Below are 143,400 nucleotides of genomic sequence, written 5' to 3'. Positions count from 1 at the left end.
GGTAGCTGTTAACTTCAAGACACTCATAATTTGTGATGTTTACGTATTGCTATTAACCAACAAGCATAAGTCGGTGGAAAATTCATCATCGACTCCATAGATTTATTTGCATGGTTGAAGGTGGTCGGTACTTCAAGGTCATATGAAGGTAAAATGTATCTTAAAGTGATGTTATAGTTTTGTTAATTGCACACTTTAAAAGGTTTCCTCAATGTTCTCTCCAGTCATTGCGCTAGTTTCATGGAAGAGCATGTCTACAGAAATCAAAGAGTTTTTCATCATAGACGTATAACCTTTAATTTATCAGAGTTGCCTAGCAACAAGGAATAATCCTTAGTATACATGTCTTCATGAGAATCACCTAGTATCTAACGATACTATCAATACCTTAGAGGGAGTGAAAATGCTTATTGAAGCACCATAGAACACGTTCTGACAGGTAATGATGGTAATATGCAATGACAGGCAATAAAAAGGTGGAATTTTTTCCATCATTCATTGCAGTGATGAAAGTATGCGATATGACACAACAGTTCAAAGGTCAAAGGTGAATAAATATACAACAAAAGTTACCAGCACAAATTTATCATAAGTATTCACTTAAAGCGTTGAGCCTCAGAATTAAAAGTCTGCTTTTTACAACAATTATATTGCGTTGTTATTGCTCTGGGGGCACTATCTAGACTTGTGACCGACTGTAAACTTTGACTATATTACACTAAATCTACTGAAATTACCGTAAAACTCTATATGAATACCAGTTTTACATTAGCATCACCTATAAAGGATGGTTTGTAGTCCAACACCAGTAGAGGTCAGATCACCAGCTGACAGACAGCTCTCTAACCAACTTCCTTTCTTACCATTTTCTTGTGTAAATCTGCTCGCCTCCAGGAATGTTACTTCTCTCTCAGCATCCAGGTATTTTTTGTTTCCCACAAGGATGATGACTATGATTGGGCTAGCCAAGGTTCTTGCATCTGTCAGCCAGTTAGTAAGGACCTTGCTAGAAAGATAACTGAACACGACAGCTAATTGTTTAGGCTAATGAAAAGTTACCGTACTTTTCGGACTATTAGCCGCTACATTTTTCTGATGATTTTAGCCATGCGGCTTATAGAAGAGTGCGGCTATTCTGTGGCTTTTTCTTTCACCGCTTTTCTTTCATACGAAACTGTGCCATTAGGCACTGTTCTGTTTTAAACCAGAAAGTTGCTGTCATGTGAAAAAGCACCGTCCTGAGTTCTGCGGCCTATACAAAGGTGCGACTTATGTGTTGTCTTATTATCGTTTTTTGGAAAAATAAAGCAGATGCGGCTTATATAGTGGTGCGGTTTATAGTCCGAAAAGTACGGTAGAAGGATTTTATTTAAAGTTGGCTGACTGGCCCAATTTACAGGTCAAAATTAGGAAAAAATTTAAATTTACCTTCTTTACCTTTTTAAATTTACCTGATTTTAGTTAAAACAATATGCTTTTTCAGCAAATGACAGAGAAATGAAACATTTGAATTGATGGCTGCTGACACACAGTTTTCCAGCCTTTTAAATCAAAACGCAACTAGTTGATTTTTGCTGGTTAAACCAGCCTTGCCCGACTTAATTTTGGCGAGAAAGGACCGAGCACAATTTAAAAAGGTTTCTTCAATGTTCTCTCCAGTCATTGCACTATAGTTTCAAGGAAGAGCATGTCTACACAAATCAAACAGTTTTTCATCATATAACTCTTATTTTAACAGTAAAGGGGTCGTCACATGATGGCCGAAATGAAATGAAAGACACAAAACAATGTCGGTGTCTGTTGTACACTGTTCAGCCAAAGAAGTTTCTAGCAGAAACGAACTATTTCGGTCCTGCTCGCAATTTCATGGTCGAATTTCTGCTTTTATTGGTTAAAATTTCACCTAGTACGCTGCACATTTTTTCCTTACATGCGCGAGTTAAATTAAAAAGTGTCAACCCTCAATGTGATACTGACTCCATTCCTAGTCATGTTCATCTGATGCACCGAATATTCTCTCTCTGTCTGATGCCTATCTCTTTGTTTGAGAAAAATGTAGGTGTAAACTAGAAGACAAGTAAATGCAAGAATAATATCTATATCTTCTTCAATGACATCCGTTTTATGAATTTCAGACATAGACAGGAAGTGAAGTAATTTTGGCTGCCACGTGACATGTGAGCTCAGCGAACCAAACCTAAACAACTTCTGAACCAAACCAAACCTAAGTCGGTTCGGCCATCGTGTGACCAACCCTTAAACTTGTTTGAATGCATCAACTTGTTGATGCCACATAGCGAACACTCTGACAGGTAATGCTAGTGATATGCAATGACAGGTATTGACAGATGGTATTGTTTTTATCATTCATAGCAGTGATGAAAGTATGCAATATAAAACAACAGTTCAAAGATGTATTAATAAGGTTTAATGGTCTCTCGTTAAAAATAGGCTGTTAATCTCTTTTATAATAAAGATTATCGACACAAATCTGTCGTAAGTATTCACCTAAACCATTGAGCCTCAGAAATAAAAAGCTGCCAAATAATGCAATATTGATGTTGTTATTGGTCTGGGGGCACCATCTAGACTTGTTATTAGCTGTACACTTTAAATGACTATATTCCACTAAAACTACTTAAATTAACGTAAACCCACTACTTCAATGCCACCTTTACTTTAACACGACCTATAAATGAAGTATTGTAGTCCAACAACAGTAAAGGTCATATCACCAGCTGACAGACAGCCCCGCACCCAACTTTCTTTCTTACCATTTTCTTGTGCAAATCTGCTCGCCTCCAGGAATGTTACTTCTCTCCCAGCATCCAGGTCTTTCTTGTTTGCCACAAGGATGATGACTATGCTTGGGCTAGTCTAGGTTCTTGCGTCTCTCAGCCAGTTAGTAAGGGCCAGTAGACCTAGGTGTGATGGTCTGGTGTGTTGAAAAGCACCAACTTACTAGTGGTCTCAAAAAAGTTTTATTCTAGATAATCATGGATGTACAAGCTCTTAGTGCGATAGTCGGGTGCGGTGTAGTTAAACTACAGACCATTTTCAAATCGATAAAGAGATGAGCTTGTAGATTATGTCAAACTTTATTGTAACATACTCTCGACAGCTAGCTTACTACCTTATGCACATAAATGATTCTCAAGCACAGCCTTATATACAGATTACAAAACGATAAGAGTACCAGAACCTGAGTTGCTATGATAACAATTAATTAAATAGAACGCCATTATGTTTACACAGGAAGCAAGATACACAGACGCTGAACGAATAAAAAGGTTGTTCATGGAAAACCAGAATCAACACGTCAAGATAATAGATTCAATTGTAAGAACATGGAGAGGAAATGTTGCTTACTTCCTTCGATAATTCCATAAAACTGGACAACGTTTTGATTATAATTCCGCAGACAAAAATATCTTCATTATATAATTAGGTGGCAACAGTCTAACCAAATGTATCTAATGCATCTATTGTGTGGTTACTCCAAACCGGATCTCTGAACTAATAAGTCTTTAAAATAAACGGTATTAGTGTCGTAAGATAGATAAAATAAAAGGCTATGAGATTCTACTCGAGCTCTATTTAAACCTTCCTGATTAAGAGGTCCAGGTGAGATCATGTGATTGCTGATATCTCTTGAGATGCTTGAAGTGATATTAACTCTGGAGAGAAACGAGATGTTTGGCAGTGGCCAAGTTGATCTTTGGTCATTTTGGATGAAGCAATATTTTGTCATGATTTGCCAGTTGTGTATCGATAATTGGTGCCTTTGTGTCTTGCTTCGCACAACGTCTAAACTGGCGCGCAGTTTCATTTATTCTACCGAGTAGCAGCTGGTTTCCGGTATTTGTCGAATAGCATTTGGGTTAATAATCAAGCGGCTTCATAATCTGAAATCAAAATAATAATGACTGGTAAGCTAATATGCCTAGCAAAGAAATAATACATAAAATAAAAGTAAAACTAAATAAAATAAAAAAAACTACAAAAGTAAAAACCTAAACTAGTTCCTTTTTTGTTTAACAGCCATTTGTCTTTCACCATAAAAATTAGAAAAACCCTGCGTCTGATACAAGCCCAATTTACTGTTGTACAAGTATGGCAAAGGTTGTTGGGATCACTAAATGATGGTTGCACTCATGTAAAAAAGAGGCTAGCATTCTTTTTTTTCTTTTTTAGAATAATATAAATGAATGATAACTTAACTAATATGATGTTTGATTGCAAGGCATAATGATCAGTGGATTTTTCGTATGGTGCAAGCAGTGGACATTCTTGGTATTGTGTGGCAGGGCATTCGGCATATCGAGTGTTCGTCGCTATGGGGATGTTAAAACAGGTAGTTTAGTACATATATGACAACTTCTGATGAACTAAAGGATAAGTTAGCATGCAGAGACTTGGCTGTCTTTACATCTGAATGCACATTACTAACTTACAACCAAATAAATAAGTTAAATTAAATTTTGTACCATTTTTTTTTAGTTTTGTGTCCAAAATTAAAACTAAAAGATGAATTACTTACATTGTATATGTATTTTAAGATATTCCCAAAATTTTCTTTAAGCAGAAGTAATTCATAGCTGAACCTGTCTCACTATATCCGCAACATCCACAATGGTCCGAGTCTTAGCCTTCCATTTGTGTGAATACCTATGAAATTCAAGATTGACTGCTTCAATAGAAATTTAGTTACTATGATTAATTTTGATCATCGAACACTTTTTTTAGAAAATTATAAAATAGTTGATATCGGGAATAGCTTTCTCCCGTCATCTTTGCCAATTCGCGCTCTGACTAGATTCCAGTCATTTACCGACGCGGATGTCCAAATTGGTAAGTAGTTGCGCTTCCTTCTACTAAAAATATTATGTATAGGTAACGAAAAAGTACACAACATCAATTTAGACTATGTTCATAACAGGTAAACCCTAACTTGGCTCGCTAACAAAAAATAAAGTTAGAGAGACAAGTTGTGGCTAAGAACATAGTTATATTTAAATCTTCATTTCCAACTTTAAACGGTCATTTAGTGCTCCTCCAGCCATCATATGCTTTACGTAACTAGGCCATCAAGTTTTTAACTACTATTTGTTTCAAAAGACTTTGATTATTCAGACATGACCGTTGATGATCTCATCCCTCCATATTATGTAAATTTAACTAGAAATTCAATCTGATCAATAATACTACAGCTACAACAGATGACCTTTCACTCAACATATAAAAACTGATTCCTATTGGACATGGCTTCTTCACTGATTTTTTTATTTCTAATTCCACCATTATTTGTCTTTATATAAATTTTATTATTGTTGGCACACTGAACATCTAATAATTAATCGTAGGCCTTCACCATTTATTAACACAATAATACCTTTGGACTAAATCAATGAGTTATCGTCTGATTGACATTTAACTTTTTTTGTTTATTATTATTTTATTCTAGTATCAGTTACTTACGGACAATTACTCACATATCTACTTACATGTAATTAACAAACAATTGCTAACATAGTTTATGAGTAGGCTATTTTTATAATATTAGCCTATTCAACAGTTGAGCCGTTATAAGTTTTAATAGTATGTTTTTCAACACCACTATTTTAATTACCATTGCATTCTCATCGTATTACTTTGTGTTTTAATCACAATCAAACATAAAGGCAAGTTTTATTTTAATGTTCCAATCAAATACCTGATCAGACATGTAATAGCATAAGAGATCAGGCTCTAGAGTGAGCTGCTAGTAGACCCAGACTAGTCGAATATAGGGACACAGAGAGCAGGATAATTTGGTTTCGGAGTAAGCCTGACTGTTGGGTACTTATCATGGACTGGCCTGTCTAATTGGGCATGTCAGACAGGCCTCAGATAAGGTCTACTAGGAGTTTGGGTTATGCGTACGTGTTAATGGGTAAAGCTGACTCACCTGACGGAGTCAGGCATTTACCATATCGACTTTTGTGCTCAAATTGAGGTTCCAGGCATAGACATATAAATTTCAGGGACATTTGGAAAAGGACGTTTTTGAGTAGTTCCGGATCGAATAAATAGTGAGGCAGTTCGGAGCATGATAGTTGCCATGTCAACGGATAGACAAGCTGTCTTGTCAGAGGTTACAGCCGTAGCTCGTAACAGTGAGAAGTTCGATCCAATGACGGTTACGTCAGCTACTAAAGTTGTAGCAGTGAGAAAGCAACATTTTAAGAAGCGTACAAAGGTACTCCTGCAAGGGCAGAAACAAGTACTAGACATGAGGAGTGATATCATTGCCAGAGCGATAGTCACCTTAGCAACAGCAGTCAATGCACAGCTGTAGATTGCCAGTGCAAAGTATGCCACAAAAAGGACACAATACAGGAGCCAAGTTTTGTAATGCGGAGGCAGAAAAGTCTATTGCAGCAGCTGTAAACGATGCAGAGTCGGGTGATGATACACCGTTGCTTGTTCACTGTTCAGCGCGTGAGGAGCAAGATGCGAAGTCAGCATACTAGATGAGATTGTTCCATTCATATTTGATACTTGTGTATGTAGCATCATTATAGGTGTTGACCAGTATAACAAGCTGAAGTCGAAACTCACCATTACACTAAAAAATGTTTCAGATGCTGAGAAACTGCTCGGCTATGGCAGTAAAAGCGAATTAGATTGGCTTGGTTCATTTATTGCGAAAATACAATATGAAGATAACAATGTTCATGCTGTTTTCTATGTATACAATGGCGAGGCTACGTGCTTTTTGTCACATGAAACTGCTGTGAAGCTATCATTGGTTTCTTACAGTGATAATGTGGTGTGCAATGTTTTGCCTGAAAACTCTGATAAAATTGTCAAAAGTTTTCCCAATTTTTTAATTGTTTAGGCAAGCTGGTAGGATACAAGGTTAAATTTCACATATACCTTTCTGTGGAGCAAGTGGCTCAACCTCTGAGGAGAATTCCTTTTGGGTTTAGAAATAAGTTACTTAGCAAACTGGATTCAATGGTAGATGATGATGTCATAGAGTGGGTTGTGGGTGTCTCATCACGGTGGACCAGTCCCCTGGTGTGTATTCCCATTGCGGTGGTGATATTAGGGTAATGGTTGACATGCACCAGGTTAACAAGGCAATAACGTGTGAGTGCCACCTCATTCCCACAACCAGAAAAATGCTAGCAAACGAGAGAGGGAAAGTTTTTGTTTAATCTTGCCATGAATCAGGGTTTCAATCAGGTAGAGTTTGATGAAGAGTCACATGATATTACCACTTTCTCTACTCTCTTTGTCCTGGATCCCTACAAGTGGCTGACTATGGGTGCCAATGCTACCCCTGAGTGCTTTCAATATAATGTTCAGCAAGCTTTTTCTGGTATTAAAAACGTACAAAATATGACAGATTATAACTTCCTGCAAGCTAGTATGATAGAGAAACATGCTTACAGATTAAAGACTTTATTTGAGATACTCAAATATGTTGGTGTAATGCACGTAAAGTTTCCGTTTTTTTTGTCTCAGACAACGATATCTCAACAGATCCTCAGAAAGTAGAGGCAATTGTAAACTTTCAAGCGCCTTCACACCTTTGCAACTTCACACATGACTAAAAATATGTCTACAGCCAATATTGTCAGGCAAGTTCAAATGGGGAATTTTTGAAAACCACCACCTCTAGTTTTAAATGACTGTGGAAGTTGCAGTTCCCTGGAGTACGCTGCTGTAAACGCATGTCAGATCTGCGCAAACAGAACACTGAAGAAAATGTCAGAGTGAAGTAGCCATAACCAGCAACATATCTTGCCCTTTGATTTTAACTCGGTATGGATCATTACTAATACGCAACATTAGCAATGAAAATACTTTCATTTAACTATTTAGATTTAGTATTGCATTTCATTGCATTGCCTAAAATGATGAAAGGTGTTTTTATTTTACATGTTACCATAATCTTGTTAATGGTTTAGATTCAGCATTATATTCCGTCTTAGAACCAATGTACTTGTGACATTACAGCTAAATTTAATAGTGGTTGCTAAGGTGATTCTAACTGTAAACAAATAGTTACCTGACTTGAAACTTTAAACTGCTAATTTCACACTCCACATTATTCATCATAGTTTCGAGTTGTCACTTGTGAGACAATATTTTTAGTAATAATCTCACAATATGTACCATACCTATGAGAATAAGCTTCACAGCTCATAAAAAAAACTTCAGGAGCTGAACCTGAACAAAACTTCAGATGCTGATTGCTCAGCACCTGAACATTTGCATCAAACGGGCAGGTGTATATGTTATACTGCGGCAAATATCCATGCGCAGGCCTTTCACAACACTCTACTTAAACAGAACTAAAACGAACAACGTGTACGAAAAGACCAACCGGAAAGACAATAATGGAAAATGTGACCTGTAGAGTGGTAGAACCAACAGACAGACTGAAGTGAGTAATTTTATGGATCGTGTATGTGTTGTTTTTTCTAACACAAAAAATATTCAATGCAAAAAGACTGGTGTGAAGTTATAAAATAATCAACAGAAGTGACAAAATATGAACTGCTGTGAACAATTTGGAGAGCGAGGAAGACTCTACTATTTATCAGACATTTAACTTATTGTGTCAATTTACAGGAGCTTTTGTGAACCCCACGTGGTACCACGGATATTACGAAGCTCAAATATCATACTAAAAACCTTATCTAAAAGTATTGTAAATATTGGTATTTTTAAAGGGGATTTATTTTGCAAGGAGTGGAGTTTGCTTGTAAAGTTTTAACTATTTTGTTAAACTAAATCTCTGGTTAATAGATATATTTATCAAAGACTGAATATTACTTGTAAAACTTATTTAGCCATTTAGAGGATAAACATTTGACTGTCGCTATCATATAATTTATACATACATTATTAAATTGGTTCAAATTACGCGATATTACTTATAATATAGCAGCAGGATATGGATTAAGAGTACAGCCACTAAAGTTAAAACAACACAACAAAAGAGACAGTTGTAACAAATTTTTGATGAGATTTGAGCTAGAAGTCGTTGGTTCAGAAATAAATCTACTTTTGAGAAAGAAGATAGTGATGAAAGCACATCATAGTCCAGTAAGACACAACCAGGGGAATGGAAAAAAGGGAGCAGCACTGCTAAATGTTATAGAAGGAGTGAAATTCTTTGAAGAATGGGATATGCAGTCAACAGATGTATCTTTTACTGACATTGTTGCTATTTTTAAGGGACATTTTTCAAAGAAAGAAGGAGTTACTTTACTTCGTCTGGGCTTTCTTAACAGAAGGACATTGGAAAGTGAATCAACTACAGAGTTCATTAGTAGAGCTGGAGTAGCTGCTGCACGGTGCATATTGGGTTCGTTAAATAATGATATGATCGTACAGATTGTAATTAACGGGATAAGAAATGAGGAGTTAGTATGTAAGCTACTAACTGAAGAAAAAGTGGACCTACAAAGTATTCGTATTAAATAAGAACAAGTTGAATTAGAAGACAGGAAGTCAAAAGCCATTGGATGTCTAGAAACAGGAGCTGTAACTGTGGGAGATAACAGGAACTCAACAGTTGTTGCAATGCACAGCGACAGCTTCAAAAGATCGGCAAGGTGAAGAGGACAATAGCAAAGATGGCAAGCTAGGTCAGAAGATGTAAGAAATTACACAGGACGACCTGTGGGGTGTCCTTTGTTCTTTTATCTGTAAAAGTAGAAGAACCAAGGGAATGATGTTCAGGAATGGTAGTTGCAGCGAAACCTAAAGCACAGGTTAGGAGATGCGTGGACTTGACGGCCTTGAATAATGGTGTTCACAGAGAAATTTACCCAATACTTAGTGTGGAGAAACTGTTGGCAGGCCTGGAAGGAAGTAACGTATTTTCTAAGTTGGATGCTAATTCCGGCTTCTGGCAGATCAATATGCATCCAGAATCTAAGAAGCTAACAACTTTCATTACACCTCTTGGAAGATTCCAGATCAGGAAGATGCCTAAAGTTTAGAATTTTTGCAGCGCTGGAGTTTTTTCCAGAACAGATAGAAAAGATTATTGAACGTCTTGAAGGAGTACTGTGTATGATGGATGACTACCTAGTGTTTGGAAAGAACGAAATAGGACACGACAAGTGAATCAATGAGGTTTTTGAAAAGTTGAAGCATGCTGGATTGACATTAAACAGAAGGAAATGTGAATTTAGGATTAATCAATTAAAGTTCTTAAGGCATGTAGTGAGTTGAAAGGGGATTCAAATTGACCCAAGCAAGATAAAGACAATACAGGACATGCAACCGCCAAGAAATAAAAAAGAGCTCAAAAGCTTTCTAAGGATGTTCAGTTACCTAGGAAAACTTGGTGGGAAATTGCCGAGCTAGAGAAGCCACTAAGAAACCTACAAATGAAAACATCAAAATGGTGTTGGGGGCCACATTGAATAAAAAGCTTCTAGAAAGTGAAAAAAAGAAGTTGCTTTGGCCCTTGTATTGGCAAAGTACAGTTTAACAGCCTCGCATAGAATAACCTCAGATGCTAGTTATCACACCTTAGGAGCAGCAATGCTACAGAAAAAAAAACAAAGGCGAGTGGCAACCAGTAGCTTACGCTTCAAGACCATTAACAGACACGGATCAAAGATACGCCCAGATAGAGAAGGAAGCGTTTGGTATCACCTGGGCATGCGAAAAGTTTGATTAATCTTTAGCAGGGACTCATTTTGAAATAGAAACTGACCACAAACCATTAGTCAAGTTGTTAGGAGAATCTGATATAGCGAGTATGCCGTTAATGTGCCAGAAATTTAAGATGAGATATAGGCCTAATTACCGGATATTCAACACTCTGAGAAAAGATGTGATACTTGCCGATTAACTGTCACGAGTGGCAGGAGTTAGGCTCCAAATTGTTCAACAGAATGATTTGCAAGCAGAAGAGGTAAAGGAACATGTAATGCTAGTTACTGAAGCTACTCAGGAAAGATTTAAAGATATTCTGTTGAATACATTTGTTCAGGCTGCAAAGACTGACCCGGAGTACCAGCTAGTGAAGACATATGGGATAGAGGGATGGCCAAAGGTTAGAAAAGAATAAAGCCAAATTTACAGTTATAGCAATCAGGGCAAATGGATCTTAGTTTACATGACGATTTGCTGATGTTTCAAGGGAGAGTGGTGGTTTCGAAATCGCAAAAGAAAGACATTCTAGGAAAAATACACTTAGGCCATCAAGGAGTAAACCGATGTTTGAGGAGAGGAAGAGAGTCAGTGTGGTGGCCGAGGTTGAGTAATGACATAAAAGAAATGGTAATGGATTCTGATTTGCATGTATGTATCAAATATATCAAGCTATACCATCAACCGTTAAGGAATACTGAAGTTCCACAAGGACCATGTCAAGTCACTGTATCCGACTTGATGACTTTTGTTGGAAAGGATTATTTAGTCTTAGTTGACTATTACAGCAGATGGGTGGAGATAGCATTAATGGAAGGAGAAACGTCACGGGAAATAGTGAAACACATGCATGGGATTTTCTCTAGGACAGGATATACGTATGCACTTAAAACAGACAGTGAACCATTTTATGCGGCGGAATTATTTAAGAGATAGTGAGGGCAACATTAAATTAAACATACAACAAGCAGTCCACTATACACAGAAAGTCTAGACATGGTCTAGCGGAAAGGATAGTTCTGTCTGTAAAGCGTTGGTGGAGAAAGGAAGATTACAATACAGCTCTTTCAATGTACAGAATGACCTCATTAGAAAGCAGACCCAGTCCATCAGAGTTGTTCTACAACTGCAAGATTAGGCGAAACTTACCTGTCATTGATACAGGGAACATACAAAAATTTCGGCAAAATAACAAGCTGCTGAAAAAGGTACAAAAATAATGGTTTGATGTTAGGAAAAAACCAAAGTCACTAACGGAAGTAAAGACAGGTGACAGAGTATGGAATCGAACATTTAACACGGAAGAGCCACTAAGTGCAGTAGTTACTAAGAAAACAAATGAATCAGACTCTTGCTTAGTACAAAGCGGTGAAAAAATTATTAGAAGAAACAGGAAACATTTAAGGAAGAGAACAGAGAGCGTAGAGTCGAAAGAAACAGAAAAGAAAATCGACAGACAATCACTAGTGTTACATGCTACAAAGTGTTGTCGTATTTTGCATCTTCGTAGCATGTAAATGGTTCAAAAGGTCCAATCTTTAAATCTTTGAAGCGATTCAAACCTCCAATTCAAGGAGGGGTATTTTTGAAAACATCGAATCAACAACGAAGTACTACGTATTATGTAAACAGCAAACATTCGGATTTTTGCACAAATCTTTGCGATCGGAGGTTGGATTTTAATCGTCAACATTGGTAATTGTCCTTACAGCATCCCTTGCAACTGTTTTTAAAGCACGCGTTCGAAGATATCTTTAATATGGTGAATGCATTGTTTTCATAGGAGTTAGTGATGGTGATGCTCGATCTAATGGGCACGCTAAATATTTTTGTAAAGATAGATGGCCGAAGAAATAGAAATACGGCTGTTTATAACCAAATGGCAGATGCCGTTGATGGGCGTTGTAAATTGGAAAGGGATGCCCAACTGTCAGGAAAGCAGATCAACACTAAATGGAAGGCTCTGAAGTCATTTTATAAGGAGGAGAGGATTAAGTCTTCTAACTCAGGTGTGTTGGCTTAAAAACTTATTGTTTTCCTTTTACTCTTATTTACCATGAGCAGCTTATTAATGCTAAAGTAATTATTGTTTTGGCAGAATAATGTGATTCATAAAGTATGTTTAATCGTAATACACAGATAATGTAGATAATAATTATCACATTATTGTGTTCTGTTTTCATAGGTCGAACTCCGTCGACATGGAGATGTTACGGGAAGACGCATGAAGTGATGTAGTATAGACCGATAATGAACGATGTATCTGATGAGTTGGCAGCCATGGACAAGAAGGAAAGGAGGTGATGGTTCATACTAGTAAAGATACTATAAGTATTAAAATGATCATGGACAGCTTTGATACATACAAAAAGTTTAAATACTCGCCTATATCTGTATGGAAAATTGGAAAAATGCTTGTATACCATTTCATGTATGTGTTTCTTTTTAGCGTTACTGAAGACATTTAATTGATAGGCTAGTTATTACTATGAGCTGTTTTGTCAATCATTGTAGTCGTGAAGAGCTGAATGGTTCCCTTAGATTACAATTCTTGTGAAATTAAAAGATGTGATCTTAAAAAAGTAATCTTTTTTTATTATGGTATTGTGTTTTTAGCGAATAAGATGCTCAGGAACAGCCAAAGACATCAGCAAGTTGAGATGGGGATAGGAACAGGTCATCAAGCAACAACAGACTACCAAGTACATTATCTGCTAGCGCAAGTGATAGTGAGCCATCCACCTCACGTAAACGAAAGCACTATAGGGACATAGAAAACCTTTTGAAGAGCCTTCGTGATGAGCGATCGAAGCAGATGAAAGATTATATGGAGATGATGACCAAACAATAAGGAAAATTTTTAAGCAACATCACAAATGTTTAGTCAAACCATGAAAGCATGCTGCTCTCCAACAACTCCACCTACTGCTGCTGCTACTCCTGGGACGAGCCAACTCTATGCACAACAGCCATATCCACCTCTACCATCACAGCCATCAACTCTCCAGTTTCAATCTCCTCAACCATGGCAATCACCAACTATGCAATATGACAATGACTCTGGTACGAGGGGAGAATGTCTTTTTTATCGAGCACCTGAATGCAGTTATCAAGAGAGACCGGAATCTGAAGAAGATGACAACAACTCTTAAGCTGAGGACGGCAGCAATGTGGAAGCTGAAGAAGGTCTTCCACAACAGCAAGCCCAGAAAAAAAGTATTCGAAGCGGATACATACGCGGAGAGCCATGAAATTAATAGTCCGAGAGGATCTAAAAGAACACAAAGTGATTGGACTGTCCAAAAAGGACATTTGCACTAATATTGTATTTGTTATAACTAGGATTACTGGGTTACACCCAATTATTATAACTAAAATTAGTAGGTTATACCCAATTTTATTACAAAGTGTGGGATGCACCAATTAGGGTGACTTACAAATAATAGTTTGCTATTTTACTAACAAAGGTAGGATATGCTAACCAGTTTTGGGTTTTTAGATGGAAACTGTTATTATTTTAAACAGTATGGGAGCAAGATTGAACATAGAGGAGGCAAGTGCTAGTCCTAGGCCAGGAGTACAACTCAATGACCTCTTGGGTGTTGCCAAATGTCAATAGGGATCTGCTCTGAAAATCATTATAGCAGGAATTACTGATTCGGGAATAGATGATACCCACATATTACTGCTAGGAGAGAATTCGAGAGAGCATTATCTACAGCAAGGGATATACAAAACATAGTGATATATCCAATATATCTTTCCACTGCTCTGTCACTAACTGATTAAACCATTATACTTCCTTGTAATAACCTTGAGAGAGGGATGAATAGTGCCTATGAAGAAAGAACTGCTGGAATTCTTTCTGATATATGTATATTTGCTAGAAAGGAGGGCACCAATTTCTTTACCTTACATACCACTAGACTAAGGGATGAGTGCAACCTAAATGCCAAAGAAGTTAGAAAGGCGGGAGAAGTGTTATCTGTCTGTATAAAATAGAGGTCAAGAAATGCGAACGAGTCTCGACCAAAATTTCCGCATCGACCTGTGTTAGTTAGCAGAATGAAACAGACTAATAGACCATACGAAGAACAGGGAAGAGAAAATAGGCTGGACCATAGTAGGGATGAAAGGCCTCTGCCAACAGATCTTAAACTTATCATACAGGGTAACGTCCAAGAGAAGACTTGATATAGATGAAGAACTTGACAGACGTGAGGTCCGTGTAAGAGACGAATTTAGAAGGTTGGATTTAGAAAGGGAAGAAAACATGAAATTAGAAGCAATAAGAAGAGAAAGAAGGGAGAAGAAAATTATACAGGGATTCGATTACCTGCATGGATCCCAGAACATAACATGGATACAAACTTGTTGAATCTAGCACCACCCATAGAGAATAGGAGGCCTGTTGCTAGTAACCCCAATAATGCAGGCTCGACTGAAACAAGAAGGGAACGATCTACATTCATCAGATCATATGTAGAGATTGCCGCTACCAGAATAGCTAAGGAGAGTGGGCGAACAGGATATCAAAAAAATTCTTGTTATTTACTGTTATTTACCTTACAACCAAAGTGCTGATCATACAGAACTTTACCACTCGACTGAAGAAAAAACAAAAAATTGTGAAGTTATAACATAGAAAACAAAAGTGACAAAATATGAACTACTGTGAGCCACAGAAAGTACCAAACCTTTAGTTTGAATTCGAAAAATGAACAATGAAGGATAGGAGAAATGGAGACCACAGAAAGAGAGAGCGGGAAGATTGTAAGGAGATTATTCAATGTTGAGACTAGGAGAGTGAGAAACACTACTATTTATCAAAGGTATAATTTATTATTGTGTCAATTTACAAGAGCTTTGATCAGGGTTGGCTTGGTTTAAACCAATGGTTAAAACCGAGCGGTTAAAACCAAGCCGAAAAAACCGGGTTTTATGGTTTTTCAATCCATTTCTGAAAAACAATATTTTAAGCTCCTAGTGGTTCCTATTTTAAGCTCCTATGTGGTAGAAATGCAATTCTATGTAATTATCAACAGCTGCTGTGGAAGTTAATTTAGGACACAGTAGTAAAGTGATGGCAGAGCTCAAGTTGAAACTACATGAAATCCTGGCGCAACAATGAGTTAGAGAATTCATTTTCTATTGCTTTTATCAAGTGATATGATAAAATGATCCCTTTACTGATGAAATTTAAAAACCACGTGAAGTATACTAATCCTATCATTGTATTCAATGATGAAAACTTTCTGAAATCTAGCCACTGCTTATAATAAGAAATTAAAACAAAATCCTTTGGGCAACAGCTTTGCAAACTAATATTTCATTTAGTGGGCACAAGGCAAAGTAGTTGTGTTGAGTTTGGCTAGACACTAGCGTGATACGTTTGGAGTTATAGCTCAGTGGTCTATTTTAAGATATGAAAAACCATAAAACCTATCCAATGAATGAACATACTCTAATTAGTGGAATATTACTACATAAAGTAAACCAACATAGAATATATAAAGCATCAGGTAGAAACATATCACTTGCAGGAAAACTGACTAATAGTACAGAATTGCAAGCAAAATGACAGATTATGTGTAACATCTGTTTCCCTAATCTTGTGCCACCGTAATCGCATTACTAATTTTACATTATTTATTCTGTTCAATATTTGTAAAAACAGCTGTAAATATATCAAATGCAAGTCTTATTTGCTTAAACCCTGTAACTAAGCTAAAACCAGACAAAAGCGGGAACAAACAAAACTCGATGATCCAAAGCCAATGCTGTCATTGGTCATCATCATCAGACCACCCAAGAAGACTAGTGCAGGGGACGGGCCAGAAGTCCATTAGTCATCATTCAAGGTAACCAGAGCGCGCTAACACCAAGCCCACCTCTTCACAAGTTGAATTACTAGCAATGCATCTGCATTATGCTCTGCTTTACATGACCACACGACTAATCACTTAGATTAAAACTTCTACTTATACATAAAACTGTATGTAATATATTCACTTTATGTGATAAGATTTCTGCTATGTATTTCATCAATCATCTTTGATTAAAGTTTCTTTCTGAAATTTCCAAATTTGTTGTCTCTTTTTCCCCATAACAGCTCTCACAGGCCCGTCTTTAACAGACGATTCCACATATTTATGTTCAATACTCAATCATGCAGTTATTGTAAGTTATGTTAACTAGACTTGAAATTGCAAAAACCTTGGTCAAATGATAAAAAACCGGTTTTGTAGAGATGCTACGCTGACCTTACCAATACAATGCTAACACGATATGGCAATATACAATCAACCAGTCACAGCGTGACAGCAATATGCTATGACAATCTTTAGCCAATCATCGTTATGACAATATACGCTGTTCTAGGCAAGCCGGCTGGACTGCAATATATCGGGCAGTTAAATACTAGTATCGCTATAGCATTCGTGTGTTTTATATATTTTATCTGTGTGTAATTAGAAGTTTGAATAAATATAAATCTGTCTGCGTGCTACAAAATACAATGTGCAAAACCTTGGATATTTCATACTCCTGAACATTGAAGAAGTCAACAGGTTTTAACCATAAAAATCAGTTCAAACAAAAAAAACCTGTTTTGGTTCACAAAAACTGTGTTTTTTTCCAACCCTGGCTTTTGTGAACTCCACAACTTGTACTGGAGACAGATGGCATCGTCGGCTCACAGACCCACCGACAAACACAAACCTCAACACCCTCAGCACGGGTTAGTAGGCATGGTTCGTTGAGTATGAAATAAATTAAGAGAAATAGAACGAATATAAAATAAGATAGCAAATATAAAATTGTGTACTGTGTTGAATGGAGATACTGCAAAAACAAAATACTAACGGTGATGTAACCAGACCAAAGGATAGGCATGTGATACCCACAAGCAGTAGAACCGCTGGGATACATCAAAGGATTCGCTAGTTGAAAACATCAAAAGTGAAAAGACACCAATCATGGAAAATGCATCAATAACCGCGAAGGGAAACCGCTAAAGGGAAGTACAAACAATGACATCTTCCAATTCATCACCGAGCACCGCCAAAAATAACTGGACTCACCCTCACATTTATCCACCACTTTTCCCTGACGCATGTACTGCGCCAACGAAAACAATATTATGCAATCCTGGTACCAAACTCACAGAATTGGTGCTCCTCAGATCACGTCCCCAAAGACAGTGTCTCCTCTAATGGACTTAAAAATATGATACACATTTAAAAAAAGAAATGGCACAAAATATGATACGAACATAATGTGTACATGTCCTCAGGTTATCCTGAATGCCTATGAAAGCAAACAAGTTTAGTAGCTCATCCTCTTTTGAGAGTGACACTTGTAGACGTACAAGACAGAGCTCAAGAGCCTATACAGCTGTTGGCTTAAACCATAACTGTCACAAACAACTTTTATTGTATTTACTAGGTAAATCAGACACGCTGATTCCGATTTTGTACTCAAAATAAAGATTAGTCCACTAACCTTCAAAGTCATTTAGGCTTTTTTAAAGCGTTTCAATATCCGTTTCGAAAACAACACAATCGGCATTACAAGCTCCGCCCATAAATATGTGACGAAACCTAGCTTTTTCAGAAACGGAAGTTAGAAAAGTTTAGTCCGATTTAGAACAATAGAGATGGGTGTCTTAAAACCCATTATTATCTAAATCCAGCCTGTAAAATAATTTCAGTTTTTCATGAAAGGGATATAAACTATTTAAAATTGCTCGCAGCTTGTTACATGACGTTTAAATGGGCTGGACGCCGAGAAAAACGAGCTCAAAAAGCGCGGTTTTATCACGAGCTAGCGTTGTTATCGCGCTTTTTAAATATGCAATGCTAAATAGCTCATCTACCTTTCAGAAAAGACTGATATTATTTTTAAAGCTGGATTTAGATATTAATAGATTTTAAAACACCCATCTCTATTATTCTAAATCGGTCTAAACATCTCTACGTAATTTATGTTCCTAGAAAGCTAGGTTACGTCAAGTATTTATGGGCGGAGCTTGTTATGCCGATCGTGTTGTTTTCGAGACCGATATTAAAACGCTATAAAAAATCCTTTATTACTCTGAAAGTTAGTTGCCTAATCTTTATTTTGATTACAAAATCGGAATCAGCATGTCTGATTTACCTAGTAAATACGATAAAAGTTGTTCGTGGCAGTTATGGTTTAAGAGACTATTTTACTTAGCTTTTACTACTTGTTAACTTTCTTATATTCTGGAATTTCGCTACTTGCGTATTAGGTTGTGGTTTATAAGATTAAAATATATTTTGATTGCTATACCAAACATCTGAGGTTTAGCATAGTTACATTTGCACTAAAGATCTGAGTCAAGTCCTATAAATTGAACTCTCCACTCTGAAAATCATAACAAACAAGGTGGCTTGCCTGAGCAGATTCAAAGATGAATTCGAGTTATTTCTAACAGCAGCTGAGAAGACTAACTCAGATGACAAAGTTAAAGTTGCTCTTTTGTTGAGGTGCGTTGGACCAAGGGGAAGTGTAATTATTTAAAACATTCATGTTCCAGACTGGCAAGTCAAAATATGTTTATAAAGATGTGATTGAGAAATTTGATGCTTTCTGTAACCGCGGCACAAACAAGCTTGTCAAAAGACATCAACTCCTTTCAATGAAGCAGAACACCCTGACGATAGATGAATATGTTACAGCTCTTCATAAAGTCGCGCGTGAATGTCAACTCAATACCATGTATGACGACTTCATGCTTCAAGCTCTGCTTCTGAGTATCAATGATGATCAACTGAGACGAAAGTTATTCGATGACGCTGGAAGTGATACCGGACTTGGATTAGAGCAGGCTATAAAGAAATGTCGCATTGCAGAAAACTCGAAGAATGACATGGCCACTCTTCAGTCAGATGAGGCTCTTCAGGTAGTAACTACAAAGAAGAATGATGGCAAGAATGATAATCAAGAAGGAACAAGGCTCACCTGGGTTGGTAAATCAAGCAACAGAAGTGTGTGCAGAAATTGTGGCGGGTCCCATCCTCCACGAAAATGTCCAGCATGGGGACAACAGTGCCATGGCTGCAAAAAGCACAACTACTATAAGAAGCAATGTCAATCTAAATGACAAGTGAATCTTGTGGAGGATGAAAGAGAAGGGTCAGAAGACTCCCTATTATGCCTTCATGTTGTCCGGAGAGACAGGAAACTGCTTACATCTGTTGTCACCAAGGTGAATGGAAATAGAAAGCAGACCAGATTTCAGCTGGATACCGGAGCGTCCTGTAATAATTTGAATCACACAGATTACATAGATCTTGGAAAACCCAGTCTAGATGGCAACCGTAAACAGCTGAGACAGTTTGATGGTTCAACTACTAGGGCGTTAGGAGGATGTGAAGTGGAAGTCGCTGGTAGAACCTTCTATTTTCCGGTAGACAAAACACGCAATCACAGCTTGCTGTCTCTAGATGCTTGCCTTGACCTCGAGCTGATCTCAATGAAAGATGAATGGGTAACTCTTGTTAGTGGTGACAACTTTCAAGAAATCCTCAAAAGCTATCCAGATGTATTTGAAGGAATTGGTTGCTTGCCAGGAGAATACCATATTGAAGTTGACAAATAAGCCATACCGAGACAGAGCCACAACCGAAATACGCCACTTTCCATGATGACTGATCTGAAAGCTAAATTAGAGAGCTACACAGAGAAGAGTATTTTAGCTCCAGTTGACTACCCTACGCAATGGATTAGCAATAATGTATTTGTCAAAAGCCGAATGGTTCACTACGTGTGTGCATTGACCATTGTAACCTCAACAAGGTGATACAGAGGAACCATTTCCCCATGCCAGTCCTGGATGATGTTCTCAGCGATCTGGATGGTGCCAAGGTGTTTACCTTGTGTGATGCTAAAGATGGTTTTCTCCAAGTAAAGCTGAGTGATGCATCGAGCGATTTGACAACCTTTTGGACTCCCTTTGGGATATAGAAATGGCTCCGAATGCCTTTCGGTTTGTCATCGAGCCCAGAGGAGTTCCAAAGACGACTCTCAGATGCTTTGAGTGGGTTAAAGGGGGTGAGAGTGGTAGCGGATGACATTCTAATCTATGGAAAAGGCGCAACATATGAAGAAGCTATGCTGGACCACAATGCAAACCTGGAGAAATTCCTTGCACGCTCTAGGAGAGTAAACCTGAAACTCAACAGAGAGAAGTGCAAGTTCATGCTCGATTCACTACCATATATTGGCCACATAATAACACCGGAGGGCGTAAGACCAGACCCTGCTAAAATTCAAGCTATTACCAAGATGACCGCTCCCACCAACAGCGATGGGGTGCGCAGATTCCTTGGTCATGTGAATTATTTGGCCAAGTTTGTTCCACACTGTTCTGCAGAATGTGAGCCATTGCGCAGACTAGTAGGGGTGTCGGATGGGGAGTTCAGATGGGGTGAAGATCAGCAACGTGCCTATGCAAAACTAAAATGTTCAATCACCGCAACTTCCTCTCTACGATACTTTCAGGTGAACAAAGCAGTTGTAGTGCAAACGGATGCCAGCACAGAGGGTCTTGGTGCAGTACTCTTACAAGATGGTCAACCAGTGTCTTATGCCTCTCGGAGTCTGACTGACAGTGAACGGAATTATGCGCCCATAGAGCTAGAGCTGCTTGCCATTGTCTTTGGTATGCAGAAATTTGATCAGTATGTTTTTGGAAATCCTGATGTCACTGTGCACACAGATCACAGTTCACTGGAGTCAATATTCAGCAAACCACTTATTCAAGCACCAAAAAGACTGCAGTCGATGTTGTTGGCCCTTCAACGGTATCCTATGTCGGTAGTCTACAAGCCAGGAAAGGAACAGATTAGTGCATATCTACTTTTAAGAGCTCCCACTGGCACACCTGAACCGGGAATCAATGAAGAACAAATTTTCACAGTCAACCAGCTGAGGTCATTCATGTCAGACCTGAATCGAGAAATCATAAAGAGAGACCTGCCAGTCTCAGAGGCGACATATGTGAAAATACAACAGCAAACCAGGACTGATCCCATTCTGAGCCAGCTAAAAACAATGATTCTGTCAGGATGGACTGATAAAATAGGTGATCCGCCGGAAGAACTCCGGCCATACTACTCTTATCGAGATGAGTTGGCTGTACTTGATGGGGTCATCTATAAGGGTTCAAGACTTGTAGTTCCAGATATGATGAAACTGGATATTCTAGAGAAACTTCATAGTAGCTATCAATGTACCGCAGCAACAATCAGGAGAGCCAGAAGTGCAGTGTTCTGGCCCCAGATGGCCGAGGACATAAGAATCAAAACGCATAAGTGCGTCACCCGTGCATTAGACTCTCCAGCACAACCTCATGAGACTCTAAAGAGTCATGACATACCTGCAAAGGTGTGGAGCAAGATTGGAATGGACATATTTACACATAGAGACAAGCATTATCTGATACTTATTGACTACTACTCAGACTTCTTCGAGTGCGAGCCTCTCTCTGATCTGTCAAGATCAGAGAGATGAGTCAAGATCTGTTATTAAAGCTTGTAAGAAGGCGTTTGCTAGGTATGGAATTCTACATCAGATTCATTCTGACCATGGAACACAGTTTACCTCAGCAGAGTTCACCAACTTTGGCAAGATCTGGGGTTTCATACACACCACATCATCTCCCGGACACCAATATTGTAACGGCAAAGCAGAGGCTGCCGTAAAAATAGTAAAGAGATTGATGAGGAGGGCAGATGATGTATACCTGGCCCTGTTAGAGTATCGGAATACAACCACTGCCGGCATGTCTACCTCGCCTGCACAGAGAATGTTTGCTAGAGCTACACGTTCCATACTCCCTACAGCTTCTGACCCTGAGGCCGAGGTTCTGAAGCATAAGGCAAATCGAAAAATGCAGACGCAGAAATACTATAATAAATCAGCCAGAGATTTTTCTAAATTGGCTATTGGCTCTCCAGTGCTGCTGAAAGATATTCAAGCACAAAAGACAAAGTGGTATCAGGGATGGATAGTGGAACAGCTATCAGACAGATCGTACCTGGTATCAAATGAAAACACAGGCAATGCAGTGAGAAGAAACATAGTTGATCTAAGACCAATGGTATCTGGTCCTGACCATACCATCGAAGCTGAAGTCATTAACCCGCCTGAGCCTCAGGCAAATGCTTTTGTGCCACCTGATGTTGAAACGACACCAATTAGCTGTGACCAGTCTGTAGCTACAGATGAAGCTTTCAGCTCCATGGCAGAGAGCTCGACAAGTCAAACTACCAAGCAAATACAAGGATTATGAGATGTACTAGGTGACCAGGCTGACCCAGGAGGTGTCGGAACAGGCTGAGGGGGCCTGCGCCTCTGAGGCCTGATGGGACTAACACAATCTCTTTGATACTGGTCATGAGACGATAGATGACAAGAGACTTTACAAACTATATTGCTTCGACAATTAGTCAGATTCAGTTCATATTTCATTCATACACTATTACATACGAGAAAAATTTGTGAGAAGCTATTACCACACATTTCTATTAATGTGAAATAGAATTTCTTCATCATACTTTTGTGGAAACATACGATACATAATGTGTGATATTCATGACTTGCTTTATCACATGCTTGCAAGTTACTAAGTAAAATAACGCAGTACCAGACTGCCAGCCGTGACACTCCAAAACCTCCCCTTATGTCACCCTTACTCCACCTCACGTTTTACCAGAAAACGCCGTAGTGCCAGACTACACCAGTAGGGTTACTCACGAGTCACCAAGACTCAGAAGGACTCTTAACAATCCTTTTTCGCTACGACAGCACAGAGTCACAAGCTACGCGAACGGAGCTTGGATTCCCAATGACAACATGGCCGTTTTCTCTCGTCCGGTGGCGCATGCCCACGAACCCTTCCGAGCTATCGGCGGGCACCACGTGACTAATAACTCACATTTCCCCCAGCTTTTAAGAAGCTACCAGCTATCCCTCATAGTCATCCAAATACTGGGGACGCCGTCGCTCTCGCTGCGACCGCCTGAGCATTAACGGTTGAAGCTCAGGTTCATCAGGATCTAAATCCCCGGACGGAACCCCAGCAGTCTGAGGCTCACCATCCATGTTTTGAACTTCATCCTCAGCAGTCTGAGGACCGTCCTCCACATCCCCCTCCGAGACCTCAGCCACCTCACAGGGATGCAGCTGAGGCGGTGGGGGAGCAGCAGAACCGCGTAATCTATCTAGATTAGGCCGGCCGTCTTCGGCCAGTTCACGGATGCCGTTTTCCCTACTACGGTCAGTGCCAAACCGCCGTTTGCGGACATCCCTCACATGCCTCGGCATGCCATCCACGCACACGTTGTGCTTTGAAACGACTCCGGTAATCACTCCCGGTGCCCACTGCCTAGTGCACGACGGAGTCGAGGGTTTCACCCACACCTCATCGCCGACAGCAAACTTGCCCTGACTGACCTCATCTAACCCACGTAGATTGACGTCAAAAGGCACTCGCCATGAGTATCGATACAGATTATTCGAGGGTACCGAACCCCCATCTGTACCCTTGCGAGGCGTGACATTATACCAGAACGTCGCCTCCTCGGGGCTAATTCTTCCCCTCTCGGCAATCCTCTTGATTGTCCGGTGATTCCTCTCAACGATTCCGTTGCCACTCGGGGCGTAAGCGGCACGAAATCTCAGAGAAATCCCCCACTCGTCAGCGAACTGTGCAACAGTTGCTGACCTAAACGCCATGGAATTGTCCATTAACAATTCGTCACACGGCCCTCGCTCAATTACGATCGTGCGTAACTGAGCCACGATGTGCGCTGCCGTCTCACTTGGCAAGCGGCGCCAGATAGCGAAACGTGACGGCCCGCAATCAACCATGGACAGGAACACCTGGCCGCCATAGTGAGTCACGTCTATGGCCACCCGGCACCAGTTCCCCTCGACAGCCAAGCTGCCTGTTTCCACGAGGTTCTCACCTCTCGGAGCCGGGTCAACGCGCTGACAGGCCTCACAGCCAGCCAGCTCGCGTTTGACCTGCTCCCGTGTCAAGTCACTGCGTACTTGCTGAGCAAGGTACAGTGTTCTCTCGACACCCAGATGGTGAGGCAAATGAGCCGCCCACACAGCATCCCCGAGGGTCTCGCCGGTGAAGATGGCAGCAGCCATGCTCTCGGCCTCGCCTCCACTCATCCCACGATGCCCGAGCCACTTCTTGGGCACCCTCGTCATCCTATCCGCCTTGTTCTCCACAGTAGGTACAAGACGCATAGTGACCGATAAGCCGTACTCGGTGATCGTATCACGGATCACCCCCAGCCGACGCTTCACCAGCATCTCTGCAGCACCTTTCGTGCGAACACGATTGCGCCCGTCAATTGTATTTGACATCCAATTGACAACTGTGAGAGAGTCAACCGCCAAGGTGAAGGTCTTGAACCCCCACGCAATAGCCAGGTTAACACCTCGTCCCACAGCTTCCAATTCGGCAACATTGATGTGTGAATGGTCTGACTCCTTCCTCAGCCACGACGCATCCTCAACAATGCTGCCATCAACCTCGATTGCCACACCGAGGCCCAGAGAGCTAGCATCTGTCCACACAACGACCGAACCGTCCGGTCTTACGTGCCACGGACCCCTAACAGGGTCCTCCTGGCATACCCTTGTGTAAAGCTCACTAGCTAGCGAGCGGACCTCCTTTTCAACAGGGGCATCCCAGGCTCCGTTGCATCCCAGCCGCTTCAAGAAGCTGCAATAGGGCCGCAACCACCCAGCCACTGGGTAATGACCGACAAGTCGGCCACAAAACGAGAAAAGCTCTCTCTTAGTCAGCCCAGCTGGCTCAAGATGAATTTCGGAGAGTGCAGTTCCCCTCGACATCTGCAAATGTCCACCAGCATTTCCCTTTAGAGAAATGCCCAACAACCGACCGCCATCAAGGCCCTCCGGCTCTTTCGTCGCCAGTCCATACTTAGCAAGGTGCTTCCTCAGCTCCTCCACGCCAAGCACAGACTCCTGCACCACTATATCGTCGATATAGTGGTCAGTCCCTCGTCGGACCCGCTCGTCGAGCGAAAGAACCTTGCCTAGGATTTTGGTCATGATCCTAGGCGCACACGAAAGCCCGAAGCCTAAACGTGTCAGCGCATAAGGGACCCCCCTTATACTTCACGACCTGGTATTTCCACAGGTCCTCCGAAACATGGATTTGTAGGTATGCGGACTTGAGGTCAACTACCCCAAGTCTGCCACGCAACTGTCTCCACTTCCGGATTTTCTCGCCGCACACAGCGACCGCGTCACCTCCCGTGTGACTCTCGACAAACGCGTTCAGCTCACGGTAGTCCATGACCGGTCGCACTTTGTCCTTCGTTGGTTGGAACACAGCCAAAAGGGGGATAATACCCTCAATGGGCCGACTCCACCTTTTCAACCAACCTTTTGAGATCCAGCTCTCAATTTCAGCACAGTACCGCTCATGCAGGTTAGGTGCCCGAGTACACTTGTACTCCGCGACCCGGGTCTGCAATCCTTTCGGAGATTCCCCGGACCACCGCCAGCTAACGGTCCATCGGCCTTGGGCAAAAGTGGCAACAAAATCGGGGTCGTCGACTCGCAGTGACACCAGATCACCACCCAACCCCGACAACGGTGCCACCCTTGCCACCCCGCATGCGCAGCCAGCCCCAGTATCCTGCCCAGCAGGTACTCCACAGCATCCATTCTGATAGGGTTTCCCCCACCTGACCGAATACTTCGCATCACTTCCTCTACGGACAGTGACACCTCCCATGTGGTCAATGACGTCGCCACCCAGCAAGCAGTCAACCCCAAGATTGCACAGCTTGTCCATAACGAGTGCCGTAACGCCGAAACAGTGTCCCTGTACACCGACGACCACCCGACACTGACCCTTCACATGAGACGCCTTACCATCCGCTGTCAACAGCGGGTGGCTCGGCCTAAGTCGGGTTGAGCCTGTCAACACCTGCGGACTTACCAGAGTCCTCTCGCTTCCAGTGTCAACCAGACACAGAAAACCGCAACCATTCAGAATTGCTCGAACGACCGGCATACGACTGCTCGTCGTAGGCTCGCCAGTCGCCCCGGACAGCCAAGGACTGTCCCGCAGTACACTCTTACTGCTTACATGTGACCTCCAGCCTCCCCCTGTCACGCCAACGCCACCTTGGGTCCCCCTGATGTTATGGGACCCCTCGTAAGCCTGGCTTACACGGTGTCCATATGAGAGGATGCGGCGCCCCGAGTTGCATCCTCCTGATGAAAACCCGGCTCATCCTCCGTGAGCCCTGCCGCCGCCCCAGGCGGTGGCCGTACAGGACAATCCCGTACAAAGTGATCCGTGCTGCCGCACCGGAAACACCCGACCCTCTTGCCAGAAGAGGTCTTTTTCGCCCCCGTACCAGACGAAGGCCGCTTAATACGTGGGCAGTCCTTCACCCGGTGTGGACCCCCACATCGAAAGCAACTGTCTTTGCTTCCCGGCTGCTTGCTAGAAGCAGCCCCCAACTGCTTGCCAGAAGCAGTCGCCGGCCGGTTACCAGAACTGGCCGCTGAGCTAATTGTTGAGGGGCGACCCTCAACAGCTCTCCGGGAAACCAACTTTCCCCTCACTCGGTTCAGCACTGAACCAAAGTCAGCAGTATACGCCTGATCGTGCGTAACTGCCCACTCGTAGACTGACTCGGGCAGCCCTTCATAGAACTTGGTCCTAAAAACCAGGTCCTCCAGCGTCACCCCCAGTCTACCGCCGAGCCGCTCCAAGCGGTCCAGGTACACGTCAACTGTCTCCCCGGATTCGAGTCGACAGCTGACAAAGCGACGCCATGCCTCCTGTCGAGGCATGGCGTACTCGGCAGTCAAAACTGCCTTCACGACATCCCACTGGGATGCGTCGCCCACCCTCATGCGCCCATGCACTCTGGCAGCAGTGCCATCGAGCATGTACGCAATCAGCGTGCACGGAGCAATGTGCTCCAACTCACACAGTCGCTCGTACTGCGAGAGCCATGCGGTTACCTCAACCGCACCATCACCGGCAAATGGCTGCATCTGCCGGCTCAGCCTTTCTAAAATAGGCCCTCGTGCCTGGTTCATCAGATTCGCTAAAAAAAGCGGCATCTAAAACCAGTGGCACTGTTACAGCGCCCGTGGCGCCCTCGGGTGGCTGACCACCTCCGCCATCGGTAGATGGCTCAGCCTTTTGGCTGCTCCCGGGCGCGCTCATGGCCCGCTCGTGCTCACCTCAGCCCAGCTGAGTGGCACCACCTAACAACAAGGCAAAGTAAATACAAATATATAAGCCGAAATAGCTTGTAAGTTACTAAGTAAAATAACGCAGTACCAGACTGCCAGCCGTGACACTCCAAAACCTCCCCTTATGTCACCCTTACTCCACCTCACGTTTTACCAGAAAACGCCGTAGTGCCAGACTACACCAGTAGGGTTACTCACGAGTCACCAAGACTCAGAAGGACTCTTAACAATCCTTTTTCGCTACGACAGCACAGAGTCACAAGCTACGCGAACGGAGCTTGGATTCCCAATGACAACATGGCCGTTTTCCCTCGTCCGGTGGCGCATGCCCACGAACCCTTCCGAGCTATCGGCGGGCACCACGTGACTAATAACTCACACTTCTTTCCAAATATTGTAAAAGGGATGTTGGTAATATGCCCGAAACATTTATGTTGTGTTGTGACTTAATATTTTTATTCTGAATAACTCATATATTTTAGTTTCATGTTTTGTAGAGCCTGGAGTGGGCCTTGTACATAGACTAACACAAATCTAAAGTCAGTCAACAGTTCTATTCATAATGTACAACGAATAACTAACATAATACTTATTCAGTATAAGACAACTTGTAACCAGAACCCACTTAGTAGTGATTGCAAGTGCCGTAATTCGCTATATTAGCGCGAGGCAAGCGCAAAAATTCACTACAATATATACATATTTTGCTGCAAACCTAATATGCTTTCAGGCAAAACAAAAACAATAGAAAACCAGTCGCAAACTAAAATGGTAACCGTGCGCTGTTCACAATTACCAAGCTTGCACGGGCTATAACTAATATTTACGGTAACACAGCACCGATTGCCGAAAAATGAAAAATATGGTGTAAGCTACAGCGAACTCCGCAGCAAACGTACACAAAAAAAAATTATCTTGAAAATTACTACACTTGTATCTGTTTTCAAAATTATAAAAAAATAAAAATTCTACAAGCTTCGCTCAGTTTTGTCCAAATCTTGACTTCAAGATTTAATATTTTTTGGACCCAATCATTCACATCCGGTTGGAAATTTCCGAATTGCTCACGCCTTTTTTGTACTTTTCGCAAGTGTTTGCAGTTGGAAGTTTGGAAGTGTTTGCATTAATCGTGGAAAACAGCGGACATTTGAAGAAAATGTTCTCACGAACTGTTTTGGTCATTAGCTTCTAGAATTCGAAAGAACATGTTCAGCTGAAAAAATTACAATGGCTTTAATCACACGAGATTGCGTGAAACGGACGTCCTTTCGAAGCTCTCCTTTAGCTCTTAGATATTATTAATATATATTTTTTGTATCTATCATATCTTTGTTTTTTACTGCTCTTTTTTATACTAACGTAAAATGCTGACTTGCTATATTGACATTAAAGAGCTCGGTCGCGTCAGGCGCTGCTGCGCTGTTATGTGTGGTTGTGGAGAAATTATGTTATGCATAACTAATCCGAATCCACACAGAACACCAGTGTTGAATTTGCTTGTCATATTATTCTATTTTGACTATGTTTAGTTTGTGCACTTTTACTTAGCTTGTGAATGCTAATTTTATTATTACTGGTTCAGGTATAGTGAAGGTGTTAAGCTTATTGTAAGTAATGCTGATATTTACCAGTACAAGTTACTTTTTTGTTCTATAAGTCAAACAATTAAAATACACAACTAACAAAATTCTAGAACAATAATATTAATGACAAAACAATTAGAAGAGCTAATAAAAATTACATCCTTACTCGAACGGTCGTCTGTGTTTGCTTGGCTCGGTCCATGCGGCTGCGAGTTTCAATAGTCAAACGAGAGTCGTGAGAGGTCATAGGTAGAGAGAGTCGGCAGTTGAGATAGTGGCGTAGAGGAGGCTTGGCTGGTGGAGGAGAAGGAGGCTCCATTGGTAGAGAAGAGAGAGAGGCTCCTCAGCAGGCAGATGGGCAAGCGTCCAAGGAGGCTATCGGGAAGAGAGAGAGAGAGAACCAGAGCTCAAGCTAGAGCCGGAGATAGGGATGGGGATGGAGGGAGAGATGCTGATTCATAGGAGCTGTTCTATTTTATAGATGTCTGGCATGTGGGATGGTTAGCCTGTGGGTGTAGGTTGAGTGTTAAGGTTCAATGCTTTCTGTCTGGCGTGTGAAGATATCTTGTTTGCGTAAATCTTGAGCTGGTGCATGTGATGTTGACATGTAGGGCAGAGCTCGTGAGTTATTCCTGGTGTCTAGGTCATGTTTGACAGGAGTGGCAGATCTGTATGTGACTCATTTGACTCGTCTCTAATGTTTCTCTGGTGGCTTTTTGATGATGGTGGTTGGTAGGTTTAATTGCTTCGACCTCCCTTTGGCATATTCTCTATCTGGTGTTGACGCAATTTCTATGATTGATTTCTTCCAAATTTGAAGTTTCTAATTTGCTTTGCTTCAAACATTTTCTAATGTTTGAATCTTTAATGTCTTTGGGTGTCTTGCTGCTTGTATGAATTATATGCTTATCATGTGGTCTGGCTACATTCTCTGTTGGTATCTTGTTTTCACAGTATTTCCATACAACATTTTTCTCGCTGTTAAAGAACGATATGTCCTCATATCGGTGTCTGCGTTCCATGGTGGAGTTGACGCTGACGTAAGGATGTAAGGGTAGAAAAAAACATATGATTAACAAATTGAAAAGGTTGAATCTAGCTTTTGGAGTGAGAGTAAGACTAAAATGATAGTATTCTTTAAAACCAACAATAATAAAGTTAAACGTGATTAATAAAACAAAAAACGCAATAGTAGACAATTTTCAAACATGGCTGAAGTGAAATGTCATATATGAATACAGTTGGTAGTTTGTCGGGCGATTTAGTCAAATGTCTATTGTCATTTCGGAGTCGAGTGTTACTATCCTGTCATTTGTATTGTACCTCCCTTTGGGATGGAAACGGGTCCTCCCGTATATCGGTACTTGCGGGTGGCTGAAAGCAACGCTATGGTCATTTGGGTGGCAGTTGTAGAGAGAAAGAAGATGGTAACATAAAACAGAAACTGCGTACATTGCAAACACAAATCGGCGTACCTCCAAAGAAATAAAAAAAATTAACAGTAATTATTAAATGAGTGACCTATTCAGCAAGTTCTGTTTTTGTGGTGCTACCCAAGAGTTTATTTAAAACACCTGATTTTGACTAGCCTATCTTAACCTAAAAATAAAAAGTTCCGAAAATTTTAAAGAGGAAAAAAAAATTACAATTAAGTAGTCATATATTTTTTTGCTATGTGCCGATCTACTTACAACAAAAGATCTATCCTAAAAATTTGGAAACGGAATTTTTTATAACATTATTGTGAGGCACGGTGTTAGCTTTATTGTGGCGAAATAGGTTTTTATTTTTCAGAACGTTAATCAAGAGTGAAATTATCAGTTACAATCAATTAGCCACATCCAAAATAAAAACTTGGCACGTTACCTGTAAAGGAACACAAGTTTTATAAACAAGATATTCATACAAAATGAAAGTCAATGATCTGTCATAGTTAGTAGTTAGATGGAAGTTGAAAAGGGGTTGGAAGGGTGACTGCGATGAAGATGAGAGGGTTTCATCTCTAAATATTGTGTATATGTTGTGAGCGTAAGGAAGAGTAAATGTCAATGAGTGCCTTGAATGCAATGCAGTAAAAGACGAGGTTGTGGTTAATAGTGAAAGGCATTGTCAAAGGTTAGCTAGGTCGGGTTTGTGAGACATATACTAGTTGTGGCTTTGAATAATAGTCTGTGCAAATGACTTGATATAATTGTAAGTGACAAGTGAGTAAGGAAAATTCATTTTAGTAGTAAAGTATTGTTGAGAGTCAGGTGAGTCTGTGAGACAGGTTAGTGGAAGTGGATGGTTATGAGAATATTAGTCAGAGCTATTCATAAGCAGTATTAAATTAGAAAGTCTAGCAATAAATGTCAAGCATTTGAAGTCACATCATCGGTGAAGTTAATTGTCCTGGTCATAGGTGAGGTTAGAGTTGTAACTGGTTGGAGAAGCGCATGCAGCAATTCTATGGTATTCTTCCATGTTTGCTTGAAGTATATTAGTAGTAAGTTATAGTCAGCAGTTAGTTATTAAGTGAAAGTCTTAAGTACATCAAATACAATTAATCTGTTTTTGTTTTAAATCTGGAAAATGTCATAAGTTAGAGTCATAAGTTATAATGTCAGAAATTAATTTCAAATAAGCTAGTCATTGAGACTTGTATTTTGGAGTTCTCCACTCATTCTTGTTTAAACAATTTGGGAAGACAAGTCTTAATATCGCCTACGCTTTGTTCAATTCAACTAAAAGCTATCAATGGATTGCGTTGATGTCTATTAGTAGAATGGTTGGTTCAAGCTTCTACTAGAATGCTATTAAAAGGTTGCGTCTCAGCTAATGTGTAAATTAATATATTTAACTTCAAGTTTTAATAATCAAAATTGAAAGTTTAATTTATGTAAAGCTATGTAGGAAAGTAAATCATGGAAAGCAAGTAATAAAATCATTGAAATCTTGAGAGCTTAAAGCTAAGCACTGTAATAGGAAGAAAGAGGTTTTTCTAACTGTTAAAGTCATCTGGCGCCTACAAAGTCAATATATTTGCACACATCACACAGTCGTAGTTCAATAAGGAGTAGTAGTTCTACATGTCACTTATTCATGATTAATCACTCTTTCATAACCGCAAGCTCTCAGCAGGCAACATAATTATTCAACCAGTTTAAGAACTTGTACTAGTTCTATAGAATTGCCAACTGTTAAGTCATTTTTAGGCTTCAAAGAATCAATTTAAACATTTAATTAATGAATTTAATAGAAGTTTGTCACTAAGATGCACTTCAATGAAAAGTTATAGTTTTTAATATTCATTTCTTTTGGACTATTTCTTAAGTTTTTTAAGTTTATTTTCATTTAAAAAATGCAAGCTGCAGAAATGGGTACACGGCCAAACTTATTACATTATACAAAGTGAATTATTGTTTACTTCAGAGTTTAATTTTGTTTTCATCGTTAAGAAAATGATGATTCTGTATTTCGCTTCAGCTAATGTGGACCTGCTATAAATAGCTATCCCATAATAAGAACATTGCGCATATATTCTTATCCATCCAGTAAACGAATAACTGATTCCAAGTTATAATTACGCCTAGGGTAAATTACTTTTATTTTAGTAGTTTTTGATCGTACATGTTGCTTAGATATACTTCAACATAAAGTAAATAGTTTTTAAGATCTTACATGTTTAAGTTAGGTATCATAACCTTGAGCTCAATATATCTACAGTCACTAATAGTTAGTATTGATATTCACTTTCCCGCGAACGGACAGTCGGAAAGGATATGAGTTTTATTTCCCTGTGAATGAAACAGCCGGAAATAATATGACACTATGCTTTCTCTGCAAGCGAAACAGTCAGAAAGATAGGTTGAGTGTGAGCGTGTGAGCGTGTGAGCGTGTGACTGGATTAATCTGCAGAATTGAACGTACATAAAAGGTTGCCAATGTATAAATATGATCTATGCTTTCCCGCAAGCGAAACAGTCAGAAAGATAAATCAAGGTAGAGAGTGTCCTAAGAAATTTGTGAAGTTGTACGTTTATCAACTTCTGATCTGTGTTTGCCCTGGAGCAAAGCAGTCAGAAGGTGGGCAATATAGTAATAACAGTGCTCAGCTGTATGTATAGTCTCGATATTCACTTTCCCGCAAACGAAACAGTCGGAAAGGATATATGAGTTTTATTTCCCGCGAACAGCAGTCGGAAATAGAGGACACTATGGCAAATGTGAAGTGGAAGCACGCGGCTGTGAAAGTTCTAGTTTTCTCCTAGGCAAATATAAATCTGACCTCAGATTTTCTTACAATAAACTAGGATCCGCAAGCCTATAACCAGTATGCAATGGGTGATCAATCCCAATATAGGCTGCAATTACGTGTTATGAAAGTATGAATTACGAAAGGTCTAGGCGTCAGGGGATTATTTGCCTAGCTATGTGGTTATGCTTTAGCTAAACGGTACGCCTAGATAAGTCACTAGATCTCAGCTAACATAGACTTTTTAATGAGTCCTACAATAGATATGTGAATATCTGCCTGTCCAGTAGAATATAGCGATCAAATTAGGTATTGTAAATAGCTAAGCAACCAGATATGAATAGAGATGAAGATGTCAGTTCTATGGTAAGCGCTATGAATAATATTACGAAAGATTTAAGCGTTTAGGGATTACCCACTTAGCTATGTGAAAGGTTGATGACCGATAAGGCATCTCCAACAAAAATGTTATGTGTGGTTGTGGAGAAATTATGTTATGCATAACTAATCTGAATCCACACAGAACACCAGTGTTGAATTTGCTTGTCATATTATTCTATTTTGACTATGCTTAGTTTGTGCATTTTTACTTAGCTTGTGAATGCTAATTTGATTATTACTGGTTCAGGTATAGTGAAGGTGTTAAGCTTATTGTAAGTAATGCTGATATTTACCAGTACAAGTTACTTCTTTATTCTATAAGTCAAACAATTAAAATACACAACTAACAATATTCTAAAACAATAATATTAATGACAAAACAATTAGAAGAGCTAATAAAAATTACATCCTTACTCGAACGGTCGTCTGTGTTTGCTTGGCTCGGTCCATGCGGCTGCGAGTTTCAATAGTCAAACGAGAGTCGTGAGAGGTCATAGGTAGAGAGAGTCGGCAGTTAAGATAGTGGTGTAGAGGAGGCTCGGCTGGTGGAGGAGAAGGAGGCTCCATTGGTAGAGAAGAGAGAGAGGCTCCTCAGCAGGCAGATGGGAAAGCGTCCAAGGAGGCTCTCGGGAAGAGAGAGAGAGAGAGAGAACCAGAGCTCAAGCTAGAGCCGGAGATAGAGATGGGGATGGAGGGAGAGATGCTGAGTCATAGGAGCTGTTCTATTTTATAGATGTCTGGCATGTGGGATGGTTAGCCTGTGGGTGTAGGTTGAGTGTTAAGGTTCAATGCTTTCTGTCAGGCGTGTGAAGATATCTTGTTTGCGTAAATCTTGAGCTGGTGCATGTGATGTTGACATGTAGGGCGGAGCTCGTGAGTTATTCCTGGTGTCTAGGTCATGTTTGACAGGAGTGGCAGATCTGTATGTGACTCATTTGACTCGTCTCTAATGTTTCTCTGGTGGCTTTTTGATGATGGTGGTTGGTAGGTTTAATTGCTTCAACCTCCCTTTGGCATATTCTCTATCTGGTGTTGACGCAATTTCTATGATTGATTTCTTCCAAATTTGAAGTTTCTAATTTGCTTTTGACATTTTCTAATGTTTGAATCTTTAATGTCTTTGGGTGTCTTGCTGCTTGTATGAATTATATGCTTATCCTGTGGTCTGGCTACATTCTCTGTTGGTATCTTGTTTTCGCAGTATTTTCATACAACAGCACAAGTTTTTTGTACATTCCGAGTGGACAATTTTTGGTAGTTTTTATTTTTGATTAAAGTCTCTGCGTAGTTTACTATTTTACTTTGGTTTTAAAAAGAGCATTTCAGTTTTGCACCGACTAACTTTACAAAAAGTAAGTCGAGCATAGTTTTGTTTTACTTTTACCTTCGAAGTCACTGCTTTTTGATTTTCAACTTTTTTCTTTGAGTGGCTCGGATGTATTTGACAACTTATTTATTTTGTTATATAAGGGCAGGAGGCAATGATGGTAGTTCAAACCCGGGCAGTATTTGTAGTAGTAGACAGGAAGGGTGAGATCAGGTACACATGTCACCATTGTCTACTAAGCCTAATGGTCAAGTAAATTATTTCCTTGGAAAAGGTCAATGTCAGTTGAAGGACCAAGATATCCTGGCATCGATTGGTCCAGTGAGTCTGGGAGGGTTAAGAATTTCTCCAAGAGGCAACATTTCACTGGAAAGCTCCTGATACCATTAGTCCTCTGGTCTGACTCGACTGGCATACTCATGATAAAGACAATACACTACATTTAGTGTTCATGTGATTAAAGAGCTTTTGGAACAGTTGAACTTCAAGTAACACTGCCACTAGGGTTGTCAGACAATGATATGATCTTAATTGAAATTTACCCAGTGAAATTACACCTAGAAATATCCCAGTTCTAGTAAGATAAAATCCCATTTCAAAAAGGCAAACTATGAGGAGATTTACATTTTATTCTTAAAGAGGCCATAGCAAGCCATGTTCTAACTTCATTACCAAATCATGACGCCGAGCTATATTGGATGCCTAGATAATACTCCTACAGAGAATACCGCCAATGTCTTTGCAACTATTTTTTGTCAGTGTTTAATAAAGACATGGATCTAATACCTAGTTTTTTTACCGATGCCTCCCTAGGGAAATTGAGAACAATAGTAGTGACAGAGGTAGGAAATGCCAACCTAATCAAATCATTAGACATCCTGAAGGCTTGTGTCCCTGATAATATATCTTTGTACTGTCTGAAAGCATTTGGCGTTGAAATAAAAGATTTCATACCATACCTTACACTTATAATGCAAGCATATCTATTTCAAAGATACATTCATGATGACTGGTAAACAGTTCCATCTCGCAACCCTTAGACCATTTCAATCTGATAAATAGTAGCCAACATGGTTTCCGCAGACGGTATAGCACCATGACACAATTTTTGATGTTATTCGCCGTGTTATTCACCCTATCATTTAATCCACGGTGTATTGGGGAAGGCTCAGGTTTATTATTGATTGGAGATGGTCTGCTTTTAAGTAACTGTTGCTAAGATCAACTAAATAAAGTCTCGTCTTGATAACTGACTGTTATAATCAATCTATCATGTTAATCCCCACCCCTCTAAATGTGAGAAATGTAAGCTATAGTTTCAAAGGAGATTTCCTGATAGTACAGAATGTTCTGGGGTCTTCCCAAGACCATGTGTCGATTTTTAAAACATGAAAACAAGCAATAGTTATACAGGGTCTAAAAATAGAAAGGTAAGTGTCTGAGACATAAAATCTAATTACCGTCTTGTCCTCTTCGAAAAAGACTCTTTTGCTTGTTTTGCTGACTGTCTGTCAGTCATGATGAAGGTGTGTTGAAAGAGATGTGTTGTAATTTAAAATGTCTGGAGCATTATTGAAGTAAGGAGGTGTAGCAAAGTCTACATTAAAAAGGGAAATCAAGCAAAGATAGTGCTTTTAGCAGTGAAAATCATTCTCAGTTAAGCCTCAATCAAGGTATATACATATGCCATCATGTCTACAAAGCTGATAAACTTTGGTATAAGATGAATAGAAAAGCTAGATTACATCGGTATAAAAATCTGTTGAAACACATGTTTATAGTCATTGTTTATTTTAAGGTTTTGAGTCTAACATAACTTGCAACTAAAAGTTAATAAATTTACCCTGATGGTGCTCCCAATAATTCATTGCGATTGGATGATGTATTTTGTAGCAGCTGATTTACCACTTTTGTATCTCTTGTTCATTTTCACGCATAGGTAACAGTAATATTGGGCCATATTGGATATATTTAGCAGCATATTTGAACGGTGAACAATAGCTACTTACCTTACATCGTAACCTTATCTAGCAAGTTCTTACTATATAAATTTGAAAGCTTCATCCACCACACTAGGCAGCTTTTCACCAGTGATTTTAGCTAATGTGAAGCTGCTGGTGTGCAAATGTTAGCATCTTGGAGTATTACATATGAAAAGAAGTTTAGGATATTAGATCATGGTTGTGGCAAAGTTTAAGAAGTTATCTTCTCTGTCACTAATATGTTACTCAGTCAATTTAGTCAGGAAGGTGAAAGTGGCGTAAGGCTACTCTGTCAGCTCTGGGTGATATTTAATATAACACGATAATAATACTTTCTAGTTATAGAGGTGCATAAAAGAAAAGCCGGAATAGTTGGTTGTGTGGGTCTGCTAGGGACACCTTACTACCAGTTCTTCAGGGTATCTAGAAGTTGATTGGAAGGTTATGGACTGTTGTGTCTATTCCAGTCGAAGAGATAACCTGACAACACACGTATCTTGTAGTAGCATGATTAGCATTCGGATGAAAATCAGCCTGAACGTTCCTGTGGCAATTATGAACTCAAAAAGTTAATTTATTCTGAGATCTTCGCTGTACGTTGAAATGATTGTAAGTTGAAACAAATATTTTTATAAGAGTACACTGTAATTCATCTTATTTGTTCCACCACTCCAGAACTCCTTAATAAAGCAATACGAACGAATATGATATGTGGAATCGTGTAACTAAATCTATATAAAAATTATATTATATATTAAAAAAGTGTTTCAATAAGGTACTAATAAATACAAGACTTCTTATATTTTTCACTAGAAATAAATTAAGGAAGATTCAACAATGCCCTGGTTCAGAGGTAGAGTTGAGATAGAAATTTCCATAGTGACTCTCCTCAACATAGGCTAGGTAAAGTTTAGACTAACTTCACCTGATCTCTAGTTTTCGTTATATTAAGAAATATTGGCCGTCGTGTGTTTGAGATTACATCTGATGTAGAGTCTAATACTTGTTGCTACATTATTACATGGATCCTGGAGGAAGTTTCAAGTAGTTTTGCTTTAATGATTTGATTTTCAATAGACTAAAAAGAAGATGAAAAAAAGAAGAAAATTCCAAGGGGGAATCTCGTGATGAATTGAATTCCGGTTTGGTGAGAGTTTTCTTCTCTCTGCTACTTCACTAGATGCTATATTAGGATCTTGTTGATTTCAGAACAATTATTTAATCATGGTTATTTTTTCTAATTTTGTTTTTTTAATCAGGATCCTATTTGAGATATGCATTGGTCTTTGCTTAAACAGTCTTTTCTCATTTAAATATGTATAAAATCTAAATGTTTGAATTTAAGGTCTTTTGTTTGGCCATTGTTTATTTAACAGGTTTAAACGTTGCAAACGTCAGCGGTCACGGCTCAATCCATCAACTAGTGTGTTTAGTGTTATTACAGTAATATAGAGTAAATACATGCGTGTACACTAAATTCGGTGAGAGTTTTCTTCTTTCTGCTACTAGTGTGAATGTACAACTACAACCTAGTGTGAATGTAGGGTCTAGAGGCGCCTCACTTGATAATTATCTCAGTCTATTTCGGAGCCATAATTACCAAAAATTTAGCCAGTCTGTTATTAGAAACAAATTTCATGTCAGCAGCCTTTTTTTCAATTCTCGTCTTGTTTAAGGTAGTTCTCCGTGTTTTGACAATGTTTCGAGAACTACAGTATGTAGGTGTTCATTTGACTTAAATCTTAAATTATTGTAAAATAAATTGAAACACATGCCAAACCAAAGAAACATATAATCATTTGATCAAGAAATGCATTTTGTAATACAAAGCTAATGGTGAGAAGGAATTAATTTTTGGTTAGTCACTATTGTTTACTCGTATTGTTAGTTAATAGACTTACCATAAAATAACCAATAGCAACGTCAAAGTGAATCTCATCATATTAGTTTCCTTTTAGAATCTCATGATAGTCGGAGGCAAAATCTTTTTATAAATCCTCAAGCAAAAGAAGGTCAAAATGATATTGTAAGGTATCACTGCTGATACAAAAACTACTCAATACATTCTAATTACCAGTTCGAATGATGACAGTTCGTATTTGCAGAAAAGCAGACAAGGGAGATAAATCCTTCGAAGAACTTTGCACAGGACAGGTGATGGTGTCAAGCAGTAGTGAGGACGATGACGAGTCCAGTGAGGGACGCTACTCTTTACTCCTATCCAAATATTAAATTGACAATTGATAAGTAGTATATAGAGAGCAGATCTACACATAAAAGTGACGGATCCAGCGGGGGGATAGAAAAAGGGGGTTGTGAATTAAATTGGCTAGGGGTGTAGATTGAATCGTGTGGAGTTGAATGAGATGTTGGGGTTTGGGGGGAAATTGTGGTGTAGAGTAGGGGGTTGAATTCGAGGGGTTACGGATCCGCTCCTGGCGTAATCGGCGGATTATCTGTGGATGAGTCATCGGATTAGCGGGGGATGAGTCATCCGATTGAACGCGGATTATCGCGGGATTAGTCGGGGGAATCGTCGCGGATTAGTCGGGCGAATCGTCGTCGATTATCGGTGGAATAGTGGGGGTGAATATCTGGGACATCGAGGGCTGGATGGTTTTCCGGAGTGGATCTCGCGAATTATCGAGGAGAGCGAGAGATTACCTAGCGGATGAGTGAGGGGGTTAATATCTGGGACACCGAGGGGTTGATTTTCCGGAGATTGTTATATATTTGAAACAATGAATATATATGAGAAAGTGTTTATGTACAAAATTATTTTTTGAAGATTTGATGATTTTGTAATGTTGAAGCTCTTGAATGGTTAAGAATTTTAAGGAATTTATTTTCGGTTTTTTTTTTGTATTTTTTTGTATGTAAGATTGAAATTTGTTGGAGAAATTAATATGTTGAATGAAAGATCAGTTTTATTACAAAATTATTCACTTTAAAAGATATATTTATATGTATTATTCATTATTTCCATCATCATTTTGTTTCAATAAAAATAAAATAGTTTATGTTTAACTTGAAATATATGAAAATATTCAAGTAGATAGGACACAATAAAGATAATATAGTATAAATGAAACATTGAATATAAACATAAGAAAATGTTCATGTACAATCTTTATCAGTACTTTATAATAATTGTACATATACTTATTCTCTGTACTTTATTAACACACCTGATGATCTCTTACAGCACTTTATAATAATTGTACAAATACTTATTCTCAGTACTTTATTAACCTTCCTAATGATCTCTTACAGCACTTTATAATAATTATACATATACTTATTCTCTGTACTTTATTAACACACCTGATGATCTCTTACAGCACTTTATAATAATTGTACATATACTTATTCTCAGTACTTTATTAACACACCTGATGATCTCTTACTACACTTTATAATAATTGTACACATACTTATTATCTGTACTTTGTTAACACACCTGGTGATCTCTTACAGCACTTTATAATAATTGTACACATACTTATTATCTGTACTTTGTTAACACACCTGGTGATCTCTTACAGCACTTTATAATAATTGTACATATACTTATTCTCTGTACTTTATTAACACCCCTAATGATCTCTTACAGCACTTTATAATAATTGTACATATACTTATTCTCTGTACTTTATTAACACTCTTGATGATCTCTTACAGCACTTTATAACAATTGTACATATACTTAATATCTGTACTTTATTAACACTCTTGATGAACTCTTACAGCACTTTATAATAATTGTACATATACTTATTATCTGTACTTTAATAACACTCCTGATGATCTCTTACTACACTTTATAATAATTGGACATATACTTATTCTCTGTACTTTATTAACACTCCTGATGATCTCTTACAGCACTTTATAATAATTGTACACATACTTATTCTCAGTACTTTATTAACACTCCTGATGATCTTTTACAGCACTTTATAATAATTGTACACATACTTATTCTCTGTACTTTATTAACACTCTTGATGATCTCTTACTACACTTTATAATAATTGTACACATACTTATTCTCTGTATTTTATTAACACTCTTGATGGACTTTTACTACACTTTATAATAATTGTACACATACTTATTCTCTGTACTTTTTTACCACACCTGATGATCTCTTACAGCACTTTATAATAATTGTACATATACTTATTCTCAGTACTTTATTAACACTCTTGATGATCTCTTACAGCACTTTATAATAATTGTACATATACTTATTCTCAGTACTTTATTAACACTCTTGATGATCTCTTACAGCACTTTATAATAATTGTACACATACTTATTCTCAGTACTTTATTAACACTCCTAATGATCTTTTACAGTACTTTATAATAATTGTACATATACTTATTCTCTGTACTTTATTAACACTCTTGATGATCTCTTACAGCACTTTATAATAATTGTACACATACTTATTCTCAGTACTTTATTAACACTCCTGATGATCTCTTAATACACTTTATAATAATTGTACATATACTTATTCTCTGTACTTTATTAACACTCTTGATGATCTCTTACTACACTTTATAATAATTGTACATATACTTATTCTCAGTACTTTATTAACACTCCTGATGATCTCTTACAGCACTTTATAATAATTGTACATATACTTATTCTCAGTACTTTATTAACACTTTTGATGATCTCTTACAGTACTTTATAATAATTGTACATATACTTATTCTCTGTACTTTATTAACACTCCTGATGATCTCTTACAGCACTTTATAATAATTGTACATATACTTATTCTCTGTACTTTATTAACACTCTTGATGATCTCTTAATACACTTTATAATAATTGTACATATGCTTATTCTCTGTACTTTATTAACACTCTTGATGATCTCTTACTACACTTTATAATAATTGTACATATACTTATTCTCAGTACTTTATTAACACTCCTGATGATCTCTTACAGCACTTTATAATAATTGTACATATACTTATTCTCAGTACTTTATTAGCACTCTTGATGATCTCTTACAGCACTTTATAATAATTGTACATATACTGAATATCTGTACTTTATTAACACTCTTGATGAACTCTTACAGCACTTTATAATAATTGTACATATACTTATTATCTGTACTTTGTTAACACACCTGATGATCTCTTACAGCACTTTATAATAATTGTACATATACTTATTCTCTGTACTTTATTAACACTCTTGATGATCTCTTACAGCACTTTATAATAATTGTACATATACTTAATATCTGTACTTTATTAACACTCTTGATGAACTCTTACAGCACTTTATAATAATTGTACATATACTTATTATCTGTACTTTAATAACACTCCTGATGATCTCTTACTACACTTTATAATAATTGTACATATACTTATTCTCTGTACTTTATTAACAATCCTGATGATCTCTGACAGCACTTTATAATAATTGTACATATACTTATTCTCTGTACTTTATTAACACTCTTGATGATCTTTTACAGCACTTTATAATAATTGTACATATACTTATTCTCTGTACTTTATTAATACTCCTGATGTTCTCTTACAGCACTTTATAATAATTGTACACATACTTATTCTCAGTACTTTATTAACACTCCTGATGATCTTTTACAGCACTTTAGAATAATTGTACACATACTTATTCTCTGTACTTTATTAACACTCTTGATGATCTCTTACTACACTTTATAATAATTGTACACATACTTATTCTCTGTATTTTATTAACACTTTTGATGGTCTTTTACTACACTTTATAATAATTGTACACATACTTATTTCCTGTACTTTTTTACCACACCTGATGATCTCTTACAGCACTTTATAATAATTGTACATATACTTATTCTCAGTACTTTATTAACACTCTTGATGATCTCTTACAGCACTTTATAATAATTGTACATATACTTATTCTCAGTACTTTATTAACACTCCTGATCATCTCTTACTACACTTTATAATAATTGTACATATACTTATTATCTGTACTTTAATAACACTCCTGATGATCTCTTACTACACTTTATAATAATTGTACATATACTTATTCTCAGTACTTTATTAACACTCCTGATTGCACTGTGAGAGATCATCATGAGTAATCAGTATATTGAGAATTATTCCATGAAGCGGTAAAGCACCCATGGATCCTTTAATTAAATTAAACTAGTAGACTTGCTAGCATCACATTCTAACTGATATCTTCAAAATATGGAAAAGACTGTGAAGTGATATATAATACACAATCTTTCGATAAAATCATGACAAAATACTTTTGGTAAAGAGAACCCTGTTATCATTCATCAATCTTTTAGAGAATAAATGATACATACTACATTTATTCAAAACAATACATATATTCATTTTCTTTATATTCTCTTCAAAACGAATACTTACCTATACCTACCTTAGTACAATTCCTCCATCTGTCCATTGGCCTTCTTTTTTTTTTTTGCTCATCCCTCTATTTACTGGGCAAGAGACTGTTATGGAATGGTTAAGCCAAACCAAACAGGAGAATTCCATAGGCAAGCCTAGGAAAACACTCAGGTCGATTGCCAAGGCGCTTGTCCACACGACAGCCTGAACACAGCGACACTCAACGAACTTAATCGCGAGTAGCCGGCTAACAGAATTCTAGCTGAAGCATACAAGCCTTATGGTATCAACACTCGATTGCCCCAAAATCTCAATCTGTATAGAAGTAGGCATCAGGAGCAGGACTAAGTGATGAAAAGGAAAATTACACTGAGCAAGCTTCTTATACAGAGTATTGAAGAATAGTGGCGTATCCAACAGAATCAATGAAGCGAAAATAGTAAACAGATTTTCGCGAAATTGAATTTCGCGAAAGTGAATTTCGCGAAATTACACATTATATATATTATATAGTCAACTTTCGCGAAATTGGATTTCGCGAAATTACACATTATATATATATTATATAGTCAGCTTTCGCGAAATTGGATTTCGCGAAAGTGAATTTCGCGAAAACTGTTTCGCTGATTTTACAATTTCGTGAACATAAATTACACAAATTTAATGAACCATAACATTGCTTCTACTTACTATATAAGCAACGAGAAAGAATAAGTTTTTCATCTCATTTTATTTATAATAGTTTACAATGTGTGCTCGAGACAAAAACGTGGATAGACTCCTAACTCAGACAAATTGCATCGACACGTGTGTGGAGATATGGGGCTACTGCCCTTGGGGTAGAGAGGTAGATCCTGAAAAACAGAAGGCTTTTCGAAACAAGATCAAGCTTCAAAAGAAAGTAAGTATTACATTATAATATTTTACTAAATTATATTTTTGATTAACCCTTTCACTGCCGTAGACGCATTAATGCGACTTTCCCAGCCATTGCGTAGTTACCTCATTTTATCATTCGTTGACAGCATAACCCACGGTCTTTCAGACTTTTATGAAATTGACAGTGTTGTCTGAAGATTTGTCTATAAAATTAACCTAAAGTAACGAATCAATTTCAAACTTTTGTTAGAGAACTTCTAATTTTATAACGAACATTTTTTGTGTGAGTTCATTAATTACCGCGCGCGAGTCAGAAAACAGGTAATTAGTAATGTTGATGGCATTATAGCCATTTCAGATTCAGATTTTCGTGATTATACGAATAGTTAAAGCAGCAGCACTGTCTCTGAGAGTAGTGAAAGTAATAATTTTGTGAGAGTAAGAAACACGGAAGATCGTTTTAGCTTCGCATCGATCATAGCATCACACAGCTTTATCATCGCACAAAGTATAGATTCGTTGAATTTTTGCATAGCAATGATGGCTACAATGTTAGCAAATTAAAATATGTAACAAAATTGTTCTGAATAGAGATTGAAATTGGAAAAAATACTGTTTACATATCATGAAGCAATATCGGCAATTTTCGGTAAAATGGCTGGTACTTGGCAAATACCCAAATTTGTACATGCTCGGCAGTGAAAGGGTTAAAGGAAACTTGAGAATATAAACTACATATTAAATATATTTCGAATTATAGGGTTTGCTTAAATGAAACTATTAAATTATACAAAGTAATTTGGAAATTATTGTAGAAATCATTGGTCATGCAGCGACAAAGAGAAGAATTATTTTGTAACTTCGATGTTACATTGACTTTAAAAGTAAGTATTACATTATATTTATTTCGTCTAATATCGTTGTATAATGATAAAACATGTAACTAAAGATCAAATACATTCAACAAAATTCACTCCAATTGGTATGTAGGAATGTTAAAATGAGTAACAGTCTGTGAAAACAGTAATTAATATTTGTATAACTTCACTTTAAAACAAAAGGTGTTGGAATTGAAATTCAAAGTAAGACCTGACTGTGTTTTAATTTGTCTGCGTATTCTACTCTGACTATAATCATTGCAATTGTAGGATCCTGGGTATCAGCGAACTAAATATAGACCTTTTCGGAGAAGGGTTTATAAATTTGAATCTTCAGTAAGTAGCACATTATATTTATTTCTTTGTTTTAACTGAATATCCTCCTCTGTCTGTGTGTCCTAGTCTGACTATGTGATGTAACATATTTGTTTTTCTTATTGTCTGTATGTCCTACTCTAGTTGATTGCATATCCTATTCTGTCTGCATTACATCTTGCATATCATTCTATGATTCGATGAGTAATGCAATTGAAATTTACAATTTAAGTTGGAGTCCATTGTGAATGTATAGTCTACTATCTCAACAAGGTTATAGTAAACCATCCTGACTGTAATCATTGCAATTGCAGGCTCCCGTATCTCAACAGGAAGATTCCATTCAGAAAAAGGATGGATCTTCTTCTTCAGTAAGTATTACATTATATTTGTTTTTTAGTTTGAATGAATGATCTAATCTGTCTGTATGTCTTACTTTTACTATATCTCACTAAAAATAATGTATGTTTTGATTGTAGACAGTTCATTCTCTTTCGTCAATGAAAGAAGAAGAAAATTGGGGTTGAATGATATTCAATATTCAATAGTCTTTTTTTGTATTATGGTTTAGCATTTTTATATACAAAACTTTTATTCAATAATATATCCATTGATAGTAAGTTTAAATTCCTATGATATATCACCAAATAAACTATATAAAATTTAATCATAATAACATTTCCTTAACTAATTACTGTCTTGATATACAGAGTTTATAATCTTTGTTTAATTTCTCTCTGAATTCCTTCAGATTGTACGCTCCGTCAATCGTGAAAAGTTTTAATCCTGATGAAGACTTAGAGTTCATGTAAATCTCACTTCGATCCAATATCATGAGAGCTGGTGTCAACCATTGAAATGATGAGGGAATGTTATACTTTTGAGGTTCGATGATCGAACATAATGCCACACGCTCTCCCTTACGTTCAACGAAGAATTGCAACGCAATCTCACAATTGTCATTTTCTTCAGACTTATTTGCTTGTATTACTTCTAACGAAGCTGGAATATCCAAAACTTTTAGATCAATCCATTTCCATGGTTCTTGCATTTCCTCGGATTTAAAAACTGTTGCAATAGGTGACGTAATTTTCTCATCTCCTTCCATATAATTTTCCTTGGATTCGAATAACCGCTTTACTACCGAACTTTTTCTTGATGATCTTCGTAATGACGTAGTTCTGTTCAATCTAGACTTGGTTGGTCTTCTACACTGTCTTTGTTTCATATTCAATTGGGGAGTTCTTTCAGAAATATTGTCGATATTCATACTATTGGAAGTTGACTCCTCAGAAGCTTCAGTAACAATCAACACTAACTAATAATACTTCATCAATTTATACATTATCTTTAAAAAAGTAGTGGATCCATAACAGTGATGGATAATTTCAGAATTTATGAAGACGATGCCTTCGAGATATGCCCTTTCGTTGAAAGAGAATTATCCGGGTATCATTATATACAAGGGGCTAGTAACATCTCACAATACTCGCGAATACTACGATGTAGTATAAATATATCTTTTAAAGTGAATAATTTTGTAATAAAACTGATCTTTCATTCAACATATTAATTTCTCCAACAAATTTCAATCTTACATACAAAAAAATACAAAAAAAATTTCGAAAAATAAAATTCCTTAAAATTCTTAACCATTCAAGAGCTTCAACATTACAAAATCATCAATTCTTCAAAAAATAACTTTTTACATAAACACTTTCTCATATATATTCAATGTTTCAAATATATAACAATCTCCGGAAAATCAACCCCTCGGTGTCCCAGATATTAACCCCCTCACTCATCCGCTAGGTAATCTCTCGCTCTCCTCGATAATCCGCGAGATCCACTCCGGAAAACCATCCAGCCCTCGATGTCCCAGATATTCACCCCCACTATTCCACCGATAATCGGCGACGATTCGCCCGACTAATCCGCGACGATTCCCCCGACTAATCCCGCGATAATCCGCGTTCAATCGGATGACTCATCCCCCGCTAATCCGATGACTCATCCACAGATAATCCGCCGATTACGCCAGGAGCGGATCCGTAACCCCTCGAATTCAACCCCCTACTCTACACCACAATTTCCCCCCAAACCCCAACATCTCATTCAACTCCACACGATTCAATCTACACCCCTAGCCAATTTAATTCACAACCCCCTTTTTCTATCCCCCCGCTGGATCCGTCACTTTTATGTGTAGATCTGCTCTCTATATACTAATTTGATAGTCTCAGGCTAGGTTGACGTGAAACCAGCTTATTATGGAGATACTCTAAGTTTATTCATAATTTTTGGGTGATGTCAGTATTTTTACATTTTCCTTCAGTTCTTCAACAATATCCGCGGAAATGTTCGCCTAAAATTATCTCCTGTCTAATTTTCATGAACGTTCATACTTTGTCCATGCTACTTTGTGGTTAATCTGTCACGGCTTCAGTCATTTGCGGGCTGAATAGTATTCACTAAAAAATAAAGAAAATAATTAAAAGTAGTATAATAAAATACTTCTCAATCTTTGTGTTAGCAGCAGTCCCAGTTTACTATTCTCTTGCTGTATGTCCCTACGTGTAAGCGCAACATACTTGTTAAAGCCTTCATCATGCCTCTTGAACACCTACGACTTCCAAAATCATCTACGAGCTTGAGAATGAAAAAACAAGGCTTATCAGTAATAAAAAAGTGGTTTTTAAAATCAATTTCTATTTTCCGGATTTTTACTTATCAGGTAGTCCCGAGTAACCACAAAAATTAGGGATTTCTGTAGTCTTTCATCCAGTACTGTGACCTATACACTACCTTGCGCAAAATATTTCTGAAATCGCATTGGCTATAAAGTCATGGCACAAATAAATTGTCAAGTGTTTTTAATAATGACAGAATTTTAGCTCATGATTGCGAAATTTCAGGCATATTTCTCACTCTTGTCACGCCCAAACAACCTTATCAACATATTAATGCACCTTTAGTATAACATCCATTCTAAAGGGTTTCAGTCTACATAGATTCTGATGTAAGAGTTTGTTTTAAGTAGAGTTGGTGTCACAAGAACAAGTTTGAAGCTAATGCTAGAGATAAGCTTTGTGTTTAAACATTATAGCAATTCCGTATGACCAGGAAGCTGACAATGATTATGACTGGGGTGAACATATTGATGATGCCGCAAAGATGGATGAGAAGACACAGAGACTGGCCGTACAGAACATGGACTAGGATTGAATAAAAGTCTATGAACATTTTTTATGGTGCAATTCATAGTGTCATGGGTAGAGGTGGACAATTGTGTGCTAAAAATTGCATTAGGATTCGCTTGATCAGCTCTCATAATATAGACAGTATATGTTCGTACAAGTTCTGGGCAAGAGCTTTGTATTTTTTTCTGAACAGCATTCATGTAGTGCACATGTTTGTGCTTCTACCAGACTTCCAAAAGGGAAACTGAGGTTAATCTATGATTTGTGTAACTGGTGAAGTTAGAAAAACAATTCGGAAGCCTTTGGTGTGATTTCAGAATTCGCATGATCAAAATCCTACTAGCGAATAGCTGGTTAAAAACAGTGCAAAGTGTAACTTGTTAAAAGGGCTAAAACACCTAATATCTATGGACTGAAACACACTCAAGTCTACACTTCTCAGAGTTGTCAACCCATGATTATTGATTTGGAGTTTCTAATCCTCGTTTTGATTGTTTTTTTCTCTTTGTGATTAATAGGTATAACTGAAAAGTTTAATAGAGGTATGATACTTATATTATGTCAATGGAGGCTTGGCATAGAGTAACTAGTTTGTGATGATCAGAAGATAATTGTACTCTTATAGATAAAATAGTATTTTAAACTCGTCACTTGACAGATATACCCAAGTGAATTCGGTGAAGAGAAGATGAGGGAATATGAGCTGAGTGGTCCAAAAGAGCTGCGCAGCGCAAAAGGTGATGAGGCGGGGGAGGACGAAAGAAAGATTACCAACCTACCGGAGCAGGGTACGGCACCTCTGTTGACTCTCTTAACCCCTTCTCATTACTAGCTGGTCTATTATGTGACTATGTTAGTCCTATCTTTTCATTTGTGTTTAGTCTGCTATATATATATGTTAGTCGTCTCTTTTCGTTCCTCGCTAGGTTAGGATAGGTTAGTTCTCCTCTCTCATTTTTAGCTGGTTTGTTATATGAATATGTTAGTCCTCTGTCCCCATTTCTAGCTGGTCTATTATGTGACTACGTTACTCATATCTCTTCATTTGTGTTTAGCCTGCTATATATCTATGTTAGTTGTCTCTTTTCATTGCCTGCTGTTCTCTTGTATGACTATTTCGGCAAACTTTCCTCAATTCTAGCTAATCTGTTATATGACTATGATAGTAATCTTTTTTAATTTTTAGTTGGTTTTTTGTATTGATAGGTCAGTTCTCCTTTATTATTTCTAGTTAGTCTGTTTTATGACTACGTGAGTGCTCTGTCCTCATTTGTAGGTGGTCTGTTATATGATTATGTTAGTTCTCTGTCCTCATTTCTAGCTGGTCTGTTATTTGACTATGTTAGTGTTCTCTCTTCATTTATAGCTTGTCAGTTATATGACTATGATAGTAATCTTTTTTCATTTTTAGTTGGTTTTTTGTATGGATAAATTAGATCTCATTTGTAATTTCTAGTTGGTCTGTTTTATGACTATGTTAGTCCTCTGTCCTCGTTTCTGGCTGGTCAGTTATATGACTATGTTAGTGTTCTCTCTTCATTTATAGCTTGTCAGTTATATGACTATGATAGTAATATTTCTTCATTTCCAGTTGGTTTTTTGTATTGATAGGTTAGTTCTCCTTTATTATTTTTAGCTAGTCTGTTTTATGACTATGTGAGTGCTCTGTCCTCATTTCTAGCTGGTCTGTTATTTGACTATGTTAGTCCTCTGTCCTCGTTTCTAGCTGGTCAGTTGTATGACTACGTTAGTCTTCTGTCCTCGTTTCCAGCTGGTCTGTTATAAGATTATGTAAGCTTCTGTCTTCATTTCTAGCTGGTTTGTTGTATGACTATGATAGTCTTCTGTCCTCATTTCTATTTGGTTTGTTGTATTGATAGGTTAGTTCTCCTTTGTCATTTCTAGTTGGTCTGTTTTATGACTATTTTAATCTTTTTTGCCCATTTCCAGCTAGTCAGTTGTATGATTAGGATAGTAATATTTCTTCATTTCTAGTTGGTTTGTCGTATGGATAGATTAGTTCTCCTTTCTCATTTTTAGCTGGTCTGTTATATGAATATCTTAGTCCTCTCTCCTTTTTTCTAGTTGGTCTGTTATATGACTATGTTAGTCCTTCCTTCGTTTCTAGTATGTCTGTTATATGACTAAGATAGTAATCTTTCCTCATTTCTAGTTGGTTTGTTGTATGGATAGGTTAGTTCTCCTTTGTCATTTCTAGCTGGTCTTTTTTATGACTATGTTAGTCCTCTCTCTTCATTTTTAGTCTGTCTGTTTTATGACTATGATAGTAATCTTTCCTCATTTCTAGTCGGTTCGCTGTATGGATAGATTAGTTGTCTTTTATCATTTCTAGCTGGTATGTTTTATGACTGTGTTAGTCTTCTCCGCCCATTTCTAACTTGTCAGTTGTACGACTATGATAGTAATCTTCCCTCATTTCTAGTTGGTTTGTTGTATGGATAGGTTATTTCTCCTTTCTCATTTTTAGCTGGTCTGTTATATGAATATTTTAGTCCTCTGTCCTCATTTCTAGTTGGTCTGTTATATGACTATGTTAGTCATCTGTCCTCATTTTTAGCTTGTCTGTTATATGACTATGTTAGTCCTCTATCTTCATTTCTAGTATGTCTGTTACGTGACTATGATAGTAGTCACGTAACTTCCCCATTTCTATTTAGTTTGTTGTATGGATAGGTTATTTCTCCTTTCTAATTTTTAGCTGGTCTGTTATATGATTATGTCAGTCCTCTGTCCCCATATCTAGCTAGTCAATTGTATGACTATATTAGTCTTCGTCTTCGTTTCTAGCTGATCGTTTTTATGACTATGTTAGTCTTCTGTCGTCATTTTTAGCTGGTCTGTTATATGACTATGTTAGCCTTCTGTCCTCAATTCTAGCTGGTCTGTTATATGAATATGTTAGTACTCTGTCCTCATTTCCAGTTGGTCTTCATGACTATGTTAGTCCTCTGTCCTCATTTCTTGCTGGTCTGTTATATGACTATTTTAGTCCTCTGTTCTCGTTTTTCAGCTGATCTTTTATATGACTATGTTAGTCTTCTGTCGTCATTTCTAAATTGTCTGTTGTATGACTATGTTACTCTTCTGTCCCCATTTTTAGCTAGTCAATTGTATGACTATGTTAGTCTTCTGCCCTCGTTTCTAGCTGATCTTTTATATGACTATGTTAGTCTTTTGTCGTCATTTCTTGCTGGTCTATTATATGACTATTTTAGTCTTCTCTCCTCTTTTCTTGCTCGTCAGTTGTATGACTATTTTAGAGATCTCTCATTTTTAGCTTGCCTGTTATTTGACTGTAGTAGTAGGCTCTCCTCCTTTCTAGATTGTCAGTTGTATGACTATGTTAGTCTTCTGTCGTCATTTCTAGTTGGTCTGTTATATGACTATGTTTTGGTTCTCTTTGCATTTCTTGCTGGTTTGTTTCATGACTAGATTGGTTGTCTGTATTCATCTATCATGTTAGTCATTTTTCATCACTTCTCATTTGAGTGGTGTATGACTATGTTAGAGATCTCTCATTTGTAGCCAGTCTGTTATATGACTATGGTAGTAGGCTCTCCTCATTTCTAGCTTGTCAGTTGTATGACTATGTTAGTCTTCTCCGCTCATTTCTAGCTTGTCAGTTGTATAACTATGTTAAGGTGTGGTCACACGAGCACCGAACCGACTTGGGATTGGTTTGGAAGTTTTTTTACTTCGCTTCGGCTAAGCCACATGTCACACAGCATCCGAAGTCATTTCGCTGCTTAGATACCATACGTATGGAGACAGGACACAGTTTCATTAGTAGTTTTTATGTGTTTGAGCTAAATATTTCTATTGTAAACAAAAAACTTTGAGTCACTATTTTAAATTATAATTACGCAGCAGATTTATCAGAAAATCATTCAGCTGTTCAAAATAAATCACTCGATACCAAAATTTTGCCGACCCTTCCCATCAACATAATTACATTTTTATTACCATGTAAATGTTTGTCTATGCTGAGTACATAACAAACAAAACCAGTCTTTATCATGGTACTGTGGTTTAACATAAATAAATCAGTCGACGATACTTCATCAGGATGAGTATGAGACGGTACTTATATTCTACACAAAAGAAAATCACAACCATTCTCTTACATTTATTAAAAACCTAAATCCAAAATCTTCATTTATGCACCACAATCACAAGTCCGGGTGAGCCTTGTCGAAAATTGCTTCATGTTGTTTATTTAATGAAATAAAAGTATCGTCCTAATTCTTTTTAACTTTGCTCACACGCACAGAAGGAGAAATGTGACGCGTGCACGCTAGAATTTTAACCACCCAATAAGAGCAAGGGTTAGGCCACAAAATTTTGAGCAGGACTGAAATGGTTTGTCTTGGCCAGAAATGTCTTTGGCCGAACAGTTTACAGCTGACAGCGACGTGGTTTTGCGTCATTTAGTTCGTTTCGGCTCTCGTGTGACCATCCCTTTTGTCTTCTCTGCTCATTTCTAGCTAGTCTGTTATATGATTATGTTAGTCCTCTTTCCTCATTACTAGATAATCTGTTATATGGGTAGGCTATTTTTCTCTCCTCATTTCTAGCTGGTCTGTTGTTTGGCTCTGCTAGTCTTCTCTCCTCATTTCTAGCTTTTCAAATGTATGACTATGTTAGTCCAAATGTATGACTATCTTTATGACTATGTTTGTCCTCCCTTCCATATTTCTAGCTGGTCTGTCGTATAACTATGTTAGTCATCTCTCATCACTTCTACATGTAGTTCGTCTGTTATATAACTATGCTAGCCAACTCTCATTTCTAGCTAGATTGTTATATGACTAGGTTAGTTATCTTTCTTCATTTCTAGCTCGTCTGTTATATGACTATGACAGTAATGTTTCTTCATTTCTAGTCAGTTTGTTGTATGGATAGGTTAGTTCTCCTTTGTCATTTCTTTCTTGTGTGTTAAATGACTAAGTTCGTTCTCTCTCCATGTTTCTAGCTGGTCTGCTGAATGGCTATGCTAATCTTGTCTCTCTAGATTTTCAGTTATATGACTATGATAGTAATCTTTCTTCATTTTTAGTTGGTTTGTTGTATGGATAGGTTAGTTCTTCTATGTCATTTCTAGCAGGTATGTTATATGACTAGGTTAGTTCTCTATCCTCATTTTTACCTGCTATGTTGTGTGGCTCTGCCCATGCTCCGTCCTGATCTCTGGCTTGTCAATTGTATGACTATGAATGTAATCGCTCCACGTTCCTAGATGTTCTGCTATATGATTATATTAGTCTTGTCTCCTCATTTTTTGATGGTCCATTTCATGACTATGGTAGGAATGTTTTCCCATTTTTAGCTTTTCTGCTATATGGCTATGTTATTCCTCTGTCGTCATTTCTAGCTTGTCAATTGTATGACTATGGTAGTAATCTTTCTTCATTTCTAGCTGGTCTGTTATATGACTATGTTAGTCTTCTCTCCTCATTTCTAGCTTGTCAGCTGTCAGCTTGTCAAGCTTGTCAAGCTTATTCAGCTTGTCAGCTGAATATGAGAGAAATCTTTCTTCATTTCTAGTTGGTTTGTTGTATGGATAGGTTAGTTCTCCTTTGTCATTTCTAGCTGGTTTGTTTTATTACTATGTTAGTCCTCTCTCCATGTTTCTAGCTGGTCTGTTATTTGACTATGTTAGTCTTCTCTCCTCATTTCTAGCTTGTCAGTTGTATGAATATGAGAGTAATCTTTCTTCATTTCTAGTTGGTTTGCTGTATGGATAAGTTAGATCTCCTTCTTCATTTCTAGCTTGCCTGTTATATGACTATGTTAGTCTTTTCTGCCCATTTCTAGCTAGTCAGTTGTATGACTGTGATAGTAATCCTTCCTCATTTCTAGTTGGTTTGTTGTATGGATAAGTTAGATATCCTTTGTCATTTCTAGTTGGTCTGTTTTATGACTATGTTAGTCTTCTCTGCCCATTTCTAGCTTGTCAGTTGTATGACTGTGATAGTTATATTTCCTCATTTCTAGCCGGTTTGTTGTATGGACAGGTTAGTTCTTCTTCCTTATGTCTAGCTGGTCTGTTATATGACTATGTTAATCTTTTCTCCTCATTTCTAGCCTGTTAGTTGTATGACTATGTTAGTCTTTTCTGCTTATTTCTAGCTTGTCAGTCGTATGACTATGATAGTAATCTTTCCTCATTTCTAGTTGTTTGTTGTATGGATAGGCTAGTTCTCCTGTCTCATTTCTAGTGCGTCTGTTATATGACTATGTCAGTCCTCTGTCCTAATTTCTTGCTTTTCTGTTATTTGATTATGTTAGTCCTCTTTCCTCATTTTTAGCTTGTCAGTTGTATGACTATGATAGTAATCTTTCCTCGTTTCTAGTTAGTTTGTTGTCTGGATAGGTTAGTTGTCCTTTCTCATTTCTAGTTGGTCTGTTATATGACTATGTCAGTCCTCTGTCCATATTTCTAAACGGTCTGTTATATGACTATGTTATTCCTCTGTCCACATTTCCAGCCTGTCGATTGTATGACTATGTTAGTCTTCTGTCCTCAACCCTAGCTGGTCTGTTATAGGACTATGCTAGTCCTTTGTCTTCATTTCTAGCTGGTCTGTTAGTCTTCTCTCCTCATTTCTAGCTTTTCAAATGTATGTCTATGTTTGTCATCCCTTCCATATTTCTAGCTGGTCTGTCATATGACTATGTTAGCCATCTCTCATCACTTCTAGTTCGTCTGTTATATACCTATGCTAGCCAACTCTCATTTCTAGCTAGACTGTTATATGACTAGGTTAGACTCTTCATTTCAACCTGGTTCGTTGTCTGACTATGTTAGTTATCTTTCCTCATTTCGAGTTGGTCTGTTATATGAATATGTTAGTCCTCTGTCCACTAACCATTTGAAGTTATGAAATGTTGCACGTTTACAAACATCAGATTTATGTTCCAAGTTTCATCCCTTTCAGACCAGAAGAATGTGATGCTAGAGAACTCGTGACAGCACCAGCTCAATCGATCTAAATATACTATTACACTAGCGCAGAGTTTGACTCTCCCTGCCCGTATCTATGACTAGTGTGACAGCAAGGAATAAATTTGGGTCATGCCCACAGCCTGACCTTGGGTCTCTTGTAACATCAGCACTATTAATCCTTTAGCGGTTTTTGTATAGTTCTTTCCAGTTTACTTCATTAGGAATTATCTTATCAAGCAGTGTATTCACAATCAGCCTATTCTCATAATTAATTAATTTGCAGAAAGAAACTTCACTTTGTTTCAGAAAGAATGGAGTTTTATGAAGATGAGTTGGAAAACTCTGTTGATCATGTGCCAGATAATTGTGAGCCTAATTTCATCATCAACCCCGCTGTTGGCCAATCACTGGTAAGCGCACCCTTCCGTTATTAATTTGAAATCATGTCCAACCAATAGTCCACCACCCTCAACTTCGGCACTGTGTTTCAACTGATCAGCATCCATAAGTAAGGTTACCCTTTTCACTATCTAAACCTGATCTGTTAAGATTAGGTCAAGGTGAAAGCATAATGGCACTCCCTAGTAGAGTAAAAAATATGCACCTAATTTGCTATTATGATGTTACTTTGTTTGAGTTTAGTTTACCAGAAATGCAATTTATTCACTGCGAACCTAATTTCTATTGATTCAACTGTGTTTGGGTGAATATGATAATGATGATATTGCATAAGCTGAGAAGTGTCATATTGTCATTCCATTTGTGTCAGACAAGATTTGGGAATGTCTGAGTTGACAAAGTTTCTTTTGCCTATTGCGTTATTTCATACGCAATGTGTTCATGCAAATTGGTGGCTGGGAGCTTATAACTCTCAAGTCACCCACTCTATTCAGGGTTTATCATTGTTTTGCTAAAACTTAGAGACTATATGATATGTTACTGGTACAGTGCACTTGGGATGAGAATGGCCCTGACAGAAGTGGAGTTCTTAACAAGAAATACCAACAGATGATCTTGAACAGCTTGACATGGATGACTATTTGGCCTCTGAATCGGGTATGAGGTGTGGGTGGGTCAAGGTGAGACAGTCATAAGAGAAGCTTTTAACATCAAAAGCTTCAGTTAGAATAATCAACCAAATTGTAAAAATGTGGAACTGAATGGCTTCGATCTGCTTAACTGAAGTCCAGGTTTGATTGGTCAGCATGTTATTAGCAGTTACTATATTCACTTTATTGACTTACCATCATAAAGTAGTAAATGGCACAACATGTATTTCAAACAACGATTTCAAATAGCCCTTTTTCGTTGTCACATTTCACAGAACACTGTTTTTGCACCCACATATTGCTTCATAGTTTTGCTATCAGCTCCTGTTTATTGTCATCATCTCATAGAGAGTCACTACTATTTGATGGTTCCTTTTAAACACCATTATATTTAAAAACGTTTATTCATGGCTCCCAGTTTGTGGAGCACCTGTCCGTGATTGCCGTGATATTCTGCTGAACTCCCGTGTCAGGTGTCATCAATTCACTCCAACTCTTTTATGTATAGATTATATATGTACATATATATTTAGTCTATGTATATATATAAATGTATATATATAGTTATATATATATATATATATACATTTATATTCAAATATATATAAATTTCGAATTCTGATCAAATATAAAGTTTTGATCTGTGCTGCTAACAAATATATCTAAATTTGCCATGTCATAGTTGGTATCTCGTAGCAGTTCTGTCTGTGGAAGCTGGTCTAAATCTCTGCACTGTGATATAGATCCAAGTTGCTCTAGTCTCTTACCAGAAATGTTAATGACTTTGTCTTCTAACAAAATCAAAGCTTTGTTGAAAATTTTGTCTGTAAAATCTAAAGAGATCCGTGGTTAAAGTTTACCTCAAGGTTGACTTTTAACAAAATTCACATTACAGTTATTTGGTATCAAAAGATTCACCATGTCTTACTCTGTTGTTTTGTAAGTGCCAAATATGTGGGAATGTGATTACAAGCTCCTAATAGCTCAAAAACGAAAAGCCGCCATAGATTTGAATCCCATTATTTCTCCGACGTAGTCGTGAAATATATTTATTGTCTTGTCACGTGATGTTTTCACGGTAATTGAAAGGTAATATAAAAAGCTCAATATAAAACTTATAGTAGCACTAGTTTAAGACAATCACTTCGGGTTTCACCGAAGACCCCATATCAAATATAGATACTCGCTACTTTACAGTTTTTTTTTCGGTTTGGTCTAATCAGCAAGTCTTAATCTGATCATTTGACCCAATACTTCGCAAATAATTTCTGCAGCACTTTTTGATTATCACATGTGACCAACAGGCGCGTCATGATTATCAGACAATGATATGTACTCCTTCAAGCTAAGGCTAAAAAATTACACAAATTTTTACGGTAAGTTACAAAATATCACTGCTAAAAGTGACAGGATTACAATGATGATAAAACAGACGCGTAAGAACAATAGACATGGCTTTATTGAATGTGTGAAGTATATTTATGAAAATATTTCGACGAATAAGGTTGCATGAAAGTGTAAACAAAAACCATATCCCTCAACTAGTCACATTTGAGCCGTTTTGGAAAGAGAATCCAAAAATCCAAACAAAAAGAATCCAAAAGATGTTTCAAAACAAATGTTAACAAAAGATATTTCAGTAATATATGTTGACCCACTACCAATATCTAATGGCAGCACAATTCCAGGGTATAAAATTGATCAAACTCTTGTACGTGTCAGGGGGTGTCAGCTGTAACTGATAAATAGCTATTTATATTGAGACTGTTTATATAAGGCAGATAAGAAACTAGCAGACGTGCTTTCCCACACTCGCTCGCTTGTCCGTGTATTTGCTTACTGACTGCGTACATTGTTTATCATATGCTGATATTAATTGGCAGAAGGGACTATTTTATTTATTATAATTTCTGGCGACTACCTCAAAGAAAGCATCACCTCTGTCAGACTAAATAATCCCAAAAATAACCATTTAAATAGCATTTCACTAGTTGCATAGAAGCAATTTTTCTATTGCAGACTTATCTGTTAGGACCATGACTTGTAAACTTTAGCTGAGATGAAAATGCAATAAAAGCAGATAATCAAACAATTGGTACAAACTGAATCTCTATTTTTTACTGATAGACCGTCCTACGAACTGATAGATGAATCTATCAGTTCGTATTTTATTTTAGTGTAACGGTGACACCAACAAGACTAAAAATACATGTAACAATGTTCAACAATTTGTATATGTGTAATTTATGAGTATGGAATACAACAGAAAAACTACAATAAAGGTACAAGTATATACATAAACATTTGGCCAGTGTCACTACCAAAAGTTGAATGTTATTACTGTTATCTCTGAGAAAAAGGTTAGAAGAGATAAAAAATAGAAAAGCGAAAAAAATGAAACCTATCTATCGGTTTACTGAAACCAACTCAGTTCACAAAGTTTAGTAGAAACTAGTAGTTCAGCAGTTCAGTATAATTGAATTATAATCCAAATATACTTGCACAGCTGTTCAAGTATACTTGGTTACTTTGTAAAAAGTAATCAAGTATGACATAGCCCTTCCAAGGCTCACCACTAACTAACCACTAGTCCAACGTCTGCTTATAAAAGACGTTCAGTCTAGCACAACGAATACTGTCAGTGTGTGTGGTCTAAAGCTGTACTTTAGCCAGCAGGTCAAGTGTACTTATAATAAGAGCATCTGTTAGTAAGCTCTCCGTTAGTAATGATAGATATACATGCATATGCATATATACATATAAATTGTTTCCTCACCCCGGTTAACCTGTATGGGTGGTAATTTCTGCCATGGTTCGATTCGCCAGTAACTGATGTTTGGCTCCACGGGTGTTGTGCCCAATTCCTTTCTGAGCCCTGGTCATATAGTGTTTCATGTGCTATTCCAGTTTGTCTGCAACTAATCCTGAGAGCAGTTTCCAGGTGGTGGGCAAGCACGTTATTGGTTGATAGTTTTTGGGAATTGGCCCCTGCTTTGGATCTTTTATCAGAAGTAGAGTTCGTCAATTGGTCAGCTATTCTGGATGGTCATATTGTTCTATTAAGCATTTCATCTGCTTAGCCATTCTAGTGTGAAGTAAGTTAATTTCTTCATCCAGAAGGCTTGAATCATGTCATGGCCAGGTGCTGCCCATTTTTTCATACACTGTACTCTGCACTGATGTCCACTTCGCTGATGGTGAGTCCTTGCTGAGCCACAGTGTGTTGATGGCTCTCTTTAAGCCTTTTCAGTCAATTTGCAGTGGTGTTATGAGTAGTCTCTTTCTCCCAAATGTCTTTCCAGAACTCTGACATTGGCCTCTGCAGTTCACCTTTGAACTGTGAATACACTCTAGATGGATTATTGATGAACAGTTTGTTCATTTTCTTTTTATCCCGCTCATTGGTGTACCGCTTCAGTCGTGCCGAGATTGCTACTAGCTGCTGTTTGGCTGATTCTAGAGCTTCTATTGTAGCTTCCCTTTTTGGGCGCTCCAAACTGTGGTTAGATCTCTCACTAAGCGTACTAACTTTCTTGCGCAAGTCCTTGATCTTATTTTGTAGCCCCAGCTGCCAGGATGGAATGGCTTGAAGCCTTGTTGGCAGTAGCTTAATACCAATCTCCTCCAAGACGGTTGCTGTACTGTAGATTAGGGCATTAGTCTCACTGGTCGATCCAGTTGAGATAGAATCCAGTGCCAAGTTAACGTCTTCTAACAGTTTCTTAGGTATGACCTTGCTAACTCTTCGTAGTGGTACCCTGCTTCCATAATCATTAGCAACTGGCATCTTGTTGATGATATTTTCCGCAAGCTCTTTCACCCTTGGATCAAGGTCAAAGTGCATGTTTTCTTCAAAACTTGATTCAACACAAGATGGTGTATGTGTGACAGTGTGTGTTGATATGCACTCTTCATTGGTCGAGGTTACTTGGGTAAACTGTTCCCTAATTTCATCTACCTCAAGTTCCGATATGAGGTGCCGCTTGATTATGTTACTCCTCTGAGCTACAAGTTGCTTAGCGGTTGGTGGCAATTCAGGGCGCATGTTTATCCACAGTTGACGCATCCTTCCCTTGTAGCCCCACTTTTGAGGTTCACTCATAAAGTAGCACTGCATGAGGTCCATGTTATCAGTTTGAGTCCATTTCATCTGTTTTGAACCATTAGCCCATTTTTCACTGCTTTTTCTTGGTTCAGCTACAGGCAGCGCGGACCTTGTTTGACCGGGCGACGTCTGAGCCGGCATGGCTTTGGTTATGGCACTCATCATAGAGGCTGTAGACGTTATACAAGCAAGGGTCTTGTCTAAGGACCGCCAGGAAGGTGCAGTTGTTACTTGCGCATAATATGTATGTGCATAATATATACATATATATGTATGTATATATATATATATATATATATATATATATATATATATATATATATATATATATATATATATATATAGTGCACCCTGGAGATATGATTACATGATAAAATCACCTAGTTTGTTTTAGCTTTTAGATGTATTGATGTACATACAGGGTTACGATATGAAGTCTATTATATAATGTGTACTTAGTTATATGTACAACAAACAATCAGCTTTCCTTGGTTGATGGTAGTCAAAGTACATAATAATAAGACTTATGACTGTCAGGTAGACTGTCTGTCACCTACTTATCAGTATTATGGTAAGTGAGTAAATATTTGATAGTGTATCTCCTACTTCAATCATACGCAACTGTATGGTAACAGTGGTATTATTAATAGCAAAGTCTGCTCTTAGATAAGGTATAATGTGTGCTAACGTGGAACACTGTTTAGCAAGGGGTTTTGACAGCAATGGATTCAGTTGAAACTGCATTTGTATATATATACTTCTCGAATGAATGCCTTGCATTGCCTAGGTAATAGAAAGGTTTTTAGACAGAACATTTATTTTCGCTTAACATATATAGCATTTACCATTTGAGACCTCAAACTTCATACTCGACAGAAGTGTTTTTGTGCAGTTCAAATGAATTAAGAAAAAATATAACTACTTCAAATTTTTCAAACTTTTTAAGCAATTGTAACTTTTAAATTTCATGTAATGAAAAAATAGTGTTGTTGAAATAAACTAAAACCAAATATATAACTGTAAAAATGTTTAAATGTCGAAAAGTTAGCAAGTATTGGCTAAATAAAGTCTGTTTTGCTGCAATTACAATGGTGAATTACATGTATGTTGTGAGTTTTTGTCAACACCTCCATCAAATTTATTAAACAAAACTGATTGATACCAAAAATTTTATTAAACAGGATGCTGTCTTTGGAAATTACTTGTTGAATTTCCGTTTTCTCTTCATGATTTTAGAAAAGCATTGAGCACCATCTGGTTTCCTCACAACACTAACTTTTTTTAAAATTAATTCTCCTGATGAAGAAAATTTCCATAATAAACAATGAATTAATCATTTAAGCATAACATTTGTGCTCTATAAATAAACTCACATTAAATGTTGGAATTACTAACTTTATTATAATTGAGAACTTCAAAATATAAATACTTTTCATAGAATGATCTCAATAAATAGCATTGTTATAAACCGTGCTGAAAAGATCCTATTTCCTGATGTAATTATTAATTCTACATTAAATTGACCCCTTCATGTTGCAAAACTACGGTCTGAGCTTTCATCTACACTGTATCTCTTGACTAAATTCTTCTTAATCTAAAGCAGCTTCTATAATTATTGATTCTACATAAAATTGTTCCTTTCATATCGCAAAGTTATGGTCTCGCATCGATATATAATATAAATGCTATGGGTCCGATTAGCATACTGGATATTATTGGTTATCGCTCTTAGAGTGTCTTCAAACAGACAGACAGATGGACACTGCGTTTATTATAGCATAGATTTCAGATTGTATATAACATCACATGATATAAAATTAGTTGTTTGGTTTTGTTCACATAGAGAGTATCTATGTGAATAAAATAAAACAACTAATTTTATACTGTCTAAAATTAGTATAAATTCTCAGCATCTACATGTATATGAATAAAATAATTAATTTTATACTGTCTAAAATTAGTATAAATTCTCAGCATCTACATGTATATGAATAAAATAATTAATTTTATACTGTCTAAAATTAGTATAAATTTTTAGTATCTGTATGAATAAAATAATTAATTTTATACTGTCTAAAATTAGTATAAATTCTCAGTATCTATATGAATAAATCAATTAATTTTATACTGTCTAAAATTAGTATAAATTTTCAGTATCTATATGAATAAAATAATTAATTTTATACTGTCTGAAATTAGTATAAATTCTCAATATCTATATGAATAAAATAATTAATTTTATGGCTGATTAGGTGATCATTTTCTTGATTAGTAAATAACTTGCTAACATTGATATGAAGGGTGAGAGATTCAAGGTCATTTACTCGTCATCTTCACAATATCGACCCCTTCTCAAAAGATTAAAGAAAGCATAAAGTTATGCATGCGATATTTGATGAAAAGCAACATCTTCAACGCAGCAGCAAGCAATCTATTGGCAAACCAAAAAAACAGAAAGGAGATCCAGAGACTTGCCTCTAGTAAAGTCTATTAAAGCTAAAAGTAGACTGCATTCTGCAGAACAAGCCAAAGAGCTAGTTACTTACGAGCTACCTGCTTAGCTTCTTCGAGCCTAAGAACTAAATGTGTATTGCATTGCTGTGATAGCTAGAGACAGGTTCACACTATATTACCGTACAATGTAAAGCAATGGCTTTGCTGATGTCATCATGGAAGTAGTATGGGTTGGTTGAAAAGGGTTGCAACAGTCAAGCTTTCTGATAGTTTGCCAAGCATCCATAAGAGCTTAAAGATGTAGTTGCGTCAAATTGTAAGTTGATCTTAAAAGAAAGCATTTTTTTCTCTATCAGTTGATATGTTGTTTGTTGTGTTACGCGATCGCATTGCCAAGATATTTGAAGATTAAAACCGAAAAAATCTGATCGCCGTAAAAATGTTCAGGCCACCAAAACGTGCCCAGACTTGCCCAAAATGATGTCACGCGTTTGGCAACCTTTCTCTATCTCTCGTATTCACATCGGGTATTTGCGATAAAAGTCTAGTCTTACGAGGCTCTATTGGCATATATCTTATTTTGTATTTGCTCATGTTGGCTAGAATAAAATTTTAAATCCTGCTACAGATGCATTATTATGAATGTTTAAAAGGCCACAAATAACGAAAATTGAAAATTTGTTCTACTCACTTTCTCCAAATGTGGTGTAAACATTTGGGTACCGACTACCAATTCTACCGGTCTACGGTAATTCTGTAAAGTCACTTAATGTAGAACGCGGTCTTTGTATCAGCACAGTTCTGCAGCTACCCATATAAACGATATACAGCCTCCCATAAGCCCCGCCCACATTATGTCGCCTATTACCTATTGCCTACGTACTAGTTTCTTGCTAGTAGTATTCTTACCGAATACTAAATAAGTGAAATAAGCAAGCCACCTCTTTGAAAAGAATATAGACAGGGATAGAGTTTTAAGGATGAGAAGGCTGCTGCAAACTGGATTTGAACTCACATTCTCCAGTTCTGCGGACACCCATATACCATATCCGATTAGCTACAATATTCTGCAAATCATGTTTTGCATTATCTTCAACAATATTATTTTATTATATAATTTTTACAAGCAAAAATATTTTCATCTGGGCATAAAGCTTTTATTTAAAATATTCATCAAGTCGTGGCCACTCACATAGTATTAGCTGATACAATAAGACAAATTCATCTACTGCAACAAACTCAAACAAAACATCATCCAGCACGCATTCAAGTCTCGCTTTCTCCTTTATGGCAGTTTCCACACTGACAAAGCTTCTTCGGCTGGTGGGACGACAAACATTCTGTAATCAGTAAAACAAGTAAATGTAAACAAAGTAGATGCAATAAATATGTCATTCATAGATATGTCATTCTAAAGCGTATCTATTGACAGCTTCCAAATCGGGAGTTGAATAGATTGCGAGTGTAATTTTAAAAACGATTAAACATTTAATAAAGGCACAAGTACGCCAAGCCAACGATTCGAAACTTTGGTTCTGGAAATTAAAGATTTGCAATGATCAATTGATTTTACCCACTTCCTACGAGTGAAAATAATTTGTAATCATGACTCTAATTTACCAAAGAAAATTCGAAAAAAATATTATAGCTAGGTAAAACGGCAGATAAGCTATGAAACGATGATTGGAGATAGCAAAGAATTATCATTTTATTAATTAGTATATGTATTTATGACTATAAAAAATATTACATTTACTAAAGTATAGAAGACTCTAAGTTAATTTACCTCTATTCTGTCTTCTTCTGCAGCAAAACGCTGCTGACGCCTGTCAGCTTTGGCCATAGGCTGTCTACTCTAATCTTTTACTTAAAGTTGCTCAGAAAACTCTGAGTAGTGGTCGCTCGAACTTGAAGCCATTTTAAAACTATGTATAACTTAGTAATTGTTGAAACGCGTTGAATCAGTAACGATGAGAATGAATTCTCTATGATGAGAATCTTCGAGATCACAGACAACGCGTTTTACGAGTGATAACATTTATTACGGCCTATATAAAAATTTCCCATGCATGATTGGCTAACGAATCGACCTCATATTTATCGCTCGTGGTTTCGTTTCAGATACCAAGCTTGTGACGTCACGAAATAGGCACCCGCTGGAACGTGAGCTTTTTAAAAGAGGGCCTCATTCAAACGCATATATCTCTGGACAGGGTTGGTCTACAAAGACAAAAATTGCATCAAATTGTAGCTGATGTTTTAGCCTTTTATGGGTCCTAATTTCATTTTTGACGCAACTACATCTTTAAGCAATGCATATCACTTAGAAAATGATGATTGGCCTATGCGGATTGCTTAAGCTCTATTCTATGTCATGTATATTCCCTTTCTACATGTATATTCCCTTTCATGACTGTTGCTATGGGACGAGTATTTAATCATTTTTGCAACCACATCATCTAATGAGAACACTATACCAGAGCCTATTTACTGGTGAGTAGTATATAGAGAGCAGATCTACACATAAAAGTGACGGATCCAGCGGGGGGATAGAAAAAGGGGGTTGTGAATTAAATTGGCTAGGGGTGTAGATTGAATCGTGTGGAGTTGAATGAGATGTTGGGGTTTGGGGGGAAATTGTGGTGTAGAGTAGGGGGTTGAATTCGAGGGGTTACGGATCCGCTCCTGGCGTAATCGGCGGATTATCTGTGGATGAGTCATCGGATTAGCGGGGGATGAGTCATCCGATTGAACGCGGATTATCGCGGGATTAGTCGGGGGAATCGTCGCGGATTAGTCGGGCGAATCGTCGCCGATTATCGGTGGAATAGTTGGGGTGAATATCTGGGACATCGAGGGCTGGATGGTTTTCCGGAGTGGATCTCGCGGATTATCGAGGAGAGCGAGAGATTACCTAGCGGATGAGTGAGGGGGTTAATATCTGGGACACCGAGGGGTTGATTTTCCGGAGATTGTTATATATTTGGTTGAATGAGAGATAAGTTTTTATTATAAAATATAAACTATAAATGTTACAAAAAATTCAAAATCATTCTGTCATTCGTTTTAAAAAGGAAAGTTTTGGAATACATCTTTCATCAATTTCTGTGTCACATCGAAGAACTAAAATAAGAGTTGATTTTCCCAAAGAATTGAGAAACTGAACAGGAAGTAACAAATCTAATCCTTCATTATTTCCAATATTATCATATATGAAGGTATCTTTAGGTGTAGTAGAATTTGAAATAGGTTGAAGATTACAGATAAAGTCAATATCTTGAAAAATCGATCCTGGAGGACATTGCAACATTGAAAGAGTAGAGTTATATCCACATAATTCTCCTCTGTAGAATAATTTGAAATCAATTAGAATATCGATTGTGGAATTTTGAACTGAATATTCACATTCAGAATATGTTAGAACTTGCTCCGATGAAGCTGACACTATAGGATTAAGGTATAGGTTTTTTCCATCTGTTTCATCTTCATTTAGTAGTTCTTTACACGCAAATCTGTGATTGCCTGGTAATGAATAACCACAATGAATGTAGTCCAATGGAAATATTCTTCCGCATGTTTCATTATTCTTGTGATATAAAGTAGTTTCTTCGAATGGAAGTAGTAATGAAACTTCAAATTCATTGAGTGTTCTGCTTAAGCAGTTATTCGCATCGGTAACATATTGAATTCTTTGATTTCCATTTATTATTCCCGTAAAGCGTAAAATGAGAAATATGATAATGTGCAAATTCATTATAGTCATAGTGTCTTTTTAAAATACTACTCTCTTGACTGAAGTAGGCAAAGAAAATGCATAAAAAAGTATGTCAATATAATATATATAGTTCATTCTTCAAAATTATCTTGAAATACTATACAAAAAAAAAGTTATTCAATTCTATTTGATGAGTCAATCCTTCTTGGATATAAAGTGATTAAATATAAAGAATTATGCAAAGTCTAACTGTGATGATTATCAATTCTTCCCATTGATATGTAGGAGTTCACTGAAGTAACGATTTGTAGCATGTTGATCATTGGTTTCTCCTCTCAAATATGGATAAAGTCTTGTTTCGGTTAATATTATGTTTGAAGGTGTGTTCCAATCAAGTGAGGATAATAATGATAGTTGGACTTTGTCAATCCTTGGTCCGATTTGAGCAGATTCCAAACACGTTCCAATATCGAGTTCGGCAAAAGTCTCATGAAGTTCTTGTCGAGTCAATCCTTCATTTCCATATCGTATTTGCATTATTCTAATACAATATTGACATCCTCGAGCTCCCTCGAAGCATCCACACTGACTTTCTAAATATGTTACGAAACGTTTATAGATATAGAATCCGATAACATAGTAAAAAGTTTCTTCAGTAACTCTTCTGATGAATTTTTTCGTGTTTTTCTTTACAACCACTCTTGATAATTGTCCATCCTTAAGATGAGCTGGAATAAACTCCTCTAGAAATATAACCGACATTGTTTCTGTTTTCTTCGTTTTTTTTTTTTTTGGTATCTTCACCAACAGAGCTAAATTGAAGAATGGTGGAGAAATCTAGAGGAGTAGACTTAATATCATTCCGAATCTTTTTTTTTTTATTTTCATCCAACAGATTTTTCATCTATAATTACATCATCAATTTCATGCTCGATTTCCTCTTCCACGCTTTCTCCGATTAATGGAAATTGTGCTATATGAATGAGTCTTCTGAAGAGCAGTTGTTTCGTTTCATCACGTTGAGTAGGATGAGTCATGTAGTGCCGAATTCTATTCCAAAACACGGTTTCAAAAATCGTTTCTTCCATCGTTTTAAAATCGGTCGCGATAAATCTGTTAATCCATTCTAAATCAACCTCTTTTCCAATTTTACCTTCTCGAATGGTAGCTTCAAGATCAACCCATTCAAAGGTCATCTTCAAATCTGAGGGTGTTATCGATATTTCTTTTACACATAATGTTGATTCCAAACATTCCCTGCATTCCAACGCACTGCAGACACAGTTGGACTTTAATCTTTTCAATGACACAACTTTTCTAATAGCAGCTGTTCCTAGAATGTAGTATAAACATTCCTCGGTAAGATGTGTATGAATTTGTTCATTTTTGTCAAGATGAACCAATATGTTATCTGGGATTATTTCTGCAACCTCGAATGGAACAAAATCTTTAATCAGAATGTTTTGAGTCATGTTACTATGAGAAAGTCTACATTCGAAATGATTTTACATTGGATAGTATATTGAATTTATATGAGCTTAGTTATATATTATTGATATTGTATATACGAAAAGAAGAGCCAATGAAGAAAATAAAATTTTATAGTAATAATACATCGAGGAGCAAAACTCTACTATCATATATACTTAACAACAAATTCACTTCTAAAAATTATGCTAAAATATATTCTGTGCTCACTCCATCGTTACATACTCTTCTTTTTGAATAAAAATATGTTAATCCAGTTCTAAGTTGAGTGTATGAGAACACTCTATTGTCTTTTTTTACAAAACCTTTGTTTACCCCTTCCTTAGGAGATCTTGAATGTAATACTTTTAAAAAAGTGTCTTTTGTAAAACTATTCGTAGTTTTACTTAATCCTTTACTGCTATGCTTTGTAGAATGAGTTTCATCATTCCAGCAAAAGTAAGTCTTAGAATTTAAGGCTACTATTCCATGTCCTGAAAATTCTACTTTGAATAAACCAGGAGTCCTTATATCATATTGATATACTTCTTTGCAACAATTTTGTAATTCCCACAACTTTGTAGGAACAGATTTACAGAGTTGGAAATCATCCGCGTGTCGATCGCAATACATCCTAGGAAACCATTTTCCATATTCTTTGTAGTATATATCAGCGACCTCTTTTCTAACGATATTATCCATAGGTGCTGAAAGAGCCATGTAGGCACTATCTGTATCCATCGCCACATACTGGAAGTCCTTTCTGTCGAAGTATCTAAAATAAAAAAATTTCAATCCTTAATTCTTGTTATCTTAGTATTATAATACTCCCATTTCAAAAATTATCATTCAAATGTTTACCATTTTACATATTTTTTCTAAAAGATACAAATGAGATTACTTACCTATCCATGAAGTCATAGTAGAACTCCAACATCCGAAGTTTAGCCAGTTGTAATATGGAGAATCCGATATGTACAGGTATATCCATTTTCATCTGAATAAATATATATACAGTCCTATTAGATTCCTTTACATATATTAGCTCAAGTAAATTTTTCATTATGATTCAATTATATCAATAAGATAATAAATATATACTACTAACCGAAGGCTTGTGTTGAGTCAACTCATAGAAGCTATCATCGATTTCCTCCAAAGATTCAAATCTGTGTGATCGTATTCTCAAGGATGCTTCATAATCTCCTTGAATATACTTGACATTTCGATGTTTTAATTTCTCAGTGATTGTTTTCCCGTACGATGAATTTCCAATGAGTTTATTGGTTGTGGCTATCAACTCTTGGTCAGGATCTTTGTCACCAGCTCTTCTAGCATTTGAGACAGATTCTCCAAATGACTTGAAAACTCTTCTAGGGGTGTATTCTATGACTTGATATATTTTGGTTATAATCAATCCATGATTAAGATACCATTTTGCTAAAGTGGTGAGTAGTAAAATTTTTTCTCCAAACATACTCCCCACCAAAGTTCGTTGTTCTTGAGGTAGCATCCCTTCCTTTTCAGCAAATTCTTTCATAATTTCACTAAGATGATTTCTATTCAAAGATGTATTCTTGAAAATGGGGCTCATTTCTGAAAACTTTTCGTATAAGTTTTCAGGAACAGATATATCGCATTCAATGAATCCATATATCTCCCCTTTTATAATCTGCTGAATAATCTCATCCTTGGTGGCAAAGGAATTGGAAGGATAAAACTCTTCGTTGAAGATACTAATAAAGTTCTTAATCTCGGTGTTATCCTCAATCATCTTGTTCCATTCACACTCCCAGATTCTTACTAAACGATATCCAAGTTCTTTAACATATTCTTCCTTCTTTATCGTTTCCTCCAGAACTTCACTCATGGGTCGATTCTTATATGGATGTATACTTATTCCTTTGGTCTTGTTACAGTTATGTCCATGCCAGAAACATCCATGAAATTGAAACACTGTATTCGATTCTTCACAATATCCATCAACAGGAAGATTATGTTGTCCAATTCTAAATTCTTTATCGTTGTTTTTATGTAAGATTTGAATATTGTCCTTCCAAGTCAAAAATTGTAACCATCCATGAGCAGCCATGCTATTTTTTCGAGAATGAGTGTATGCAAATCCATTTTCGAATCGTCTTATTCTAGGGTTTCCAGTAGGCATTTCTTGCATCATAGTCCACAAATATAATGCATTTGCATCAACTCCTAGAATAAGTTCACAAAGTTTGGATTCCTTTCCAAACTTTCTTTCTCGAATCAGTGTTTTCTTCGACTCATGAAGTCTGTGAAAAACAATGCTAGGTCCACCTACGATATTGTCCTTGATAGTAAAGTAAATATCTTTATCACTTTCCTTGATCAGACAGACAGGTTGACAAGCTTTGAAATGATGTGATGAGATTGTCTGATGATGAGAACTCATAGGATGAGGAGGCGAATCTGAAAGTTTCAACATCCATTTTACTGCCAATCCAGGAAGTGAAATGGCATCTTTCAACATATCGATTCCCATGGTTCTGTAAACTTCTTTTTGTTTTTCTACAGCTTCAACAAATGGTACTACATCGAGATTGTTGTACCATACTAGAAAATCTTTTAACGTTTTCATCTTCTCTTGTTTCCAAATGTTTAAACAGATTTCATAATCAGCATCCGAAATATGTTCATCTCTCAAAGAACTGTAAAAGCATTCTTTAGCTGGTAGAAACGATTGTTTCAACTTCTCAAGATCATCCATATATTCATAAGGATAGAATCCTTTTTGTTGAGAGCATTTGAAAGCTTTGAGATACTTTGCATAGGAAAATCCTGGAGCAATGAAGTTGGAAATATCCAAGAATTTGAATCTTCTTGATTGAATACAGCTCATCTTGTTTGTTCTTTTCACTACAAAATCAAAATCTTCGTCTTCTGTGTCTTGAAGACATCGAAGTAGAGGTCCTTTCATCAAATTCAGGTCGTAGTTTTGTGAATTAAATCCTAGAATCGGAATACATGAGATGAATTTGTCGAAACGATTAAATAAATGACAAAATTCCTCTCTTGAATGGTATACTCGAGGATTGGAAAATTTGCAGGATTTAAATCTTTCTTCAACTTTTCCTTGCTTTTCAGCTTTTGCCTTCATCAACTGTCTAATGTAGTAAAGTTTTTTTTCAAGGATATCCCGGGCTTCATCAGCAATTTGGGAAATATACTGAACAAAAGAAGATATACAAGAATCAGTATCTCCCTCACTTACAAAACACTTTGGATCCTTAAATCCGGGTACATTTGAACAAACTGATATACTCATCAATTCGTGTCTCGATGTGAATGTAACCGAATTGGAATTTGGTGGAAGGTCGGATTTTGGAAGATAACACTCGATATCATAGGTGATTAAAAAGGGATAATAAGTATCTTCTTCAGCCACGGATATTCCTATCTCTCGTTTCAGTTGTTCGAAAATTGTAGGTGTTGCCTTAAACTTTCCTCCTTCGAAGATGAAGTTTGTTACTACTTCTTGACTACATTTATGTCTATTGAAATTTCCTCTTTTTGTAAAGCTCACTTCACAGGAAGGACAACTAAACCCTTTAGTATAAGCATTAACATCCTTGATGAAACTGAAATGAGAGTTCTGCAAATCGAGGAAGAGTTCCTTTCCCTCTTTTTGGGACGATGTCCAGATGACTGTTGAGGTTTCATCAGCATTCAGAGAAAATACGGTTATACGGAGGTCAAAACATTTCTCAAGAGAAATTAAGTCTCCTAACTCAATTCCAGGAAAATTATTCATCAGAACTTTGTTGGATGAGGAAGAAGAAATGTGATTCGAGTACTTTTGAAATAGCACCTTCACAAGTAGCTGTTTTGGTCTTTGTCTGGTGCAACTACATCGGTTTGAACACTTACACATTTCCTTCAATGCTAAACATCTGAAGAAACAGAGATTGTCTGTGTAAGGAGTGCAGCTATGAGGAATGTTATGCATAGTGATTACATGTCGATTGTTAAGAATGTGAGTCGGAAGATCTGAAGCCATTCCTATTTGCCCCATTCCAATCAATTTATAGAAATAGAATGAAATATTGGTAATTACATTCAATTTCCAAGCTGTATTCGGGCGTTCTCGAATCGCTATAGCAGCAAGATCTTGTCTTGTCAATTCTTCAAAGAAATTCTGTAGTTCCTGTCTTGTTGTAATCAGTTTTGCTTTTTTGAAAATTGTAGCATTATTCGATGAAGCATGAAAATATCTTAATTCTCCTGAAGTTTTATGTTCAAGAATGCATCCCACACTACAATTTAACTTAGCTCTTGTTTGTATCCCATTCCAAGTTGTCAACATCTCGTTCCATATTCTTTCCGAATGGTTTGGAGTTGGAAGTTCTGCTTGAGGAATATTTCCATTCCATAAATTTACGTTTAACGTTTCAACAATTCTTCCTCGTCGTCTTTTTGTTTTCATAGCATTCCAATATCTTCTTATTAACTCATCCCATTCCTCATCATCATTAACAGGAATGATATCCTGATTATCTTGTTCTCTTTCATTTTCGATAGGAACGATGGGCTCGACTCTATCATTAATACCAACTAAATTGTCATCATCAGCGTCCACTTCATTTTTGTTTCTTTCGATTTGATTTGTAGGTTGATTAGATAAATATCTATTTTCTTCGATTTCATTTGTATTTTCTTCTTCTGATACATCTGATTCATCGGATTCATCATCAGCAAGATTTCGAGTAATAGGAGTTACTGTTATCTTAGATCGACTAAGATCTCCTCTTCCAATTTGAGTTGAAGCAGAACGAAATGAAGAATGATGAGAAACAATCTTTACTTTTTCGAAAATGAAAGGGGGATTGGAAACTTGTATAATAATCGAGGCATCATCATCATCATCATATTCGTGATATTGTTCCGAAGAATCATTAGTTGATGTTGTAAACGATTCTGAACTTTCATTCGATTGGAGATGAATGTGTTTAACATGTCTTTTGAGGTTTGATTTTTTGTTAAATGAAGTCGAACATTCTAAGCAGATATATTTATTAGCTGAAACGGATGATACACTTCTTTCCCTACTTCTGCTTCTTTCTCTATTATCAATTGAAGTGGAAGGAGCAGAATTTTCCGATGAAATTAAATTATGCTCTCGTGAAAGCTTGAACATCTTTGAGGAAGATTTCCAGCTGCCAAGAATTAAAAATCTCATTTTACTATTCTCTCTACATTTATTCATTCATTAAAAATTTTTTCCACCAATTATTGTAAATCAACTCACCTCTTCAGATTTGCCCCAGTCTCCTTCTGAATGGGAAGATGCCGGATACATTTCCTTGATGTATTCAAATTTCGGAGATATATAATCCAGTGAAACAGAGATAATCCAAAGTTCTGAGAGAAGATTATACATAGATATCCAAATTGTAGAATTAATCCAAACTTTTGTGAGATATATAATCCAGTTAGTTCGGAGAAATATAATCCAGTGAAACAGAGATAATCCAAAATTCTGAGAGAAGATTATACATAGATATCCAAATTGTAGAATTAATCCAAACTTTTGTGCGAAATATAATCCAGTTAGTTCGGAGAAATATAATCGAAAGTTCTGAGAGAAGATTATACGTAGATATCCAAATTGTAGAATTAATCCAAACTTTTGTGAGATATATAATCCAGTTAGGTATAGAAATAGTTCGAAAAAAACTCTCAATAATGGTGAGTCCATCAAACTTGGCTGTATTTATACTAGTCAATTTCAAGGAGGTGGAACCTGCACAAAAGCTATAAATCACTTCTAATCCAACTTGTCTCACTCAACTTTCGCGAAATTGGATTTCGCGAAAGTGAATTTCGCGAAATTGGATTTCGCGAAATTACACATTATATATATTATATAGTCAACTTTCGCGAAATTGAATTTCGCGAAAAGTGAATTTCGCGAAATTGGATTTCGCGAAATTACACATTATATATATTATATAGTCAACTTTCGCGAAATTGAATTTCGCGAAAAGTGAATTTCGCGAAATTGGATTTCGCGAAATTACACATTATATATATTATATAGTCAACTTTCGCGAAATTGAATTTCGCGAAAAGTGAATTTCGCGAAATTGGATTTCGCGAAATTACACATTATATATATTATATAGTCAACTTTCGCGAAATTGAATCTCTCGATTTTCAATTTCGCGAAAAGTCTTCTGATATTATGGATGATGCAACTAAATTTATCAAAACTCATTAATCATTTGATGAGGAGAATTGTATATAACCAGCAGAATTTTACTAAAATGATATCAGTTCTTCATTCAAACTCAGAGAATTAACACACTACACAACCCTGGAGGATAATACTCAATCTGGAGTGATAAAACCTGGATCGAATAGTTCAGTGAAGATGACGAAAAAGAGAATTTCACCTGTATCTCTTTCTAACACGACTCCTTCAACGAAGAAGAAGAAATCCAACCAAATCGAAACGAATTTGGAGCAAAGGGTAAAAGATGTGGCAGACAAGTTAAGAACATTAAGTAAGGCTACTTTAATGGAAGCAAAATCACTGCAGAGAATGTCAGATCTTTCAATAGGATTGATTATGGAGGTGACAAAAACGGAAGAAGCTCATTCGATCCATGGAGCGTGCTGTATCATTCACTTCAACTATGTGGAAAATGGGATTAGTAAATCTACTGCTGTATTTGCTCCAAAACGATTTCTGGATGGATCGCTGTCTTATCCAAGTATTATGGTATATCTTGGATTAAAACCTAAGGCTAATGGACAGGGAAGTTACCATGATTTAAGAAGAGTAACAGAAGGAACCTCAACTCCCTCAGATATGAAACGTACTCTAGCCAATCTGAGATCGAAGAAACTTGAAAAACTTATACAACATTTCGAGATTCGTCATCTCAAGGAGTTCAAAGCACCATCTATTTTCCACTATCACAATGTTGGAGCAAGTGAATACAAAGATGGTGAAGGCAATGTGGATGTGGTACCAACTGTAGCATTTTCAACCAAAGTTGATGGAGAGGAAGTTCAAGGAACTTTAACGATGCCTTCGAGATGTGCCCTTTCGTTGAAAGAAAATTGTCCGGGTATCATTATATACAAGGGGCTAGTAACATCTCACAATACTCGCGAATACTACGATGTAGTAGTCATGGGACATGAAGAAGCAAGCAGATTTTACGAGAGTTCGGTACAATGCAAAAAGGATCCTTCTATCTCACTTATTTCCGATGACGATGAGTGATTGATGAACAACTCGATACAAACTTCGTTTTAAAGAATGTACATGATCATTTTCTTATGTATATTCAATGTTTCATTTATACTATATTATCTTTATTCTGACTTATCTACTTGTACACTTCGTTTTAAAGAATGTACATGAACATTTTCTTATATATATTCAATGTTTCATTTATACTATATTATCTTTATTGGGACTTATCTACTTGTACATTTCATATATTTCAAGTTAAACATAAACTATTTTATTTTTATTGAAACGAAATGATGATGGAAATAATGAATAATACATATAAATATATCTTTTAAAGTGAATAATTTTGTAATAAAACTGATCTTTCATTCAACATATATGAAAAACCGAAAATAAAAATCCTTAAAATTCTTAACCATTCAAGAGCTTCAACATTACAAAAACATCAAATCTTCAAAAAAAATAACTTTGTACATAAACACTTTCTCATATATATTCAACGTTCTCAAATATATAACATTCTCCACTTTGCACATAAACACTTTCTCATATATATTCCATGTTTCAAATATATAACAATCTCCGAAAAATCAACCCCTCGGTGTCCCAGATATTAACCCCCTTACTCATCCGCTAGGTAATCTCTCGCTCTCCTCGATAATCCGCGAGATCCACTCCGGAAAACCATCCAGCCCTCGATGTCCCAGATATTCACCCCCACTATTCCACCGATAATCGGCGACGATTCGCCCGACTAATCCGCGGCGATTCCCCCGACTAATCCCGCGATAATCCGCGTTCAATCGGATGACTCATCCCCCGCTAATCCGATGACTCATCCACAGATAATCCGCCGATTACGCCAGGAGCGGATCCGTAACCCCTCGAATTCAGCCCCCTACTCTACACCACAATTTCCCCCCAAACCCCAACATCTCATTCAACTCCACACGATTCAATCTACACCCCTAGCCAATTTAATTCACAACCCCCTTTTTCTATCCCCCCGCTGGATCCGTCACTTTTATGTGTAGATCTGCTCTCTATATACTACTCTGGTGCAAAGGGGATGAGTTTAGTGGATAGTGTGATAATGGATAGTATGAATATCATTATTATAGATGATCACCAAATTTTGGCCAAATAATTCTGTGTTTCATTCATTTCGTGAATTAAATCAGAACCAATGAAAAAGTAGGCATGGGTGGCCGTACCTTAAGCAACATGAAACACTTTGGTGATGATAATTACCCATTGCGGATTTCTTGATTTACGTTTTCTTTAATGATCGTTGCTGTGAGATCAGTATTCCATTGTTTTTGCGAACGCAATGTTAAACAAGAACGCTATACCACAGCCTATTGGCTGATGTAAAAGCATATGGGTTTGTGATAGTCTGAATATAATTATTATAGATGATCACCGAAGTAGTGTGTGATTACCACTGACATACGGTGATATTATGTGAACCAGTATTTAGTTGTTGTTAACAAAAGAGATTCCAGTAAGAATTGTTGATTCACTACCAATATCTAATGGCAGCACAATTCTAAGGTATAAAAGGGATAAAACTCTTGTACGTGTCAGGGGGTGTCAGCTGTAGCTGATAAATAGCTATTTATATTGAGACTGTTTATATAAGGCAGATAAGAACCTAGCAGACGTGCTTTTCCATGCTCACTTTCTCTAATCTTAGCATTTCTCCAATTAACTACAAAATATTTCTGCAGCCATATCTGTCATTACGTTGTTGTGTAAATTTTAACAATATTTATAATATTTACAAAAATCAAAAATAGCATATAAAACTAATAACAGGAAGTGGGTCATAAATTAGCGCCACTAATGCATCTAGCCATTTATATTTTATCGTAAAACATGACACAAGGCGCAACGTTAAGGCACAACGTTACAGAAAGTAGTGGTATAATGTTTCCATTATATATAAACATATATATATATATATATATATATATAAGTATGTGTATATCTGGCTGGCTATATATATATATATATATATATATATATATATATATATATATATATATATATATATATATATATATATATATATATATATATATATATATATATATATATATATAGCCAACCAGATATAGTGGTGGAACCAACCAGATATAGTGTTGGTAGACAAGGAAAACAGGAGGGCTACTATAATAGATATAGCAGTACCCAATGACTACAATATAGCCAGCAAAGAAAAAGAAAAGGTAGAGAAATATCTCCCTCTTGGAGAAGAAATTGAAAAATGCTGGAATGTAAGAACAACTGTAATCCCAGTAGTCATTGGGGCACTGGGCGCAATAACACCGGCGCATAAAATGTGGCTTGCCCAAATACCAACAACAATCAACTCAGGTGAGTTGCAGAAAAGTGCGCTATTGGGAACAGCTAAGATCTTGAGGCGAGTGCTCAAACTCCGAGGTCTCTGGTAGGAGACCCGAGTTAGAGCAGAATTTACCACCCATACGGGGTATCCGGGGTGAGGAAACATTTATATATATATATATATATACATGCATAGATGTACATGTATATTTATATACATTTATTCGAACCAAACCAATGACTGTCAGCACCCTCTGCTAAACAGCGTTCCATATTATCACATGTTAGACCTTATCTATGGCCAGACTTTGCTATTGATAATACCAGCGCCGTCATACAGTTGCGTCAGTTTAAAGTAAGAGATACACTATCAAATATTTACTCAGTTACCATAACACTGATAAGTCGGTGACAGACAGTCTACCTGACTTTCATAAGTTTTGTAATTATGTAATTTGATTACCGTCAACCAAGGAGTGCTGATTGTTTATTTATTGATTTTTTTTAGTTCTTATGATGAAAAAAATATTAATGATGTAAAATCAGCAAATGCCTATCCAAGGAATGTTACAAAAATTTTAACTCAAAGCAACAAATACTGAAAAAATGCTGCAAAGGATCGGCTTTCAGTACATTCACCATAGAACATATATCTTTTCTAAATTTTTTGTAGTTCATATTTAAGTAGTCAATAAACTTTTGGATAGTATGAAAATACGGTTGCTTCATGAAAATATTCTAACCTCATGCAATTGCTTTGCGTTGTTTAAACCCTATTGTGGGCGAGGTTAGATACTGGCTTATTTGTCTCCCAAGCTTGTTAGTATATAAACAGATAAAGTGAGCCTGCAGAGTCATTAGTGTCCGCGCTACGCTACCATGGCTGTTCTTTTACAACTCACGCTGCTCACTCTGCTAATATCAGCTGCACAATCTAATATTATTGAGCCCGACACGATTGAACAAGAGTTATTCTTTTATCAACATCAAATCTACGCTATACACCAAATATTGAAAACTGAGTGTCCGGACCTCATCAGATTTAAACGTGAACTCTACCATGATGAATTCACATCGCTACATTTGAAAGCGGCAAAAATTGCTTACAATAATTTGCTGAGAACTCTGACGTCATGTAGTTCTGATGCTCAAACTAGTCATGCTGTAGGGACAAGCTCATCCACCACCCCAGGTAATACATGTTTCTTTAAAAAATGACTACGCTTTGTGTAGAGCTTCACTGGTTGCTTTTAAATTAAATCCATATTGTACCTACTGTTAAATATTTTAAAGCCTGCTGATAATTTTTTTAAACTACTTAACTGATACAAACTATCATACTCTAACTGCTTAGCTAAATATTTACCTGTTCTACTGAAGTGTAAAGATCAACAGCAGATGTTATGAAAAGACCACAGCACTTCGACGAACAAAAATTATTTCTAACCAAGTTCAGAAAGAAGAATTTTACAATTTTACACAGAAAACTTAGTCTGTTAAACTTAGAACACTGAGAGCAGTTATGCATTTTTATTGTACTGAGCTTTTCTTTAATTTGAAATGTTTAAAGGCATGCATAGAAAACTTTCATAATTCGAGTAACTTTAATCCAGTTTTGTTTACAGAAGCCAGATCAACTTTAGCCGCTACCAAAAATGAAGCAGCAACAACAAAAACATTGTCCGTAAGCAAAGGTAATCTCTACTTTCCTCACACTCAGCTGCTTCTCTTTATCTAATTAAAACTTAACCGTGTTATCCTGTGATTAATTACTAGTTTTGTATTTACTAAACAATGCAAATAATAATAGTTTTTCAATGAATTTGTTTAATACTTTAATAGATTGTCAGGAGCATTATGAACGTGGAGCAACTACCTCTGGAGCCTACCTAATAGATCCATCTACCAACAGCGTAAAACCATTTCCCGTTTGGTGTGATTTTCTTGATGGTCATGGATGGACTGTTTTCCAAAAACGTTTTGATGGCAGCGTGGAATTTTACCAATATTGGTTGAACTACAAAGAGGGATTTGGCAATATGACTGGAGAGTACTGGCTGGGTAAGAATATTAAATTTAGTTTCTCTTTAAGAATATTATTAAACTATTATAACTACATGTAAATATGTTCTCATAGATATTTTCTCAGTTTGTTCAGCGTGAAGTGTTTAAATAGTAAACCTAACAAAGAGAGCAATATATAAAATAGCATTACTATTAATTTTTTGTTGCTTTGAATATATAAACATTCTATAATCTTTGATTTATTCTGTGTTTAACTTTAACAATGAATGTATAAATAGGTATATTCAACATCTAACTTTTTTCTACTTCACTGTTAAATATATAATTTAGTAATAAAACAAGCTGAAGATCCCTTTCCTATTTATCTGCATATCTAAGTCAATTTTCAAACTCAAGTCTGCTCCTATTCAGCTTCTAATAACATATATTATTACTCAAAGTTTTAGCATGACAACTAACAACTGAATTGACCTCTATGAGCTAGGAAACCAGATATTTTCTTTCATAATGTGTTACAGGAGGCCTGTCGCCATATGTACACCATTATTAATTACTATTATATGTGTTAATTTTAGGTTTATGATTACTATATTTCAGGACTAGACAAGCTCCATGCATTAACTCAGACTAATAGAAGGCTGAACATCCTTGTCAAACTCACTAATGGAACTGTAGTGTCTGGAACCTGGTCTAGCTTTTTCATTGGGAGTCAGGGAGACAATTACAAGCTAAATGTTAGTACATAGTACATACCGATATACATAAGTAAATGTATGCTAGCAGGCTTAGTGAGAGAGACAACTTTAATATGAATGCAAGTGCATAGTACATAGGGACAAATGGAAATAAATGTAAGCTAGTAGAGAAAGAAAAAAAGAGAGAGAAAGAGAGCGAGAGAAAGAGTGAAAGAGAGAGAAAGAGAAAGCGAGAGAGGGAAAGAGAGGAGAGAGGAAAAGAGAGAAAGGGAGAGACAGCAACAAGGAGAGGGAGAGGGAGGGTAAAAAGGAGAGAGAAAGTGATAGAAAAGGAGAGAGACAACTACAAAATAAATGTGAGTAAATAATGTAGTTCTTAGGTACATATGGAAATGAATGTATGCTAGCAGTGAGAGGAAAACTACAAACTTAGTGTGAATATTTAAAGACATGGAGAAATGAATGGAATCGGATAAAAATGATAAATAGACACACTGTATATCTAGCTGGTAAAAACAGGTGCATTTGCAAGTTTAGTTCAAGATGACAGTCAATCGACAGTCGGTAAAAATCATATACAGTAGCTCTGGTTGGTTAATCTGGATAGGAAATATTAAAATAATTTTGAACACTAAAAGGGATCTACATTGTATTCTTGCAAATGAACTGTTCTATAAGCTTTCTCTTACACATAGACATACCTTCTTTGATCATCAGTTAACTTTATGTGATTGGTCTACCAATAATTAATAATAATGACATAGTGAATCTTTTGATACCAAATAATTGTAATATGAATTTTTTTGCAAGTCAACCTTTAAGTAGTTATTCTGAAGAAAAAATATCAATATGATTTTGAACACTAAGAGGGAATGTGTTTCTCGCAAATAAACTGCCCTATAAATTGTCTCTTACACATAAACATAACTCCTATGATCATCAGCTATATTTATGTTGTTGGTCTACTAATAATTATATGTATATAAATGGACCTACCCAGTGACTGTTACCTCTGCCTCACACTGAGTAATTTATCTGTATTTTATATTCACAAAGCTATTAATAACTAAAACAAAAACCTCAAAACCTAAACTAAGTAAAAACTAGCTGATAAAATTCATATAATATATTAATAATAATCATAATAAACAATGCTCATAACACAATGTAATTATTGAGTGAACTAATCAGTTATTACAAATATTTATACTGTAGGAGTTATTTTTTCTCTACCTATTACTACTTTTCTCTTTTAATTTGGTTCATTGTTAGATTTAGAATATTGCTGGTATACATTTAACCAAATGAAGTGTCACACATATTTAAAATGTAAAATTCTATCGGAAAGCAATAATCGTGTAGAAACCAACATCAAAGTGCGCTTTTAAATAAATGCAATAGTTCTATGTCACTTTTGCTTGATAAAATATCATAAAAAATAAAATTCTAACTTGCTATGTATCTGATGTATATTGAAACTTGCAGTTCTCACCAAACAGTAAGATAGCAATTTGTGTTATAGAATACATTTATTCAGTTAGTATTTTGATTAAAAGTGTTATAACGATAAAAACTGATTTTCAATTGAAAAAATATAGCTGCTTGTAAGACTTCAATTCATACTCTTCTAATGTGCGAAATTTAATAGATTTGTATGCATAAGTAACAAAGGGTTTTAATCACCGGATTTCTATGCATAGAATAGATTCGGAGTTGACCTCTGCTGACCAATTTGCACCTCACCGTTTCCATGATTAAAAGTTGCACTTTATCAATTTTCCAAGACTAGCTATGTACTCTTCAAAACAGAACTTGTTAAGATATACTCACTTTTGGGTCTAGGTCCCTTGTTCATTAGTGCTTCATACACTTGTTGGACTAACTCAGCTAAGATATCAGATCAGAATTTTTTTATTACTGACAATATGAGTACCCCTCAATACTACAAAACAGCAGTGGAATGTACTACTTGCTATAAAATTATTACATCAGAGGTTGCATGAATGACAATCAGTTTTAGCCAAAAGAGTGTTTTAATAAATGAAGCGTTACGCCTAGTAGCAAAGCAGTGGGAGTCGGCAAAAGCAGCAGGATCATTTGTTTAATGAATGTTGTATTAAAAAATAAAAATGTAATTATCTCATTATTGTTGTATGAGCAACCTATCGTTAGCAATAGTATCTATAATAGACCCACGTGATAGCGTAATGAAATGCACTGATCTTTTTACTTCTACCAGGAATGCTTAATTGGGTAATTGATAAGCTTAATTTGGTATTATCAATTGTTATCAATTCAAATCCATCCGCTATGAGCGTTTCTGTGATTTTAAATAGTAGGTTCAATGCAAATGCCTCGGCACAATTTTTACTAATCAAAATGGCACCAACTTTATTTGAACTTGATTGTTTCTAGGATTCAGAGCAAAAAATGCTTCGATCTGTTTGAATCATTTAAACCCAGTTAATGCATAGTGCACAGTTAGTTTTATTGTAGAGTACATAATGGGTTTATATGTAAGGTACACAAAGGTACAATTGCACTTCCATAAAAATTATCAAAAAATATACTGCATAATATACAATTTTCTTTGCTGTGGAATTTATAGAGTCATTCTTTAAACAATTAAAAAGTTATTAAAAGTTTTGTTTTTTATAAAACTTGATCTTTAAAATATAAAAAGGTGTTTTTTTTAATAAAATTCAAATTTTGGTAAATAATAAAGTTCTAATGCTCAAAGTTATTATTTCTTTGAATGTACTGTTCATGCTAATTAATAAATTATTTATTGTAGATTTGTCATTCTCAACTATATTAATCTGTATTATATTATGTGTTTATGTATCTTACCAACAGGTTAGCAGTGTAGCTTATAATGGGAGTCTTTATGAACTTAGTCTCTCCTACCACAATGGTAGGCCCTTCTCTACTAAGGACAGAGACCATGATTTCTCAATGAGTCTCAACTGTGCAACATACCAACATGGTAAGTATAAACTTGTATGTAGCTGTCCATCTTTTCACAGCTCATATAAACATAATTATATTTATATGTATCCTAATACTACTATTACCTGATAACTAGTTATATTATATTATATAAACACTATTAACTCTACAATACTTATTATTATAACAGAACTAGTTAGAGTGTCTATCATGGAGTGTATATATCAGGTGATAGCATAATATAGCTAGTGAATATTTAATTTATTACTAGTAAACTGCATCATGTTGCTATAAATCTAGCAGCTAGGAATGCAGGCTAAGCGAATGTAGTACAATCATACCTCAACAAACGAGTGCCCCAAGATACAAGCAATTGGAGATATCGGCAAAATTTTGAGTCAGTGACTACTTTGAGATATAAGAAACCTTTAAGATATGAACTTACAACAGGTTTTCAATGGTCATCAATGGCCAAGTATGCGACAGGCTGTGTTCGAGAACAGCATCACTCAAATTTCATTGTTGATTTAGTGAAAAAAGTACAAAAGCTTGGCTTATAGTTACAGTGAGTGCTCAAAAAAGTCGCCGAGCCAGAAGCTGCTATTTAAAAAATTAGGACGATGACAAAATTGAAGTTTATTAAAAGAATAAAACTTAGCTTTAAGTGTTTGACTAAATTCATTTACATTGGTTAACGGCCAAGTGAGAGAGACTTGACAACTTTGTGTTTGATACACTAGACTAGCATGATGCAGCACGTAACATAACGGAAACTTTAAATTTAAATTAATTTATATGAAATTTAAAGTTCCAGTTATGTTACGCAGCGTCACGCTAGTCTAGCTTATTGAAAAACAAACTTTCGAGTTTCTTTCACTTCGCTGTTAGCCATTACATCTGTCTCAAAGTTAAACACTCCAAACAGTACTGTACTCAGTAATGTTACATTTTATTGCAAATCATAACCACTAAATAGTGAATTGTTACTTTGTGAGCATAGATAGTTAATTACAACATTTAAAAAGGTATTTTTTTCATCATTTTTTCCTGTTTTAAGTGTTTGTTCCTTAGTATGCAAACAAATTCATTTTAATTTAGTTAATTTGTAGAGAAAATATTGCATTGAGATACAACCACTTTGACATATGATTTCACGCCAAATATGTATTAAGGTTGAATGACGCGGTTTCACTTTATATTCAAATAAGAGTAAATGTTTTAATATAGCTTTGATTACGGGGGTATTTATATTATCATATGACTTATTGAGCTTTACAGTATAACATTATTTGTTGAAACCGTATTGCGCATAATCAAATAAAGAAAACAAATTACATTTAAAGATAATAATAAGTTATTATTGCAATAAATTTCCAGCAATTATCGATAAATTCTTAATTATCATTGTTGAGTATGTCTAACCTTGTTAACATTTACAATGAAATTGCTAGGAGATTGTAACTCCTATAGACACAAAGGAGTGATGGAAGTTTGTCTAGCTAACATTTTTACAGTCTTCATTGTCCTCTTTTTAATATTTTAGTAATAATTATGATACTAATAATTGTAACTTGTATCGGCTACTTAAAAGTTGCATTTAATTTATATGTCTCTAGTCAAACCCCTTATCTATCTGTACCATGATATTGTATGGTGATGACAGCTGGTCAGCTAGATCTGACAGTTGGTGTCTGAATGCAGGTTTGAGAGATTGTATGAGTTTAAACCATATACTTCAAATCATCATATGAACTTTAACCTTAAACATCAAACTATGAATAATTTAAACCAGATTCTTATACAAGTTACCTGCAGTAAAACACTTTCTAGTGAGCAGATACCGGCTGTTAACATTTAAAATTACTAAAGTTTTATTTTAAAATAGCTGTCTGTCTCACTTAAAATTAATAATAAACTCCATAAACATATTAGGAGAATAGCTCATAACTAAATATTTAATGGAAATTAATACAATGTTATTATAAAGTTAGCGGCCAGAAACACTGGCTACACATTATATATAGCATAAACAGATGAGAGCATTTATTTGGATTGTAAACATAGATAATTGTGTATATTGCAGGTGCCTGGTGGTACCAGGGTTGTGGGAATTCTAACCTCAATGGTGGCTATAATAATACTGGCAGGTCTTTGATCTACTGGTCTCCCTTATACCCGCTGAAAGAGACAGTGATGAGAATCAGTAGAGATTAAGTTGTATCAACTCTAGTCAATAGACACCACTAACTAGTTACTAAACTCTATTGACTTTATGATGCACAAACATGACTCTGTTGAAACTCTAATATACATGTATTATATTTATAATTATAGTACATGTTGGTTGTCTGATGATGTCACCATAAACACTCCTATAAGTCTTTTATGATTTTGTCTAAAATCAAATATATAACATAACAAACGCACTTTCTCTCACTATTGTAGGTGAAGTTGTAATTGTTTCGTAAAATATGGCTGCTGTCCAAACACCATGCATTCTGGGTAAAGCACCATCAATCAACTTATTAAAATATTCACAAGTTTATTAGAGAGCTGATACTTTTTTGTCAAATTTAAACTCATTACTACTACAATAATGAATATAATGACAATTAAAATGACCAACAACACATTTAAAATTTCTGTCACTCGTTTTAGTAATGTGGAGACCCTTTTGAAAATGTAAAATCAAGCATCATGCATATGAGCACGAATAAGTTATCGATACTCCAATAATTTAATTCACTGTATTGCTTTATAAAAAGAAGGACGATTATTTGTTTTCTTTTGTTTGCTGCTAAAACTTGTTTCAGTTAATTTTGTTATCAATATCAACGTTATGTGTTTTATTGATTTTGTTATCAATAGCAACGTTATGTGTTTTATTGATTTTGCTAGTTTCAGTTTGTTTTGTTATTGCTAGCAACCAAACAGCGTAAAACATCTAATTGAACGCCATGGCGCTGTATTTTTCAACCCTTCTTCTATGGTGGCGGTCAGTTAGAGGAGGTGTTCAAAGAGAAGCTGGCGGTGTATTTTTCCAAATGGCTCGTCAGACTTTTTGGAAGGAAAATCTAGCGCTATTGCGGGTGAAACGAACATCGCCTATATTTTGCTCTCTTTTTTCGTTGGAACGATATTAAACCTGTTGGATGCAATAAATCTGTCAACTTGTCTCTAACATGTCAAAGATCTCTTAATAAATGTGCATCGAGAAATATATTTATTAGTTGATATCTATTGTGTGCAATTGACATGTGATGAGATTATAGCCTGTGTTCTTCTTTGCAATTGGCTTGAGTTTTCAATTTTTATTTCATTTTGAATTTGAAGACATATTTTTAATTTACATCTTTATTTGATTTTATGACCATTTATAAAAATGACCGTCACTAATAAACTTTTGTGGCGTCACGGATCCGGAAATGGCGTCACAAATAATTGTTTTTGTGACGTCACGAATCAGCAAATGACCATCACTAATAAATTTTTTGTGACGTTACTTTCACATTCATGGCATCACCAATACAGTTTTTGGTGATGTCACAAATCCGGAAATGACGTGACAAATAAAATAAAAGCTCATTGCACTCTTTCATATGTTTGCTTCAATTTACAGCCAAAACTAACTTTTTATGTGCATAATAAGTGGAGTTATGAGCATCGTTCCATCGTAAACCATGTTAAGAAAGCTGCAAGGATATTTATAATTTATACAATAATAATCTATCAAATGATACAAATATTTATATTATGAACAATTGAAATAAATGAATCATACTTATATTACATGCAGAAACAAAAATTAAGGTTTTCAACACAAAAGTATTTCTATCGTTTGCTCGGATAGCTGCGTTCTGATTCTTGCTTGAATGGAACAAACATATTTTAGTTGCCCAATACTTCTTGTAATATCCTCTGACTTCAACTCTTCTTTTGCACTGCTGAACTAGTCGATGTTAGCGTGCAAACACATTTTAGCATAGCTTTCACGCGCTGCATTTAGTACAAACACAACTAGTAAAAGTTTGCTTAGTAAAAGTAACCTTTGGTCCAAAACTTGCAATCGGGTATTTGTACGCATGTCCTTCAAAGGATTAGGACCGCGTTAAGCAAGGACCACTATTAGCTTGAGATAGTAATCACTTCTATAGCGTTGCTATGAAAGTTCATCTACTGTCGTAAAATTAAGCCGTTGTTATATGTAGGCTTCTTCGAAGTAGAAAGACCGTGTTAAACAAAGAACTACTACTAGCCTGAAACCGTTATTGATTATTCCGATGGTGCCGCTTTTAAAGTTTTAACAAAAGAAAACAAAAATCTTTGGAATTGGATAGCGAGATAATAAATTGTTTGTGATATGAACAATTCATTAATAATTCGATTTTGTGTACACTTTTCTACTGGTCAGTTGATATTATGGGCTCGTAAAGATCAAATAATGCCAAAGTGGTGGTCAATCATGGTGGCGTTCAATTGGAGAGTGGCAGTCTATTTTTCAACCCTTCTCTCAGGGTGGCAGTCAATTAGCGGCGGCATTCAAAAAGAGGTGACGTTCAATTAGAGGTTTTACGGTATGTTATATTGAATGTTGTTAATTTCACTTTGTTTGGTTATTGCTAGCAGCCAAATATGCTGTATAGTTTGTTGTCAGTTTCAGTTTGTTTTGTTGTTGCTAGCAACCATATATGTTGTGTAGGTTGTTGTTAGTTTCAGTTTGTTCAGTTATTGCTAGTAACCAAATATGCGGTATAGGTTGTTGTCAGTTTCAGTTTGTTTTGTTGTTGCTAGCAACCATATATGTTGTGTAGGTTGTTGTTAGTTTCAGTTTGTTCAGTTATTGCTAGTAACCAAATATGCTGTATAGGTTGTTGTCAGTTTCAGTTTGTTTTGTTGTTGCTAGCAACCATATATGTTGTGTAGGTTGTTGAAATTACTGTCCGTTGCAGCGGCAACGCAAATTTGTTTATATAAGAGCATACGGAAGAGCATATAGAAGACATATGCGTATCACTTTCTACAATAAACTTGCTTGAACTAATGTAAAAGGTTTGAAGTTGTTTTATGTATAAATTGACCTTCCGGCTAACGTACAAATGAAGCCTACACACTGACACTCTTCATACGCTAGACACAACATATTTTATAAGCAGACGCTCAACAGGAGCTTAGTTAGTAGGGAGACTGGGAAGGGTTATGTCATACTTTGTTACTTTACCTACTGAAACGGTTTAAGGAAACCAATAGGTAGGTTATATTTTATTCTCCTTTATTCTATCTTCTAGCTCATCTATCTTCTTCTTCCCAGGGAAAACAGTAATAATTTTCAATATTTGGTAGTGTCACAGGCCATGGTTTTATGTATATGCATGTACCTTTGCTCTGTAAATTGATCAATATTATTCTATACTTATAAATTACAGAAATGTAAATTATTGAATTTTATAATTTCAGTTTTGACAGTGTAATGCTTTACAATAAAGTAAAAATTATAGATGTATTAGTGATGGTATAGTTATTTTACACACAGTTACTTCTTGATCTTCTTCTCACCCCTCAGTCTTTGTCTCAGTTCCTTATCTTTTCTTTTGGTAGCCCGAGTTCTTATTGCTGGTGGGGCTTTCCTTGATGCTTTCAAGGCTCAGTCCTTTGACCATGGTAGCCAGGTGGTCTGTCGCTATAGCCCTGATCACAGTGCTATGCCATTACACTTCACCAGTGGAGGCCCTGAGGGCTGTCCACTCTGAATTGAGAGGGCAGAGCAGCTGGTGCTGGGCACTGAACTCCAGCCTGGCCACCTCGGTCTCCTCAAATGCCCAGTCTGCTCTTGTCAGGTGCTAGGACCTGGTGTGCTGGTTTTTCTGCAGTGTCATGCGTTGCCACTGTCTGCTGTCTTCTAACAGCTGCAGGGTCCACTCTTCCTGTCTTCCATACAGTTCTTCATCGGCACCAGGCTCCATTGATAAGGCAGAGGTATTCTCTAGCGGCGCCGTCATTTTGCCGCTTTTTTCCTAAGCAGATCGTCTGCTAAACAGTGTTCCATATTAACACATGTTAAACCTCACCTTACCTAAGGCCAGACTTTGTTACTGACAGTGCCAAGGTTTTCATGCATATTCATCAGATGGAAGAAAGATATACACTATCAAATACTTACTCAGCTACCATAATACTGATGAGTAGGTGACAGACAGGCTACCTGACATTCATAAGTCTTACTAATATAAACTTTGAATACCATCAACAAAGGAATGCCAATTGCATGTTGTACATGGAGCCTCATGCATGTATTATTTAACACACTTTAAACTGTAAGCATGCATGTAAAACAATATATCGAAAAGCTAATACACACAAGGCAATTTTATTGTGGGCGTCTTGAGAAGCGCGGAAAAATTGCTGGCATGTACCCAAACAAACTTGAGTGATTTTCTAGTGAGTGATAATATAAGCACTCTCACAAACATCAAATAATATTCTGTCTCATTTTTTTTCAGTTGACAATAAATTTACCTTGATATGAAACAGCGATTTAGGCAGCAACGTAAACAACCTTGACCTTTGTAGAAGCCAATCGCACTTTTACGAATTGCGCGCTACAAGAACACATAAAAGATCTTTATATTTTCAACAATATTGTTTAAGGAGTTGTGTATACCATTTTACTTACATTCAGTTTTAATGTAATAAAGTTATGCGCAAATAATAATAAACAAATAAATGTTTAAAATTTTCAAGGTGGTCAGCGATTGAATCCCATATGTTAGTTTTTGTTTCTGATTCTTTGTGATCCTTATGTCTGCATATTTGTAATCCTTGTGTGTTGTGTATTACAGGACTGTGTGTTGTGTATTACTGGACTGTGTGCTCTTATCAAATATACTAGAAATTGCCGTGTCATACAGCCCACGACCAAAGTGATATTGGAAAAGAGAAAGGGTACTGATGGTTGAGAAGTGCAATATTTGCAGTCAAATGGCCCTGCAGTGCAATAGGATAACTGCAATGATAGCTGTAATGTACTGGGTGTTATTATATACAACAAACAGTAATAATGAAAGGAGAAGATTATATGTTTATATCTGTCCCCTTCAGTAGGATCAATGCAATATTGGCCAATATTATAAGTAAAATGCACTGACATTATTAAAATAACCAATATTATTAATATAGTAATACTACAAAACAAATGCGCAATTTTGTTTACAATTCTAAACGTCATAGCTAACAATATCAAGAAGTTGTGATATTGATATAGATTTTTTAGAAGATCTATTTAAAAAAGTGTTTGGTCATGACAAACAGCAATAATGAGAGGAAAAGATTATATGTTTACATCTCCCCCCCTTGCAATAGGATAAATGAAATATTAGAAGTAAAATTAAGTAAAAATATTTACAAAAAAATAATAACAGTAACATATTACCCATCATCGATGTTGTTAGTGTGACTATAACACTTCAATAGTCATCCAAACTTATAACTAAATATTGTAACAATCTCATAAGAATCGTTAAAAAAATATCATCGTCATTTCCTGTACTCTCACTGCGTTGGACACCAGTTAGAACACCAAAGTACTCAAAAGTGTCTGACATATCAGTTACTTTGAAAGAAGAAACAATTATCTTTCAGTACTTCCACATTAATTACAAAAACCTTCGACAAATCGACAATGCTATATAGACTGGTGAAATGTGCACGTTATTTTTTCGTGAAATGCGCACAACTTAATGGTTCTATTCTCTGTCGGTCGGCGTTTCAATTGCCGGTCTTAATTTTGATAAAAGTTAGGTTTGAAAGTTTTAATAACGATTTTCTAACAAATTTAATAACAAAGTGTTTCAATGTAGAGTATACAAAGGGTTTTAATGTAGAGTATGCAAAGGGTTTTTATGTGGAGTATACAAAGTGTTTTAATGTAGAATACACAAAGGGTTTCAACATAGAGTATACAAAGGGTTTCAATGTAGAGTACACAAATGTGCATTTGCCCTTCTATTGTTTCTTGCTGTAGATTTTATGATATCAGTGTTGAGTATGCTTCACCTTGTTAACCTTTACCATAAAATTGCTAGGAGATCGTAACTCCTATCAGACACAAAGGAGTGATAGAAGTTGGTCTAGCTAAATGATTACCATCTTCATTGTCCACTTTTTACTATTTTAGTAATAATTATGGTACTAATAATTATAACTGGTATCGGCTACTTAAAACTTGTATTTAATTTATAGGTTTCTACCCAAAACCCTTTTCAATCTGTACTATGATATTGTACGATGACAGCTTATCAACTAGATCTGAGAGTTGGTGTCTGACTGCAGGTTTGAGAGATTATATGAGTTTAAACAAGTAGACTTTAAATCATCATATGAACTTTAACCTTAAACTTTAAACTATGAATGCTTTAAAGTAGATTCTTATACAAATTATATAAGTTACATGCAGTAAAACACATTCTAGTAAGCAGGTACCGGCTGTTGATATTTAAAACTTAAGAAAGTTTTATTTTAAAATAGCTTTCTGTCTCACCTAAATAATTAACTGCATAAACATATAAGGAAAATAGCTCATAATTAAATATTTACTGGAAATTAATACAATTTTATTATAAAGCTAGCAGCCAGGAACACAGGCTACACATAATATATAGCAGAGACAGATGAGAGCATTTATTTAGATTGTAAACTTAGAGAATTGTGTATATTGCAGGTGCCTGGTGGTACAAGGATTGTATGAGATCTAACCTCAACGGTGGTTATGATAAAGCTGGTGATTATGGAATCATCTGGTATAACTTATACCAGCTGAAAGATACAGTGATGAGAGTCAGTAGAGATTAAGTTGTATCAACTCTAGTCATTAGACACAACTAACTAGTTACTAAACTCTAATTGACATTGTGACAAACATGACTTTGTTGGAACTCTAATATATTATATTTATAATTATAGTATATGTTGGTTGTCTGATGTCACCATAAACGCTCTTATAGGTCTTTTATGATTTTGTCTAAAATTGAATATATAACATTACAAACGCATCTTCTCTCACTATTGTAGGCAGTGATGCAGTGCTACCCTAACTTTTCCTAACTAAGTTATGGTGAGAAAATTTGTGTGTTTTTTAAGTATAACTATAGTTAGGATTAATGGCCATTCAATAAAAATGCAGCATATAGTACGCTAGAAATTCCACTGTCATACAGCCCACGACCAAAGTGATATTGGAAAAAAAACAAATGGTATGGATGGTTGTGAAATGCAATATTAGCAGTCAAATGGCACTGCAGTGCAATAGGATAACTGCAATGGTAGCTGTAATGTACTGGGTGTGGGTGTTATTATATACAACAAACAGCAATAATGAAAGAAAAAGATTATATGTTTATATCTCTCCCCGTGCAATAGGACAAATGCAATATTGGCCAATATTAGAAGTAAAATGCACTGATATTATTAGAATAACCAATAATATTAATATAATAACAATATAAAACCAATGCACAATTTTGTTTACTTTTCAAAACGTAATAACTATCAATATCACGAAGTTGTGATATTTATATAGATTTTTAAAAAATCTGTACTACGAAGTCATTGTTCTGTAGTCATCCAAACTTATAATTAATTATTGTAATAATCTCATAAGAAAATGAAAAAGTTAAAATCGGCAAAAATGAAACGATTTCTGTACTCTTATGTTAGTTGACGAAACCTTCAGCAATTCGACAATGCCATAGACTGGTAAAATGTGCACGTTATTTTTTCGCAAAATGCGCACGACTTCATCATTCTATTCTCTGTCGATCGCCGTTTCAATTTCTGGTCTTAACTTTTATTAAACCGAGCTTTTCAAGCGTTTTGTGACGATTTTCGTCCTAATAAATCTATTTGTAAATAATCCGATCAGATGGGTAAGTTTTAAGAGGATTTCGAGAATTTGCAAATACTTGGTAACATATTTAAATAGGCCTATATGTGTTTTGTATTGTTATTATACTTTAACTAATCTACAAAACGATGGTTAAATTTGTTGATGAAACCTTCTAACAAGAATTCGTCTCATTGCTGATGAATAGTTTTCGTAAGTTGTGTGCACATGCATTTATCATAAAAACTCCCTAACTTCGCATCCGCTTGTTTGGTCGTGGGAATACAGTGATGTAATGGTCATGTAACATGACAAGATTGTGATTTTAACTAGTTGTCTACAACTAAGGCTAAAATCAGATTACAGCAAACCAATGGCGGTCAGCATTTGTACTGAAGCACAAAGGTCAAAGGCATTGATTTTTATTATTTTCTCAACTTATTTATTATTACAGATGTGCTCGTTTCTCATATCATATACATGATTTTAAAGCCCTGTATAGGCTTTGGTAGCTGGGGCTTTGCCCCAAACTCTACTGGGGGGCTTACAGCGCCCTCCAGGCCCCCAGCTGTTCGAACCAAGAGTCGCGTTGCGACTTCTGGTCCCCTACATCCACTTATCTCAACTTTACAGCTATGGTTAAAAAAGGTTAGCACTACATGACTGGGTACAATATATACATCACTGATTGTAGGTAAAGTTGTATTTGTTTAGTAAAATATAGCTGCCGTCCAAACACCTTGCATTCTGAGTAAAGCACCATAAATCAACATATTATAATATTCACAAGTTTATTAGAGAGCTGATACTTTTTTGTCAAATTTAAACTCATTACTACTACAATAATAAATATATTGACAATTAAAAAAACCGAGAACACATTTTAAAATCTCTGCCACTCATTTTAATAATGTGGAAACCTTTTTTAAAATGTAAAATCAAACATCACTTACGTACACTGCATACGAGCACAAATAAGTTATCGATACTCCAATGATTTAATTCACTATCATTGCTTTATAAAAGGGAAGACAATAACTCGTTTTCTTTTGTTTGCTGCTCAAATTTGTATCTGCATAATGTGGTTGCTAGCAATAATTTTTTAGTTTTAGTTAATTTCGTTATTGATAGCAACCTTATATTTGTATTCATTTTGTTAGTTTTGGTTGGTTTGGTTGTTGCTAGCAACCAAATACAGTGAAACACGAATAACTCAAACTTCAAGGGACCGAGCAAAAGTGTTCGAGTTATTAGAGCGTTCAAGTTATCAGGACAGTCATAAGTGCACGTATTTATCAGTAGATACATGTACATATACAAACTATATATCAATCAAAAGCATAGACTGCTTGTTGCAAGTTAACTGGTCTCTCATGTAAAGTTTTAAATATTTTTAATCAGAAAGTATAGATATTTTACTATCGCTTGAGATTTGTTTGTTGCTTTAGGGGATGTGACCGCCAGGACATTCTCAGATTAAAATTGGCAAAACTTGCTCGCGGTTAAAGGGCTCAGAAAAAATACATACGTATTTTTCTACCGAGCGTTTTAACTGTCAGGGTTTGAAATGATAGATGACCAATAAGTCAAACGAAATAATAAATTGTGGGATCCCGGAACACCACAACTGCTGGAAAGCATTGAACTAAGCACTGCGATACATAAATAAGCAAATATGAAAATCTAGGGCAATTGCTATGCTGCTAGAAATATCAAGCATGGGAGTTGTCCAACCATCACAGCTGACACAATGTGAATATATGGGACATCAGTTGGATTGGGAGTTGTCTGATCATTGTAATGAAAAGCTAATGAATGAAAAACAGCACAAAATTGCTACTAAATCATGATTATTATTGACCAATACCACCTAATCTGAAAGAGACTAAACTGGCTACAGCAATTACTGATGGCTATTCAGTGAAGCAAACAACTCTACAGAGTGTCAAGCACAAGGAGAGGTATATCACGAATATTACAGGAGCCAACTAGATTTATGACTTGTTGGAGCGAAGAAGCAGTCAGCATACACCAGATCAGCAACCAGTCATCAGCAAGACAGTTATTTACAACACTTTATTTAGCAAATTTAGATATAGTTTATAACATCACTTTGGTCTAGAAAATGTTGTATTGTAGAGCAGTAGAAAAATATAGCATAAATTTTCATTAACTAAGATATTGTATTTTATGCAATAATATTGATGAAATGGCTGTGAAAAGAATGGCATAAAATGATAACATGTTTCTTGCTTTATATAAGTTAGCTAACTAGTAGAGTCTTAGAATTAGGATTACTGCAAAATTAATTTCACAATGCTACTCCTATTAGTTTTTGAGTTGTGGCCAGTTTTGTACAATTTGTTGCCGGACTTGGAATATTTTTTGCTTGTCATCATGGGATTCCAAAAACATTAAGGAATTTTAGCTCACCGCAGAGAATCTGAAACAGAAATTATGCAAGAAATGATGCAAAAACCACAAGCAAAACACAACCAACCAATGACCTTTGGCAATGACTCAAGGACAAGTATAAAAGAGGGGCAAAATTGACGAGAAAGCCAAAGGAGAAGCCGGCAGCAAGCCAGGCAGGAGCGAGAAACTGGCAGCGATCCAGGCAGCAGAAGAGAGACACAAGAAAGGAGCCAAGACAGGAGAAGACTAACAGAAGTCCAAGATAGCCAAGAAGCCGGCAGCAAACAGCTTGCCAAGGAAATACATAGCAGATACGATTCACCAAAAGAGGTGGCAAGCCAGGAAGCCATAAAGCCCTGAGAAGAGAGTTTATCCAGCCTCCCTGACAGCAAGAGCTATTGCTGCACGCCTAATAGATACATACTCATTGAACCTAGTAAGGCCATAACAAATAGGGCTAAGTATATAAGCATATTGTTATTTTTGCTTGAGCTAGTAAGCCTTGACAGAATAATTGTTATTTTGACCTTTGGAGGAAAATAGAGTTCACAGACACTTAGAAACAAACCACTGGCGTGTTGTTGTCAACTATAAGATAATTACCTGCAGACAGTTGCCTACAAGAGATAGTAGGCCTCGTAATCTCAATAATACTTGATACTTGAGCTCATCGTTACAGCAATGCCTTACTGTCAAAACAAATTGCAAGGATAGCTATAGTAGTTCCCATCTCCATTGATTGAGTTGCTATTTCAATTTTGCTTTATAGCAACAGTCTGATTTTTGTGGGGCAGAAGTGCCACTTTGTCTGCGATCAAAATTTGTCTTGGGAGAAATTGAATTCGAGGTCCAGAGTCTAACCATTACACATAGAACCATAGAAACATTGTAGTATTTCACTCAAAGGAAACTCACAAAAACAATACATTTTATACTACTATTTAAGTATCAAATAATCATTATAAAAATTACATGTATTATAACAAAAAAACAATTCCATGCATATATTAATTACCCTACAGGATGAATTTATTCGGGGAGTTATATTTCGCGAAAATTGTCTTTTCATGCATATTCGCGGATGAATTTATTCGCGGCTGAAAACTGCCGCTCTCTAGGAAAAGTTAACTCTATTGCGGCTAGTAATAGTTATTACTACGCATGCGCACATCGAGTGTTACGGTTTATATTTAGCTTACAACCGCGAGGCGATCATGCTATTCTACGGTAAACAATTTTTGCTGCGTCCAGAGGTTTTCACGAATATTCATCGCTTTAGAGGCCTTTGATAAGCCAACAACTTGTGGTAAGTAATGAGTTTTTACATTTACTAAATTAGTTGAATTTTACTTTGGTTCTTCGGTAAAACGCAATACTTCCGTATTTTTTTCCATCTCTACTGCTTCATTATTTGTTTAGTGTGAGAGAGAGATTTTTCATCATACACCGAAGAACAATGATTGCACGGTTGGTAGATGTCATTCTTAGAAGATCACCAATCATTCAGAGAGGTCTGGAAATTGAGGTTGAAGTGACCGCAGAAGAATATATCTGTTTTTGAAAAAGGAACAAAAACGCCTTTACGAGCACAAATCTTTGGCCAACCGGCAGAACTTTGCAATAGTAAGCCACGAGGAGAGTTCTGATGATAACTTCCTTACCAGCCATGTAGTAGGGAGAAAATCGCCTTCAACACCTACCCAAAACATTGACAGCGACAGATCTGCTAGTAGCAAAATAACTAGTCAGAAAGCACCATTACATGCTAGTATTCACATATCAAGAGTACCAGTTTAATTTTATTGCTAGACAACCGCCATATAGACTAAACTGTTTATATTTACTCAATTCATCATTTGTAAAATTTTATTTGTATTTGAAATATTTTATTTGTACACTAAAGTTTGTAATAAATTATAATATATCTATACATGAAATAAAATATATAATTTAATCATGTTTGCTACAGCGATATCAAGGAGTTGTTGTCGATGAGGGGGTCTAGGTTGACTGGTTGCCTCTCTGCCGATATTCCTGTCTTGATGAATATTACTACTTGTCTCTAGTTTTCGTAATCGGAGTAGGTTGTTTCATTCTCAATCTGCAGTAAACACAAAAAAGAAAAAAATATTAACCAATAGCTGAAGTATTTGATGAAAGCGATCAGTTTTTAAACAAAAGAATTAACTAATGCAGTTGATAATGGAAAAACGTATCTGCACTGCAAATCAAATACATACCATAATGTCAGAATCAGAATCATGATCATCCTTGACTTCGGTATTAGAGATTGATGAAATTGATTCTAATTTAGAAAGACTAGGAGAGCTTTTTTGCTATGCTGAAGCAATGCCAAATAACTTGTAAAAACTTTGAATAATTTTGTAAAGTTTGACGCAATGGCAATAAAGCGCGAAGCCTGGCGATGATTTTAAAGAAGTTTTGGAACTCGGCTACGTTTAGTACTTCTGCCTAGCGGCTAGTTTTCCAATGACGCCATTCTGCATATCTTGTGACAACCTCGAATAATTTTGTAAATAAATGTGATGCATTGCCAATGGTGTTAGCTCAAAGCTCAGGCAATGATTTTAAAAATGTTTTGGAACTCAATTACGTTTAGTATTTACATTAAAAACTAGGCTAGCGACTAGTTTTCAATTTGATGCAGTAGTTATTCTCTCTTGTGATTAAAAATAGAACTAACTATTCAATGAATTTAATAATTCGCGGATTGACTGTTCGCGAAATCGCGAATTTTTATGACCAACGATTATTTTCATCATGTAGGGTATCAATTCAATTTTAAACATTTATTAAATAACAAAATTTCTCCCTTGACATAACCAAGATCAATTTTGCGGTAAGTCAGTTATTACAAAACAGCTTTACTATTAAAAACCCATTATCAATTTTGCCGATATTACTTTAAAGTTATCCAAATTTTACCTCGCTTTTCTTGCTTTCGGAGGGCTTGTCGCTAAGCGGATGTTTGGTAAAATTCGATTTTTGCAAACCTTTAGAAAAGTCGTTAATGAAAATGTTTGCCTATGTTGGTAATGATGAGGCCTAAGAACTACTAAGAGTCGATGTTTATCTCTATGGCTTGGAATAAAGTGATATTCTAAAGCGATAGTAACAACCGTCTCGGTAGCTGTTTGGCAAAAAACTGTTCGAGTTAACGGTGTTTTGGTCGAGTTATCTAAAGAAATTTATCATTGTGTGAGAACGGACCAAGCAAATCCATTCGAGTTAACTATGTGTTCGATATATCCGAGGGCAATTTATCCGAGTTTCACTGTATGCTGTATAGGTTGATGTTAGCTTCAGTTGGTTTAGTTATTGCTAGCAGCCATATACTGTAAAACCTCTACTGAACGTCATGGGGCTCAATTTTTCAACCCTGCTTCTATGGTGGCGGTCAATTAGTGGTGGCGTTCAAATAGAGACTGGTGGTGTATTTTTCAAATGGCTCATCAGAATTATCGGAAGGCAAATTTAGCACCATTAGGGGCGAAACACATGTTGCCTATATTTTGCTCTCTTTTGTTGTTGGAGCGATATTAAACTATTTGGATGCAATAAATCTGCCAACTTGTGTCTAACTTGTCAAAGATCTTTTAACAAATGTACATTGAGAAACCCAAAAATATATTTATTAGTGGATATCTATTGCATGCAATTGACCTGCGATGAGATTAAAGCCTGTGTTCTTCTTTGCAATTGGCTTGAGTTTTCAATTTTTATTTCATTGTAACTTTGAAAGCATTTTTTATTTTATATTTTTATTTGAGATTATTGAATAAAAACTCATTGCACTCTCTGGTATGTTTGCTTCAATTTGCAACCAAAACTAGCTTTTAATGTGCAATAGAAGTGAAGTTATGAGCATCGATCCTTTTTAAGCCATGTTGAGATAGCCGTAAGGATGCTATTAAATAAAATGCTACAAATCTGCATAGTTATAAATTATACAATAATAATCAAGCAATGATACAAATATTTATATTTTTTTGAACAAGTGACATAAACAAATCATACTCATATTATACCTACATGCGGAGACGAAAATTAACGTTTTAAACACAAAAATATTTCTATCGTTTTTCCGGATAGCTGCGTTCTGATTGTTGCTTCAGATGAAACAAACATATTTTTGTAGTCCAATACCTCCCGCAATATCCTCTGACCTCAACTCTTCCTTTGCACTGCTGAACTAGTCGATGTTAGCGTCCAAACATATTTTAGCATAGCTTTCACGCTCTGCATTTAGCACGAACACAATGTGTAAAAGTTTGCTTAGTAAACGTAACCTTTGGTCCAAAACTTGTGATCGGGTATTTGTACGCATGTCATTCAAGTATTAGGACCACGTTAAACAACACTATTAGCCTGAGATAGTAATCATTTCTATAGCGTTGCTTTGAAAGTTCATCAACGGTCGTAAAACTAAGCAGTTTTTTATATGTAGGCTTCTTCGAAGTAAAAAGACCGTGTTAAACAGAGAACTACTACTGGCCTGAGACCACTATTGATTATTCCTATGGTGTCGCTTTCAAAGTTTTAATAAAAAAGACTTAAAGCTTTGGAAATGAATAGCAAAAGAACTAATTGTTATTGATATAAACGTTTCTCTATTAATACGATTTTGTATTAATTTCGCGTTTTGTACTATTTCGCGTTTGAAGTTTTAACAAAAAAAACTAAAAGTTTTGGAATTGAATAACGAGAAAATTATTTTTTATTGATATAAACGATCCATTAGGGGGGTCCTCCATGTTTTGTGACGATTCTGACGACCCGACGACAGGGATATTTAAAAAGTGACAGACGAGACGACCATTTATCAATGTAGGTGACGAGGTGACGATGATTGTGCAAGTAGGATTACTAAAGGTACGGCTACGCGTAAAGAATTTTCTGTTGGTTCTGAGTTCTGGCCGAAATCACGAAAAACGCATAACTAATCGGTCGAAATTCAAAGAATTTTTTGAGCTGTGCATGCCCACCGAGTTCGTCGACGGAACGCTTTTAACAGATTAAACATATTATTAGCGAGCACGACTCTAGCAGCTTTAGCAATTAGTATAGTCCAAGACATGTATCACGACACACAATAAAAGTACGAAAGCAATCTAACATAGAACACACGATGTAACTGTTTAAGTTGCGCTAATGTTGATTAGCGAGCATGACTCTAGCACATTTTGAGATACATTTATATGTAGTCCGAGAACATAATGCGACACGCAAGAAAAATATTAAGAAAATTCACCATAGTAAATACGATGCAACCGACTTGATTGTGCTAAACATGGAAAAATTTTCTACCACAAAAATTTTTCTGCTAAAAGGGAAATATAATTAAAAAATAAACAATTTGTAACTATAGCGTCCAAACAATAAACACATACAATAATGCAATCTAAGCAGTTGCATCGTGTGTACTATGTTGAAATGCACTTATACTTTTATTGTGTGTCATTATACGTCTCTTGGACTATACTAATTGCAAAAGCTGCTAGAATCGTGCTCGCTAGCACGACTCTAGCAGGATGAGCCCGTCAGGATGAGGCTCTGGCCCAGCTAGTCCTCCTGCAGGATGTGAATTGGAGACCGTAGTCGCCAATGGGGGGAGTGTGTGGTGGATTGCGTCCCCTTACATTTAGCCAAGCCGATGTACCGCCAAGACGATTCAAGCCACAGCCAAGCCAGAACCGTACCGACTCGGTACCGAACCGAGCTGCACCGAGCCGACCCGGGCCGAGCAGTGCCAGGTCTAGCCAAGCAGATCAAGGGCAGAGTTTAGCAGCTATATAAGCACGGACATTTGCAGTGGAGAGCAGAGCGGTTCTGGGCCTGTTTATTGCCTGATATTTGATTCTTTCTTGTACACCTTGATGAACTAAGCAGAAATATATGTATTGTACTCATGAACGAGTCTTGTACTAGTGGAGGAAAGTGAAGGTCGAACAAAACCTTTACAATATCACCAGCTGACAGACAGCTCTGCACCCAATTTCCTTTCTTACCATTTTCTTGTGCAAATCTGCTCGTCTCCAGGAATGTTACTTCTTTCTCAGCATCTAGGTATTTCTTGTTTCCCACAAGGATGATGACTATGTTTGGGCTAGCCAAGGTTCTTGCATCTGTCAGCCAGTTAGTGAGGGCGTTATATGACTCCCGGCTGCAAAAAGAACAAGATACTACAGAATGAATTTCTTGTATTAACTAACAATAGCTTAAAATCTATTTGGCTAACATATATATGACCATAGCATTAAAATAATATAATACTATTTTATAATATATTATACTAAGAAAATGCCCGGCGTTGCACGAGTAATAACAGTCTTGGCACAGAAAATTTCATTTTATTTAACATAACAACAGTTACCATTTTCACTGTCAAATTTCATATCATGAGAAAAGCGTTTTTTACAGTTTAAATAAACTAAGAGAAAAAATATAATAATATATAATTTATATAATATATAATGTATAATAATATATAATAATATATATAATAATATATATATTAAGATATCAACCAGTAAAGATATTTCTCGGTTTCTCGATGCATATTTATCAAGAGATCTTTGACCAGTTAGAGGTAAGTTAGCAAATTTATTTCACCCACAAGGTTTAATGTCACTCCACCAGAAAACAGAGGGCAAAATATAGGCGACATTTGCTTCACCAGAAAAAGGGCTAAATTTATCTTCCCAAAATTCTGACGAGCCATTTGAAAAATACAACGCAAGCCTCTATTTGAACACCGCCTCCATTTGACCACCATTACAGAGAAAGGGTTGAGAAATTAAGTGCCATGGCATTCAATTAGAGGTTTTATGGTATATCTGTTATTAAAGAATGGGAGCCTGTCTTTTGAGCCAATTAAAAAAAAAGACAGCTCTCTTCTTTTGCAGCCAGTTTTACTAAACTAAAAAAAACCGCACCATATGTTGCATCTGTTCGTCAAATGCTTTAATTCTTGCGCAGAACTTTCTGTTGATTTCAAAGAACTTTAGGCTGAAGCTTTAGAATAAAAATTATAGCTTCAACAACAAGAATACTAAGTGTTCATCAGCTATAAACTTTTTAAAAACAAGTAATTCCATCAGAACTGATGATGAATACAGTAAGTATAAACTTCATAGTTCCACACTTGACTACTTGCTTGGACATAAACAAATAACGTCATAATCAAAAAAAATTTAGCTAAAAACTTTAAAAGTAGAAACTTTAAAAACGAGTTCATAGCCCAAAACTCAGAGATGGTAGTGATTTCCTTTAATGACTTACAGAAAATTAAATTTAGAATTGCGGCTCCTGAGGCAAAAGCTGGTTTAAGCATTATATATATTACACTATAATATATTTACAGCTGCCTATGCACCAGCTTGCATAGTATAATATAAAAACTTTGGAAAACTCAATTGTTTGCAGAAGTTGAGATAAACAATAGATATTACAATAGCTTTATCACACAGCAAAGAATAGACTTTAATACTCAACAAAGCTGACCTTGATAAATCAGAAGACGTGGTCTATTCTTTGTCTTAAACAAGGTGCTTTAAAAATGGCGAATTAATGCATAGGTGCAAATAATTGATGCCTTAATCAGTTTTGAAACACATTTAGGCCAATTAGAGTCTAATAAATAAAACAAGCAATTAACAAATTATAACATGACCTTGGAGTACACATCACCTTTATGTGTCCTTGAGATACTGACCACCTTCAACCATGCAAGTAAAGTCACGAGTTGATGATGATTTTTTCAACTGTTTTTTTCAATTTTTCAATTTTTCAACAATTTTTTCAATTTTTCACTTCAATTTTTCAATTGTTAACCGTTGTCGGTTAACAGCACTAAATAAATGTGACAACTTACGACGAGTATCTTTAAATGAACAGCTACCTGTGACACCTGCCACTCACCATGGAATGTCATAAAACAAGACAACTCCAGCAGCTCCTCTGTAGTAGCTCATTGTGACTGATCTAAAACATTTAACCAATCGGCAATGGCTCTTAAGGTAGTTGTAATGAACTCTATCCAATCTGAACTCAGTGAGGATGCAATAAGGGGGTGTAAAATCAGACCACTAGCTGTCAAGGCAACACTGTGAGCCTTTCTATTAGGTATTTGAGATAACTGATCAGGTTAAAGATGAACCTAGAGCAAAATTTAGTTGGTTTTACCAAAAAATATTATAAATACTAATATACTTAATGAATATAATTATCAACATTTTCAATTAACTTTTGATTGTTTTGATGATGGAAGTGATCTGACTGCCAAGATTTATCAAGAATAAAATCGACATAAATTGATTGGTGTTAAAACGCTCAGAAGAAAAATACATGCTATAATGGCGTCACTAGTTGCTATAGGCTGTTGCGTATATGTTGCAGCGTTACACTTCTATTTTCTGTCAAACTCTTTGCAACTCTCGGCTGCAAAAAGAACAAGCGACTAAAAAGAATTTCCTGTATTAGCTAACAAAAGCGAAGCATCTACATGTATTAGGCAAATATCTATTTGACGATAGCACAAAAATAAGATAATATTATTTTATATTATACTGCAATCTGACGGCAAGGATGTTTCAAAATTAAAATGAAAACAAATTGATTTAGTATCTATCATTGCTATAGTTAATATTGGCTATTGTATTCAAGTTACATCATTACGAGTCTCTACTCTGTTGGTCTCTTTGAAAATATAGTTGTCATAATCACAGTTTCTATTGATCTGAGCGTTTTAATCGTGCTCAAGTTTTGTCAATTTTAATTTTAAAACATCCTGGCATTTTAAAACATTCAGTCAGTCATTTCAAAAGTCCTGATAGAAAGGTTCATATTGTGGATGGTGGTGGCCTGAGTTTACACATCCTTTTCACATATCCTCGCTGAGTTCAAATTGGATAGAACGCTTTACAACTACCTTAAAGTCGCTGCTGATTGGCTAAATGTTTTAGATCAGTCAGAAGGAGATACTACAGAAGAGCTGCTGGAGCTCTATTAATTTATGACATTTCATGGTGAGTGGCAGGTGTCACAGGTAGCTGTTCACTTAAAGACACTCGTCATAAGTTGTTATGTTCATGTAGTGCTATTAACCGACGACCATAAGACATTGGAAAATTTATATTCGGCTTCGTCAATTTCTTTCTATGATTGAAAGTGGTCAGTATGTCAAAGTCATATGAAGGTGACGTGTATTCCAAGGTCATGTTGTAATTTATTAATTGTTTGTTTTATTTATTAGGCCCTGTTTAGTCTAATTGTTTTACAAAACTGATTAAGGCACATTTCTTTTGCACCTATGCATTAGTTCGCCATTTTTAAAACACCTTGTTCAAGATGAAGAGTAGACCACGTCTTCTGATTTTTCAAGGTCATCATAGCTGAGTATTGAAATCTATTCTCTGTTGTGTGATAGAGCTGTTGTAATATCTATTGTTTATCTTAACTTCTACAAACATTGAGTTGTCCAAACTTTTTATAATATGCTGATGCAAGCTGGCCCATAGGCAGCTGCAAGTATTCTATAATATATATAATGTACTTTTAATGATTAAACCAACTTTCACCTCATGAGCCACAATTCTAAATTTAATTTTGCATAAGTCATTAAAGGAAAACACTACCATCTGTAAAGTTTAGGGCTGTGAAACTGCTTTTAAAGTTTTTAGCTAAATTTTTTTCATCTTAACATTATTTGTTGATTTCCATTTAGGTACATTTTCATGTTCAGCTTATGTCTTGCTAGAATTTCTTGTGTATTGGTATGAATTTGCTTGTATGAGTGAGTTCTCTTTCATCATTTCCGTTTGTCAGATCGTAGTCTTGACAGTGATACAATTATCCGCTACTTCGACAGGGTTGCATTCCAAACCCTACCGGAAAATGGGATGTTTTGTGCGAAATGAAGATGCAATATTTTCAATGTATGATCAAGAATTTTAGCATTTCAGAACACTTGAACCACATTCGAAATTTATATATGTACCTATATATGTGTTATACACGTATATGCGCATACATAAACTAACAGTGAATAATGACTGGGGAGTGATGATTATTCTTGAGCCATTTATGGTAGCAAAGTACTGGAAAGTATATGTTGGTGGTTTTATTATAAATGAAAGAGCTCATATTCTATTCATCAGTTAAAAAGTTCTCGAGCTATAATTGTTGGTAAAGGTTCTACTTTGATCACTTTCGACTAGTTGTTGCTCGGTGACTTTTATATCAATAGAATGTGTTCCACATTTATGTCTTAGCCATCCATTCAGACAGACATCATATTGTGGTGCATATCCAAATGAAGGTTATCGGGAAGCTATGATAGTTAAAGCAGCAATTGAGGATTAAACGTAGTTTTAGTAAATATTTTTCCAATATTATGCAACTGTTTTGTTTATTAGTTGCAGTGGTAAAATCTCAATTGGAGATTACTACCTATATTATGTCAAAGTCATAATGATTTGGACTATTAACACTTAGGAACTAAATTATTACCACCTAAGAATTAAATTATGGTGCATTGGCATTTCGCCAACTTTAGGCTAGTTACCAAACTGCCAAAAGGTTGGTTTTAGTCAGCAAGTCTGAAACAGATCTGACTAAGTTACACCTTAGAAGTTCCACAGCTTATTTTTCATCAGCAAGTAATAAATGATCTTTGGTTGATTTAACAAATAATGAAAGTGGAAGCAATCCATGGCTAAACTGCAAAATTATCATGTTATCATATCTCTCACATACGATGTTGCTGCTTTAACTCATCAGTGCCACATTATTGCTAATATGGATGGTTTTCTAGTTTTTCACTAGTACATGTAAGTTTGTAGTATGTTATAAAAATGAGCCTTCCACACACTAAAAACACAGACTATTTTTAGAGGTTGTTTTTACCTGTTTTTGTTGTTGATTGGTTGAAACTTAACACAATAGCGAATGACTAGTGTTCAGTTTTTATCATTCCAAATTAGACAAATGCACTAGCCTGAGGAAGTTGATGTATTGCCTATCGCTTTGACTTTTTAAACTTTTATGATGTAGGGTAAAGTAACTTGTTCAGGCTGTCTCAAGGCAGATGTCATATTCCAGCCGAGTCTATTTGGAATATGACAAAGTGCAGATGTTACCATGATCTTGATTCAATAACACTTATTTGACTGTAGCTACAGCTGCATTGGCTAAAGTTGTAGCTTTTAATGACCTCTTGACCTTTAATGACCTCTTGTTATCAATTTAGTCAAAGACGGGTCCACAAACACCATTGGTGTGGAGTTTGGTAGAAAAATTGTAAATGTTGCTGGGAAGACCGTATTACTACAGATTTGGGACAGACATAAAAAGGCGATATGAAATATTTAAAGCCTATTCCTCAGTGGGATTGATGTGGTTGATAATGTAAAGTACTAATATACCAGTTTATTCGCTTTTTCAGTACCGAGCCGATTTTCCATTTTTGAGTGAATGAAACCAAAAATTCCTATACCTTTCAACGCTTGCACAGATTCACTACACACTCGCCAAAACAAGATAGTTTGTCAACAAACACCAATTCATGGAACATTATGAAAAATAGCTTATTTTCTTGAAAAAGATTGAGATTTTGCCCAAAAAAATTATGATTCAAATCATGGAATAAATCCATGATTCAAATCATTGAATTATTTGTGTCAGCCCTGATAACATTATTGCCTATATTATTGTTGAATTTATTCACACAGACTTATCAAATAGCAAAGTCTCCAAAAACTTCCACATTTGTAAAAATGGGTTGTAAAATTCACAAAACCTTGAAACCTTCAGAAAATTTTTCACGGTTATCAAAATATCAATTTTTGTGATAAATATTATTCCATTTTCAGATGTTTTTTTTACAATACAATGAATTTACAGAAAACTAGAACCCGTCCATAAAACACCTGAAGAGTTACTTACAGTGTCCTTTACAATATCTTCACTACAGCATCTATCAGTTTTTATTTTATCATAAGACATGACACTGTCAAAATCACTTATAAAATATTCAATAACTTGCATTTGTGCAATTTATATCTATAGAATGATATTGAACAAATTACAGAGCAAAGGTACATGCATATGTATAAAACATGGCCTGTGGCACCACCAAATATTAAAAGTTATTATCGTTATCTCAGTGAAGAAGAGGATAGAAGAGCTAAAAGGTAGGGTAGAAGAGAATAAAATAAAACCTACCTATTGGTTACCTTAAACCAGTTCAGTAGACAAAGTAACAAATTATGACAGTTTCCTTCCAAGGCTCACTACTAACTAAGCACCAGTCCGGCGTCTGCTTATAAAAGACTTTGTGTCTAGCGTATGAAGAGTGTCAGTGTGTGTGGTCTACAGTTGTACATTAGCTAGTAGGCTAAGTGTACTCTAATAAAAGTATATGCTGATAATCAAAAATAAAAATACATGTAACAATGTTCAACAATTTGCATTTGTGTAATTTAGAAGCATGGAATACAACAGAAAACCTACAAAAGAAAGGTACATACTTATACATAAAAATATGGCCAGCGTCACTACCAAAAGTTGAAAATTATTACTGTTATCTCAGGTAAGAAAAAGATAGAAGAGATAAAAGGTAAAAAAGAGAATAAAATAAAACCTACCTATCAGTTTTCTGAAACCAGTTCAGTTAACAAAGTTTAGTAGAAACTAGTAGCTCTGCAGCTCAGTATACTTGCACAGCTGTTCAAGTATACTTGGTTATTTTGTAAAAAGTAACCAAGTATGACATAGCCCTTCCTAGGCTCACCACTAACTAAGCACCAGTCCAACGTCTGCTTATAAAAGACTTTGTGCCTAGCGCAATGAAGACAAGAAAAGTTGTGTCTAGCGTGGTAAGAGTATCAGTGTGTTGGCTACCATTGTACCTTAGCCCAAATGTCAACTTAAATATAACACATCATCAAACTTTTTAAATTATTCTAAGCAAATCTATTGCAGAAACAAATATAATCTCTTTTATAAACAGGTTGGTGTTGACACTGTGACTGACATTAAATTCAACCACCTATACATCATATATGGTTGCTAGCAACACAAAACAAACTGAAACTAACAACATCCATTACAACATTCATGGTTGCAAGGAACTACTAAACAAACTGAAACTAACAATAACCTATACAGCATATATGGTTGCTAGCAATAACTAAACAAACTGAAACTAAAAATAACCTATACAACATATATGGTTGCTAGCAATAACTAAACAAACTGAAACTGACAACAACCAATTCATCAACTTTGGTTGCTAGCAAAAACAAAAACACACTGAAATTGGCAACAACTAATACAACATATATGTACATATAAGGTTGCTAGCGATAACAAAATGAACTAAAACTAAAAGAGGATTGCTAACAACACAGCGCTATGCAGATAAAATTTTTAGCAGCAAACAAAATAAAGCAAGTAATTGCCTTTCCTTTACAAAGCAATGCAGTGAATTAAAATATTTGAGTATCGATAACTTATTCATGCTTAAATGCGGCATACGTAATGGATGTTTAATTTTACATTTTCAATAAGGTCTCCACATTATTAAAATGAGTGACAGAGATATTAAAATGTGTTTTGGTTCACTTTTATTGTCATTATAATTATTATTTCACTAGTAATGAGCTTAAATTTGAAAAAAAAATCAGCTCTCTTATAAACTTGTCAATAGTGTGGAGAGTCCTTTGATGCCACTTAACCCAAAATGCATGGCGTTTGGAAAGCAGCCATATTTTGCTATACAAATACAATTTTACCTGCACTAGGTAGAGAAAATAGTTGGTCTATCATTTTATATATTTGATTTTAGACAAAATCATAAATAATTTATAAGAGTGTTTATGGTGACATCATCAGCCAACCAACATATACTCTAATTATAAATATAATATATTAGAGTTCCAACAAAGTCATGTTTATACATCATAAAGTCAATAGAGTTTAGTAACTAGTTAGTTGTGTCTATTGACTAGAGTTGATACAACTTAATCTCTGCTGACTCTCATCACTGTCTCTTTCAGCTGATAAAAGTTATTCCAGTAGATTCCAGAACTGTCAGTTTTATCATAGCCCCCATTGAGTTGGCATTTCATACAACTTCTGTACCACCAGGCACCTGCAATATACATGATGCTCTAACTAAGTTTGTGTTCAAAATAATTGCTCTCATCTGTCTACACCTTATATATATATAATGTGTAGCCTGTGGTTCTTGCTGCTAGCTTTATAATAACATTGTGTTCTTTTCCAGTATGTTTCAGTAGTAAATATTAAATCACAAGCTGTCATTCTTCAGTTTATGCAGTCAATTTTTTTAGTCGAGACTGAACGCCATTTTAAAATGAAAATTTATTTATTTGTGAATATTAATAGTATAATATTATTAATAATAATATAATGTTACCTTTAAAATAACATGTTATTAATTTTTAATATTAACAGCCGGTATCTGCTCACAAGAATGTGTTTTACTGCAGGTAACTTGTATAAGGATCTGGTTGGAATTATTCATAGTGTAAAGTTTAAGGTTAAAGTTCATATGATGATTTAAAGTCTACTGGTTTAAACTCATACAATCTCTCAAACCTGCAGTCAGACAGCAACTCTCAGATCTAGTTGATAAGCTGTCATCGTACAATATCATAGTACAGATAGAAAAGGATTTTGACTAGAAACATATAAATTAAATACAACTTTTAAGTAGCCGATACAAGTTATAATTATCAGTACCATAATTGTTACTAAAGTATTAAAAAGGGGACAATGAAGATGGTAATCATTGAGATAGACCAACTTCTATCACTCCTTTGTGTCTATAGGAGTTACGATCTCCTAGTGAATTAATTGTAAAGGTTAACAAGGTGAGATATACTCAACACTAATAATTAACGGTTTGTTTATATTTGCTGAAAATTTATTGCAATATTACTTTATTATTATCTTTAAATGTAAATTGATTACTTTATTTTATTATGTGTGTAAAGGTTTTCACAAATCGAGTTATACTATAAAACTCGATGAGTCATATAATAATACAAATACCATTGTAACCAAGACTATATTAAACTCAATTGCTATTGATAGAGTGTAAAGTCATACCTCAACATACAAGCTTAATGCATTCTGGGACTGAGATCATATGTCAAAGTGGTTGTATATAAATGCAATATTTTCTATATAAAATAACTAAATACAAATTAATCCGTTTGCATACTTGGTAAAAAAATACCTAAAGCAGGACATTACGATGGAAAGACATGTTTTAAATGCTCTAATTTACTATCTATGCTCACAAAATAACAAATAACCAAATAAATACCTATTTATTTATTTATTATTTGCAAAAAAATGTGAATCATTTTACGATTTTTATTTTGGCTATTTGATGACTGACAACCGGCTTGTAAGTTCATATCTCAAAGATTTCTGGTATCTCAAGTTAGTAACTCACTCGAAACTTTGCTCATATCTCGATTTGCACTCGGGGCACTCGTATGACTGTACTACATTAGCCTGCATTCCTTGCTGCTAAATTTATGACAAAGTTACGCTATTTACCAGTAAAAAAATAAATATTCACGATCTTCTTTATACCCTGACCTGGTATAAACACTCCATGATAGACACTTAGCTAGTTATTTTTATAATAATAAGTATTGTAAAGTGAATAGTGTTAATATAACATAAAATAACTCGTTACTAGGTAATTATTGTATAATGATACATTTAAATGAAATTATGTTTATATGAGTCGTGAAAAAATAGACAGCTTCATACAAGTTTATAGTTACCATAGTATGATGTTGCACAGTTTTTATTCCATGTATCATGGTCTCTGTCCTTAGTTGTGAAGGACATACCATTGTGCCAGGAGAGGCGGTACTCATCAAGACTCCCAGTATAAGCTACACTGCTAACCTGTTGGTAAAATAAATAAACACACAATATAATACAAATTAATACAGTGGAAAATGATAAATATAAAATAAATAATTTACTAAATCAGATGAATAGTGAATTCAATGAAATAATAAATTTGAACATTAAAACTTTATTTCTTAATAAAAACCGAATTTTAGCGAAAAATGTTTTCTTGTTTGCTGAAGACCAAACTTTATGACAAACCAAAATTTTTATTTACACTTTTAATTTTTTAAGATATCACATTATAAAATCTGCAGCAATAAAGAATTGTATATTATGCAAAATATTATTTCGATAATTTTCATGGAAGTGCAATTGCACCTTTGTGTACCATTGGGATCTTTTGGGTACTTTACATAAAAACTCTTTGTGTGCTTCACATTGAAACGTTTTGAATACTCTACATTGAAATCCTTTGTATACTCTACATTGAAACCCTCTGTATAATCTACATTGAAGCCCTTTATATACTCTACATTGAAACCCTTTGTATACTCTACATTGAAACCCTTTTGTGTACTCTACATTGAAACCCATTGTATACTCTGCATTGAAACCCTTTGTGTACTCTACATTGACACCCTTTATGTACTGTATATTGAAATCCTTTGTGTACTCTACATTAAAACCCTTTGTGTACTCTACATTGAAACTCTTTGTGTACTCTACATTGAAACCTTTTGTATACTCTACATTAAAACCCTCTGTATACTCTACATTCAAACCCTTTGTATACTCTACGTTGAAACCCTTTGTATATTCTACATTGAAACCTTTTGTGTACTCTGCATTAAAACCCTTTGTGTACTCTACATTCACTGGGTTTCAATGCTTTGAGCGGTTTCGAGCTTACTATTATTGATAAGTTGCTCATACAACAATGATGAGATAATTACCTTTTAATTTTTTATCACCTTATTATTATTTTTTCATTCACTACCTTTTTATTTTAATCATTACCTTATTCATCAAATAGCTGAACTTAACGATTGTACAGATTCTCACTGCACTGGTGCCAACCTTTTCCTAGGCTCAAGTTTTCAAGTATGGAAAAATTTTGTTTGCTAAAACTAATTGTCTTTTATGCAACTTTTAAAGTAGTAACTGTATTGCGTGTAGCAACTTATGTTGCTGTTTTGTAATATTGAGGGGCATTCATATTATCGATTTAAAAAAAATTCTGATCAGCTTTCTTCGCTGAGTTAGTACAACACACGTACAAAGTGTTAATTGTAAACTAACCAAGACCTAAAATTGAGTATTTTTTGACAAGTTGTGTTTTGAAGAATAGATGGGTGATCTTGGAAAAATTGATAAAGTTCAACAACACTGAACCGGGAAAACCGTAAGATGCAAATTGGTCAGCAGAGCTCTACTCCGAATCCAATCGATGCGTGGAAATCCAGTGATTAAAACCTTTTGTATATTCTCCATTAAAACCCTTTGTTATTTATGTATACAACTCCATTAAATTTTACAGGCTAGCCCATGTTTATCGAAGCCTTACAAACTGCCATATTAATAATATTAGAAAAAGCACTTTTTATAGTTATAACACTTTCAATTAGAAAACTAACTGAATGAAGATATTCTATAACTCACATCGCTAACCTACTGTTTAGTAAGAGCTGTAAGTTTGAATGTACGTTAGATCCATAGCAAGCTCTCATTTTATTTTTTATATTATTTTATTTAGAAATAATGCATTTGGTGTGCACTTTGATGTTGGGTTTTATGCAACAATTGTTTTTCAATAGAATTTTGTTTTTAAAATATGTATGTCACTTGAAAAGATAATTTCCATATGTCTTTGTAATAACTGGTTAGCTCCCATAATAATTACCATGTGTTATGAGCATTGTTTAAAGAGGTAAAAAGTGATATCAACTTATGGGAACACATTCATTCCTGTTTCTTCATTAGGTGTGTAATTACTATTCTTGAATCTCAATTTACTATTAATGACAACTAATATTAATAAAATGTATGAACTTTCATCTTGATTTTTATCAGGTAGTTTTTATTCCGTTTAGGTCTCTAATTTTTTGTTTTTGTCATCAATAGTTTTGTATGTATATATATATATATATATATATATATATATATATATATATATATAAAAGCAGATGACTTACTCAGCGTGAAGCAGAGCTAATAGTCACTGGGTAAGTTCATTGTATGCGAAGTATTCAAAGTTTTGATAGACGGCTTCTGGTGCAACAGTAACCTTTTCACACACATGCACCAACGCAAGCACTCACGCACAACGCATGCATGCACCACACATGCACACTTGGGAACTGGTCCATTCCTCTTTCTCCGTTTTGTGTTCAAGTATGATTATTAAAAACTGATTTACTATTAATGGATAATTAGCATTATACTGTATCATTATACTATATTATTATATAAATTTTCATTGTGATTTTTATCAGTAATTTTTTATTTAGTCTAGATTTTGAGGTTTTTGTTTTAGTTATTAATCGCTCTGAAAGTATAAAAAAGCAGACAATTTACTCAGCGTGAGGCAGAGGTAAAGGTTGCTGGGTAGGTCCATTTATATACATATAATTATTAGTAGACTAATAACATAAAGATAGCTGACGGCCAAAGGAGGTCTGTGTACGTATGTGTAAGAGACAACTTATATTCGCGAGAAAAATTTCTCTTTTTCAGTGTTTAAATCGTTTTAATATTGTAACTTAATATTAACTATTTTCATTTTAATCATTTTAGATGAAATAGATCTAGGGGGCTATGTGATTCTTACCAACTGTTAATTAACTGTCATTCAATCAACTCAGCACACATATTTACCTCTTTTACCAACTTCATGTACAGTGTTTCTGTTTATGAGATTTTTATGATTCCAATCAATCCACGTTTCCCTATGTAATCACACTTAGTTTGTAGTCACCTCTCACCACTAGCATACACTCATTTTCTTATGTCCTTATGTACTAGGCACTCATATTTATCTTCTAGTTCTCTCTTTCGCTACTAGCATATATTTACTTTCTTTGATTTTTGTGTACTCACGTTTAGCTTGTAATTGTCTCCCTCACTCCCAATGAAAAATCTAGACCAGGTTCCTGACTGAAGAGTCCCATTGGCTGCTTTGACAAGAATGTTCAGCCTCATATTAGTCTGAGTCAAAGCGTGAATCCTATCCAGTCCTAAAATATAATAACAACAAAAACATACATTCATTAGCATATATTTTGGGATACATTTTAAAAGGACGCACCTGGTATTTTAGTTGATGAATGTCAGTTTGTTATCCATCATAGTAAAGTTTTAATGATTGATGTACATTTACATGTATGTCATCAGGAGTTGAATAAAAGCAGGCTTTTAAGTTTGAAAATGTTCTTAGAAAGCCAGAGAGATTAGAAAGCGATATTCAGCTTCTTTTATTACTAGATTTAGCAGCGTAGTACCACATTAGATGTTTAATAGAACTCTTTATATTATACTTTTAAATGTTACGCAGAGTAAACTAAAAGTTTTAGAACGTTTTTATATTATGTGTTCAAAGCGCCAAGGAATTAATAGTAACTTTATTTTATATATTGACCTCTTTGTTGGGTTTACTATTTAAACACTTCACGCTGAACAAAAGGACAAAATATTTAGGGAAAAAATATCTTGGAACCATATCGTTAAAGAGAAACTAATTTCAGTATTCTTACCTAGCCAGTGCTCTCCAGTTATGGTGCCAAATCCCTCTTTGTAACTTAACCAGTTCTGGTAAAAATCAACGCTGCCATCAAAACGTTTTTGGAAAACAGTCCATCCATGACTATCAAAAAAATCACACCAAACAGAGAATGGCGTTTGACTGCTGGTAAGGGGATCTATCAAGTAAACTCCAGAAGTAGCTGCTCCATGTTCATAGTGCTCCTGACAATCTATTAAAGTATTAAACAACTCTATTGAAAACCTATTATTATATTGTGATGGACTGTATGTGTGAGCCGAACCAAGCCCAGCTGAGCCAAGCTAAGCCGAACCAAGTCGAGTCGAGCCAAGCTGAGCCGAGTCCAGTCCAATCGAGTGGAACAAGAGGCGGGGCTACCCACTATATACGCCTTAACATTTGCAGTAGAGACAGAGCTGTCTGCGCCTGTATCATTGACTGTTGCATGATTTTTGCTGTAACCACTTATGATTAAAGCAAATACATGTATATACTGTTCACACTGAGACTTATTTTGGTGGAGTAGGAAAGGGCAGCACCCAAAACCTTTACACTGGTGGCAGCAGTGGGATTAAAACAATCCCAAAAAACTTCACCATGAGACTCGTACTGGATTACTAGATTGCTGTATGAACTTTCTGCTGCTTTTAAAGTGGCAGTAAAGAGAAACCCAGACTACACGGGATAGGGCCTGCTTGAAAAAATGGCAACACTGCTCTTACTGGAAGAACTTCCTGGCAACAGGAAAAAAGCCAGAGAGAGCTGTGTAAAACCCTGCCTGCAGCAATGAACTCGATAGAAGAGCTGCCCTAGAAAAGGAGCAGAAATCTACTGGAAGCCCCGCCAGAAAACATGGCCAATAGAAAGGCACAAAGCCCCGATCCGGAACCCGACTGGCTAGTTGAGGCGCTATAATTAGTGCTACTGATGCCACGGTCTCAGGAACCGGCACCTCAATTTGAGGTTCCTCAGTACAAGGGAAAAGGAGACGTGGAATTTTTTATTGCTCGCTTCCTGGAGGTGGTCGACGCTAACAATGGGCAGGAGGAGCGACGCTGTTGCACCTCCGAGAGGCACTGGAAAAAAAGGCCGAGGACTGTGGGCAGACTGAGAATCCAGAAGCTGTATTCAATGCCCTTCAGGCAAAGTTTGGTCTATCCACCAGACAGGCGCTAAGCCGGCTCAACACCCTCAGATGGGATAAAAAAAACATTGCTCCAGGAGCAACCCATAGAAGCGAAGGGGCTGGTATGCATCGCATACAGAGACGTACCGCACCCCCATCAAAATAACATGATCATGGATATGTTTTGCAGCTCACTAGGGGACCCTGTCCTGCAGCAGCACATGTTGACCATACAGACACCCACACTAGCAGACGCTGTACAGGCCAAGAATGATTACCTCCGGATCCGAGGAGGCGAACACAAACCTGCCGGATTTTTTGTGCGAGCTTTTGAGGGGGAACCCCCTGGCGATGTGAACTTGGCCGAAACCAACGCCATTGACTGACTAGCCAGGCTAGTCCAATCTCTTACTGGGAAAGTAGAACGGCTTCAAGAGCGAGTCTACACATGAACAGAAAAAGCAAGCCAGCCAACTACCTTTTGCTGGAGTTGTGGCCAGCCAGGGCACGTTTGGAAGAACTGCCCCCACTATTCAAAACCGGCTTCGGGAGACGAGAGGGAGGCCACAGCAGTAGCTCTGGCTGCTGGCTGTGCCAAGGCCAAACAACCCCAGAGATGTACCGAAGCCACCCGAGATTTGGTGGACACTGACGGATAGTTTCAACCAGCAAGGGCTACACTGAGAGAGTTTCATGCACAGGAAAAATTTGTGGAAACCCGAAATTGTTATCAGTCCTTAAGCGAAGCCATTTCCAACGCTTTCCTGCTATCGGATGCCGTCTATGCCCTTCCGTGTGAATGGCAAGGACGCAGCCAGAAACGTAGGGGAGTGACTACCAAATCCCCCACTCACGATGCCAAAGACCAGCGAGGTTAGTTCCACAGGGCGATGCCATCAGAAGCTTGCCTTCAAAGCGGCAGGACCGATACCCCTTCCACCCAAAGAACAACGACCAATGGGGCCACCAGTCAACTCAGGGTGTAGGACGATCCCAAGGACCAACTACACTTGAATACAAAGATAGGCTACTCCGGAAGACAACCAGGAAGATGCCATTATGGTGCAAGCCCTCAGCTGAACTCACTCAACCAGCTATTTCATTCCAGGAAGAGTGGTGGGGCGGCCCACCCAGTTTCTCCAAGACACCGGATGCACCATGAACCTGCTAAATAAACAAGTCTTCGACTGACTACCTGCAGCCGTACAAGACCGTCTCGAGGAGAGCGACCACTACGGTCTACTGGCTGACGGAAACCGGCTTCCTTTCTATGGAATAATCTGGTTGCCGATTTGTCTGAGGACCGTAAAAAAGGAGGAAGTTTTTGTAGTCAGTCACCTGAGCGAAGATGCCATATTGAGTATACCATTCTTCGTGGCCCATCAATGCTCCCTTGAGTTTGAACAGCCTTTGGTTCAAGTGGATGGCTGCAAACTAGTCTGTACAGACCGACATAGACAGCTGTTACCAAGCAAAGTGTATTTGTGCAGGGGAATGGTGGTGCCAGCCCGGACAGAGATGGCAAAACATTGTCACATCACTATGAGAAATTGCTGTCCCATGGGGCTGATCGAAAGATTCCTGAACGGACCCCCACTTGCAAGTAGCCTAAATCAGCCCGGATCCAGAGGACATTTCATCACCCAATGCATAAGCACAACGGAACAGCCATTGACCCTCCAGTCCGGAGCCAATGTCAGCACATACATGGGGGTAGACTCCCGCAGGTCGAAGAGGGCTACCCCTTATTGGGTGAAGCCGGTTCAACTTCAACCAATGGAGTGCTGGCTCACCTTGAGGAGTTGTTTCAGGCAGCGCGACCGAACGGTAAAGAGGCAGGCCAGATGACAAGGTTGGCCTCCTTTCTGAGTCAATTTGCCACTGTGTTTAGCACGGGCACCGACGACGTAGGGAGGACCTCCAAAGTGGAACACTCAACTCCGCTTAAGGAGGGCACTCGACCGATCCAGCAACCATCCCACAGACTAGGACCAAAAAAGGAGGCAGAGGCCGAAAGGCAGATCCAGGACTTATTCAAGAGAGTCTTATTGGGCCAGCTGGAGAAACTTGGAGCTTCCCCGTAGTATTGGTCCAGAAGAAGTAGTGGCGCTTCTTAATAGACTACAGGCGCTGGAATGCCGTCGCCGACCAGGATGCCTACCTTACTCAGGATCGATGACAGCCTCGATGCGCTGTCTGGCAGCTGATACTTCTGCACGCTCGAGCTGGTGAGCGGGTAATGGCTAGTGCCTCTTGATGCAGAGGCCCAAAAGAGATTGGTCTTCTCGACTCGATCCGGGCTGTGGAAATGGAAGGTGTGACTCTTCGGGCTGACCTCCACCCCAGCCACCCTCCAAAGGCTCATGGAACACATCGTACACTGTATCCACTGAAAGACGTTGTTGTTATACCTCGACGACATCATAGTCATTGCAGCGGAATTCAACACGCACTTGCACCAATTAGAGGAGGTCTTCTAGAGACTTCACAGGGCCGGGCTGAAGTTGAAACCCTCCAAATGCAAGTTACTACGACCCCAGGTACGCTACCTGGGCCACATAGTAAGCAATGATGGAGTCTCCTTGGACCCAGATAAACTCTAAGAAGTTGCAGAGTGGCCAAACCCGCACGTAATTGAGGAACTCTAAGGGTTTCTCATGGCAGTCAGCTCCTACTGACAATACATTCCCGAGTTTGCCACGATAGCACACCCCTTGCACCGCTTGACTACAAAGGGAGAAAGCTGGAGATGGGCGGAGGAGGAACAGATTGCCTTCAAGAAACTGAAGGACAGCATCAGCTCCACCCCAATCTTGTGTTATCCGGACTCCCGAACAGCAAGTAGATGCCGGGTAGGGGCCGTGCTGTCTCAAGTACAAAAGGTCTGCAAAAAATTCATCGCCTACTACAGCAAAACTCTCACCTCCTCAAAATGCAAATACTGCGTCACTCGACGAGAGTTGCTCGCAGTTTTCAAGGCAGTAAAGCACTTCTGAACCTATCTGTATAGACAAAAGTTCCTTCTTTGGACCGATCATGCATCTCTTTGGCGGTTGTGTAGGAGGAAGGAACCCTCGAACCAGGTGGCTCAGTGGTTCAAGATCCTGGAGGAGTTCCGATATACCTTAGTGCACCGGTCAGGAACCTGGCACGGGGGCGCAGTAGGCAAACCTGCGAGGACTGCTGACAATGCGCAAGCATTGAACAGGGGAACGGAAGCCCATCACAGAAAGATTTGGCTCAGGAACAGAGGCCATTGGCTACTTGGGTACCAACCATTTGCCTTGATGGGACTCCCACTCTCGACAGGGCAGGATTGACCCTGAACAATGTCGCATACCCCAGGGCGTCAACCGCTACCCCATACCACCAACAGGCAAACAGAATTGTAGAACGGAACAACCGTGGGCTTGGAGATTATCTGCGGGCATTACTGCTAGCCCGAGAGCAGAACGAGTGACACCAGTTGCTCCTTCAGCTGATGAGGGCATACCGAGGCACCCATCACTCCGCAACTAGAGAAACAGCCAATATGCGGATGTTGGGACGAGAGCTGACGTTGCCGGACCAGCTGGGAAATCACCCTCCACCAACCGAGTTTTTTCTTACCCACGAGCATGCACTAGGAGTACAGCGAAGATTGCAAACCGTGCATGAAACTCTACGACAGAGCCCGTAACAGAACCCAGTTGTTATCGCATGATGCACAGGACTGGAGGAAGGCCGCCAAGGCCATGCAAAACCTTTTACACAGGGAAAAGATGAAAGACCAAGAACGCCAGCTTCTCTTAGAGGAAGTGGAGTGCCTCCGCTATGGTGCCTGCCAGCATGAAGCGCTGGCGCAGCTAACTCTCCCCTAAGATACTAATTGGAGAGCATAGTCGCCAATGGGGGAGTGTATGATGGACTGTATGTGTGAGCCGAACCAAGCCGAGCCAAGCCAAGCCAAGCAAAGCAAAGCAAAGCCGAGTCCAGTCATATCGAGCGGAACAAGAGGTGGATCTACCCGCAATATAAGCCTAAACATTTGCAGTAGAGAGGCAGAGCTGTCTGCGCCTGTATCAGTGACTGCTGCAAGATTTTCACTGTAACCACTTATGATTAAAGCAAAATACATGTATATACTCTTCACATTGAGTCTTATGTTGGTGGAGTAGTAAAGGGCAGCACACAAAACCTTCACAATATGGATTGTTTAGTAGCGACATAAATGGGGATTAATCACAGGATAACAGTTTAACTATAATTAGGAGTAGAGACACAGTTGAGTGCGAGGAAAGAGGAGATTACCTTTGCTTACAGGCACCGTTGTTGTTGTTGATTTTATGGTAGGGGCCAAAGTCGATGTGGTTTCTGTAAATGAAAACGGATTAAAGCTAACTTGGTTATAAAATCTTTCTATACACATCTTTGATTTTGCCATTTTGGAAAAACTTAGTGCAGTAAAAAGTGATAATTTTCCGGATTTCAAGTCTAACAGATTTATTTTAGCGTTTAAAATTTTTTTTCTGCACTCAGTTAGAATTAGCTTTTGTTTGTCGGAGTGTTGTAGTCTCTTTTGTGGTAACCTCTGCTGTTGATCTGTACACTATAAATGACATGTGCATATTTATACAAACAGATTTTAGTATGGTAGTTTATATAAATCTAGGTCAAATGTTTTGCAAGATCTGATCAGCAAGCTTCAAATTTAAAAATAGATTCCAGAAAGACTCAAGTTTATAGCAACGAATAGAGTTATGCACAAAACATAGTCATCTGTAAGAATCATGTATTACCTGGTGTAGTAGATGAGCTGGTGCTCACTGCATGACTCTTAGGAACATCAGAACGAAAAGACCTAAGAATTACCAGTAATTTGTTGAGTGTAATCTTTGCCAACTCTAAATTTAGCGATGTGAAGTCGTCATGGTAAAGTTCACGTTTGACTCTGATACGCTCAGGGCACTCAGCTTTGAATATTTGGTGTATAGTGTAGATTTGATGTTGGTAAAAGAATAGCTCTTGCTCAATCGTGTCAGGTTCAATAACATTAGATTGTGCAGCTGATATTAGCAGAGTGAGCAGCGCGAGTTGTGGAAAAGCAGCCATTGTATCGTAGCGCAGTTGATAATGATTCAAACAGGTCCACTTTATCTATTTATATACTAAAAGCTTAATAATAATTCAAGCTAGTAGAAAGCTCCACCCACAATCTGCTTTAAGCGACGTACAGGCTATGAGTAAAGTTATAATAGTTGCATTGCACTACCGTATTCTCAAACTATCCAATCTTTTAGAGCATTTGTTCACTACTCTTCTTTTTGAGTTAAAATTTTTATCAGATCTTTTTGATAAACATTTGAAATTTTTACATCATTGATGTTTTTTACCACAATGAAACTTCATGAAATTCGTTTGAAAAATACTTCTACATTAAGATCTGTCTCAGCAGCACCGAGCAACATAATCTTACAAAAAGACAAAATTGACTTGTTACTAGTAGTTTAATTTCAAGGTGCAACACAACAAATACGTTTACATCATTCCTGCTGCGACTCCTAATTGTTCCACCTACTATTTCTACATTGTGTTCTTCAGAAAATTGGTAAATATAGGCAGTCGTCTTTGAAGAGGTGAGGTGGACAGTTGTTTAGGGTCCATAGAATAACTGATAATGTCTGACAGAGTTTATGGTGGGTGTGATAGATACTGTTGGTTCTAGAGTGATCGATGAAGTACTTGTCGATTAGCTCATAGAAACCTTGTTACAAATGCATGGTTACAATTTGAAGTATTTTATGTAATGTGTAGTTAGGTGTACATAAGAAAGACAGCCTTCATTGGTTAGTGGTAGTTAAAGTGTTTAATAATTATAACATCAGGTAGACTGTGTGTCGCCTACTTATCAGTATTATGGTAACTGAGTAAATATTCGATATTGTATCTCTTACTTCAAACTGACTCAACAAATGACAATAACAATGTCTCATCTTAAATAACGTGGCGTCTAACATGTGCTAATATGGAACACTGCATAGCAGAGGATGCTGAAAGCCACTGGTCAGGTTAGAACAAGAATATCATAGTAAGATATATATATAAGTAACATATATATATATATATATATATATATATATATATATATATCTACTATATAAACGGCAATCGTTGTCTGTGTGATTGATTGATTGTCCGCCTTATAGAGCGGTGTTTTCTTTTATCGTTGTACGAATTTCGGTCGTACGAAGCAAACTGAATTAATATGTGTAGTAACGGTAAATAAATTATAGAGCGGTCTTTCTTTTTCCATTCGGTCGAACGAAGCCAACCGAACTAATATGAATACTAAATATCGTAATATGGACTATTAGCCGCTACTTTTCTCTGACGATTTGAGCCAAGCGGCTTATATAAAGGTGTGGCGAATCTGTTGTTTTTCTTTCACCGCTCGGGCGCATTAACCGAAATCCCCGGTTAGCACGCTTTTTAAACGGCAAATTTTCTGCCGTGTTAAAAAGCACCTTCCTGAGTTATGCGGCCTATACAAAGGTGTCTATACAGCTATACAAATGTACTGTTCATTAAATAAAATAAATCAACAAGTAGTTATTTACATGCAATTAATATTTACTGTCGACATGTACCGAGAAGGTCACGTAAACGTTTGTTTCTTGGAGCCACTGGAAAAACGCATTACTCACCTACTAAATTTCCACATAAAAAAGGTAAGTGTTACTTATACGATGTTGTATTGTCTATGAATTGCCACATCTCTACTACTTAATAAAGTTGGATTTGCCTCTGTTCGTGATAGTGGGTCATGTTCATTTCCTTCAGCAGCCGAGTTACTAATTTTTTTCCAGCTACGAGTAGGCCTACTGTAACTTACTATTACAGAACTTTCATGAGTACTCCGAGGGTTGCGATACGCTATTGTGAAAGGAAAGAGAGCAGCCGCTATCGACTTACTGTCACCCTGCATCAGCCATGACCAGCTATACGTCGCCTGCTCAAAAGTAGGTACACGCGGAAAACTGTTTCTTCATATGCCCGACAGAAAAACCAAAAGTGTTGCCTATCCGCAAGTGTTGCATTGAACTAACATTGTGTTATTATTTTATGTCCTTCATGTTCTGCTATACCACATGCAGCATTTTCTAACATATTTTTCAGTATATATATATCTTTTCGTGCATTTCTTTTCCTTATCATATCTTATACAAAGGCTATCATGTCGGCGCTTTGTTTTACTATTGTAATAAAGTGCTAATGCTGTATCTGCCTTGACATCATACTGTCTGTGCTGTTATACTTATCAATTTTATTGACACAACCTCATTACTGTTTGTATATACCATGTCAAAACACAGGCTACAGACGAAAAACTGGTGGGGGTCCTACCACACAAAGTTGTCGTCAGAATAGTCACTTTTCAAATCACTGTCGTCACTTTTAAAATCACTGTCGTCACTTTTAAAATCACTCTCACCTTTTTCAAGTTGGTAACCAAAACAACCTCTTTCTTCACATTCGTTATTTTAATACAAATATCCATTCTGGTGGCACTTGGTGGCGTTGAAAACCTGAAACTGGCTCAGTTTGAACTTCTGCTAACCAAAAGCATGGCTCAACCAGCGACCTTCACAAACTTATTAGTGATGTTTGGGAGTGTTTCTGATTACTCCGCGAAGAGTGACAGCCGTCTTAGGTTTTTAGGGCTACATTTCTTGTACTGAAAATAGACCGAGATTGTCTTTAATAATCACTGTCAGTCACAGACTTGGAAACGCATTTGCTGTCAATGTCGTGGCATTACATTGCTGTTTACTTTAATTATTTGGCAGTCTATAAATGCTGGGCCAGATGCTTCAAATCAAAACTGGTGAAGTTTCGGTTGAACATGTTGATTTTTGGCCAAATAATAAGTTAGTAAAAGTACCGCTACACGTAACAAATTTTTGGTTGGTTCTAACCAAAATCACGAAATGATTGCAACACACAGAATTGCTCTGCGCTGCTAGAATCGTGCTAGCGAGCACGATTCCAGCAGCTTCCGCAATTAATATAGTCCGAGAGACGTATAATTACACACAATAAAAGTATAAGGGCAATTCAACATAGTACACACAATGCAACTGCTTAGATTGCAATATTGTATGTATTTATTGTTTGGACGCTATAGCTACAAATTGTTTATTTTTTAATTACATTTCCTTTTTAGCAGCAAAAGTTTTGTGGTAAAAAATGTTGCCATCTTTAGCGCAATCAAGTCGGTTGCATTGTATTTACTATGGTGAATTTTTTTAATATTTTTCTTGCTTGTCGCATTATGTTCTCGGACCACATATATCTTAAAATCTGCTAGAGTCGTGCTCGCTAACCAACAATAGCGCAATTTGAGCAGTTACATCGTGTGTTCTATGTTGAATTGCTTTCGTACTTTTATTGTGTGTCGCGATACATGTCTTGGACTATACTAATTGCTAAACCCGCTAGAATCGTGCTCGCTAATAATTTGTTTAATCTGTTAAAAGCGTTTTGTCGACGAACTCGGTGGGCATGCACAGCTCAAATAATTCTGTGAATTTCGACCGATTAATTCTGCGTTTTTCGTGATTTTCGGCCAGAGGGCCAAACCAACGAAAAATTCATTACGTGTAGCCGTACCTTTAGTAATCCTACTTACACAATCATCGTCACCTACATTGATAAATGGTCGTCTCGTCTGTCACTTTTTAAATATACATGTCGTCGGGTCGTCAGAATTGTCACAAAACATGGGAGGACCCCCATTGGTGAGCTATGATTAGTGTTTTAAGAATGTAGAAGTCTCCATTCAATAAATGCTGGCGATAGAAAAATATTTTGTATAATTTTTTAAAAGATGCAAAACTTTTCAATACAGCCAGTTTGAAGAACTTCATTTTGCCTAGCAATGTCAATTTCATTATCAGTTCTCTGTACACAAATAGGGCAACTCCGATTTGAGTGGTTTGAGACTGATGCATTGTAGACTAGCTGTAAAACGTATGGCAGATTTACATTGTTCTCCCCTACATTATTGACCTATATGGCTGCATATGTGTATGCGTAGTGTGATCAGGACAAAAAAATTCAGTGAACTGCATATTTGGAGTTGTTTTACAGTATAAAAGACAAATCTCAATAAACCTCTTGCTGTACATGAATCTGTTCCCGTGGACGGGTTATGCAGCTAGCGGTTTGGGGCCGTGGCGTCACTCGGGGATGCGCGGGAGACCTTTTTTGCCCCGAGTGCAGTGAGTGTATCCAGGCGCAGCTTTCTGAATGAGTTGGCGAGTGCGAAGCAATTGTTTGCGAAGCGATTGATTGCGAAGCGATTGAGTGCTAGGCAATTGATTGCGATGCGATTGATTGCGAGTGCGAGGCGATTGATTGCGAGTGTGAGGCGATTAATTGCGAAGCAATTGAGTGCGAAGCGATTGATTGCGAAGCGATTGCGAGGCGATTGATTGTGAGTGCGAGGCGATTGATTGCGAGTGCGAGGCGATTGATTGCGAGAAGATTATTGCGAGTGCGAGGCGATTGATTGCGAGTGCGAGGCGATTAATTGCGAGGCGATTAATTGCGAGGCGATTAATTGCGAGGCGATTAATTGCGAGGCGATTAATTGCGAAGCGATTGACTGCAAAGCAATTGAGTGCGAGGCTATTGATTGTTATTGATGGTCTATTGATGGTCAACTGCGAGGCGGGTATAGACTGGTCAGCCAAGGCGGGTAGACGCGCCATGGACGGGTATGACGGGCCAGGCCATAGACGGGTATGAACGGATGCATGAATCTAGACACATGAATCTAGAATATTCACTAGATTTTACACGCATCTAGCTGTAAAACACATTGTAGATTTCTATTGTTTTCCCCAACATTATTGACATCATAATATGTGTGTGCATATTCAGGGCAACAATTTCAGTAGACTGCATATTTGGAGTTGTTTTACAGTATGAAAGACAACTCTCAATAAACCATATGCTGCACGTGAATCTGTTACCGTAGGCGGGTAATGTAGCTAGTATATATATATATATATATATATATATATATATATATATATATATATGTATATATATATAATTAATTAATAATAATAAAATTTTAATTTAAAAACGTCTCGTCAGTCACATCACCTAAAACAAAACAAATCTCAAAAGATAGAAAAAATGTTCGTACTTTCCGATAAATTTTTTTTTAAACTTCACACGAAAGGCCCTACATAAAAAAACCTGTTGAGGGCTCACACTGCCCCCCTCAACACCCCCAGGTGTTCATAACTAGTTGCCTAACATTAGCCGCCCCAACTTGCAACCAGTGAATACAGGCCTGCGGTGAACAGAACCTGAGGAATCTAATTATGTTTGTTCCACTGCATTTATTTTCACATCACTATATTTTCATACTCATCAGAGCTGCAAAATTAAGTTGCAGTAAAATTTTTCTCTGTATGCTATTCACGAAACTAAATACTAGCAAAATATAAGTGTCCTAGAGTAGTGTGACCCTGTCTTTAGCTATCACAGAAATGTAATATGCATCCAGCTCTTAGGTTTACAGTTTACACTGTTAGTATTCATAAAGTAGATGATGATTTCCATAACTGTTTGTGGTCAGTTTATTACATACATAACTATGTTGATATATGAAAATATAAAATAACTAACACTCAGGCTACCCTTTGCCATTCATTAGCCGTGTTTTTAGAATGCAGTGGGCTTTTAGCTTTATTAGATTGCTAGAGTAAATATATTTTGTTTGATTCTGAGCTTTCACTGTTTATCATTGGGCTAATCTCTAGTTATAACTTTTTATGCTCTTTGTTTTGTCAATAGATCGCTCGCAGTCACGTACACAACCATTTTTTATTGATTATCGAATGCCTAAGCATAGTTTTCTTATAATCTTGTGAAGAAGGGTTGATATCGTAAGTATGAGGTGAGTACATGGCTATGAATCTCTCATCCTTAACCTCAATCTAAAGTAAAATGTCAAATAAGGTATTTACTAATCAAGAACGTTATGACCTACTCAGCCATAAAATTAGTTGTTTTATTTTATTCACATAGATCATATACAGTCTGAAACTATAGTAAGAGTAGTATTCATCCGTCTGTGCAAAGCTATGCGAAGAGAGATAAGAAAGACTGCTCAGCACGGAATTCAAGCCTGTGGCATTTATTTATATTATACAAGCGCATATACAATTTGTAATTATTAAAATGAGCTTTCGTATAATAATACTTTTGTAAAAATCAGTCTTTAGCGTGTTTCTCCAAACTACTAAACAGTAAACAAGTTTACTGTTTATGAGACAGTTTATGAAGAAGAATTAATGCATTTTTAGGTTAAGAAGAAACAAGATAAATCAATCAAGAGATAAATGACAGCTCAGATGTAACTTTGCAATACGAGAAGACCAAATTAATGTAGAATCATTAATCACGCCAAAAAGTGTGATATTCTCAGCATGGTTTATATTAACACTACGTATTAAATATTTTTATGAAGAGTATTTTTATTTTAGAGATTTTCAGTTATAATAAAGTTAGTCTTTTCAACATTTATTGTGAGTTTATTTATAGACCACCAATTTTAGAAATGGTTAACTTATAAGTTTTATGGAGATGTGTTCATTAGGAGATTTTGTTTCAAAGAAAAAGTTTATGTGATCAGCAATCAGGATGGTGTTAAGAAGGGATGAGAGCTGTTTGAGAAAAATTGCTGGTAAAGAGCAGTTAGATAATGTTTAATTAATTCAAATGGGGTATTGGAAAAATTCCATACTTCAAATTATAGAAACTACAAACCATGAAGAAGGGATTTACGCTGAACCACATATACAGCTATATACATATAGCTGTACAGAGTTCCATATTAGCACATGTTAATCTACACCTTATCTGACTACAGACTTTGCTATTGACAATACTACTGTTATCATACAGTTGAGTCAGCCTGAAGCAAGACACACACTATCAAATATTTACTCAGTTACCATAATACTGATAAGTAGGTGACAGACAGTCTACGAAACATTTATAAGTCTTATTATTATGCAATTTGACTACCATCAACAAAGGAATTCCGATTGTCTGATGTACGTATAACTACACATTATATAATATATGTCAGATTATAACCATGCGTGTACAGCAATATATCTGAAAGCTAAACCCACCAGGTGAATTTAACCTGGGCATCACTAGGAGAGCAGAGATATTGCTGGCCTGTGCCCAAACACACTTGGGCAATTCACTAGCAAATGACAATGTGGGAACGGTCACAAACAGCCAAGTAAATTTTGTATCACCAGTTCCTCCGGAGTTGTTAATAAGTTTAAGTAAATATCAAGACTTCTATACAATGGCATAAACAACTTCAGCTTTTGTAAAAGCCTATCTCTCTTTGACAAATTGCACGTAATGAGAAGCCAGAGGAAAAATGTTTTTTTACATTGTTAACGGTTATATTTAATGATTTTTATATATTATAATGTTTAATACAATAAATAAATATTTACCATTCTCAAGATGATTAACGATTGACTTCCGAAAACTAGTTTTTAACTGGGCATCTTTGTAATTACTGTGTGTTATGTCGTACAGTACTGTGCGTGCTCGTATTGTGACGGCAGACTGCAGGGGCCAGAGCCAGTTGCCAAGCCAATACCGAGGTGCTCGAGGTCAGATCCAGCCAGCCTCGGCTCAGCAGAAGACATGACTGCCGGTGAGACTTTTGGTCAGCTGAAGGTGGGCTGCCGACTCAAGCAAGATATCATGGTGGAGAGCCAACCAAGGAGAAACTATATAAAATGAGTGCCTGAAGCGACGATGAGCAGAGATCTCTGGCAGTCACTTACATGCTGTTCATTGTATGCTCATACTTTGGTTTGCTCGTATTGTTATATATATTGTAAAAATGCATATCTGTTATTGCCTTGCACTCAGATGTTTTGATTCTTGTGGAGCAGCAAAGGGAACACGACAGTTTCCTTAACATTATTACATATACGAATAATTCAGAGTTCATTTTGATGATGTTTCAATCATGCCAAAATAGCATAATGTGGTTGCTGTACATTAGTCAACATTGACACAAAAGACTTAATAGCCAGAACATTGAATTCTGGGAAAAGCGGCTAATCAAAATCCACCTCACATGTTTTAAAGTTCGGATTGAACAAGTCTAGCATCAATGTTCAGCACAACTCACTCAGCGGAATCCAGCGTAGGTTAACACCACGGAGCACGATATCGCACTAAATATCACTGAGTGTGTTTCCCTTTGTTTTTATTCTTTTCTAGACAGCAAAGTTTATTCTGCAAAATGATAAAAAATGTTTTATACATCTAAAGCAAGAGTAAAACCAAAAATACGTCTTTACTACAAAAGGATGGTGTTTTTCCAAAAGTTTAGACTGTAAAAATATAACATCGCAATTTAAATAATTAAAAAAAATGTTTTCTTACAAACTTTCTACTAAATTAGCGCTATATCATAATATATATATTATAGAATAAGATATATATATAATATATATATATATATATATATACTTTCTAATGCATCATCCCCTCATGGAACTTTGCGATCATTGACTGCTTTTTTCTCTTTGTTTTTTAAATACTTAAACTGCAGTTATATTTTTACCGTCTAAACTTACGAAAAAACACCATCCTTTCGTAGTAAAGGTATATTTTTAGTTTTACCTTTGCTTCAGATGTATAAAATATTTTTTTATTATTTTGCTGAATAGATTTTGCTGTCTAGAAAAGAATAAAAACAAAGACAAACACACTCGGTGATATTTAGTGCGATGTCGTGCTAGCTGGTGCTAACCTGTGCAGGATTCTGCTGAGTGAGTTGATGCTGACTACAAAAAGTACATACTCTGCTCAAACAACGCAAGCTTTTTTTGAGTAACTACATGTATGTTTCAAGTAAATCGCATCTGCTCCATAGTTCAGTCATGTAAGCATTTTACCAAAACACATCATGTAATTGTTGCCCAAATATATTTATAACATTTTTTGTTGAAACCTTACACATTGTTACTATAAATTTTACAGCAATAGTATTTAGTCAGAATTAAGTTTGTCAGTAGCCTTAGGATCTTATAACCTGTATTGTCATTGGTTGTTTCTAGCAGTAACATTGGCTTTTAGGAAACGAGACAATAATTTCAACGACCGATGTTTTGGAACATAATTTATCAAATTAGTCAATGATATTTCTGGCACAAACATCAACTTTCAAGAGTGGAGACTATAGTCTCAACTACCAACGTTTCAAAAAAATACTTTATCAAATATAGAATAGTCATATGTAAATGAAATTATTTGAAAATCTTGCGCCTAATGCATTCCACAGAATGATGAATGTTGATGATTGGAGTGATGAAAGGATAAGAGTTATCTTACCCTGGCAATGATGATACTAATAAAAGGTCTGTTAGCAATCAAAATATTTTTCGGATTTATTGAAACTCAAACTCTATGCTGCTGCTAATGTGTTAGTATGAGTTGTCTTCCCTTTTATATTAAAAAGGACAGGATCCTCATCCACTCTAAGACAATGATAAATAAAATATCATGAAAGTCAACCTAACATGAATAATATTAGCAAGTTGGAATAACAATTGAATAATTATCTTTGGAGTTGCCTACTCTGACTTCATATAATGGAAAATCTGGCCAGAAGCTAATCATTCCTTTGAGGCACCATTATAAAAATAATCTTCTCCTTACAGGTAATAAAACAGCACAAAACTTTCTTACAGATGTTCGACTGTTCTAACATTTCCTTCATACCAAACATTCACTAATTGTCATGGAGACGTACGACTACCTGCTTTGACTTGTTATTTAACAAAGCGCCAATTTTTGTCTCCACATTATCGTTTTAGAAAATACTTCAGAGAGTAATTGTATTCAGTGCTGACCCTTATGAACATTTGACATTGGCTTGTTTAATCTGTGATACCTAACAACATTCATAGAGCAAGAGAGATCGTTTAAGCAATTTCCTTGAATAGCTGGCTGACGATGCAGTACATCGTGAAAATAACATAAACGATAACATAAACACTTTGTTCTCTTTCTCCAAAGACCTTCAAAAATAAAGAAAATATGAATGATCCAGTCAAGCTTTAGAGAAATTCCTCCTTAGAGACTTTCTATAGATATCAATTGTGGTTATATATTGACTGCTATTAAAGTAGAGACAACTCAAAATGGCGCAAGTAGAAGCATGCACATCCAGCAGAGCTGTAACTCAGTCAAGAAAGGGAGCAAGAAAATTGCTAGCAGTCACAGACTTTTTTCTCAGTTTTAGCCTGTTGTCTTTGAGATCGACGGAGGGCAGCATCACCATATTGTATTCCAGAGCCCATCCTTTCTGGATCCAAGTCTCCTATATACATAAGTAGAATGCTTTCAAGAACAACAGTTTTGAGCATGTCAGATTTACCAAAGATTAAAACAAATCTGTTTTCAGTCTTCTGTTCCACTTATGACAAACACTTCAACTTAATAAGAAAACAGTATTCCTTGCTGTAGCCTTTATCAGCCTGAGAGATAAACTTACACACAATTTTACTAGATTCTACTGACAGATCACCAGATGTGTTGACAAAGCAGAGAATAGGATAGCTGCAAATTGTTCATAATTACACAGGCAATTGTTTGGCAAATGTGTTACATCATCGGTCCACCAACCAAATATCACGAGCTGGAGTATCGTCAAAAGTTATCTTTTATCTTAACCTAGACCCCTTGATACAGATAGACGACAAACAGGTATTACCACTTTTTGTAAAATATTTTGTAATTCTGCTTTGTCGCAGGCGTATAAAATATTTGTTATTAGTTTTACTTTACAGAGTACATCTCACTGTTTATAAAAAATTAGCGAATTTTGCAGAGTATACCTCGCTGTTTAGAAAAATAAGCCAATCGTTGTGAATGAACGTCAAACATATACGCTGCACATCAATTTATTGTAAAATTACAGCAATCATGGTCTATAAAACCAGTGAAATTGATCGTAAAAGGAGAAAATTTGTCGGTGCAAACCAATAATACTGCAGTAAGGGTAAAGCCCACAAATTAAAAAAGTTGCATTAAGTTTTTTCGGTTTGTGTGACAAAGGGTGAGTTTGGAAAGATCTTGGAACAGATTAGTCCATTTACATGTATTTTAATGTTCTTATAACATAAATTTCCCATAATGTAAACGCTACCGGAACGGATTAATTGCGTTATAAGAGCGCATACTGTATAAATGAGGCTGTGTGATTGGAGCTGTATGAAATGAATATAAAAAAGTGTGTAACACAAATAAAAAATTCACTTTTACGTTGAACATCATTGAAACCTTCTTCAGGTCTACAGTGCTTACTGTTTGTACCTACATGTTTTCATGATGACATCTACACAACCTGGAAGTGAGACTGTATCACCTGAATATGAATGCAAATACCACATGTTATAACTCGAATAGTTACTGTACTACAACAACTGGTTGCAGTGATGTTACAATTCACTCATTTTGTGACTGTTTCAATCATAGCCCAGTCATGTGCACCTCGCTTGGTTATGCACAACGATCTGGTTACACTATTCTGAATATAGTAAAAACTGAGACAGAGGCTGAGAATGGATTAGTGTAAACCTGTCTATATTTCCATTTACACTCTCAATGGAGAAGTAGACAGCCCTAGCTATCCTCATTTCTTATGTGACATCACTAGAAAGATAACTGAACACGAAGGTTTATTGTCTGGGTCAATGAAAAGTTAGGGAGATTCTATATAAACTTGTGATTGACTCAATTGAAAGGTCAAAGGTGCCTGCTAAATGATTGTAAATAAATAAGAAAAAACTTTAAATTTTTTTGAATTAAGTTGAAAAACACGATGCATTTTGAGCAAATGACAGAGAGAAAAAACATTTGAATCATTGAATGCTGTAACATAGTTTTATAATAACCTTTCAAATCAAAACACGACAAGTTACCATTTCCTAGTTAAATCAGCCTTACCTGACTCAATCTTGGCGAGAATGGACCGAGCACACTTTAAAAAAAGTTTCCTCAATGTCCTCTCCAGTCATCGCACTAGTTTTAAGGAAGAGCATGTCTAGAGAAATCAAAGAGTTTTTCATCATAGACGTATAACCTTCAATTTATCAGAGCTGCCTAGCAACAAGGAGCAATCCTTAGTATACAAAAGTCTTCATGAGAATCACCTAGTATCTAACAATACTAACAAAAAAAACATCCTGGCATTCAGACGGCTGAAAACATACTGTCACTTAGAGCTGTCAACTAGCCCTTTACCTTGTCAGTCATCTCAAATACCTAATAGAAAGACTCATAGTGTGATCTTGATAGCCTTGTGACCTTGTAATTTTAAAACATCCCGGCATTCAGACGGCTGAAAACATCAAAAGCAATCACCAACGAATGGAAAATGTTTATAATGTCTGATACAACCAACTAAAGTTTTGTGTTTGTTTATCATTGACCTTGTCGGTCATCTCAAATACCTAATAGAACGACTCATAGCGTTACTTTGTTAGTTGGTGGTCTGAGTTTACAACTCGTTTTCACATATCATCACTGAGTTCTGATTTGATAGAGTTTTTCACAACTATCCTAAGAGCCATTGCTGATTGGCTAAGTGTTTTAGATCAGTCATAATGAGCTACTACAGAGCTTCTGAAGCTATACTAATTTAAGACGTTTCATGGTGAGTGGCAGGTGTCACAGGTAGCTGTTAACTTCAAGACACTCATAACTTGTCATGTTTACGTATTGCTATTAACCAACAAGCATAATTCGGTAGAATATTCATCATCGACTTCATAGATTTATTTGCATGGTTGAAGGTGGTCGGTACCTCAAGGTTATATGAAGGTAAAATGTATCTTACAGTGATGTTATAATTTTGTTAATTGCACACTTTAAAAGGTTTCCTCAATGTTCTCTCCAGTCATTGCACTAGTTTCATGGAAGAGCATGTCTACAGAAATCAAAGAGTTTTTCATCATAGACGTATAACCTTCAATTTAACAGTAAACAAAGTTGCCTAGCAACAAGCAACAATCCTTAGTATACATGTTTTCATGAGAATCACCTAGTATCTAACAATACTAACAATACCTTAGAGGGAGTGGGAATGCTTATTGAAGAACCATAGAACACATTCTGACAGGTAATGATCGTAATATGCAATGACAGGCAATGAAAGGTGGTATTTTTTCCATCATTCATTGCAGTGATGAAAGTATGCGATATGACACAACAGTAAAAAGGTCAAAGATGAATAAATAAGGTTTAACCCTTTTTCATTCTGAACAAGGTGATTATTCGCTTTTACTACAAAAGTTTCCAGCACAAATTTACCGTAAGTATTCACTTAAAGCGTGGAGCCTCAGAATTAAAAGTCTGCTTTATACAACAATTATATTGGCATTGTTAATGGTCTGGGGGCACTATCTAGACTTGTGATTAGCTGTAAATTTTGACTATAATCCACTAAAACTACTCAAATTACCGTAAAAACTCTATATGAATACCACTTTTACTTTGGCATCACCTATAAATGATGGTTTGTAGTTAAACACCATTAGAATTCATATCACCAGCTGGCGGACAGCTCTGCACCCAACTTCCTTTCTTACCATTTTCTTGTGTAAATCTGCTCGTCTCCAGGAATGTTACTTCTCTCTCAGCATCCAGGTATTTCTTGTTTCCCACAAGGACGATGACTATGATTGGGCTAGCCAAGGTTCTTGCATCTCTCAGCCAGTGAGTGAGGACCTCGCTAAAAAGTTAACTGAACACAACAGCTAATTGTCTAAGCCAACGAAAAGTTACCGTACTTTTCGCCGCTACATTTTTCTGATGATTTTAGCCATGCGGCTTATATAAGGGTGCAGTTATTCTGTGGTTTTTTCTTTCACTGCTAGGGCGCATTAACCAGAATCTCTGGTTAGTGTGCCTCCAGCAGTGAAAGAAAAAGTGAAAAATGCCTAACGGTACTGTTCCGTTGGATACTAGGTTATGCCACGTGAGAAAATGATAAAAATAATAAATTAAATTATATATGTAATAAACGAAATAATATAATATATTTAAACTATATAAATATATTTTTGTTTGTATAAATATAATGTATTTCTAAATTACTCGTAGTGTGGTGCAAAGCTACAGCTTTGTCACTGGAGAAAATTTAATAATATTTTATAAATATGTATGTATATAATTATTCAAACTAAATGAAAGTTTCAAAATTTAATAAAATACAACTTATAAATGCAATTGTGTTTTTGTGTGGTTCTATATAATGTTGTGTAAGGTAGCACTCCTGACTGCTTTTCTCACGTAACAAATAAATTTTTTTGAACTGGCAAAGTGGCTCTTCCTGCCAGGTAAAGAAATGTTCTCTATATCAATCAACTGTCAAATCAATCCTGCGAATTTTGTGTATGGTCTGTTACCGTATCTGCAATTCTGACACAAGTTGTCTTCTCCTGAATATTTTATACTTATCTGCCAGCTCAGTAGTTGTCTTGCCTCGCTTGGGCACCAATGTATGTTCCTCTGTAGAATAAGTGTTGTTTTATCAGTATATAGCCTCTCTAGGGCGTCAATAACAAGTGCTGGTTGCAAACTCAAATATTGTTGTCGTATCAATAATAGATTGGCCTATCTCAGGCTTCGATATAAAGTATATTTATCAATAACAAGCCTCACTTGGGCATAAAACGAATAAAGAAATTTGTTCAAATAATTTGTAATTCGTAGTATAATAAGTGTATATCTCGTCAAAATGAGCGATAAAATGTGTCCTCAGAAACGTACAAATATTATCGTAGTATTCAGCCAAATGGCTTTATCTCTTCGAGGCAACAGTTGTAAAAGGGGTATACAATTTCACCCACTTGGCCTCCCTGGCCCGCTCTCTCTGGCCTGTCCGGCGTGGCCTCTCTCTGGCCTGTCTTCTGTCTATCTCGCCCCTGTCCTCTCTGTGTCTTAATCACTTTCAGAGGCTCCTTATATACCAGCTGTCTGGGAATAATATCTTCTAATTGGTTTCTAGTCAGCATTTTGCAAACTTTGTGCAGTTGCTGACTGTGCATATCACAACAGACCAGCTGTGGTGGAGCGGGTGAGTTCATCTTTCTGGAAAGCCCATGATGTTTTAAAAACTTAGCCAATTTTCTGAGTGTGGAATTTATAAAAGTGTCTCTATCTCTTTTGTTTTTAGCTTTGAAAATCTAGAAAAATTCTGGAGTATGTATTTCGCTCCATTCTTTTTATTACTATAAATGCCATATTTTTAAAAAATTTATTTTAGCTGTGAAAATTAGTAAAGCTTATTTTTTTGAGGCTCTGCTTGCTGCTAGAAGCCAGCTCTTTGGGAAATTCCATGATTAAATGGAATCCCATGGAGACGTAGTTGAAAGGACTGTTTTTCATGAGTTTGATAGTTTCTGAGGACTGCTTTGACATTACCAATGTATAAAAAACAAAACTAGCATAAAACATAAAATTTAAAACTAACATAAAGTAAAAAGCATAAAATACAAAGATTAAAGTGTAAGCTCAAGCCATGCAGTTATTGTTTATGTAAGATACTCAATCATTTGTTGTAGCTCGGGGATGTACGCATGGAGGCTCTCTTCTACTCTGTACAGGCTCTCTATAGGATTGGATGGCTGCTCAGCTCTCACGTCTCTCTCCTTCCAATGTTTATGCAATATTTTGATGAGCTGTGTTGAATCTGAATAAGCATATAAATAAATGTATATATTATGGTGAGATAAAGTGATTTGTGGTTTTCCCATCCAGCTAGCATCTGACATCCTGGGGTGGTCTGTTTGTTGTGCTAAGATGAATAGGTGATTAAATTTCCTTTTTGCGTGTGTTGTTGTCTTCATGGGTCATAGTAGTTGCTGGTTTCCTTGGCAAAATAGGTTCTCCTGGGTTTCTTCCAAAACTGATATCTGACAGTTAAAAAGCGTCGGTTAATACGAAACTGTGCTGCTAGGCACTGTTCCGTTTTAAGCAGCAAAGTTGCTGCCGCAGTAAAAATCATCGTCATGAGTTTTATGGCCTATACAAAGGTGCGACCTATGTGTTGACTTATTATCGTTTTGTGGAAAAAAAGCAGATGCGGCTTATATAGGGTTTATAGTCCGAAAAGTATGGTAGAAGGATTTTATCTAAAGTTGGCTGATTGGCTCAATTGACAGGTCAAAATTAGGAAAAAAATTAAATTTACCTGATTTTAGTTAAAAACAATATGCTTTTTCAGTAAATGACAGAGAAATGAAACATTTGAATTGATGGCTGCTGACACACAGTTTTCTAGCCTTTTGAATCAAAATGCAACTAGTTGATATTTGCTGGTTAAACCAGCCTTACCTGACTTAATTTTGGCGAGAAAGGACCGAGCGCGATTTAAAAAGGTTTCTTCAATGTTCTCTCCAGTCATTGCACTATAGTTTCAAGGAAGGGCATGTCTACAGAAATCAAACAGTTTTTCATCATATAACTCTTATTTTAACAGTAAAAGGGTCGTCAAATGATGGCCGAAATGAAATAAAAGACACAAAACAATGTTGGTGTCTGTTGTACACTGTTCAGCCAAAGAAATTTCTAGCAGAAACGAACTATTTCCGTTCTGCTCGCAATTTCATAGGCTGAATCTCTGCTTTTAATGGTTAAAATTCCAGCTAGCACACTGCACATTTTTCCTTACATGCGCGAGTTAAATTAAAAAAGTGTCAATCCTCAAGCTGATACTGTCTTCATTTCTAGTCATGTTCATTTGATGTACTGAATATTCTCTCTCTGTCTGATGCCTATCTCTTTGTTTGAGAAAAATGTAGGTGTAAACTAGCAAACAAGTAAATGCAAGAATAATATCTATATCTTCCTCAATGACATCCGTTTTATGAATTTCAGACATAGACAGGAAATGAAGTAATTTTGGATGCCACGTGACATGTGAGCTGAGCGAACCGAACCAAAACATCTTCTGAACCAAACCAAACCTAAGTCTATTCGGCCATCATGTGACCAACCATTATACTTGGTTGAATGCATCAACTTGTTGATGCCACATAGCGAACACTCTGACAGGTAATGATAGTGATATGCAATGGCAGGTAATGACAGATGGTATTGCTTTCATCATTCATTGCAGTGATGAAAGTATGCAATATAAAACAACAGTTCAAAGGTCCAGGATGTACCAATAAGATTTAACGGTCTCTCAATATAAATAGGCTGATTAATCTCTTTTATAATAAAGAATATCGACACAAATCTGTCGTAAGTATCCACCTAAACCATTGAGTCTCAGAAATAAAAATCTGCTAAATACAGCAATATTGATGTTGTTATTGGTCTGGGGGCACCATCTAGACTTGTTATTGGCTGTACACTTTAAATGACTATATTCCACTAAAACTACTTAAATTAACTTAAACCCACTACTTCAATGCCACCTTTACTTTAACAGGACCTATAAATGAAGGATTGAAGTCCAACAACAGTAAAGGTCATATCACCAGCTGACAGACAGCTCCGCACCCAACTTCCTTTCTTACCATTTTCTTGTGTAAATCTGCTCTCTCCAGGAATGTTACTTCTCTCTCAGCATCCAGGTATTTCTTGTTTCCCACAAGGATGATGACTATGATTGGGCTAGCCAAGGTTCTTGCATCTCTCAGCCAGTGAGTAAGGGCTAGTAGACCTAGGTGTGAGGGTCTGGTGTGTTGAACAGCACCAACTTACTAGTGGTCTCAAAAAAGTTTTATTCTAGATAATCATGGATGTACAAGCTCTTAGTGCGATAGTCGGGTGCGGTGTAGTTAAACTACCGCACCCGACTATCGCCTATCGACTATCGTTATATTTTCAAATCGATAAAGAGATGAGCTTGTAGATTATGTCAAACTTTATTGTAACATACTCTCGACAGCTAGCTTACTACCTTATGCACATAAATTATTCTCAAGCACAGCCTTATATACAGTTTACAAAAAGGTTAAGAGTCCCAGAACCTGAGTTGCTATGATAACAATTAATTAAATAGAACGCCATTATGTTTACACAGGAAGCAAGATACACAGACAACGAACGAATAAAAAGGTTGTTCATGGAAAACCAGAATCAACACGTCAAGATAACAGATTCAATTTCAAGAACATGGAGAGGAAATGTTGCTGACTTCCTTCGATAATTCCATAAAAACTGGACCACGTTTTGATTATTATTCCGCAGACAAAAATATCTTCATTATATAATTAGGTGGGGACAGTCTAACCAAATGTCTCCAATGCGTCTATTGTGTGGTGACTCTAAACCGGATCTCTGAACTAATAAGTCTTTTAAATAAACGGTATGAGTGTCGTAAGATAGATAAAATAAAAGGCTATGAGATTCTACTTGAGCTCTATCTTAACCTTCCTGATTAAGAGGTCCGGGTGAGATCGTGTGATTGCTAATATCTCTTGTGATGCTTGAAGTGATATTAACTCTGTAGAGAAACGAGATGTTTGGCAGTGGCGAAGTTGATCTTTGGTCATTTTGGATGAAGCAATATTTTGTCATGATTTGCCAGTTGTGTACCGATAAGTGGTGCCTTTGTGTCTTGCTTCGCACAACGTCTAAACTGGCGCACAGTTTCATTTATTCTACTGAGTAGCAGCTTGTTTCCGGTATAGTTGAATAGCATTTGGGTTGATAATCAAGAGGCTTCATAATCTGAAACCAAAATAATAATGACTTGTAAGCTAATATAACTAGCAAAGAAATAATACATAAAAATAAAAGACAAAAGTATCAAAAGAAAAGTAAAAAAACAGAGACCCTTACTACTTATTACTGATCAGGTCTCAAACGAATTACAAAAAAACTACCAAAGTAAAAACCTAAACTAGTTCCTTTCTTGTTTAACAGCCGGATGCCTTTCACCATAAAAATTGGAAAAACCCTGCATCTGATGCAAGCCCAATTTACTGTTGTACAAGTACGGCAAAGGTTGTTGGGATCACTAAATGATGGTTGCACTCATGTAAAAACGAGGCTACCATTCTTTTTTTTTCTTTTTTAAAATAATATAAATGAATGATAACTTAACTAATAGGATGTTTGATTGCAAGACATAATGATCAGTGGATTTTTCGTATGGTGCAAGCAGTGGACATTCTTGGTATTGTGTGGCAGGGCATTCAGCAGATCGAGTGTTCGTCGCCATTGGGATGTTAAAACAGGTAGTTTAGTACATATATGACAAATTCTGATGAACTAAAAGAGAAGTTTGCATGCAGAGACTTGGCTGTCTTTACATCTGAATGCACATTACTAACTTACAACCAGATAAATAAGTTAAATTAAATTTTGTACCATTTTTTTTAGTTGTGTGACAAAAATTAAAACTAAAAGATGAATTAATTATATTTATTTTAAGATATTCCCAAAATTTTCTTTAAGCAGAAGTAATTCATAGCTTAACCTGTCTCACTATATCCGCAACATCTACAATGGTCCGAGTCTTAGCCTTCCATTTGTGTTTACTTATAATGTTCAAGATTGACTGCTTCAATAGAAATTTAGTTACTATGATTAATTTTGATCATCCAAAACTTTTTTAGAAAATTATAAAATTGTTGATATCCAGAATAGCTTTCTCCCGTCTTTTTTGCCAATTCGCGCTCTGACTAGATTCAAGTCATTTACCGACGCGGATGTCCAAATTGGTAAATAGTTGCGCTTCCTTTCACTAAAAATATTATGTATAGGTAACGAAAAAGTACACAACATCAATTTGGACCGTTTTCATAACATGTAAACCCTAACTTGACTCGCTAACAAAAAATAAAGTTAGAGAGACAAGTTGTGGCTAAAAACAAAGTTATATTTAAATCTTCATTTTTAACTTTAAACTGGTATTTAGGGCTCCTCAAGCCATCATATGCTTTACGTAACTAGGCAACTAGGCCATCAAGTTTTTAACTACTATTTGTTTCAAAATACTTTGATTATTCAGACTTAATCGTTGATGATCTCATCACTCCATATTATGTCGATTTATCTAGAGATTCAAATCTGATCAATAACACTACAACTACAACAGATGACATTTCACTCAACATAAAAACTGATTCTTATTGGACATGGCTTGCTTCACTGATCTTTTTTATTTCTAATTTCACCATTATTAATGTCTTTATATAAATTTTATTATTGTTGGCGCACTGAACATTGAATTATTAATCGTGGCGTTCACCATTTATTACCCCAATAATAACTTTGGACCAGACCAAGGAGTTATCATCTGTTTGATATTAGTTTTTTTTTGTTTATTATTATTTTATTCTATTATCAGTCATTTATGAACAATTCCTCACATACGTATTTTATTCTAGTATCAGTTACTTATGGACAACTCCTCAGATATCTACTTAATTAACAAACAATTGCTAACATAGTTTATGAGTAGGCTATTTTTATAATATTAGCCTATTCAACAGTTGAATTGTTTTAAGTTTTAACAAGGTGTTTTTCAACACTACTATTTTAATTACCATTGCATTATCATCATATTACTTTGTGTTTTAATCACAATCAAATATAAAAGCAAGTTTTATTTTAATGTTTCAATCAAATACCTGATCGGATTTGCAATGGCATAAGGGATCAGGCCCTAGAGTGAGCTGTTAGTAGACCCAGACTAGTCGAATATAGGGGCACAGAGAGCAGGCCAAATTGGTTTCGGAGTAAGCCTGACTGCTGGGTACTTATCACGGACTGGCCTGTCCGTTTGGGCATGTCAGACAGGCCTCGGATAAGGTCTACTAGGAGTTTGGGTTATGTGTACATGTTAGTGGGTAAAGCTGACCCGCCTGACGGAGTCAGGCATTTACCATATCACATTTTGTGCTCAAGTTGAGGTTCCAGGCATAGACATATATTTCAGGGAATTTTGGAAAAGGACGTTTTTGAGTAGTTCCGGATCGGATAAATAGTGAGGCAGTTCGGAGCATGATAGCTGCCATGTCAACGGATAGACAAGCTGTCTTGTCAGAGGT

The 143,400-nt window shown here is 36.4% G+C and overlaps 4 protein-coding genes and 1 pseudogene across 5 annotated transcripts; 2 read left to right on the top strand and 3 right to left on the bottom strand.

Moving 5' to 3' along the window:
• Positions 1 to 23,661: 23,661 nt before the first annotated feature.
• Positions 23,662 to 25,791, bottom strand: LOC137396748 (uncharacterized). Its single transcript, XM_068083056.1, has one exon. The coding sequence runs from the start codon at positions 25,789 to 25,791 to the stop codon at positions 23,662 to 23,664; it is 2,130 nt and encodes a 709-aa protein (XP_067939157.1).
• Positions 25,792 to 44,605: 18,814 nt separating this feature from the next.
• Positions 44,606 to 46,517, top strand: LOC137396965 (uncharacterized). Of its 2 annotated transcripts, none has more exons than XM_068083248.1 (5): positions 44,606 to 44,795; positions 45,589 to 45,657; positions 45,922 to 45,987; positions 46,281 to 46,337; positions 46,446 to 46,517. In XM_068083248.1, exons 1-5 carry the CDS (start codon positions 44,643 to 44,645, stop codon positions 46,491 to 46,493), a joined length of 393 nt encoding a protein of 130 aa, XP_067939349.1. In that variant the 5' UTR covers positions 44,606 to 44,642; the 3' UTR covers positions 46,494 to 46,517. The 2 variants fall into 2 exon arrangements, with proteins under 2 accessions (XP_067939349.1, XP_067939350.1); XM_068083249.1 differs by having other exon boundaries at positions 46,450 to 46,510.
• Positions 46,518 to 61,426: 14,909 nt separating this feature from the next.
• Positions 61,427 to 89,925, top strand: LOC137396746 (angiopoietin-related protein 2-like). The gene is made up of 5 exons (XM_068083052.1): positions 61,427 to 61,505; positions 80,352 to 80,570; positions 81,132 to 81,268; positions 84,086 to 84,215; positions 89,774 to 89,925. Exons 1-5 carry the CDS (start codon positions 61,427 to 61,429, stop codon positions 89,923 to 89,925), a joined length of 717 nt encoding a protein of 238 aa, XP_067939153.1.
• A 20,584-nt stretch (positions 89,926 to 110,509) lies between these two features.
• Positions 110,510 to 116,595, bottom strand: LOC137396744 (fibrinogen C domain-containing protein 1-A-like). The gene is made up of 5 exons (XM_068083051.1): positions 116,531 to 116,595; positions 116,141 to 116,250; positions 115,488 to 115,624; positions 112,316 to 112,442; positions 110,510 to 110,640 (listed from the first exon to the last, which is right to left on the bottom strand). The coding sequence occupies exons 1-5, from the start codon at positions 116,593 to 116,595 to the stop codon at positions 110,510 to 110,512; spliced, it is 570 nt and encodes a 189-aa protein (XP_067939152.1).
• Positions 116,596 to 131,759: 15,164 nt separating this feature from the next.
• Positions 131,760 to 138,794, bottom strand: LOC137396742 (ras-related protein Rab-4B-like; annotated as a pseudogene).
• Between the last annotated feature and the right edge of the window lie 4,606 nt (positions 138,795 to 143,400).

The sequence above is a fragment of the Watersipora subatra genome, chromosome 5, assembly GCF_963576615.1.
Source record: "Watersipora subatra chromosome 5, tzWatSuba1.1, whole genome shotgun sequence".
Classification (NCBI taxonomy): Eukaryota; Metazoa; Bryozoa; class Gymnolaemata; order Cheilostomatida; family Watersiporidae; genus Watersipora; species Watersipora subatra.
The sequence above is the reverse complement of the archived record's forward strand: the minus strand, read 5'-3'. Positions and strand labels throughout refer to the sequence as shown.

Bases quoted from the DNA above. Each gene is read 5' to 3' on its own strand.
- LOC137396748 (XM_068083056.1), bottom strand. From the start codon at position 25,791: ATGACCAAAATCCTAGGCAAGGTTCTTTCGCTCGACGAGCGGGTCCGA.
- LOC137396965 (XM_068083248.1), top strand. From the start codon at position 44,643: ATGTGTGCTCGAGACAAAAACGTGGATAGACTCCTAACTCAGACAAAT. The intron at 45,988-46,280 runs GTAAGTAGCACA...TTGCAATTGCAG, and splicing joins TTTATAAATTTGAATCTTCA to GCTCCCGTATCTCAACAGGA. The intron at 46,338-46,445 runs GTAAGTATTACA...TTTTGATTGTAG, and splicing joins AGGATGGATCTTCTTCTTCA to ACAGTTCATTCTCTTTCGTC.
- LOC137396746 (XM_068083052.1), top strand. From the start codon at position 61,427: ATGGCTTTGGTTATGGCACTCATCATAGAGGCTGTAGACGTTATACAA. The intron at 80,571-81,131 runs GTAAGAATATTA...ACTATATTTCAG, and splicing joins GACTGGAGAGTACTGGCTGG to GACTAGACAAGCTCCATGCA. The intron at 81,269-84,085 runs GTTAGTACATAG...TCTTACCAACAG, and splicing joins GAGACAATTACAAGCTAAAT to GTTAGCAGTGTAGCTTATAA.
- LOC137396744 (XM_068083051.1), bottom strand. From the start codon at position 116,595: ATGCAACAGTCAATGATACAGGCGCAGACAGCTCTGTCTCTACTGCAA. The intron at 115,625-116,140 runs GTAAGAATACTG...ATTATATTTTAG, and splicing joins AACTGGAGAGCACTGGCTAG to GACTGGATAGGATTCACGCT. The intron at 112,443-115,487 runs GTGAGTACACAA...TTTTACCAACAG, and splicing joins GAGACAATTACAAGCTAAAC to GTTAGCAGTGTAGCTTATAC.